The sequence below is a fragment of the Eptesicus fuscus genome, chromosome 8 (assembly GCF_027574615.1).
Source record: "Eptesicus fuscus isolate TK198812 chromosome 8, DD_ASM_mEF_20220401, whole genome shotgun sequence".
NCBI classification, from domain to species: Eukaryota; Metazoa; Chordata; class Mammalia; order Chiroptera; family Vespertilionidae; genus Eptesicus; species Eptesicus fuscus.
This window is the reverse complement of record NC_072480.1, coordinates 85,301,735-85,445,913: the sequence shown is the minus strand read 5'-3', so window position 1 is coordinate 85,445,913 and position 144,179 is coordinate 85,301,735. Positions and strand designations below refer to the sequence as shown.

The following is a 144,179-nucleotide window of genomic DNA, read 5'->3' as shown; positions in this document are numbered from 1 at the left end:
TATTATTTTAGAAGTCACTTGCTAATTTTTTATTCTCTAATATAATTCAAAGATATTAAAGGTAAAACAAACAAAACAAAAAAAAACACAAGAAAACACAACAAAAATATTAAAATAGTAAAACATAACCTTCCTTGAGCGTTTGCTATGGGACTAAATGCTAATGTGCACTATCTCTTTATACTTCTCACCTGTCTGGTGGATGTTATGTTACGCCAAGTTAACAAATGAGTAAATAGAGGCGCGTAGGGGTTGGTAACTAGCTCAAGTTTAAGTGGCTGGAATGCATACTTCTTGCTCATTTACTAACCTATCAATCTTTATCCATACTATTCAAAATTAAGATATTTTCACTTTCTCCAGTTTTTGTCCGTTCTCTCTGAACTGCCCTTTCCTCTTTGGTTTGATATGGTGAGCTGCTACTCATTCTTTAGAGTTAAAACATTTCTTTTCTGTGAGGCTTCCGCTGAATTATTGTCTTCCTTAAGTAATTCCCTTACCTTGGTGGTTCTGTAGCCCTGTCACAAGTAACGTAACTACTTTGTATGTCTGTGTCTTTCCCCCCAAAGTAAGGTGTAGCTGGAACAGAGAAAATATGCCACTCAATGTCTGACTTAAGCCCATTCCAACCTTTGTCTATTTTTCTAGGCCTGCCCTTTTCCTGCTCTGGTAGAGTCCAGTGAAAGCCCACTTTCTACCCATGTGACCTGGATGGATGTGCACCAGCACAGGAATGTTCATCGCTAGCTCTGGTTAGGTATAGGTCATATCTATGTCTCTCCCAGACCTGCTTTGTCTCCATGGACATCAGCCATGGAGACAAATGCTATTCTGCTAGTTAAAGCGCTTGTCTCCAACAGTCTGCCCACCAAATCAGAAATACTAAGGCAGGAATTATTTTTTTAAAGTTCTCCAGGTGGTTTCAATGCCACAGGAGAGAGGAGCTGTCTTTGGATCTATTGGTCTGGTAACTTAGTCTGAAACTCGGATGCTTTGAATCTCTGGCCGTCATGCTGTTGTGCTTTATGGAGAAAGCAGCATGCTGATCACTTTGATCAAGGCCAGTCATCTGTTTCTCTGCAAGTACAAATCAGTAAAGGGGACAAGAAAATTAATAGATTAAAAAATTATTAGAAATAAACTGTGTATCTTGATAAGAGTACCAACAATAATAAAACTCGTGTTCATGGACCATATGATATGCCAGACATTGTGCCAATTGCTATGTCTACATTGCATCTTTTGTTTTATCTAAAGTGTCCTTATGAAATAGGGGGTTATTATTTTCATTTTATAAATGGAGATTCCAAGATTTAAAGACATTAGCTAATTTGACCAAGGTGACACAGCTGGCAAGTATGGAATGAGGATACAAAACAGGCAGCCTAACTCCTAATCCGCATAATTAACTACAACAGAATGGGGGAGTGCAGGGAATTTATGGGAAGAATTTAGCCCAACCCTAAGTCTTTAATGTTTAAATAGCAAATATAAACAAGAAGCAGAGGACTAGTGTAATTTAATTAATAAACTTTGTGTATCTGTATACAAAGAAAGATCTCATCTTTTTCTCAAGCATCTGTGAAACATGTACAGGATGGGCTCAATTTGGGGCCAAAAATAAAATATTGAAAAGCAGAAATTATGCAAGCTTATTTATAGATGGGATATAATTTGAAAATTAACAAGTTTTAATAATATAAACAAGTCAACAATTCTCCCCAAAAACAATCTTATTAACACACACACACACAAACTCAAATAAATTCAACCTGGTATAAGTTGAATTCTGATTACATGTAATACAGGAATCATGGAACAATACTGATACATTAAAAATACTTTTGTATGCAACCAGATAAGTAGTACTTATTTTGAGAGGCAAAACCTATCTTAAGAGTTTTCTTTATTAATAAAAAAGCATTCAAGTAGATAATCACAATACTCACTATGTCTTTTAAGAAGGTAAAATAAAACAGGGTACTTTTGGATATATTAGGTCAATGTTCTTCATCCATAGTCTTCTAATGGAATGAAATAGAAAGGAAGTATTGGACAATAGCTAAAATGTAATTATGACACAATAAGATTACTTTTTTTTTGCTTCTTCCTTATTTATGTGACAGGTCATTTCCTTATAGAAGTCACTTAAGTGGGCCTGCCACTTAGAAAACCAGGCTTATCTGCATGCTGTTCTTTGAAGTGATTCCAAATGGGTGGATGAATTGTGCTGGTAAATTCTAGGTCTAAAAGGTAAAATAACTAATCTACAATTATTAGGATCCCTCTGCAATTTCACTTCTAAGACTGTCCTAAGTGGGTATTCATATGCTTTATATTAATTTCCATGTATTTATTTGTATTTCTATAATAATAAAAGTGTAATATGCTAATTAGACCAGACAGCCGAACAACCTTCCAGAGGACATTCCAGACGAAGCTGGGGCTGCGAGGGCTGAGCCCCTTGCACGAATTTCTTGCATTGGGCCTCTAGTGTGTATATATATATACATACACACAAGATGCTATATCATCCATATTTCATTCATTCTTGGTCTATTTTTTTTCTCTTCCATGAAATCCTATTAACTTATAGTGTTTCTAATCAAATTGGCTATTATCTTTTTTTTTTTTTTTTTTTTTTTTTTTTTTTTTTTCAAAAGTTACATTTTTATTGCCCTGTATGACAATAACGAGTTTTATATATAATTTAGCAATCTTATTTCATCATTCTTCACCTTAGAACCTATGAACATTCTCTCCAATAATTATTTGAACCCACTTTACCATTCTGCTGGTTCCCTCATTAATGACTTAAATAAATCTTTGGCATATGCTCACTTTATATTTGTATGAGTCATATTTTTTTTTTTTTAATATTTTTTTATTGAGGTATTATATGTGTACATATCTTACCATTACCCCCCCCACCCCACACCCACACTTGCCCTCCCCCCCCCAGAGTTTTGCGTCCATTGTTTATGCTTATATGCATGCATACAAGTCCTTCATTTGATTTCATAACTCCCCCACCTCTCCCTAACTTTCCCCCTGTAATTTGAAAGTCTGTTTGATGCTTTACTGTCTCTGTATCTATCTTTTTGTTCGTCACTTTATACTGATCTTTACTATCCCTAAATGAGTGGGATCATGTGGTATTTTTCTTTCATTGACTGGCTTATTTCACTTAGCATAATGTTCTCCAATTCCATCCAGGTTGCTGCAAATGATGAGAATTCCTTCTTTTTTATGGCAGCATAGTATTCCATTGTGTAGATGTACCACAGTTTTCTGATCCAGTCATCTGCTGACGGGCACCTAGGCTGTTTCCAAATCTTAGCTATGGTGAATTGTGCTGCTATGAACATAGGGGTGCATATATCCTTTCTGATTGGTGTTTCTAGTTTCTTCGGATATATTCCCAGGAGTGGGATTACTGGGTCAAATGGGAGTTCCATTTTCAGTTTTTTGAGGAAGCTCCATACTGTTCTCCACAGTGGCTGCACCAGTCTGCATTCCCACCAGCAGTGCACGAGGGTTCCTTTTTCTCCGCATCCTCGCCAACACTTGTCGTTTGTTGATTTGTTGATGATAGCCATTCTGACAGGTGTGAGATGGTACCGCATTGTTGTTTTGATTTGCATCTCTCGGATAATTAGTGACGTTGAGCATGTTTTCATGTGTCTCTTGGCCTTCCTTCTGTCTTCTTTTGAAAAGCTTCTATTTAGGTCTGTTGCCCATTTCTTTATTGGATCATTTATCTTCCTTTTATTAAGTTGTATAAGCTGCATGTAGATGTTGGAGATCAAACCTTTATCAGTGATGCCATTTGCAAATATGTTCTCCCATGCAGTAGGCCTTCTTGTTGTTTTGTTAATGGTTTCTTTTGCTGTGAAAAAGCTTTTTATTTTGATGTAGTCCCATTTGTTAATTTTCTCTTTAGCTTCCATTGCCCTAGGTGCAGTGTCAGTGAAGAATTTCTTTTGGCATATGTCTGAGATTTTGCTACCTGTGGATTGCTCTAGTATTTTTATGGTTTCCCGTCTTATGTTTAAGTCCTGTATCCATTTTGAGTTTATTTTTGTGTATGGCGTAAGTTGGTGATCAAGCTTCATTTTTTTGCATGTATCTGTCCAATTTTCCCAACACCATTTATTGAAGAGACTGTCTTGACTCCATTGTATGTTCATGCCTCCTTTGTCAAATATTAATTGAGCATAGTGGTTTGGGTCAATATCTGGATTCTCTATTCTGTTCCACTGATCTATATGTCTGTTCTTGTGCCAGTACCAGGCTGTTTTGAGAACAGTGGCTTTGTAATACAGCTTGAAATCTGGTATTGAGATCCCTCCTACTTTATTCTTCTTTCGCAGGATTGCTGTGGCTATTCGGGGTCTTTTTTTATTCCAGATGAATTTTTGGAGAGTTCTTTCAAGGTCGGTGAAATATGCCATTGGTATTTTAATGGGGAGTGCATTGAATCTATAGATTGCTTTGGGTAGTATGGACATTTTAATGATGTTGATTCTACCAATCCATGAACATGGTATGTTCTTCCATCTGTTTACGTCTTCCTCTATCTCTTTTTTCAGTGTCCTGTAGTTTTCCGTGTATAGGTCTTTTACCTCCTTAGTTAAGTTTATTCCTAGGTATCTTAATTTTTTTGGTGCGATGGTAAATGGAATTGCCTTTTTAGTCTCTCTGTCTGTAAGTTCACTATTGGTGTATAGAAAGGCCATAGATTTCTTGGCGTTAATTTTGTATCCTGCTACATTGCCAAATTCATTTATTAAGTCTATTAGTTTTTTGACGGAGTCTTTCGGATTTTTTATGTACAATATCATGTCGTCTGCAAATAAAGACAGCTTTACTTGTTCTTTTCCAATTTGGATGCCTTTTATTTCTTCTTCTTGTCTAATTGCAATGGCTAATACTTCCAGTACTATGTCAAACAGGAGTGGTGAGAGTGGGCATCCCTGTCTTGTTCCTGTTCTTAGGGGAAATGTTTTTAGTTTTTGTCCATTGAGTATGATGTTTGCTGTGGGTTTATCATATATAGCTTTTATTATGTTGAGGTATGAGCCTTCTATTCCCACCTTGTTGAGAGTTTTTATCAAGAAAGGGTGTTGGATTTTGTCAAATGCTTTTTCTGCATCAATTGATATGACTATGTGATTTTTATCTCTCAATTTGTTTATGTGATGTATCACGTTTATTGATTTGCGGATATTATACCATCCTTGCATTCCTGGGATAAATCCTACTTGGTCATGGTGTATGATCTTTCTGATGTACTGCTGGAGCCGATTTGCTAGAATTTTGTTGAGAATTTTGGCATCTATGTTCATGAGGGATATTGGCCTGTAATTCTCTTTCATTGTGTTGTCTTTATCTGGTTTTGGTATTAGGGTGATGCTGGCTTCATAGAAGGAGCTTGGAAGTGTTCCTTCCTCTTGAATTTTTTGAAATAGTCTGAGGAGGATAGGTTTTAGTTCTTCCTTGAATGTTTGGTAAAACTCTCCTGTGAAGCCATCAGGCCCCGGGCTTTTGTTTGCCGGAAGCTTCTTGATGACTGCTTCAATTTCGTCCATAGTTATTGGCCTATTGAGCTCTTTAGATTCTTCTTGATTGATTTTAGGAAGGTTATATTTTTCTAGGAATATGTCCATTTCCTCCAGGTTGTCCAGTTTGTTGGAATAGAGTTGTTCGTAGTATTTTGTAACAATCCTTTGTATCTCAGCGGGGTCTGTTGTTATTTCACCTCTTTCATTTCTGATTTTGTTTATTTGGGTCCTCTCTCTTTGCTTCTTGGTGAGCCTGGCTAGAGGTCCATCAATCTTGTTTATCCTTTCAAAGAACCAGCTCTTGGTTTTGTTGATCTTTCGTATTGTTTCTTTGGTCTCTATGTCATTTATCTCCGCTCTGATCTTTGTTATTTCCTTCCTTCTGGTTACAGTGGGCTTTTCTTGCTGCTCTTTTTCTAGCTCTTTGAGTTGTAGGGTTAAGTAATTTATTACCATTGATTCTTGTTTTTTGCAATAGGCTTGTAGAGCTATGAACTTCCCTCTCAAGACTGCTTTCGCTGTATCCCAAAGATTTTGGATTGTTGTGTTTTCATTGTCATTTGTTGCCATGATGTTTTTTATTTCTTCCTTGATCTCTCTGGTGACCCAGTCATGGTTTAATAGCATGCTGTTTAGTCTCCAAGTGTTTGATTTCTTTGGATTGTATTTATTGTAATTGATTTCCAGTTTAATGCCACTGTGATCTGAGAAGACGCTTGATATAATTTCTATCTTCTTGAATTTGAAGAGACTTTGCCTGTGACCCAGCATATGGTCTATCTTTGAAAATGACCCATGTGCACTTGAGAAGAATGTATATTCTGTGGCTTTGGGGTGAAATGTTCTAAAGATGTCAATTAATTCCATCTGGTCTAGTGATTCATTTAGGATTGCTGTTTCTTTGCTGATTTTTTGTTTAGAGGATTTGTCCAGTGGTGATAGTGGGGTATTAAAGTCTCCTACTATGATTGTATTGCTATTAATCTCTCCCTTGAAATCTTCCAGGAGTTTTTTTATGTATTTGGGTGCTCCTATATTGGGAGCATATATGTTTACCAGAATTATTTCTTCTTGTTGGATTTCTCCCTTTAGTATTATGAAGTGGCCTTCTTTATCTCTTGTTATGGCATTTACTTTGAGGTCTATTTTGTCAGATATAAGTATTGCTACCCCAGCTTTTTTTTCATTTCCATTTGCCTGAAAGATATTTTTCCATCCCTTCACTTTCAATCTGTGTGAGTCTCTTGTTCTGAGGTGGGTCTCTTGTAGACAGCATATATATGGGTCGTGTTTTTTAATCCATTCAGCTACTCGATATCTTTTGATTGGAGCATTTAGTCCATTTACATTTAAAGATATTACTGAAAGGTATTTGTTTGTGGTCATATCTATTTTTGTGTCTATATTCCTTCTTACCTGTTTATTTCTTCTTTTTACAGTATTCCCTTTAGCAATTCTTGCATTGCTGGTTTGGTGGTAATAAACTCCTTAAGCCTTTTTTTATCTGCAAAGCTCCTGATTTCCCCTTCAATTTTGATTGATAGTCTTGCTGGATATAGTATTCTTGGATTCAGTCCTTTGCTTTGCAACACTTTGTATACCTCCGTCCATTCACTTCTAGCTTGTTGTGTTTCTGTTGAGTAATCATTTGACAATCTGATGGGTGTTCCTTTGTAGGTAACTCTCTGTCTCTCTCTTGCCGCCTTTAAGATTCTCTCTTTATCATTTATATTTGCCATTGAAATTATGACATGTCTTGGTGTGTGTCTTTTGGGGTTGATCCTGCTTGGGACTCTCTGTACTTGCGTAACTTTTATCTTTCCCATATCCGGGAAGTTTTCTGTCATTATTTCTTCAAATAGATTTTCTAATCCCTGCTGCTCTTCTTGTCCTTCTGGCAGCCCTATTATACGCATGTTACTTCGTTTCATGTTGTCCCGAAGCTCCCTTAGGCTTTCCTCCTGCTTTTTAATTTTTTTCTCCAATTGCTGTTGAGATTGAGCTTGTTTCTGTACCTGATCTTCTAACTCACTAATTCGGTCCTCTGCTTCTTGTAGTCTACTGTTGAAACTTTCCATGGTGTTTTTGATTGTAGCTATATCACTTTTCATTTCTTCCTGATTCTTGCATAAGTTGTTGATTTTCTCATCCATCCGATGTATAAATTCCACGACCATTACTCTAAACTCCTTTTCGGTCATGTTGCAAGCTTCAGTTTCACTGATTTCCTTTCTTGGCGACTCCACATTTTCTTTCCTCTGTGAGTTATTTCGTTTCCCCATTCTGGCTATCACCAGAAAGCTCAAGCTTCCGTTTGCGTGGACCTGGGCCGTGTGCTGTGGGGACTTCACTCCACCCGAGTTTCACTGAAGTGCTCTGACACTAGGACGTGTGGCTGCCTTTGGTTGGTGGGAACCAGACTTGCCCAGGGTCAGTGTCCCCAGTGTTCCGTGTGGTCTCGTGTGCACACTTAGATTCAGGGACCCTGTCTGCACCACACTGTTGGTATGTGCCGAAAATGAGATCCTTAGCAAGTGCCAGGAGTCAGAGTTTCCCTTTGTCTGCACCAGGACTAGAGTGTCAGAGTCTCTGTTGCCTTGTGCGGTTTCTCGTTGAGACTCAGGGTCCCTATGTGTGCATGCACCAACAATTGGGGTCGCTGGCTCTTAGTGTGAATGCGCTGTGAGTCAGGGATCCCAGGCAGCTGTGTCCGGCGTGCCAAATTCCCTGAAGTGGAGCTGCGACCTGTGTGTGCTCTCTCTACTGAGCCAAACCGGCTAGGGCGCACACTCTTGATTTCCTGAAGGTGAGCTGGCTCCGTGCACTCTCCCGGAGTCCCGGAAGGGGGGCGGAGTCTGTCCTGCGCGCCAAATTCCCCCAAGGGAAAGCCCCTCTGTGCAAGCACTAAGATTCCCTGAAGGGAGAGCTGTGACCCGCAAGCCAAATTCCCCCAAATTCTCCGAAGGGGTGCCCTCTGTGCGCACTGACGGATTTCCCCAACAGGGAGCTGATTCTCTCCTGTGCGCTCTCGCGCGCGCGCGCGCCAAATTCCCTGAGGGGGAGCGAGTCCCTGCGCACAGCTCTGCGGCTTGGGAGAGAGGCGGATCTATCAGTTAAAATGGCGCTGTCTGCGTGCCTGCGGGGAGGGGGTAGGCTCTTTGACTCACGGAATTCTGCCGGGACGTCTGGATTCTTGTTGTTTGTTGGTCTGAAGCTGTGATAGCAGTTCTCTGTCCCCAGTGGCTGCAGGGTCCTGGTTTGTGTCAGAAGCCAGGATCCGAGTCTCAGGCAGCTCTGTTTCTCAAGATGGCGTGGTCTCCGCGTCCGCAACAGCCGCGGAGATGTGTCTGCTTTGTGCGCGCACGGGGCTCCGCTGTCTAGGACTGCCCGGTTAGGCAGCCCCTTGGAAGGCGTGCAGAATCTAACTGACCCTAGCTTATACACACACACACCACACACGTCTACACTCTTCTCTATGGGTTCCTCACTCACACTCTCTCTCTCCCTACCTTCCTGCCGGTCGCCATCTTTTTGGCTATTATCTTAAGGACCCTAATATAAGAGTGCCAGATACAGATAATTTCATTAAGTCAATGTGAAAAATCATTAAATTAACATTCATGTACTTGAATAATTGAAATAACTCCTTTTTTTACATTCTCCAATATTTTCCTGCCACTATAATTTTTTCTATCTTATCATTGCTATCAATACTCTTCTCTTTTGCTCATATGTGATGACCTTTCATTAAAAATTAATTTTTTTCTCATTTTCAGGATATTATGTTAATACTTTTCTCTCAGCGTTCTGGGTTTCATTTCAGCTAAGGGAACATAATTTTCCTGGTTCTTGTCTTGTACTTTACTGATTAATTTTTTCTGAATATTTGGATTTTTTTACCTTGTGTTACAGTTGTATGTTTGAGTGCATGTGTGTGTGCGCATATGCGTGTTTTATCTCTACTCTTAAAGTGTGAGCTCCTAACGGAAGGTTCCATATTTTCCTTATTTGGTATTCTCCTTGGTATATGTAATACATATCTATACATATATGTTATACACTACTTTGCACATATTAGCTGCTAAGTAAACATGTTAAATGAGGATACAAATGTGCCTCATCTTTTGTGAGCAATTTCCCCCTTCTCATTTTTATTTTCCTTGACATGTCTGCATATAGCATGCCTAATTTAAGTAGCTTTGTGGAAGATGTGTTCTTTATTGGATCTGACCATTCAGTACCAGAAGGTTAGCAAATATTACTATTCCTCAATGAAAACTAAGTTTGGGGATTTTTTTGAAAGTTATACTTTGGACTTTGTAAGACCTACACAGGAGGATGCAAATAATTACATCTAGTTCCAAAAACAATAAATATAAACTTCTCTCTCCAGCCCTAACTACCGCTTTGGTTTAGATTTTACAAAATTTTCACATAATCCAATATTTGTCAGTGTTTTTCTAGAAAAACTTGGCCAGCTGTGTGATTTCTTTAGCCTTATGATCTCTTACTTAGTGTCTTCTTATCCATCAAAGTGGCTATGAGCTGGAGTCAGAAATTCAGCAGGCAAATATGGCCTTAAGAAATAAAAAATGGACCTGTTCAGAAAGTATGTAAAATCTGACTTTGTAACATGACTGTAACATCCAGGTATCCTTAGGGACTGAGCATTTGTGCCCTGTGGATCCACCGGTGTGGGGCTGTAATTTGTACTGCAAAAGGCTATGCCTCTCATGCCCGCATAGCCATGTTTGGACAAGCCCTGTCCAAGTTTCCTTCCTTTGAAGCCATGGAAATATGAACTAGTTTTAACTCTTCACAGTCTGTTCTAAATCTCTGGGAGACTTATCATAATCCCTGATGAATGTATAGTTTTAACTAAATTGAGATCCTGGTGTTCTGATGTTAACTCCAGTATTTGGTTGTTTGGAAATATTGTTACAACTTTATTCAGAAAGACAGACTATTCTCAGACAGACTTGTAACTCCCCTAACCATGGATCTAAAATTTTGTAACTTCATTCATTCTTTCTGCAGAATTTTTCTGTTCAAATTCTTCTTTGCACATCTAGCATTGGTTTCTCCAATGAACCTAGTTTGGTTCCTTGGGAATTATCTATTCTTTCCATTAAGGCAGTACAGGTAGAGAAAGAATTATGGATTACCTTATTGAATTTGTCCAGATTTATGTGGAATTCATCTGTATCATTCTGTCTCTTTGCCTTTTTTTTTTTTTTTTGGTAATTCAAACTGATTTCCAATTCTCTGTTGAACTATATGTCATTCAGCTCTCTGTACAAAGTGGAATTTTTAAATTTCTATGTACTTTAAGTTTATCCAATGGGTGAGCATAACTTATTCTTGTGCTTACAGAATAATTTACTTGAAGAACATTGAACTACTCACTGGGATCTTCCAATATTAGGAAAGATTCTTTAAACTGGGCTCCTCTGAAAGAGGAAATATTTTCTACAACATATCTTATCCTGTGGTAGATGCTATTATTGTTTAGCAAATATTCTCTCCCCCTCCTCCTGCCATGGGAGAAGTATATTATAAACATTGAGTGTGACACATGACTTAGCTCATGAGACATGTGCACATGTGACAGTACACATTTTCCCTAATCCACTTGCACTCCTGCTCACCATGATGGAGCACTAAGCCCTAGACAGTAGCTGCTCTCTCATCCAGGGGTTTTGAGTAAGAAGACATATGGGGCAGTTCTGAGCCTGACTTACTACCTGGAGAAAGTCTATGTAGCTGATCTGCAGACCAGGTCAGATTGTACAGAAACACATTTGTTAGTGTGAGAAACAAATGTTTCTGGTTGAAAGCCTCTGAGATTTGGAGTTGCTTTTGTGAAGCATTTTCATAAGGGACATTTGCTCAGTGGGAATCCATAATTGTTATGGACCAGCGACTGCTGTGTGCCTCCCACTTTCCACATTTCTAACTATGATTGTTTATTGCTGTCATCCTGGTCTTGTTCCACCTTTAAAAGGTGTGTGTGTGTGTGTGTGTGTGTGTGTGTGTGTGTGTGTGTGTGTGTGTGTATGTATGTTCCCAAGAAAATATAAATAACTTTTCTTTTTAGCTCATAGGTTTCTGGATCAAAGGAGCCATTTTGGGGCGTGCTGTAGATGCTAGTACAAGATCCTGGACTTAAATCTGATGCCTTTTAGGGTATTCTCCTAAAAAATGCTATGAGTTGATTCTGAATGCAAAGGTAAGGTGCATCCATAATTGAGATAAAGAGATTATATTATTATTCAGCAAATATTTACTTTCTCCTCCTCCCCCATAGGAAGAGAATAGTATGAAAGCCCCACCAATGTCAGTTTTGTCATTTGGGCATATGACCTAGTTACTATGAACAGTGGAATATGGGAAGAAGGAACAGTATACCAGGTGCAAAGGAAGGCTTTAAGGGGCATTAACATTTCTACCAGCCTTCTGCCTTACTACCAGTTCTCATCATAATAATAGCATATACTGCATGGAAGCTGTTCCTTCAACTTTGGTGTCCAGATAAGCAGGCATATGGAGCAGACCCACCCCAGCAGAGCAGCCATACCATCTCACAGAACTGTGAGTGAGATAAAAAAACGTTTGTTGTTCCAATCAACTGAGATCTAGGAGGTATTTTCTATGAAGCAGCATTGCAGCAAAAGCTGCCTGGGTAAACCTTTGATAAGAGAGAGGATAATGTCTGCATGTAGTTAGTGTTTTAGCTAACCAAATTTCTGTCCTGTCAGCTACATGTAGAAAATATAAAACTCAAAGAAAAGTTATTCTGGAAAGTATTAAGTAAATTAGGAACAAAGAGACTTGTTCTAAACAAATTCTGCTATGCACCTTGCATGGGGGATGCTTGCCAAAATTCTGACGAAGGTTCACTGGTATATATTTTTTAATACTGATGCAATGGAATACAGGTGTCCTGCCTCAGAGGGCAATGGACCCTAGTCCAGGTAGAGGTAGCCTGCGCTTCCAGCATATTTCTGGAAGTAGATCCAGACCATTAATAACTTATGACCTTGTAAACATAATACTGTTGGGATAATGCACCAGAACATTTTGTGAACAGTGACCACAAACTTCTTTTCTGGGATGTTTACCTCTTGGCTCAACCTTAATCCTTCACTCTAATCATATATATTGCAACACACAAAATCTGTCTAATTACTAGTATGTGTCTTACTGACATAATTCATTACAAACTAAATATATACAAAAAGCTCATTGTCCTAAATTTTACATTATTATCCTTGGTACTATTTTTTTTAATTATTTATTGTCTAAAGTTTTACATATGTCTCCTTTTTCCCTGATTGGCCTCCCCACCCCCACCCCAAGCCATTCCCACCCTGGGCAAGCCCCCACTGCCCCAGTGTCTGTGTCCATTGGTTATGCTAATATGCATGCATACAAGTCCTTTGGTTGCTCTCTAACCCTCCACCCCCGCCATTTGTCTCTAGATCTATTCTTGTTCATCAAATTATGTTGATAATTATATCCCACATATGAGTGAGATCATGTGATACTTATCTTTCTCCGACTGGCTTATTTCACTTAGCATAATGCTCTCTAGTTACATCCATGCTGTTGCAAATGGTAAAAGTTCCTTCTTTTTTATAGCAGTTTAGTGTTCCATTGTGTAGATATACCACAGTTTTTAATCCATTCATCTGCTGATGGGCACTTAGTTTGTTTCCAAATCTAAGCTATTATAAATTGTGTTGCTATGAACATAGGGGTGCATATATATCCTTTCTGATTGGTGTTTCTGGTTTCCTGCGATATAGTCCTAGAAGTGGGATTACTAGGTCAAATGGGAGTTCCATTTTTAACTTTTTGAGGAAACTCCATACTGTCTTCCACAGTGGCTTCACCAGTCTGCATTCCCACCAGCAGTGCACAAGGGTTTCTTTTTTTCCACATCCTTGCCAACACTCGTTTGTTGATTTGTTGATGATAGCCATTCTGACAGGTATGGTATTTCGTTGTTGTTTTGATTTGCATATCTTGGATGATTAATGACTCTGAGCATGTTTTCATATGTCTCTCAGCCTTCTGTATGTCCTCTTTCGAAGAGTGTCTATTTAGGTCCTTAGCCCACTTTTTATTGGATTGTTTATCTTTCTTTTGTTAAGTTGTATGAGTTTCCTGTAAATGTTGGAAATTAAACCCTTATCTGAAATATCATTGGCAAATATGTTCTCCCATGCAGTGGGCTTTCTTGTTGTTTTGTTCATGGTTTCTTTTGCTGTGTAGAAGCTTTTATTTTGATGTAGTCCCATTTGTTTATTGTCTCTTTAGTCCCCATTGCCCTAGGAGCTGTGTTGGTAAAGATATTGCTACAACATATGACTGCTATTTTGCTGCCTATGGAGTCTTCTAGGGTTTTTATGATTTCTCATCTTACATTTAAGTCCTTTAGCCATTTTGAGTTTGTTTTTGTGTATGGTGAAAGTTGGTGATCTATTGTCATTTTTTGCATGTATCTGACCAAATTTCCCAGCACCATTTATTGAAGAGACTATCTTGACTCTATTGTATGCTCTTGCCTCCTTTGTCAAATATTAATTGAGCACAATGGCTTGGGTTGATTTCTGGGTTCTCTGTTCTGTTCCATTGGTCTATATTTCTTTTCTTGTGCCAGTACCAGGCAGTTTTGAGAACTGTGGCTTGGTAATATAGCTTGATATCTGGTATTGTGATCCCTCCAACTTTGTTCTTCTTTCTCAAGATTGCTGTGGCTATTTGGGGTCTTTTTTTTTTATTATTCCAGATGAGTTTTTGGAGAGTTTGTTCTAGAACTTTGAAATATGCCATTGGTATTTTAATGGGAATTGCATTGAATCTGTAGATTGCTTTGGGTAGTATGAACATTTTAATGATGTTGACTCTATCGATCCATGAACATGGTATGTTCTTCCATTTGTTTATATCTTCCTCTATCTCTTTTTTCAATGTCTTGTAGTTTTCCGAGTACAAGTCTTTTACATCTTTAGTTAAGTTTATTCCTAGGTATCTTAATTTTTTTGGTGCAGTGGTAAGTGGGATTGTTTTTCTCATTTCTCTTTCTGTGTGTTCATTATTGGTGTATAAAAAGGCCATAGATTTCTGGGTGTTAATTTTGTGTCCTGCTACATTGATGAATTCATTTATTATGTCTAGTAGTTTTTTGATGGAGTCTTTGGGGTTTTGTATGTATAATATCATGTCCATGTTTGGTACTATTATTGAACTATACTATCAATGCCTAGAAAAAGTTTAAAAGAAGCAAAAAAATGTATGCATGTAAATGTATAACTACTTCTTGAAAGAAAATATAAAGAATATACAAATTTCAATAACAATAACTTGTGTTTAATTCCATATCAAATATGGAAAATATTGCAAAGAAATTGGGGCAAATGGAAAAAGAAACAAGCTTACTTCCTTAGCTCATATAAACAAGGAATAAAGTATCATATTTTTCTGAAGTTTGATGATATATAGTCTCAAGTGTGTGTAGTGGGGTGCACTGAATTTCCCCACTCCATCTTAACCCCATGCACAAAAGTTTCTTTAGAAGCAATGTGGTGTAGTGAATAAATATCAGTTTTGGTTTAAATATTCCTAGATCTAATCCTAACTGTGACATTTTCTGTGTGATATTTGAGAAGTTTAAATTTCTTAGAACATAATTTGTCTCATATATAAATTGGCCTTTATAACTTGTTGTGGAGAATTGCTGGGGAAACTGGAAATAATACATGTTAAGTGCCTGGTCCATACTATGTGTTCAATAAAACTGGTAGTATTTGTTTGTAATGTTGGGTTCTTGTCAAGGTTTTGATTATTCTCCTCTTCCAAGCTCTACTCAAGATAAGATCTGTGGCTTCAATATACTTTGGGAAAAAACTCAACACCTGTTCAAGTGCTGGGTATTCAGCAAATATGACATTTAAGACAAAAACTATAATATGGAATTTTTTTCAGAACTGTTAACTACTTCTACTGTGCAGGTGATTGTGAGAAAATAATATGGGCAAGTTCTCCAAAAGGAAAAATAGTACACTCTTCAAAGATCATTATCAGTTGACCACAGTGATTGGTGGGGTCCAGTCTGCTGGACAAAAATCTCCCTTAGACCCAATGTCGTAGTGAAAATTAAATAGTAGCACATCAAGAAAGCCTCTATTGATATAGAATGTGCACCTGAGAGCTGATTTAGTGGTTGGGATGTTTGTGGACAGGCTGACTAGGAGAAATGGCAGCAAGTCCATAGATCCAGGTTTCTCACCTACCTGGTTGATGATGAGGCAAGTCATGTTCTTTGGGAGGAACTAAGGGAGGAGGTACTGGGCACCTGTGTTTACTCACCTGTGCCTCTGATCTTGGGTATGTCCTCTGTCTCATCATTGGTTGGTTTTGTATTAAAATGAAGACTATGCCAGATTCTCTCCATGCTACAAAATCTAGTCTAGCTACATCATTACCTGTTAAGAAAAAATAAACCTGTCTAAGTGTCAATAATTTCTACCCCAAAAAAATACTAATCAGAAAATAAAGAGCAAGTTAGTACCATTTTCTCTCAAGACAATAAATTATTTTAATAATTTACTCTCTAGGCAATATTACAATATTTTAACTGCAAGGTCATCATAATAGTTTTAAAAATATATAAGGAACTCTGAGGTGGATATTTTTCCAAACGTCTTCTTACTAAGAATATAAAAACATTCCAAACTAAAAAGAATGATTTGTGAAACCTGAGCTGGAGACTTTATTACATAATTTCAGAGAGTGACATGGTTGCCTCAATCTGGGAAAGCTTTCAGAACTCTGATGTGAGGGGCCTCTCAAACCCTCCTTCCCCTCAAGACCTAGCATCCCTGTATTCACACCGGGGCACTTGGCAGCAGACTATGATCTAGAAGGCAATCAAGAAAAGTGGCTATTAAAAGCTCACGGGTTTACCAGAGGGAGAAAAATGACTTTTGCTAAAAGCAAAATCTCTAAAAACCCTGAAGCTATTTCCCCCTTGACCGATATGTATGGCCCATATATATTCACACTTTTCCCCTGATATTTTTTTTTGTAATAATCTTTACACACATTTAAATTTAACACTTGATGAGCACTTAAATGGCTGAGTTAAACAAGAAGTCACTTGAGCAATTTCGGCTCCTTGCCATTCCTTGGAATTTCATCAGTGGCAGAATAACTTGCAGGACAAAAGCCAACCACTAATTGTTTTATTTAATTAGGCCACTTAGAAGGTGAATTAAACAGCAGCCTGCAGACCCTGCTTTTCCGCCTCCCCTCACCTGGATAGGATGGCTTGTGTTGGCTCCTATTTTTCCAGAACCTCTGCAATATTGGGCCATGGAATTGGTATGGGACTCGCTAGGGTCTTCACACCATTTAGCTTTTATTTCGGCATTTTCAGGAGCACTTCTCAGGTTGCTCATTTTCCCTGTTGCTCTGCTCCATGATAGGTGAAAACTGGTCTTTCCCTTTCGGCCAAGTAGAAGGTTGTAAGTCGCTATGAATCTGTCAAAAGCCTGTTGTTTTTAGTGGTGGTGCATTTGTGGACATTTTCTGAGGGCTAAATAGCTTCTCAATATTCAACCAAATGTAACCTAAATTGCATTTAAATATTGGGAAGGGAGCAATGGCTAATGAGACCAAATCCTTAGGCAGCTTGCTAACGGGATTATGGAGTTCGAGATCCCTGATAAACTCTCCTGATGTCTCAGTGGTGGAAACACAGATTTGGATCTCAGGCCAGGTGAGGTGGGAAGTTGTATGAGGGAGCTTTTCATACACGTCTGCATCACCATTTCCATAGAAACTGTCATTTTACCCTCTAATTTGAGTGTGTGTTCCCTGAGTACACTAGGTTGGGGGCCCTGGACCCTGAACCTTATCTTCATAAAGTATAAAGAATACTCCCCCCTCCCCCTGGTCTGGCCCCATTCCTGCATTTCAGATAAGTTGCAAGACTTGCGTGTGGGCATACACCACAGAAGGTGGCAGCAGGGTCAGGACTGTGGGCAGGGCTGTCACCTACCAATCTGGTGTCACATTGGTTGTGTTTTGCTGTTTCCTTCCGCATCCCCACTATAATCCTAACTCTGTCAGCTGCTTCTGTGATTCTGCACAAGCCAAGAATGAAGTGTGGGTGAAGGTCGTGTGTGTGTGTGTGTGTGTGTGTGTGTGTGTGTGTGTGAGTGGGATCCTCATCTATGCATTCACTTGCATAGATCCTGCAAGTAGTGACCCCAACATTAACAACATCCTCCAGAGTAGCCAACTTCAGCGATTGTTTGCTACCCAACCTTATTACTTTTGTAACTGGCTTTCCTTGGCTCGTAAATTATGTTCCTTTCTTTTAAATCTGGGTGGTTTACTACTATGGTGGCTGGCAAAAGTGATTTCCCCAGAGGGCAGGCAACAGACAGAAACTACTCCTTCATCAGGGAAGATATATGAGGTTCAACTATCAGCAAAGGTGGATGAAGGGGACCATGGTCATGGCAGCCAATCATTATCCCAGTTCCTTTCTTGCCGGAGGACGTCACTGGGTTCAATGCCTTTACATCATCGATATAAAATATAATGATGATAGCTTGTGTTTGAGACATAACGAAGCCAGGTATTGTGCTAAACATTTTAAATACGTAAGTGTATTTTAAATCCTCACTCTAGCTAAAGGGATGTATATTGTTACAGGCACTATTTTGCAGTTTAGAAAAATGCAGCTCAAAAAAGGTGATTCTCTTGTTTAAGGTGTCTCAGAAAGAGAAAAGCTGGCATTGAACTTGACCCCAAATCCTATGTTTATGGCCATCACACTCTTGTTGGAAGCTGCCCATTGCCTTCACTAGCAGAGAGGTGTGGACAAGGAACCCGGAAGGCTGGTCAACCTTGAAGCTCTGAAAGGTCAGAGCCAACCACCCACTGTCTAGTTGAGACAAAGGGAGCTAAAGCAACTTCCACCTTTTAGTTTTATGTAAATTCTTGCTGATTGGCTATTACTGGAATTGCCTGCCTAAAGGATATGGGTGTATCCCATAGTCTTAATAAAAGGGATAGCAAGGCCAGAGCAGGGTGGAGTCCTTCCCCTTTAGTGGGGCTCCCGCCTGGCCCCCAATATTTCCAAATTAATATTTTCTAGTCTCTTTCATTTGCGTTTGGCCTTCTCCAGAGCCTGAACCCTGAACCTGAACCCTGAACCACACAGGACGTGGGGGGGACACTCGCAACTGGCAGCCCAATGTGCCCCATACACTCTGACCTGAGAAATTGCTGATACAGGCATCCAACTTCACAACTGAAGACATGCAAACCCAGAAGGTCAGTGTCATGAAAGAGAACTGCTACCAACCTGTAGGCGGAGGACCTGCCTTTCAGTCCTGGGTTGCCCCACACTGGCCATCAATCTTGGGCAAGTCGCCTATTCCCTGGGGCTTCCTCATTCTCATCTGTAAAACAAAGGTGTTGGATCAGGCGATTTCTATGATCTCTTCCCATTCTAACTTTCTGGAGTTTGTATTGGTGTCAAGGGCAGAAGACAGTTCAGGAGACTTTGAGTTCAATGTGGATGTCACAACATGAGATTGCCTGCTTGTACAGAACAATTTACAAACCATAAATCCCAAGCTGTATGAGGAAAGGACTTTTAAAGAGCACTTACTAGTACTTACATTTTAAATTATTTTTCTTATTTTATGGTGCTTATTGAATAAAAACATACTCAAGAATAAAAATTTAAAAATAAAACATGAGTCACCTATGATTTTATTACATTTCATATATATCACACTTAATGGTTTGGTGAATATATCTCCAGGCTACCCTCCCCCTCCCTTTTTTGGTACTCATATATGCAGGATTTTTTAAAACAAATATGTGATATCATATAACCTGCTTTTGATTCCTAATATACAGTGCACACTAATAGTCTAAAATATAAAATACAGCCATAATAGTTGCGTAGCATTCCACTCAATGAATGCAAAATAATTTATGTAATCTCTGCTTTGTTCCTTCCATTTTATAAAATTATTTTATTTCCTTTTCCTCACTATTATGAGTAACTTGACAGATATGTTTACAGCTAATTATTTATATGCATACATACAGCCTTCATTGGAATAAAAGAACACAATATAAATGCTACATTAAACACTATGTACTTTTTAAATGATTTTAGATACATCCTGGTGAAACCTCTGCAGAAAGATGTATTTGTTTCCATTTTCATCAGCAGCAAAGGAGAGTGCCTATTCTCCCAAAACCTTAGCAACACTCAGTATTATTTTAGCAAGTCCTGCCAAGCCTTGTTGACTTCTCGGTGTGCCTTTAAGGTAGGAACGCAGGAGGGCTGGAGCACAGCCAGACTACCTGGGTGGAGTTGGGGCCCTGCCGCTTGCTACTCTGTTACCTTTGGCAACTAACCTCTCTGTGCCTATAAAATGGACCCCAAAATAGGAACTATTCGGTAGGGTTGCATGTCATATGAAGTGACCTACTTAATGGAAGTAGAACAATGCCTGCACATAGTTAGGAAATATTTTAATTGTTAGCTATTGTCATTATTCTTTCATTACAAATAAATTTGACCACTTTAATAAGCATGTCACTTGACTTCTTTGAGCCATTCTTTCTTCATTGGTAAATTAAATATTTGGATGCACTGGATTATTTCTAAGGCCATTTAGGATCCAGCATTTTGCATGTCAATGAGGCTTCAAACTAGAGAATATATATATTTGAAAGAGAAGAGGAAAGTGTACCAAGAAAAGGAGTTAACACCACAGTCACTAGATTTAACAATCTGTGCCATATACTTAGAGTAATTTCTTATTCAATAAAGAAGAAAACAATAACAAGCAATAATTATGAAAATAACATCAAATTAGCCTTCAACCAACAGGACTGCATTAATATGAGTGTCATCATTCTTTTATTAATGGGGGTTAAAAATTAAAACATTCTTTACTCTGTTCATCTAATATCTGGCTTTTCAGATGTAGCAAAAACTGCAGCAGGATTCTGTGTTTTACAGGAAAGGATAAGAAATCAATAGAGCAAGGGAGATATTGCTATAGAAGTGATGGCTCTGCTGTGTTTATTCAGAGCCAGAGTCGGTCCCATTTAGCTCATTTCTGTACGAAAATGAAAGTCATCAGCCTCAGTGCATGCAACCATTAGCTACCTCTCCAAAGTGCCGCGTTTCAGAAAGGTCAGAGAGGCAGCCCAGAGCAACAAGAATTTCGCAAGTGATGTGTGTCACATTTGCATATGATAATTAGTTTCTCTATAAATACAATTTGTTCTGCAGATTAACATTTTGTGTCCTCATTAGATAGCAAACATTTCCATATTAAACCCACAAAGCCGCCAGAGTTGGCTTCTGCTTGCATTGCATGATAGCATTAATACCTCTGTTTATACTGATGCCAATTAGTAGTGCTAAGTCTTGGAAGAATAAGGAGGATCACTAATGTTATTAATATAAATAGTAATAATAACGCTGAGGAGCTTTTGCAAACCTTGTTAACTTCAAAGATCATTAGCAGTAAAGCACCTCCGGGTTGTAAATGGCTGTGTTCTTGGGCATGTCAAGTATCCGCGTGTCTAGAGCTCTTTGCTCTCTACACTGGTACTGCTCCTGGCTTACAATGTGGCTCTTAAAAGATCTGTGCCCTGTAAAGAGTAGCATCCAATGAAAACATTGTTTTCTTTTGCTAAATGCCTTTCGTCCAATAAGGAAGTAGGAAGTGGTCTAGCTGGGAGAAATAATTTGCTCAACTTGTTCAGCTCAGTGCAGTTTGCTCTCGTTCCTGAGGCCAACTTCTCCAAGGCGGGAGGTGAGGTGTTTTATGGTCCCATAAAAGGGTTTTATAAAGCAGGATGCCCCAGAATTACTGATGAAATGACTCAGATTTCACTGGAGCAGTGTGAGCAGTTCTCTGTCACAGGAGTGTTGAGCAACATAGAAGATGCTGGTGGACACATGGGATGTGGGAGAGTGTTCATCATTTTCCCCATTATTATTGACTTGGAATGGAGCGGAGGAGGCTGCTGCAGAGACACGGCGCGTTGTGGAGCGCTAGTTCTGCAGCTGAAAGGACTAATCTGATGTGAAGACTAATGGTCACTTACCCTTATCTCAGTGTCAGGGGAGGAATGTTCCTGTAGTGACTGTTGATAACAGTTTCTGCAGAATTCAACTCGCTTCGCTTCCCTGCATTAGTTTCTCCTTGATATGCTTAGATTCAGCATTTTTAAAAAGTATTGGTGAAGGCATTAAACATATTAAACTCAAATGTGAATACTGTGCTAATGAAGTTTGGACACTGATACAAAGAAATGATACTGAAGTGCAGAATATTGTATCATTTCAGATGCCAGGCTTAGAAGTTAGATAAAAGTAGCTTTGTTTCACAGCTCTGCCATTTCCTAGAGGTGTAATTTCAGATAAGAGGGTTTCTCTAAGTCTTAATTTTCTCATCTGTAAAATGAGAATAAAGATAATACCAATTTCACAGATTATGAAGATTAAGTGAGTTACTCCAGTGTTAACACAGGTGCTGGCCATACAACAGTCTCAAAAGATAGAAAGAATTGTTACCATTATTGCTTATAATAACACTAGAGGCCCGGTGTATGAAAATTCATGCTCTGGAGGGGGGTCCTTCAGCCCGGCCTGCCCCCTCTCACAGTCTGAGAGCCCTCGGGGGTGGTAGGCAACCCAGCAATCAGGGGAAGGCAATGCCCCATCACACCTCTGCTGCTGCCACTGCTGGTAGTGCAAGCTTCGGCCCGCCCTGGTTACCTGAGCCTCGGGTGGCCCTGGGCAGCTGGGCAGCCGCCATCCAAGGCTTGCTTGGGTCAGCCCTGGGCTCCTGGGCAGCTGCCATCTGAGGCTTGCCTGTGCCTCAGGTAGGCCCTGGGTGGCTGGAGGGCTGAGGGAACTGGGGGACTCCGGAGGCAGGAGCGTGGAGCAGCCAGGCCTGCCTGGTGGCAGGCCTGGCCTTGCCACGTGCCTGCCACCCCAGCGGGGCTGAGGGGACTGGGCGCCGCCATCTTGTGGCTGTGGGCACCGCCATCTTAGAGGGCAGGGCAGTCAATTAGCATATTCCCTCCTTATTGGCTGTGGTTGCCACCATCTTTGAGGGTAGGACAGTCAATTAGCATATTCCCTCCTTACTGGCTGTGGGTGCCTCCATCTTTGTGATGGTGTGAGGGTCAATTAGCATATTCCCTCTTTATTAGATAGGATTTCCTGATGCTGGAGGAATAACAGTAACAAAACAGCATCTCCCTTAGCAGAAGTATAAGAACTCTGGTCCTATCCAGAGGCCACTCACATGTGCCCAATGCAGAACCCTCTCCTCTGAGCTGCCACCAAGTGCAATATCACTTGCCCCTCTGATGGTGTTTTCTCCACTATGTCTCCATCTTCACTCCTGCCTGGCTGTAGAGCTAATGCTGTTTTGTCCAGTCCAATATGACAAGCTTTAATCTCTCCCACACTTCTCCATTTCATGTGGTGCACAATATCACCCAAATGTCTAAGCAATGTCACCTTGTATTTTCTGTTAACCAAAGATTTTTTGTGAACTTGGCCTTTGATTCTCAGTATTCCTTTTCCCCAAGATGGCACAAGTTCCAAGTTAGAACCAGAGAATCAGCTGAACGCATGCCCCTAAGCATTCCTCCTTTCCCTGGCTGACTCGTGGCTCTTACAGGATGACTTGCAGTTGGTTAGGCAATTACTGATTGGTTTCCCTGTGAGGTTCTTCACTCCTTCCCATAGACACCCTGCTGGTTCATTCCTGCTGTTCACATTTGAATTCTCAAACTGAACACATGCAAGATTCCTAAGCTGGAATTTCTGATATGTGTTTCTAGGTGTAGAAAGGAACATGGGACCTTTAATATACTGGAGAGAAAATTTAGGAGGGATGTGTTAATGTCTCAAAATTCCTAAAGGATTGCTCAGTGGAAAGGAAGATTAATTTGCTTATGACAACAAAGACAATAAATGGAGGATACAGGACAAAAAAGAAAAGATAATAGCTAAATTTAAGCAAGAATATTCTAATAGTCATAGCTGTGCAAGGACAGCTGTTCTGGGAGAAATGAGCTCTCTGTTTCTAGAGGTATTCAAGGCTGAATGATATGTAGCAGGATGGCCAAAAAAATGTATTCATGCATTAGTTGGACTAAATGACCTTAAGCAATGGTGGCTCTAAATTTCTCTGTGAGCTCTTTGGCCCCCAATCCAAGTTGGGAGACATACTGGAGAGTAAGGGAGGTTTTTAATAATTATCTTGAAGTTGTTTTGCATCATTATTCGCATAAAATTAAGAAATATAATTTTCCTTATCAAAACATGAAGTGATAGGCAGAAGGCAATTATTCACTCAGTCTACAAACACCTGTTGATCCCTTAGGCACCTTTCTAGATTTGGGGGTAGACTGATGAGCAAGACAAAGTTCATCTTGGCTTGGATTCCAGATAGAGGCTGAGAAGGACCTGTAGAGATAAAGAAAAGGTGGATATATGTTAAGACACTCTATCAACTTCTCTGTTTATCACTTTCTCTGGGGTCTTTTTTCACATGACTTTCTCTGAGGCACAATTCTCTATCACCACTATAACCGGATTAAAGGGGAAACAGTTGACAGATGGCAGATCAATCTCTGATTCAAAGAGATGTGACAAGTGGATTTCTCCTACTAGCTGTTTCCCTCTCTAGACTCAACATGGAAAGAGCAACGATTCTCGTTCATATAATATAGTTTTAAATAAACGCACCAGAAAAGAATGTGGAATCTGTTACCAAGAGTTATCACATGAATCCTCCTCTATTTTACGTAAGAGGAAAAGGATAGAAAAAGTCTTTCTGGATCAGATGTGACAGAAAAGTGGGTCAGGTGTCATTTCATTCCCTGGGAATGTCTGTGACTTTCCAAGGACCAAACCTTGCATTTCCCTTGGAGTTTCTCATGGCATCAGATCTTCTGAACCCCCACTGTTTCCATCCCAGAATGGATTCTTGGAAATGAAACAGGCCTGTTAAAAAACTCTTTTTTTTTTTTTTTTTAATGCAATGAAGGATGTAAGGAAACTGGAGGAAGTTCAAAGAAGAATAACAAGAATGATTAAGGGGCTGAGAGCATGATTTATGTTGAATGATTAAAAGGATTAAACATGCAGAACTTGGCCAATGCTACATACTTAGCTACAAAAAAAATAAAATCAAAATTAAGTGCCAAAGCTCTCAGCTCCCATGAAAAATACAAATTTGCATATGATTTGGCACATATTTCCATGCAAAGTTCACCAGAGCTCTACTGAGGCAGCATTCACAGGATGCCAAAACCACTTGTCTGGTCAGTTTAAAGCACAGCCTGGTCATATCAGTTAAAACTTGCTATTTGACATAATTGAATAGATAATTGAATCAAAATATGCCCACCTATGGCCACATCCAGTTGTGATGCATCCATAATGTATATAAAATGATGTGACATGCAATCATTAACCCAAGGGTCACAGGCTAAAATCCCTACATTGGGCATACAGGTAGCTGAATGAAAGAAGTGGCTAAGCTTGGAGGGTGCACGGCCCATTGAAAGAGAACAGCCACTAAGGGCTCCAGCTCATTGTTGCCATGAGCGGATTTTGGCTGAGGGTAACCAGGCCTTCTCATCAATCAAATGAAGCCAGTGATTTGGGGTGCTTTCAGCAGCAAGTAATGAAAAGCCAGCTCAGAGAGGAGGAGCCAGCAGTCCAGAGTTACACATCTTCAGAGCAGAAAGCAGGGGCCATAGGCCAGATATTGGAGGAGGAATGGATGTGAGGAGGCAACCAAGTTGTAATCATTAGAGTTGAAAAATCCAGATTATTACATTAAAATATCTACTTTTTAAACGAGTAAACACTGCTGGAAAAGTCATTCTGTAGGATACCAGCTTGCCACCTCTTATCTGGCTGACTTTGTTTCAGAGTTAGAAAAACTGAGGTCAAGAGAAAGGGAAAGACACCCTCAATGACATAGTAAGTGGATTATCCAAATAAGAACTGAGCGGGAGCAGTGGCCTACAAGGATATATCTGGGTTCTTTTCTGATTTTGTTGTCTAAGTCACCTCTAGGCTCATAACTTTTCACTTTTCCAGCTCTGTCTGTTAAATAAAGAGGCTGGAACACATGAGTTTATGATTTTCTCATGGCTCTCAGCCTGTACTCTATTAGGACCCACATGAGGAAAATATACCTAAGAATTTTATAATTATAACCCCAACATGTATAGGCACATCAACATACATTCACATGCAAGCTAAACTGGGCACTAATGAATTTGAGGGAAGGGTATTTTATTATAGGCCTGTGTAGTCTGTTGAGGTTAGGCATTGCACAAGTCTTGGGGTGCCAAAGTGAGGTGCATACTCCATATGAGCCACCGAAAGAAGGTATCAGCCTGGCATCGTGAACCCTGACACATTGGTGTTGTAACTCTGACACAGTACAGCTCAAACGAGCTAAAACTTCATTTGCCAAATTTTCAAGATTTCTGGTACCTGCTTCCTGCCCCACTTGCAGGTACAGTGGCTTCCAGAGAAAGAGAAAGAATCAGAGAAGAGTTTTGGTGAAAAATTTTTAAAAATGGTTATAGCTCAAAAGAGTGAAGTGTTCATTCTAGCAGGTGGACACAACTTTGAGTAAAGGAGAGCAGTGGTCATTTTCAGAAAAGGAACATTTGAACTAAAAACCTGAAAAATTATGACAGCAAGAATTATGAGATGGGGGAAATATGTGGTAAGGGAGGTGGTGGAATTGCCATCCCTGGAGCCATTTGGAAATCAACAGGATAAGGAACTAGAAAACCTATTCTAGGAAAGAATCCTCCACTGATTCCCCTGGGCCTGAGGGATGATATCATGGGTCTCCTTCATCTCTAATTGTCATCATTCTTAGGCTTTATGTATTTTCCAGGGCTTTCCACTGTTGCTATTAGACTAGCACGGCACTCCTCCAAAAACTGTGTGTGTGTTGGGGGGCGGGGGAGACAAACTCCTAAGAAACCATAAACTAGTTGCTCCAAGGAGCATAGAGAGTTGCCCACGTGGAAATGATGCGTTGTAAAATTCTCCAGTGTGAATTTCATTATTCCCTGAAGGTAGTCTACCAAGATGAAAGGCCTTATCATCATTTTACTTCAGTTCTCTGGTTTTCTCTTTCTGGTTTATTTTAATTTCAGGGGAGAAAAAGCAACGGGACTGCAAATTCTCATAGCATGGCTGAAAAGGATTTGCATTTTTTTTCTCTCCTTCCATTCACTGATATTCCACCAAGAAGCCTGGCTCTCTCTGTGATAAATCAGTAAGAGGAGTTCGTCTCTAAGGGGAATAGAAACCTCCACATCTGCCACCTGCATGCGGGAAATATGGATTTCTCTGAGACCCAAGAACTGAAGAAACTGTTGGGTTCTCTCAGTAAAGTGATTGTAAGGTGATATTGAATGAGCATTGGTTGTACATAGAGGCTCTTGTGATTGTGGTTTTCATCCTTTCTCACACATACCATTGTGTTACTTGTTTTCCTTTCTGGACTCAGAGATGGCAGACATTTGAGTTGGACCCTGGGAGTTTGAGGTTCCTTCTTTATTACACACAAAGTCTGAGAAATACCACAGTGGTCAGTTGCCCAGTCCTGCAGTCCAGAGTTCTCTGTGTGGCAGCAGCTCTAAGGATCGGTGAGTACATAAACCAAAACGATGTCTAAAATGTGATGAGAGAAACAGATACTTTTATGAAATCTGGATGCAACACTAACTGTGACCTACCTTCTAGTTTTAAAAAATGGGGAGGAAAACCAGGTCTCACATTCATCTCAGTCTTGACTGTGTTATGGGAAAGTGTCCATGGTACATATACCCTTCAAGGATTATCAGCCATGCTTAATATTTGCTTCATATTAAAAACCTAAAATTAACAATTCATAATTTTTACAATTATTCTATGTGCATGGCAATTTATGAATTCTTGAATCTTTTTGCAATAAAATTCCTTTAGAGACTGCCAACTTTTAATTTGAAATGAAGAGACAACCTCATTCATGTTGATGAGGGCCACAGAGTGCCCCTAGTGGTCAGAAATTCTGCAATGAAAGAATTACTGCTCCTAACTCCAGGTCCAGTGAATCCAGAACTAATAGGTGAAGAGGAAGGGATTATTGGAAATGAAACAAATTCAGTTTGGTTTTGTATGATGACATTTTACTGCTAACAAGTCTCCTTTATTGCTTCCCTTAGAATTTGAGATAGTGAACAGCAGAAACTTTCACGTTTGTCTTATCATTGAAAATGGGGGGAGGGAGGGAAGGGGAGACAAAAAACACCCCACCACAAAGCACTGGTATTTGATTGGGATGTTCAAAATTGCAACTCTGTGTTGCCTAATCCTCAACCCTCCTTGCCCTCTCCCTCCATCCCCCTTCGGAAATGTCTGGAACTTGTTTTTCTTCAGTGTAATTTCTCTAGGCGACTTTGGAGTTTTTCCTTTCCAACCTCCAAAATTTCCTCCACTGCTTCCATCAATAAACATATTCCATTGCCTCTAGTCTAGGGCCAAAGCCTGTATGTTAAAGTGATGGTGTCACAGAACACCTGATGATGTCATAAAGTACTGGGAGATCTGGCAAAAGCAGATTCTCGGTTTTATGTCCTGGGAAATTATTGGTACCTGAAGGGCCATCACATCTTCTGTATCTGCACCAGTTGTTGTAGAAATAGCGAAGGCCTAGTTCACTTTGGGCATTTACATGTTTGGCAAATTTATACAAAATACCGGGTAGAATATAGATTTAAGGAGCCAAAGTTATTAAAAAGGGGTGGGGTGAGAGAAAACACGCCAATACAAACAGACAATGTGGTTTTTTTAATCCTTTGCACAGAAATTCAGGCTAAAGGGGAATAAAATAATTCTATAGGGTCACTTGTAATTCAGCTTAAACTAAGCTCAGGAAACTGAATAATATTTCTCAGAAGGCTGATTTATGTACTTAAAGTAACCAAGTCCCAGGTGTCATAGGAAGTAGTGCAACTTTTAGCAATGTCCTAGCTTGCATGCTCAAACTAACTGCCTAAATCAATTTCTAACTTCTCTTTAAAACATTTCAGAGTCAGTTCTACTGGGACTGTCCAAGCCCTCGATTCTCTGTTAGCCGAGGTTGCTGCAGGAAGGGAAGGCCAAAGACCTAGGTAGGCTCCACATTATAAACAAATCGTGTTCCAAAGTTTGTCTGTGAATCACTTCTTTGGAAACCTAACCACATTTTCTGTAAAGAAACAGAGATAGACACAGACTCACTGGCTCTCACAACCCTCTGAGGCACATTTAAACTACATGCAGGTCAACCCCCCTGTAATACATAAAAACTGGAGAACAGTCACATAATCACACAAAACCATGGCAGTGGGGGATAGAATCCGATTTAATAAACTTCTTTTTTTTTAATGTATCCCCTTTTCCCCCTCCATGAGAAGAAGGTAAGAGATGGATGGAAATTTGTTGGACATCCTGATGGAGGCATCTCAACATTTTCAAGGACTGTAGAGACCAATGGCATAGTTTATGAAGTATAAGTACTTTTGCTTCACTATGCATCCTTTATCTTTTCTGACAAAGAAAATGGCTCAGCAGAGAAAGAAAAAGAAAATATCTAACCATTTCTATGGGAAGGAGGCCCTTTGAGGGTAGCTGTTATTGTTGCTACGTCAGGAGATCTTGGAACTAAGTGTTTCTAAGTCAAATGTACTTGGAACCATCAAGCTTCATTTTTCTTGTTGGTTCCAAAGGCCTCACTCACCCATCTCTTTATTAGGCATGCTAATAAAAAGTAAAATGAAAACATTTCTGGCAACCTATGACTCTTTCCTCTCAGAGTGCCCTGAAGTGGTGGTACCGAGTGGAACTAATACATCCCAAATGGAGGTAGTCAGAGGGAGAGGAAGCGAAACAAAGGGCCTGGATCCTTCACAGACTGGATAAGAAGACCTTGATAACCGAGTTGACTGTATTTGGAATGTTCCTGTTTCCTTCTGAAAGGAGACAGAGAGCTGAATGAAGCGCTTATCTAAGAAGTGTCAGGACCCTTTAACAATGTTATTACAAGGATGTTGGTACAGCAGAGTGGAGATTTTGGCAGGTACAGATGGGATTATATTTGTCTGAATGTATTTTCTTGCTACGTGTTAATCTGCCCTCTTCTGGTATCGAGCTCTCAAGGAGTTCAGATAAGGGCCTATCAGGAACTCCGTTCACACTCTCCTCAGTATACATTGTAAGGAATTCGGCATCCCAACTGGGACACGGATGGAACGAAATGATTTCATTTGAATGTTTGGGAGAAATCACTCTAAAGCAGGAATCATAGCTGGAGAAGTCTGGCTAAGAAAGAAGTCTCTGGAATATTCCATGGGGGGGAGGGGGGCTTAGGGAAGGGGTGATGGATCATTTCTAACAGGTTACACCCAACTTCAAGTGAAAATCATTTCGAAGAGTCCCAGCTGGGCTTCCCAGGCCCCTAATGAGAGAGAATGATGAAGCCAGAAGTATATCCACATGGAAAAGTTTCATTCAGAGGGAGAGGACTCTAAGAGGGTCTAGAGAAAGCAGTTTGGAGTTTCAGAGAAACAAATACCATTCCACGAGGGTTTAAATCTTGGCCCACTCAAAATGTTAAAAATTTACTCTTTCCCCATGTAAATCAGAGCAAGTTTTTAACATATAAAAAATTTAAACTCAAAAGATAAAAAGAAAACCCTTACATAAGAGTTACTAAAATGGTAATAAAAGAGAAGCAATTTTCCCCATAAGAGTAATGTTGGTGTAGCAGGTCACACAGCCCTCGAAAAGCATGTCACAGTGTACTTGGCACCCAGAAGGTCTCAGATGAAGTCAGTTTTTTATAGTATGCAGATCAAAGGCAGAGGGAAGAGCACGTGGTCAAGAACAAATCTAAAGGGATGACATGGAACTGGGTAGGAACAGAAAGAAAAGGATAACCCAGAAGGAGGGACAAGTTATTGGAAAATGTGACAGTCAGGAATTATTGATGAACAGATAAAGTGAACAAGGGATAGGTGGGCATGGTGCATTAAGAATGGATAGCAGCAGACTAAGCTATTCTACTTCAATATGGTTTACTTTTCTGCAATAAAATTGTCTTCAAGCTAGAAAAAATACAACAAACATGGTAAACCCGAAACTGAAGCCCAAGAGAGGTGAGCTACTTCAAAAGGTATCTTACTTTTTCATTGAGTTTATAGGGGTGATATTGGTTAACAAAAGCATTTAGGTTTTAAGTATATAACTCATACTGCATCCTGTGTCCATGGCCCAAAGTAAAGTGTCTTGTACAAGTAAATCTTTAGGTCCTGAGACATCATACAAAAAGAGAACTTTGCAAGTGCAACTTCTTTAAAAACAGTTTTACTTTGAAATAATGGTAGATTCACAGAAAGGCACAAAGAAATATACTAGGAGGTCCTGGGCACAATTCAGCAAGCCTCTCCTGTTTGCAGATAGGATTTTAAAACTACTGACCACACAACCAAAGGACTTGTGTGCAAGCATATGAGCCTAACCAGTGGTTAAGGACAATAGGGGGGTGTGGGCATGTGTGGGGAGGGGTGTAGGATGGGAATGGGGGGATGAGGACAAATATGTGAAACTTTAATCAATAAAGAAATTTAAAAAAAAAGAAACTACTGACCACACCCTAGCTGGTTTGGCTCAGTGGATAGAGTGACTGCCTGCGACTGAAGGGTCCTAGGTTCAATTCTGGTCAAGGGCACATGCCGGGCTGTGGGCTCAATCCCCAGTGTGGGGTGTGCAGGAGGCAGACAATCAATCATTCTCTCTCATCATTGATATTTCTCTCTCTCTCCCTCTCCCTTCCTCCCTGAAATCAATAAAATATATTAAAAACAAAACCAAACTACTGACCACATTTTTGAGAATTCATGGAGAATGAGAAGAATGGTACCAGAAGACTGACAGATGGACAAATAGTCTTAGGGTTGTCAAAAGTGGTAGGAAAGTAATTTCTGAAATCTATTGTTTGGTGAGCTTGTAATAGATCTCTTGCTAAATTCTAGGAATGGTTGATCAAGGTCTTGAGTATACAGGAAGCAGTGTTACTGGAATAACATTAAGAGCAAGCTGGAACATTCCTTATTTTAGAGAGAATTTCTTGACTGCTAAACTGTGAGACTTTTTGCCTCCAGTATGTCTGTTTTCCCTCCAGCTATTTGAAAAATGCTTTCATTGTTTGTCTGTTGACAAATTGGTCGTAACTGTAGTATATAGTTGGAGGAGCTCGTTGCTAGTACTGAGAGATCAATGAATCAGTATCAAAAAAGAAGGTATCTGTAATGGCATGTTACAGGGCTTTGGCAATAACTTGAATGACTGAATAAAAACTCAAAAATGACTCTGGCTGTTGGAAGACTAGATTGAAATCACCAAGATAAATTTTGATAATTTTTAGAAGACTTGTGTTATAGAAAGATAGGATGTGATATATGTATTTTAATAGCAATAATTGTGAAAAGACTTTGGAGATTTGTTGACATCTCAATATGAATGACAAGTGGGAAAAACCAGAGTAATTTTAAGACATGTCTAACACAAGAGACGACAGAGTCACAGAATACTTCACACTATCAAACCTACCTGGAATATTGGGATTCGTTGTAGGTCCTGATTTTAAGAAGGACACTGACAAGTCATTTCTCATTCAGAGAAAGATGAAGTTCAGGGAACACTCATTTTAAGAAGAGAGCGCAAAGCCGCTGGGTTTGTCAAAGCTGTCTTCATATGAGGGACAGGCTATCATGTGGGAGAAGGATGAGATCAATTCTCTGTAGCCTAAGGTATAGTGACAGTGCTAAGATATGGAAGATGCAGTAAATAATCTTAATATAAGGAAAATATTTTACTGGTTAGAAACAGGGGTCAAACACCATATTTCAGTAGGGCAATTGATTTGGGTGATCAAAGCAAAAGGGAGAGATCTGGAAGAAAGACAGGTTTGGGAATCAACAGCCTATAGTTTGAATGAGGTAACTAGGAAGTGGGTCAAAGCAAACGTTTATTTCCTGGGATGCATTTCATCCTAGAGAGTCTTTCTCCTGACTTCAGAGAGGACAAATTTTGTTTGTATGTGCAGTTCTCTAGATTACCTGTAATAGTCCACAGTTCCCAAAGATCTCACAGCCTTCAAATTTAAACTTTCCTTATAGGATCAGAAAATAATTTAGACTAATAAGAGGACACTTGAGGAGCAAGAGCTTTTTAGGATATAGGAGGGGGAATAAAAAATAAGTCACAGAGGTGCAAGGACAATTGGGCAAGTAAAAGAATTCAATTGAAAGGAATGGTAGGAGTCAGCAGCATTTCAAATGCTATGGAGCGTTATATAAGACAAAAATTATGACATGCCTGGAAGAGGTGCAACCTACATATAGAACAAGGTAGATGTTGTGCAAAGCAATGATACAAGAGCTGTCAGAAAGCCAAGTGGCACACTGATTTCAAATAAATGGTTCAGAAAAGGACTATGAGATTAAACGAAGAAAAGTTTTCATGGAGAGAGCTGAAGGTTTAAGAAAACCCTGCAAAGACGGTAGGACATAAGCTAGATCTAGTGTCAAGACACACTGTCTTTTACTCCAACCAAAGTTATTCTTATAATTCTTTAAACTTTCTTCTTATTATGTCTTCTGAGCAAAAGCATGTCCTTCACACAAGAAGTATCTGTTTGAAGATGACTATTCAATCACCTCTTAACCTTGTTGCCTCTAGCTTTAAGAATGCACAGTCCTTGAAGAGGAGACCATCTCTAGAGAAGAGCTTCACAGAACATGATTAAGAGTCAGGGTTGGACATAAGGAGAAATAAAGAGCCTCTTCCAGTTTCTGAATAAGAAGTATATCATGACCAAAATATTAAGTTTAAACAAGAGCATTTTGAGTCATAAAATTGTATGTAAAGAGGTTGGGCAAAGGCCAAGTGCAAGTCTCTTATGATCAGTCTCAGGGAAGAGCAGTGGAAATAGGAATAAGGGGTGGACAGAGAAACACTGCAGAGGAAGAATTGGAGAGCTTGGTCATGCACATGGTTCATGATGAATGATGTATCAGAGATTGAACTCTCCTTGACTTCATAATGAACTTAGCAGCCCCAGTCCTTAGACAGATGCAACTTGAAGAAAAGACCACATCAATGGTCACATCTTTTTATTTCATGAAAAGCACAGATGTGTGATAGACATGGAAGGGGAATATGAAAACCAAGGGCACATGCCTCATGGAGTACAGAGCAAAGAAGACCAAATGTATATCCTGTGGATTTACGTTTTGTGTTGTGCTAACTGTAGTGAAAGAGGAAATGTCTAAAAGAGGCTGAAGTCACTGTTACCAAGTTAGATTGTGAAGTCCTCTAAGCTTGAATCTGAGCAAAGGAAGCCCAGGACATGGTATGGCAACTCTCTGTTCATACTCTGTATGGGCAAGGGAGGATACAGAAGAGAGAGTAAGGGAATGCTCCACCCTGACCAAAGTGGACTATGTACCTGATGCAGGTAGCAAATAAAATTGACATTTTTTTGAGCCTCTACAAAGTGTCAGGCACTTTATATACATTTCGTGTTTACTATAACCCAAGAAGGAAGAAGGAGAGATGAGAGAAGTACCTGAGGATCAAGCAAGTACCCAGCTGACTGTCTTGATTGCTAATAGTCCTTATAAAGGCTACTTTCTAGAGAGAAATAGGCAGACTCCTTGTGCAGGAAGCATGTGTCCTCTCTGAGACCAGGAGAATATAACTGTACAAAAAGGTGTAAGATTAGACTTTATAACCATAGACTATTTTATCGTAGAGTGGGTGGCACCATAAGAGTTCTTGTGGTCTCCTCCTTCTATGAAGGTAAAGTATTATGATTAAATCCCCTTTTCTAAGTCACGCAGGCCCAGGTAGAAGGAGACTTGAACTGAGGTGGTGAACTTGTACTATGTCCTTAATTCAATGGGTCTCTACAGAAAGTTTGTGAACCCTGAGGACCAGTGGGTCTAGTTCTCACTCTGATTCCCACACCTTGCAGAAATGTTGGATTGATTTCTACTGTAAATGCACAAATTATCAACTTGCATGCATGATAGACTTGGCCTCCATTTATTAGTATTTCACCTTTCCCATCCCAGGTGAGGAGACAGGGCAGTTACAGCCCATACTTCCTCAGAAAGCAAGTGGAAGATGCAGATAATGGCTGGGATTGGGTAAGCCACCTTCTCTCAGGGATGCAGCAATTGAAAAGAAAGAGGTTGCTTATGTCCAGAGCCCGCTAGAAAATAAATGTAGGTAACTCTTTTTATACTGAGTGGATTTAGCTGCATTCCCAGGAAACTAATATTTCTTCTCAGGATTTTTTCTTGAAATCCTTGTGAATATTTGAGGGGAGATCTCTGTAGCGAAAACTACCTCAGTCCCAGGCACAACAGCCTCTGAATTATGTTGCAATTTCCAGTGTGAATGCTATGTTAATGCAGTATCATGGATGACAATGAAAATGCAACCAAGTCAGGAAACTCTAATTTATGACTTCAGCAACAGTCTTAACTTTCCCCACTCTGGTATGCTCAGTGTTTTATGTTGTTGTACTTCGAGTGAAATTTATGCCTTGATGTGCATTGTGAGTGAGTTATGGAAACTCTGGGAACCTTAATTTTGCATTTCTTTACTTCTGTGTGTTCCAAGGGAGAAACTTTCAAAAATCACACCAAACTGGCCAATGTATAATTCCCTGTGTCTGTGGAGTGGGAGTGAGGAGTTTTCATAGCTGAGACTTCCTGGGTCTATAATTGACAGAAACAGAGGGAGATGGTCAGGGTTGAGGGTTGGGGGCAGGGGGCGGATTATGCAGCCTTAGGTGGATGCTCAACCCAGGTGACAAGTGCAAGGTAATAGAAACAGAAAAGAATAGGGATTACATGTTGTTATTTGATAGTATTCATTCATTGAGCACCTACTACATACCATGAACTGTTGTATTTCACTTACGTTTTTCATGTTAGTTTTATCTCAATCCTTTTAAGTAGGTTTTATCATCCCAACTACCCACATCAGGACACCGAGTAAAGAAGAAAATGCATAAATTGCTCAAGGTCACCTGAGCAGCAGAGCCAGAATTCAGATCTAGTTCTGTGGATTCCAGAATTTACGTTCTAGCCTGGGTTGCCTCTTTGGTTCGCAAGTCCCAAGAAGCAATCCCAGCTCAGTCCTGCTGTTGTTGGTGGAAGTGGAGTTCTTGGGGTACCACTGAGAAAAGTATTTCCTGAGGCCCCCACAGGAGGATGAGGTTTTGTGGAAAGTTTAATTGATCATGCAAAATCATGGGGTTTTTCCTCCAAGGTCCCATTTCTGATCCTAATATCATTAACCTTATGACTAAGTTTAAAATTCACTCTTCCAAAAATTACTTCTTGGTATTCCCATAAATGGTCCATTGCCTCTAGCTCTTGAGCTCCCATTGTCTGCTATGTTTCCTATTAAGGCTAACTTTCTTCTAGACAGTGTTCTTGCTCTTGATGACTCCTCAGCTCCTCTCCTTCTCAGTCCCCTAAGTATCTTCGCTCAATGTATCCTCTGTGATTAAAAAGGCAAGGTTATGAAACTGGTGAGAAGGTCACTTGTAATGATGAAAGCAAGACCTTGGGGTCTGAATCACAACCTTGCCCCTTAATATCTGTGTGATAAAGAGCGAGTTGTTGAAGTTCCCTTAGACCCAGTTACTCATTTGTTGGATTGGATAGCAATTCCTTCTTTACAGGGATTGGACTGTCCTTGGTAAGCACCCATTGAATGTTTACCATCCCTAAGGAGGAAAAGTCATAATGTAGATTTCCTGGAAGTAACTTTTTATGTAAAAGAAAATCTAAAAGCTATTAACCAGATTTATTATAAAGGAAAAAGACTGCAGGAAGATGTATTTTCATAACTGTGGAAATTCTTTGTTTAGTCCATTTTCCTTATCATCAATGAAATAAAAAGTTTATTTTGGTTTTGTACCTTGGTGTATGTGTGTGTGTGTGTTTCACTTGAGCTTAAAGTTCCTACTTCGCATCAGAAACAGTGAACTCATTCATCTCTTTCAATAAAAGTGTAGGGAGTACTACTATTGTGTGCCTACTACTCTGTAAAGTGCTGGCTAAAACAAAGTCCCTTGTAGGCAAAGCAAAATCACAATAAATGACTGTAATGCACTGTGACAAATGCCACCGTAGTGCCTCCTGTTAGAGTTCATTTTTGTGGCCTCCTGTTCCTGCTTCAGGAAATGGAGGCATTTATGGGAGATGTTCTGAAGGGAATTTCCCCTGGCTCTTCTCCATGTCAGAAGGGTACATTGTTTGGAAGTGTCCCTTATTATCGGAAGACAAAGCTATCCAGAAAGCAGTTTGCGGAAGCCTGGGGCAGTTGTAGGGGAGGGAGGGAGGTCAGGATTTCTGTTCTATTGTAATTAATTGAAGAACCTCAGAAGGTTCCCGAAAGCCAGAGACCTGTGCCATGAAGCCAAAGCAAGGCAAGTTTTTGGGTTGTGGTGTTTGTTCTCTCCATATATATGTAGAAACACAGCAAAGATTATTGAATGTACAATGACAAACAGTGCAAGGTAGCGAAGGAAAGACCTCTGTGTAATAGAGGTCTTGTCTGTCCGTCAGTTCTCAACAAGGGCAGTTTTATTTGTTTGCTCGTCTGTTGGTTTTGGTGGCTACAGAGCCCTTTGGGACATAAGATTCCACACCGAGACAGCACCTTTACAAGGTACCTCAGCTTAATGCAGTCAAGTATTCAACAGGTGCCTTGAAAACAGCCTCAATAACTGGTATGTCAGGGAATTTGGGGATAGTCACAATCCTATCTGTGAATATTTCCCTCCATTTTTAGACTCTGTTTCAAACCATGTATCCTGATTTGGTGCTTAGAAATATATGATCTCGCCCTAACCAGTTTGGCTCAGTGGATAGAGCGTCAGCCTGCAGACTGAAAGGTTCCAGGTTCAATTCTGGTCAAGGGCATGTACCTTGGTTGCAGGAATATCCCCAGTAGGAGGTGTGCAGGAGGCAGCTGATCTATGTTTCTTTCTCATCGATGTTTCTAACTCTCTATCCCCCTTCCTTCCTCTCTATAAAAAATCAATAAAATATATTTTAAAAAAAAGAAATATATGATCTCCATATGAATAGCATTAGGTTTTAGTATTCTTCTCTCAGAACTTTAAACACATTTTAAGTGCTGCTTCTTTGTCATCCAATCGCCCTGGTTTTCTGTTGGTCCTAGGGGGCCCCACATTTCCACTTCAGCTCTCCTGGTCAGAAGGCCCTGGCATTTCCCAACCTGTTGTTGTCATTTGACCCTAGAGACTGGGAGTGGTGTTAGAGTGGGCAAGGGCAGTGCTCTGGATGTCACCTCAGTTTTGCAGTTGTCTTCAATATCCCCCTCCCCGCCCAACAAGCACTCCCATGAATAGTCTGGAAGGCACAGGTTAGATGTTCCTATGACCCTAAGTTTTGTCTTCCAGCTGTGAATCTTGTTGGATGCCCTTGAGTAAGTCACTTAACTCCTCTGTGGCTCAAGTTTCCTCAACTGAAAAATGGGGATAAAAACTGTACCAACCTCATAGTATGGCAGTGAGGATTAGATGCATTAATCTAGGTAATTAGAAGTGACTGCACAATAGTGGGTACAATATAAGTATTTGCTATTAATATTACAACTACTATTACTACTATAATTTATTAGTATTAGTATAAGTGCTCATAAATATTCGATGTAACACTCATAGTGACACAGGCCTCTGCGAAAGTCCTAAGAGCACAGGAAAAAAAGGAAAGAAGTGAACGGCAACAAAGACCAAAGCCTTCCTTCTCCTGTACCATGTAGTGCAGGGTACTGACCAGGTTGGACTGCATGGAGCTGTTGCAGCAGCTCACATCTGTTCTCGAGTCTGTTCTTCTTTTTACTTCTTGTTTGTCTCGGCTCGCATGGCTACCCTGCACCCCATCAAGTCACTGGCTGTCACTCTCCACTCTGACTCAGCCAGCAGGCATCTTAAAAATCAACACTGGAAAATCCACAGCCAACCATCACAACCTTATCTGTTGTCTTTGCCCCTCACTCCCTGTGGCACCAGTTTCCTTCCAATGAAATTGTGGGTCTTTGTTGGCATCCTCCTCCTTTATTCTCCCACTAACTCCATAACGAATCATAGCAGCATAAAGCAATTGGGCTTGGAATTGGAGCTTTGACTTTTACCCAAGAAATTATGTATTTCTAAATATTGACCTTCTAAATAGTTCTCTTATTTGAGTCTAGAGGGTTTGTTCATCTATTTTCTAGCTATTCAGATTACTGCTTCCTTGGGTGATTAAGTGTTTCCCAGGTTGTTTTATTTTACTTAAACTCTAACCTCCTCTTCTAACCTTTGAGTTACTTTGTTCAAGGGATCAGCCAATTTGTGTTTGGTTGTCTAGGGAAAAAATGTCTTATGGTGATTAGATAGAGGCCAACTTGCTTTCAGAAAAAATGTAATTGTCTTAAGATACTGGGGCATGCTGACTTCCTTTCTTTGACACAAATATTACACCTTATCTAGACCTACTAATGAGATTAACCTAGAAAACAGACCTGCAATACAGAGAGTTTGTTTTAAACCCTGACATTTTCCCAGTTCTTTAGAAAAATTCTGTGAAATCATTAATTAAAACCCCAGGTGGTGAAAAAGAATGATTTAATAATATTTATTAAATTATCATTTCAGGCCAAAAAACAGAAAGGAAAAAGAGAGAGAGAGAGAGATGCCAGCTAGGGGGGGAAAGCAGATTGCAGTCAACAGGCGCTGCCAGTGCCAAGCACGGTCCACGGTGGCCTCTGACAAGGTGTTTTTCCAGAAGTCACATCATTGGGCGAACCACGGACAAACGCCTGATCACTGTGACTGTTGCCACGGTCCCTGGCCACAGTAGCGCATCAGAAGTGTGTGTGATAAAAATGTGCCTATTGTTAGGAATATGGAAGTTAGAACGGAGGCCATTGGCTGAATGGAAGGTGCACAGAAGAGAAAATTTTGCTCTGGTTCTGTCCCAAGGTGCTTAATTTTTGCTTGACCCTCTGCTTTCCAATTGTCATACAGAGCCTCCTTCAATTCCAGAAGCCATCACATGTATGCATTTATCACTGTGTAATATGCTATATGTTGTGTCTTATTTATTTCCTGTCCCCCTCTGTCAGACTCTAAGCTCAGTGAGGGCAGGCCTGGTTTGTCTCTTTTGCTCATCACTATATCTCCAGTCCCTAAGATAGTGCCTGGCACATAGTAGGTGCTCAATAAATGTATTCTGAGTAAGCATGTGACTCCTTCACAGTTCCTCAAACAAAACACCACTCCCCTAATCTCTAGTAGAATACATAGACGCCACGCCATAAAGGCATATAGGTTTTTATAGATATAAGGAAGCCTATGTTTCTTAGAATCATGGATCTTTTGAACCTAAAGAAACTGTTACTTTAGCCCAATTCTTTACATTTATTGATAAAGAAGTGGAGGTCCAGAGTATCAGTATTGCCCAGATACATAGCAAATTAACAAAATGACTAGGAGTAGAAATCAGGACTCCTAGTCCACTGTTCTTTTTCCAAACGACCTGTTCCCTCTAATTTCAGTAGATACCTTTTCTCCTTTGGAACAGCAGAGACCTACCTCCTCCATCATGATGGCATAATCGGGACTCAGTGATGCTGAGCCTGCTCTGGGATCCCTTACATGACCTGTATGTTAATCACAGTCCAAGAGAATGTATTCCACACTGTTGAGGCCATTTATTCAGCCTTTGGGTCTTCAGACATAGTCTTCTCTGTCTTCCTCTATCAGGTTCTAGTTCATGCTCCATCTATTCTATGAAGTTTCCCCCTTTGAATCCAGTCCATTTGGATGTTGTATTTCTCTCCTTTGCTGAGATCATCTCAAATGAAGCCAATAGAGCAATGCAAATGAGGGGAACTGCTCTGGGCAGGGAAGGAAGGCCCAGAATTGCTACATTTTTTTTTTCTATTTTTAAAGAAACAGAAGTATCAGCTGACATTTCCCAGAGCTAAGATTCCCATTGTCACTGGTCTCTTTAAATGTTCATGCCTGCCTTTCAGGAATTAACAGGAAGACTGATCTCCAGGGGCAGAGACCTTGCATCCTGGGTCTCAGTCACCATCTGTCTTGCTTGGGATGTCTTCCCCACTCCATCCATCACATCAACTGCGGACACCCAACTGAGGGGATCCTGCCAGAATGTTGCAGTGAGGAGCACGAGTGAGGTCTCCTCTCACTGTGAGGCTAATGCACAGAGGCCTCCCTGTCGCCTACCTCCGGCAGACCCAGGAGCTGTCCTCAGTCCCACTCTGGAGACCTTTTCCTTCCAGGCTTAGGTCAAGCTGGCTTTCCTGAGTCCCTTGGACAAGGGGCTCTTTTTCTTTTTGCATCCAGGTCTACTTTCCTTTGCTTTCATGTTAGAAGTGCTACTCCATCTGCCTCATTTCTCACCAACTCCGTGATCTCTTTCCCTGGAGGCTGCTCTCAGGAAACCCTGGAGGAATCCATTCTGGGGCACAGCCTGCTGCCCTCCCATGAGCACCTTCTTGGCCTCACATTGGGCCTTCCCCTTTCCTCCCTTTCATTCTTTCTTGCTTTTAGGCTTTGCCAAGAGCTGATTCTTTTAGCATACTAAGTCTGGATCAAGTTATCACCTATTTCTTCAAACTTCCCTAGATTTGTGGGGCAAATTGCTTTCCTTTCCGCCCGCCCACCTTTGCAATTTGAAAATGGAGCTGAGAATCTCCAACTCATTGAATTATGACTCTCCTCCTAAGGACGTCAGGATAATCATTAGCATGGAAAAATTTGCCTCCATCTCTTCATGAGGAGTTTTTTCTCTTATCAGTGAGAAAACTGTACGATGTACACACGCGTCTTTAAAAAAGATCCCTGTTTCTCGGGTAGTCTTGACATCTCAGTCCCTTTGTAGGTACACCTCTGCTGAATGTTGTCCCTGGCAGGCAGAGTTTGTAGTCTGGAGTCTCTGCCTCCTCAACTAGGAAGAAATTCAATATTTTAAAATAAATCCTAACCTTTTTTTTTTTTTTTTTCAGAGAGGAAGGGAGAGGGAGAGAGAGATAGAAACATCAATGATGAGAGAGAATCATTGATTTTCTACCTCCTGCATGCCCCACACTGGGGATCAAGCCTGCAACCTGGGCATATGCTCCAACCAAGAATCAAATCCTGACCTCCTGGTTCATAGGTCAATGCTCAACCACTGAGCCACACTGGCTGGGCCCCAACCTTTTTATGACTGCTAATACAGATAATATGAAATTGTCATCCTTTTTCTCATTCCCTGGAGCAAACACTAGTTACTTCAATGGTCAGGAAAGCCATTCTATGGCTAAAATGCAGTGAATTTCGATGTGTTGTCAATTAAAATTTATGAATTACTTGTCTAGAGCTTTTCAGTGTTGATATCTGGGGACAAGGTCAGGTCATAATTACTAAAGACAAGGACCCTGGGTTGGGCTGCATTATGAAGACCTAGAATACCATGTCAAATGTCCTGGAATTTATCCCAGAGAAAATACATTTACAGAGGAGTGCTAAGTTTCAGAATAAAATTGTGGAGGTAACAGGCTGGAAGATGGGTTTTAAAAAGAGAAGCTGGAATTAGGAAGATTAGTTGTAGTCAATGGAATAGAAATATTACCAAGGAGATAAGAAATATTTCCGAGAGCTGAAGTAAATGCACATCCTAAATTTTTCAGATTCCTCTTTGCTCTGGCCATGCTGTTGCCGCTGAACGTGTCTACAATATTTTATGTGTTCAAGCTCAACCTGTGGCCCAAAATGTAACTCAACGGGTAACTTCTGTATGAGATCTTTCTCTCTCCCATTTAAAAGGGTTTTCTCTGACCATAATACAACTTTAGTAATTGATCTATCAATATTTACTTGGGACTTAACACTTACAACATTGTATTATAGTTATTTGCATGCAGATATCATATTCTTGCATGTCCTGATATATTATTTTCCTGAAGGAAAAAGTCAAGTTCAGCATTCTATCCTTTATATCCCCTTGTATAGCATATTACTGACTCTTAATAAATACTAATAGAATGGCCCAGCGGGCATAGCTCAGTGGTTGAGCATTGACCCAGGAACCAAGAGATCACCATTTGATACCCAGTCAGGGCACATGCCCAGATTGTGGACTTGATCTCCAGCCAATTGATGATGTTTCTTTCATTGCTGTTTCTCTCTATCCCTTTCTCTTCTCTCTCTATAAAATCAATAAAATAAAATAAAAATACTAACAGAATGAATATTCTACTTCTCTGAGCAACATTATGCAATCATCTAACACTAACTTTTTTATTGTAAGTAAATATATCGATTACTAACACAATCACTTACATTTAGTATTTTTCTTCACCTTAATTTTTAATACTCACAGATACTCATGCTTATCACAGTGATATTTTAATCCGACATTGTTCTTAATATGAGCTTGTGTATTATAAGAAGACTAAAGTAAAAACAATCAAAAGATCTGGAAGCCTACAGGCTCTCAATCATGTGTCTTGGCAGTGAGAGCTGCAATATGTTGCCACCTATTAATTAAATCTGTACTCTGGTGAATTAGCCAAGAGAGATAAATTTTTTTAAAACAAACCAAGAAGGATGAGGAGGATAATAAATCTGGGAAACCACTTGGGTAATCAGAACCTTTGGTGTGGCAACCCCAGGGCCATACCATTTTCCCAGCAGCTGTGAGAGAACTGCAGGGATGCATGGAAGCCAAGAAAAAGCCTACAAATTTTGGCTGGATATTATATTGCTTCATAACAAATTTGTGAATAATATTGAGCCAAGAGAAGAGTTAATTGTGAGCTTGATCAGAATGAGAGTGTTAGATATGGATAAAATTTTAGAGACCATTTAGATTCTAGGATATTATGAACCCAAATATTACTGCATCAAGATCTCTGGAAGTAAGTTGATGGCTATGGGCCTTATCCCTGGAAAAATGCACATGCATACAATATTAGCTTAAGGTTCAGACCTTTTGATTCAGAACACATTTCCTCATTAAAGGCGCGGAAAAAAGAACTAGCAATTTTCTCAAGATGAATAGATAAAGAAGATGCGATACACATATACGCAATAAAATATTACTCTGCCATAAAAAAAAAGAATGAAACCGTGTCACTTGTAACAACATGGATGGACCTGGAGGGTATTATGCTAAGTGAAATAAGTCAGAGAGACAAAAACAAATGCTATATAATTTCACTCATATGTGGAATCTATAAAAAACAAAACAAACGAACAAAACAGAAACAGGCTCAGCGATACAGAGAACCAAGTGGTGGTTGCCAGAAGGATGGGAATAGGTGAAGCAGGTGAAGGGTACTAGGAAGTAGAAACATTCAGTTACAAAATAAACAACCCCTGGGGAAGTAACAAACAGCATAGAAAATACAGTCAATAATACTATAACTCTGGTGACAGAAGCTAACGAGAGTTATCATGGTGATCACTTCATAATGTATATAAATATCACATCACTATGCTGTATACCTGAAGCTAATATAGTATTGTAAGTCAATTATACTTCAATTGAAATATCATATCATCCCTGAAAAATACCTCCAGAACTTGAACCCCATTCTTGGGTTTTATCCAACATATTTTCTCTCATGTGTAATGTCCAACAAATAAAGTAATTCATTTTACTTGCACAAAACTCACCCATCCTTTTGCTGTCTAGGAGGGAAACTGAAATAAAAATCTAGTGTCTTTTGTTTCAGGAAACTACCAGGTCCTTTCACATACACTATTTTACTACTACAGCAATCTGAGATAACATTATTTTTATTTTATATTGAGGAAATGAAGAGTAACAGAGATTAAGCAACTTTCCCAAATTCACACAGATGTAAACTAAGGCCCTGATATGAATCCACAGCTCTTAACTAAATTTTCGTGTTCTTTCGGCTACACCTCCTTAATTTTCATTGGGCAAGCTAACTCTCTGGGAAAGCCTTTTTAAATAAGTTTTATTGATACTACTGCTGCAACTATGACTAAGTAGATTTAAACAAATATAAACTTTATGTCAAAAACCTACCAACAGAACTGTTTGGGAATATCTAGATCTGTCCTTCTCTTTCAGCACACTTTTTTCCAGTTGTTCCAATCAAGTTTACCTACCTCTCTGATCTCTGTTTAAAACATCAGCCCCAAAGCTGACTACACAGTTAGAAGAACCATTTTTGAAAACCACATGTTAGTATGTGTCAAAGACTTCAAATTTTGCCTACAATTTTCTTTAATAATCCTAGTTCTATCAATTCCTTTTAAGAAAATGATTGCACAACAAATATCAGAAAGTCTACCACAATATATGTCTAAAATTGTTATGAACATCTACCACAATATATGTCTAAAAGTTATGAGACAAACTAAGTATCTAGCAATAGAAAAATATAGCTTATTCAAAAAATATATAGCAGCCCTAACCGGTTTGGCTCAGTGGATAGAGCATCGGCATACAAACTGAAAGGTCCCATTCAGGTCAAGGGCATGTACCTTGGTTGCTGGCACATCCCCAGTAGGGGTCGTGCAGGAGGCAGCTGATTGATGTTTCTCTCTCATCTATGTTTCTGACTCTCTATCCCTCTCCCTTCCTCTCTGTAAAAAAAATCAAAAAAATATATTTTTAAATTATAATATATATATATATATATATATATATATATATATAGCATATTCATACAATGTAAAACATGAAGGCATTAGAAATAATGTTGACCAGAGATTTTCAACCATTTTCATCTTATGGCACACATAAACTAATTACTAAAATTCTGCAGCACATGAAAAAATATAATTTTTGCCGATCTGGCAAAAAAATAGTTATAATTTTGATTCAGTCATACCGGATGGCTAGTTCATGTTGGCTGTTGTCATTTTATTTAAATGCCCATCTAAGGGAAAAGAGGTCAGTGCCTCTGACTAAATAGTCAGGTATTGCATGTTTTAAAAATCTGGTGGCACTCTGGTTGAAAATCGCTGTTGTAGACATGTACTTATTGGCATGAAAATAGGTTGATGGAATAATATTTAAGCTGAATGTGAACATACAGTTCTGTGACTTATTTTTCCAATCTTTGTAAAGTCTACATATCATTATATATTATGAATATATATTTTTACCTTCCATCTTATTAATACATATATCAGTTTTTTTCCTTTTTATTTTCTTTTTGACACTGTAGTGGTCCTAATGTCCCTTTTAGGAATCTAAACAGCATCTTTTTTTTTTCTTTTTTAAAAAATATTTTTATTGTCTTCAGAGAGGGAAAGAGAGAGAGAGAAACATGAATGATGAGAGAGAATCATTGATCAGCTGCCTCCTGCATGCCCCACACTGGGGATCAAGCCCACAACCCAGGCATGTGCCCCGAATGGGAATTGAACCATCTCCTTCCGGTTCATAGGCCAACAGTCAACCACTGAGCCATACCAGCCGGGCAGCATGCTTTTTTCAATTACAGTTTACATTCAATATTATTCTGTATTAGTTTCAGATGTATAGCAAAGTGTTTAAAAAATTGTGTACTTTCTGGGTTTACAGAATAGTCACAGAGATGTAGATTACTGCACAGTGAATATAGTCAATAATATCATGATAACTATGTATGAGGCTAGGTGGGTACTTAAAGCATCGCAGAAACCAAGCAACATCTTTACTTTAGATATTTTTCTTCTAAATATCTCTTCTTTCTCCCAAGTTGGAGAGGGGGGGGCCTCTTTTTTATTTATTTTCATTTAATGGGAACTTTTCTTACTTGGCATGTTATATTATGCCCACACTAAAGAATAAAACCTATGATCTAGGCCAGTCATATTTAGCTCTTAAAATAGTATAAAAGAGACTGTGAAACTTAGAAACTGTTTTTCTCACTCAGCAAACCTTGGCTTTTAAGACAATTTATCTGCTGTGGAATGAAAAATTATATTTTTGAAGTAAAAATCTGAATATTGCCTCTTTGCATTTCTGTTTTAAAATACTAATTTCCTCCAGGTCAGCGGAGGCCTCTGGATAAGTAGGCCATAGAGAAGAAATTGAGAAAACAGAAAACAATAAAAGAATTAAACTTATAGTTTAACCTTTTGCACTCGGATGTCGAGTGTGACTCGACACGGTTAGCATCGATAGCAGCTCGAGAAAAAAGCAAGCGAGTGCAAAGGGTTAATTTTAAAAAGAAAAGATCTTTATAATGAGTTTTCCCACACCAGAACATGTTATATCTTTTAAATAACCTGGGTTTTCTTATATTTCTAAAAATATATTATTATTGTTTTTATAGCCATCTTATACGTTCATTATTATGTTTATTACCAGGTGGTTTATAGTGATGGTTTCTGGTTTAGCTGTAATCTTTTCTTCTTCTTTTTTCATTTTAAATTATTGACAGAGTTCAGAAAAGCAACTGAATTTGTAAGCTGTTCTTGCATATAAGCTATCTTGTTGAAACCTTTTATCTTTTTAAAACTTTTTCTTGGAGGTAGGGAGGGATTTTTCTCTTACTAGTGTATGACCTAAATATACATAGATGATATTGTCAGCAAATAGTGAGACGCTTATCTCTTCTTTTTGAATATTTATTCTTCTTATTTCATTTTGTGTGTTTTGAATTATTTAGAACTTTCAGGAATATAAGAAAATGTTGAAGTACAGCATTGATATAGGCTACCCTTTCTCTCTCTCTCTTCCCCCACTAACTGTGATGTTTCTGTTAGATATCTATTCAAGCTATAGGATTTTCTTTTGTTCTAGTGACTAGCGATTTAATTTTTAAAAACCAGGAATGGATCATCTTTCACTGGAATGATCATGCCTTTTCTTCTTCTAATATTTTGACCTAATAAATTATGTGGATTAATTTCCCATTGTTGGAACCTTCTTATATTCTTCAATAAATCTTACTTAGTCATGGGATATTACTATATTTAATCTGTAAATACTTTAGTATTTTGTATCATAATGTTGGTTAGTGGCACTGGCCTCTAGTTGGGAACCTGTCCATCAATTTCTGTGCTTTGGAACAGCTTATGTAACATAAGAATTATCTCTTCCTGGATGTTTTGGCACAAAATAATGCCAAGGGAGAAAAGCAATTTATAGACCATCGTGTAGAATATAATCTGATTTTGAAAATATAAATATATATGAAAAATCTGGATGAATATATCAAAGATTAGTAATATTTTTAAGAAGCTACATTATGGTTGTTTTATTTACTTTTTGCTTGTCTATGGTGAATGTGAATTTTGGGGGGCACTAAATGATATTTTGAGGGAAAACAGGGGCACTAAATGATATACAGATGAAGGAGCATATAGAAAAGCATGTGACTAGAAACCTCTTTGTCCAGCAATATGCCCTCAGGCCCTTTAAATGAGTACACGTTGCACTGCTCTGCCAAACCCTCCTCTTCCCAGGTAACACATCCCTTTTTCTAGAACTTGTTCTCCATATCTGTTCCCACTTCCCAATTTGACCTGGCTTGTTCTAGACTCATAGACCTGACACTGATCTGTGAATACTGTCCCCTAATGTTTTCCTGACTTGGGGCATCCTTTGATTATGCAGTGTTCTCCTGTCCCCCTTTCCTCCCCAGGGCTCCAACATTACCCAGCACTTGTCTCTGGGTTGGGAGCTGACACTTGTTCTGGTAAAGGAACAGGGTTAATAGAGAGTTTCTGGGTTTCCTTTCCACGGACTTCTCTTGGGCTGTGATCCACACACCTACTTTGCTTCATCTGAATGTAAGAAACATGAGGAGTCCACATTGGCTACAGACTGAAATTTGCTTTTATTTTTTACTTGAAAACAACAACAACAAAAAAGGATTTCCCTAAGCAAATCTATTGACCAGGCATGAAGCAGTTATAGAGTTTCTATTTATGTTCTTTCCAAAGTTTTCTCTTATACTTTAGAGTTAGGGTTCTCAGCAGTTTTCATAGCCACTTAGAAATAACTTAGGGCAGCAAATATCCGCTTCAATGGTCTAAACTAGGTTAGGTGTGAACATATTGCAGCTTGGGGAATCTTTGCCATATCTTTTCCTCTGTTCATGGGCTGCGGATACTGCACCATAAGTATTCTCAGAATTGCCAAGTCAGCAAACACACTTCCACTGAAGAAAGCTCCTTGGTCAAAACGGTGTTCTCCATCACTCCTCCCTCATAGGATGGATAGAGCTGCCTGCCTGTGTGTGGGAATAGGTCATCTCTTCTCTCTAACGATTCTTCATAATAATTAAGTTTTAGTCTCTGTTCATGCTTCATGTTTAAGGTCCTTCCTCCGAAATATAGCAAACTGGTCTTGATCAAGTGTTCTGTTCCTTAAGACAGTCCTACAGTCTTCCCACTCAAGGTCATTAGTCTTAACTAGATGGGGTTCCACATTGAGTGATGCAACGGCTTAGTGGTTAAGAACACAGACTCTGGAATAAACTGTCTGGGTTCACAATGGACTGCACAAAATTTAATCATTGAGCAAATTAATCTTTCTTCGCCCCCTTTCTAATCTGTAAAATTGGGAGAAATCATAGCATGATGCTGTTGGGAACAGTAACTGAGAAAATGAATACAGAGCTCTTAGCAGAGTGCCTGGCTGGTGGCAATTTTTCAATGAATGCTATCTATTATGTTTTAAAGTGTGCCTGCGGCACTATGCAGAAGCAGTGCTCCTGGCTCTGGGACTCGCTTCCCACTCATTGCTTTCACTAAAGCACATCCTCCTTGTCTGCTGAGTAATCCCACACAAGGTCTGTAAATTCACAGTTTTGCTGTCCATCGCAACTCCCGATGTTAACAACCATGCCAATGACACAGACAAAACATCCTGTCCTCAAAGTTCTTTAGCCTCCTCATCAGCAATGATCTTCTCTTCCACTGGTGCCTTGCTACCCATGCTCAGAGCCATGTGCCCTTTCTCCTTTCTACTGTGCCCTTAGTTCCACAGCATCTGGACCTCTTCAAATCTTCTCCAATGTCTTGTCCCTATCATTTTTCATCACTAAGCTGCTTCCTTTTTTCTCCTGTCTGTATTCATTCTAGGTTTCGTAACCTTTCATTATAGTCCTGCCCTTGCCCATCTTATCTTCCATTGCACCTCCTTCTAAAAATGCTAGCTGTTGGATAAATCCAACCTCCAATCTTTACTGCTCAGAAAATAAAGAAAACTGAAAATAACTGGGTTGAATAGAAGAAAAAAAAATTTCTGCCTAAGAGTGAAGGTGTTACAGATGATCTTGCGACAGGCTTTTCAGGGATATATGTATATCCCTTAAACAACCCAAGTCCTTATTTCTTGCTGAAACCTAAGCAAAAATGTTGATTTGTGCTTGCTTGTCTATATATTCATAATCTGACTTATTTTTAAAATGTTGCTATGTAAAGTAAGCTGTGCATAATTGACTTCATTTAGAAAGTTGTGCATTTTTGTCTTCTTTAGAATTATTGTTTTCCTGTTTAGCTCATTATAGTGGAGAAATGGTGCCCAAACAGTAGAGCAATATTAATACCAACATATATATTCTAGTCATCTAACATGACAGTCTTAGGTTGCTGACTCATTGCATTACTTGGAAATGAATTTGAATCTTGGAAATTTGCAAAGTTCAGTTTGTAATTTTTTAAACCTCTTGGCCTAAAATTCAAAATTTAAATTTCATAAGACTAGACTTGAAAAGGCTTCAGTAGAAGACTGCAATCTAGTGCTTAACAATTATTGGGGCAGGGGATGACTGACTACATCATGTTTTTCATAATCACATCTTAGCTCCTCATTCCAAAGGCCATTTTTCAATTCAGAGCATTTCTAATGGGGGAGGGGGGAGAAGAACATATAAGAATTCAAAGCCTTAACTAATATTGTCTAGTGTGTGCCAGTACCTATTTTTTCACCAAATTTTAAGAAGAACTCGATGTAGCTTTTTGAAAAAGTAATGAAGATAAGGCTCAAGTTCTTCTTTTCTTCATACAACTTGTTTCCAAATTCCAGTCATGATTTTTTTAAAGGCACTCTTCAAACACGGGATGAATGGCTCACTCTGCTCTGAGCTGCAGAATGAGAGCAGGTCAGTGGGAGACCTGTGTTTGGCGGAACGCAAATCAATCCACCTGCCTTTGTTAAGAACATTTATTGTCCGTAAAATTTATCTTCGGCACTTTCTTTTCTACGTATATCCATCATCTCTGCTTACTTAAGAAATGAAAAGGCTAAAACAATAATCTATTCCAGCTTTTCTCTTTCATAAATATGGTTAGTACTTTTTACAAAAAAGAATTTAATTTGGGATGGTGCCATCATTGCAAGTAAATGCAATGAGAAAGATGGAGATGAAGGGAAAGAGAGAGAGGAGGAGAAATGAGGGTGCAAGAGGGAACAGTTGGCAGGATAGCATCTGCTGTGTGCTTAGCATTATGCTTGGAGTCTTAGAGAGTGTGGGAGAAATAAAGTAAGACGCTTCCCTGCCCGGTAGGTGGCATGTTCATCTTCTGTGGCCACCACGCACATGCAAGCAATGAGGCCATGCCTCTAAGGATTCTTGTTTTTTTCATCCGTGCCTTTACTGCCCAGTTTCCTGCAGTTTATCCCACATTCGGTCAAGACAGGGACTATCAGTGCTTTATTCACAACTGTGTCCCCAGCACCTCACCTGATGGGTGTTCATACATTTGTTTAATTATATACTGATAAATGAAGCCACCAAAAGTCTCTGAGTGGAGATTTGCTGTGGAGGTCAGATAAGCAGATGGGGAATTTAAAAACGATCTAGGTGTAGACTAAGTCTTAGAGTCTATCAGGATTTTTCAGTTTGAATTAATTTCTGTCCAAGTGTGATGTTTATACAGACTTGAAGGCACTGTTGGTAACTCCAATCTAACGTCATTCTTCACTGCCCTTCGCAGTGGTGTTTAGTGTTGTTTCATAAATATTCAGATTCTTCCCATTTGGGGAGAGGCCATGAGATGAGGTCTAGCTGATGAGTTTAAATGGAAGTGGCATGTGTCACTTGCAAGCAGAACAGTTAACTGGTAAGACCCTCCAGAGCTCTGTGTTTTCTTTACTCATAGTTACCAAGAATGTTCTCAAGGGTGACCAATCTATCACCCTGGGCCCCTGATGCAGACATTGGCAAACAGAACAGAGGCCCCGGCTGACCCTCAATGACACATAATATGAGCCAGAAATAAACCCTTGTTATTCTAAAACTGAGATGTTGGTGCTGTTTTACTGTAGGATAATGTAGCCTGTCTTGATTGATATGCTTCTCCACATGAAATATGTAAGTTGGCCTACCCCACCTGTTCCGATGTCCTCATCCTATTCTTTGTGTTCTCCTTACCTGACTTATGCTTTCCTTCCTCTCCACTTACTGAATTTCTAACCCTTCCTTAAAGACACAACTTGAGAGAGCCCTACCTCCTTCAAACCATCCCTGACCAGTTTAGTAGTCAGAGCTGGGTCCTTCCTCGCATTCCTGAAGTCCTGATTATAGGTGCTATTTGTTTCTCTTTTATTGCTCTGTATGCTGTTTTTTCAAGTGAGCACATGTTACTTCTTCACTTAAATGCAAATCCCTTGAAACTATCTGAGATCATGCTTATCATTCATTGAAACCCTCAAAACCCCTCTTAACCTGAATGGAATGTATTACCCAGAGCCCAGATTTATTCATTTATTCAGTCCGTCAACAGATATTTAACAAGTGCCTACAGTGTGTGTGGAAGAGACTGGTTAGTTGTTAATCACACCATTTTGCTTTTCCTCCTGTGCACACAGCTAGATCACATCTCTCAGTCTCTCTTATAGTTATATGTAATCATGTGAATGAGATCAGGCCAATGAAAGGTTGGTTAGAGTGACACTGACTGAGTTTTCTCTTGGCGCATACATAGCTCCTGCTTTAACTATCACTTTCTTCTTTCACTGATTTCTAGGGCATGCTTAGAATACACATGCTAATGATAGCAGAGCCTCCCAGAATGACTGTGTGGAAAAGAGCCACCATGCCTTCCCACCTTCTATCACTTGCACCTTTGAATGAATAAAACTTTTATTTTGATAAGCCATTGAGATTTGGGGATTTAACTTTCATAGCTGCTAGTACTATCTTAATTAATAAAAAGATTTGAGAGTGAGAGATTATCATTTTTAGCATCACGGTCAGGAAGTTCTTATTGAGAAGGTAACATCTGAGCAGACTTGTAATAGCAAGAAAGGAACCCATGTGAATATGTGGAGAAAGAATAGTCAAGGCAGTGGGGATAGCTATGCAAATGCCCTAAGGCAGAAAGAAGCATGCCTGGCATGGTCACGGGGCAGCAATTAGCTCAGTGTGACTGGAGCCAAGAATGGTAGAAGAAGTAAATGAAATGAGAGGGGAGGGTATTGCCAGATTTTTTTCATGGCTTGAGGCCCTTGTCATACTATTCTAGGCACTAGACCTAGTCTGGTCCCTCGTATGCCCATTATCTTCTTTGTTCAAGCCCATGCTAATGCATATAACTGCTTTTGAATGTCTTATACCAAAGTAACGATAGTATAAATTAACTGTCCTAATTATAATCCTCTGTGCCACATTTTAAAATGTCCAATTCCATCTTAATTTTCCTTTGCAGGTATACCAAAATTCATGTGCCCCATGTAGGTTCAGAGGGAGGAGTTGGAACAGCTTGCCAAGCCTTGTAAATCAGGCCATAGGCACAACTAAATCGCAGCATTCTTCAAGAGGGGAGAAGAACTTAAAAGCACCCCATACTTCATGCAAACTCATAGGAGATTGGTGATTGCTGTCAGCTACCAGTGCAATGGGAGGTCAACCTGAAGTGTCTCAATATTTTATTCTACTCTAGAGTTTGTTCTAATAATTGTCTTTTCAGGTGAGCTTCAGGTCAAGAAGATAACTAAATGGCTGTCTTTCATCTCTAAATATAATTAAGCCATGAGGTTTACGAGACATGGCTATTAGTATGTTCACTTTCTGTCACCTTAATATTTGAATACCATAAGGTTAAATAATTTCTTTTACTATAGTAAGAAAATGACCTGTATTAGAAAAATGAATGAGCAAATATCACAAGGGGAATGTTTATAAAAGAAAAAAGGAAAATATCCAGTAAACACATGGAAAATATTTAATTGGCACAGTAATAAAAATGTCCTGGATATACTATGTTTTTAATTTACTAAATTGTTTAAGTTAAAATAAAATAAATCACAAAGGTCCATTTTGATATAGGAAAACTAGCTCTTTCATACACCAGTGGTAAAATGTGAACTAGAAAAAAATAAGTAAGAGGAAAATTTGGCAATAAATACTGGAATCCTTAAAAGTATACGTATTTCTTAGCTCTCACAAGAGAGCCTAGGATTAGTAACACCCTTGTGACAACAGCACACTCTGTGCCCAGATCTTGGTTACTAAATACAATTATCCGGTTAAAGGAATTGAGGTTCCTTGGAGAAATGATTGATTATAGGGCTGAGCATGAAAAAATATAAGATAAGAAGCCTGGAGTTTCTTGTAGTGCCAGAAAGTAAGAAAGGATAAACAAACCAGCAAACAAAAAAACATAGGAGCCAGAGAGAGAAAGTCAAATACTGAATGGCATCACTTATATGTGGAATCTAGGGGGGGCGGGTGGGAGTCAAACTCATAGAAAAATTGGTGCACTCTAAATAAAGTCTATGATTTAGTAAAAAACAAACAACAACAACAACAAAAAACCCTTTGACTAAGCAGTATCACTCCTAAGTACTTACCCTGTGGGAACAATTATGACATATGTCAGTGGTTCTCAAACTTTAGCATGCAACAGAATCACCTGGAATGACTCCCACTCTCAGAATCTTATTTAAATCTCTTGCACATCTGGGGTGGGGAAAAGATGGAGAGTTTGCCTGTATAAGTGGTTCCCACTGCTGCTGCTGCCACTGGTCTTCAAACCACAGGTTGAGAAGCACTGACATATGCAGACATTGACTACAAGGATATTCATTGTTGTAATTATCTCTTAGATTATATACTTTTTCTTTATTGTCTTTTTCTTATGAATGTCTTCTAATATTTTAGAAAATGTTTTTGAAAGTTTCAAATGCTTCTATAATATGTATGTGTTGCTTTTGTAATAAGAAAAATATAATTTTAAGTTAAAAGACAGCTCTTTTTCACATGATATGCTTAATACTGATATGAGATATTATAATAAGGGCAGATTGGTGCACAAGAAATGCTACCGGTGATTGCATTTTAAGACTTAATATTCAATCTATTAAAGTAAAAAATTGAAGAGTTTAAGTTTTCCCTTAAGCTTAAAGTCAACCTATAAATAATGTTATTATAGTTACTAGTATATCTAGTAACATTTAACAGTCACTTCCAAGAGAACTTTGATTAATATTATTACATTTTCCTAAATATTCTGCCCCATTTACAAACCTGACTAAAGTCTTTTTAAAAATCTTAAACTTCTCTTACAAATGTATTGTAATATATTCTATTTTTACATATTTTAAATAAATGTTCAATAAGCAAAACTTTCCCAGAAACTTGGACATTGTATGTAAATCTATTAAATTAGACTTTAAAAATATAGAGTATCTCAAGATCTTTAAACATTATAATATTGTTTACAAACTTAGCCCAAAACCCATACTTTTCAACTTAAAATTCCAAGTCTAAAATCAGTGATTTAGTTACATGTTTTACATTTTACTCCAAAGGCTAAGCTTTGAGAATTTCAAAATGTCAAGTTCTTTTAAATATGACAATCATTTTAAATGCCAAAAAAGGAAGATCATTCCTAAACCTAACATAAATAATCAGTTCTGTGGATCTAATTTATGTTTTTATATATGTACTATTATGAGCTGAATTATGTCACCCCCAAATTTATATGTTGATCTAACCCCCAGTATTTCAAAATGTAATCTTATTTGAAGATGGTGTCTTTACAGAGGTGATTAAGTTAAATGGGGGAAGGGAGGGGTGATATAATAAGAAGGCAGAGAGAATGCTCTTTGAAGACCAAGTTGACTTTCACAAGTTGGGGAAGTGTTCATAGGGATCTAGTCAATTTGGCTCAGTGGATAGAGCATTGGCCTGCAGACCGAAGGGTCCCGGGTTCGATTCTGGTAAAGGGCACGTACCTCAGTTGTAGGCTCCTCCCTGGCCAGGATCTGGTTAGTGCACATGCAGGAGGCAACCCATCAACATGTTTCTCTCACATCAATATTTCTCTCTCTTTCCTTCTCTCTTCCACTCTCTTTAAGAATCAATGGAAAAATATCCTCGGGTGAGGATAAAAAACAAACAAAAAACCCCACCACATTTCTTTGGGATAAGTGACAGTGTCTAGTAGAGTCCACTGTTAGCATGTTCATAATCCCTGAGTAACTGGGCAAGAGAGTTAGTTTCTCTGGCCATTAGTTGCCTTATTTATAAAATGAGGATAATAATTTTAGCAAACTGTGCATCTCTCCAACTCACCCCTTATCACTGTAGAACTCACTATTCCCGAGGACTTAAGAATTTAAGCACCTTCAACTCTTTGCTTGAGGGCTTTTGGTGGCTCCCAGAAATAGCCTTCAGCTAATAACTAATGGGAGTTAGAGGGCAGACCCCCAGCTAGCTCACCCAACCTCTGAGATGTGCTCTATGCCGTTTCCCAGAAACCCCCATGGATTGAGCCTCAGTTGCCCCCAGTAGTAATCTGCTCATCAATGTACCCTTTATTGGCTTCCTTTCCTTCTCTGTTTCACTTCCCCACTTCCCTAAGGATCCTTCCCAGAATTACCTCCCAAAGAAACTACATGCACTCAAATTCTTGATTCAAGGTCGGCATCTCAGAGAATCCAATCTAAGACAGTAAGGTACCATTTATAAATTGAGAAAACTAAACTTGGATTTGTTGGGGAGAGGATAGTTTCCTATGTGTAGTGGACTTGGAGTCAGAAAACATGAATTGTAATTAGATGAATAAACTTAGAAAATGAACTTCTTTGGCCCTGGCCAGGTGGCTCAGTTAGTTGGAGCATCATCCCACACACCAGTAAAGGCCAAGGGGTAGATTCCTGGTCAGGGCACGTACCTAGGTTGTGGGTTCCATCCCTAGTGTGGCCCATACAGTTGGCAACTGATTGATGTTTCTCTCTTACATCAATGTTTCCCTCTTTCTCTCTCCCCTTCCTCTCCCTCTAAAACCAATAAAAACATATCCTCAGATGAGGATTTATAAAAGAGAGAAAATGAACTTCTTTGAATTTCAATATCCTGCTTTGCAAAAAAGAGATAATTGATAATTAAATGGGATAGCCATGCCAAAGTGTCCAGTACATAGTAGATACTCAAGAAATACTAATTATCTTCTTCATTCATATCCTCATGTTATTAATACATAGTTGGAAAGACAGTGCAATGCCAAAGAGAGATCAAAGTCTTTCTGTCAGTCTGGCTTAAAAATGACTCCAATTCTGGCCTCAGCATATGATCAGGACCAGGTACTCGATTAAAAAAAAAAAAAAAGTAGCTTTTCCCCTTCTGCCAAAACTAGGAGTATAAAGGCCTTTGTAATAAAGAAATGAGATTTTTACCCTGACAAACATATGTCCAGATGGTTATGATGTAATCAGGATTATAATGTGGATTTAAAATATTGTGTACCATTGCTCCCACCCATCACTCTTAACCCCCTCTCCAATTAAAAGCTCAATTATGTTAAAATTATAGGAAATTTATATATAAAATATTGGAACATAAATCTATTGTAGTCAATTAGGACAAATTTGAATCTTAGCCTCCATAGGTCAGTCTTTTGAAACAGATTTGTCAAGTAACTTGCATCTGAATGGTCAGTCAACTGTATTTGATCATGTGGAACCAGTCATAGCCATATTGTGCACACAAGCATGCACACACATAGACACACAAGTACTCATTACTTATTTAGCATGTGCATGATTGTTACTCAGTTTTTGTCTGTCACTTTAGCGCCAAAGAATCAAAGAACTTTGGCCAAAACTTAATTGTATTGGTTACTTATCCCCACTGGGGACAGAAATATTATTAATCCTGAATTTTAAAATGGTCCAATTACTGAGATTTGTGATTCTCCCCTTAATTTTTGTAGTGAATTCTCAACACTTAAGGCCCTCTCCAATGTAAATCCTTTTGTGAAGACTTCTTTCACTCCCCAGGTAGGTGGCTACCATCCTCAGACCTAGAGGACTTTATTACTGTTGATACAGTCTTTCTTACCTGTGAGGTTGTAATTTATGGGCTTCTTTTGAAACAGTAAGTCCTTTCAGTGTTATATTCATATCTGGGTTTGTTTTTTTTTTTTTTTTTTTTGGTGTTTTAATTTATTTATTTTTATTGTTGATGGTATTACAGATGTCTCCCCATTTCTCCTTTTCTCCTTCTATACACCTCCATCCCATCCCAGGCCTTCACCACACTATTGTCTGTGTCCATGGGCTATACATACACTGAGTGGCCAGATTATTATTATCTCTGAACGCATAATAATCTGGCCACTCAGTGTGTGTATATATATATTAGAGGACCGGTGCATAAATTCGTGCATGGGTGGGGTCCAGCCAGCCTGGCCAGGGGGAGGGGACATGGGCAGTTGGCCGGCCTGCCTGCTGATCAAACTCCTGGTTGAGGGGACAATTTGCATATTAGCCTTTTATGATATAGGATATACACTGAGTGGCCAGATTATTATGCGTTCAGAGATCATAATAATCTGGCCACTCAGTGTATATACATATAAATTCTTTGTTTAACCTCTTCCCTTCCCCCTCCCCTCTGAGAACTGTCATTCTGTTCCATGCATCCATGCCTCTGGATCTATTTTGTTCTTAGTTTATTTTGTTCATTAGATTCCACATATAAATGAGATCATGTGATATTTATCTTTCTTTGGCTTATTTTGCTTAGCATAATAATATCCAGGTCCATCCAAGCTGTTGCAAAGGGTAAGAGAGCTTTCTTTTTAAGGATTGTATTCATGTCTTAGTTCACTTTTGTCTCTCAAGTGCTGTTATAGTGTCTGGTATACAGTAAGTGTGCAATAACAGTTTGTGATTAAGACAAACATTCTCCTATGCTCTTTTATGGTCTTCTCAATTTTCTAGCAAGGGAGAATCTTATTGAGACTATTCACTTTACAAAATCCTCATGTTTAAGGATTTTGGTATTGGAACTTTTGTTTTTCTTAATAAAATAAAAAAGAGAAACAACACGATATTCACTGGTAAAACTTGCTGATGGCCAGTGTCTAAAATTAGCCAAGTATCAACTTTGTACAGTGTCTCCTACTTTCTGGCTAGTGTTTAGCCACTCCAGAGGTCGACCAGATGCTTATGCACCAATCTGGGTGCATGCATGCTCTTAACACTTTCTAAAGTTAAGCTAGACATCGGGCATGAGAAGCTGTGGTTTTTTTCTTGTAATTTTCCTAAGGCTGGCCATCTCAAGATATGTGTCCTGTTTGTTATGTTTTCACAAACTCATATGATTTGGAATTTGAAGGCAAACTGTGGCTGAATTACCTCATCAGAGATGAAGACTGTAATGATAAATATGAGAGTCTATTGAGCAGAATCGTGTGGTGAAAATGTGTGGGCGAATGCAATTCTGATACCTAGCAGTCCTGTTACAGTGCAAGCCATTTAACAGTCACAAATGACTTACCCATAATGCAGCCAGCATTCCCAGAGTAGTCCATTTCCATTCCTAAAGGGAAGTACAAAGGATAAGTTAGCTCCTACAAGGAAGAGAACAGAGATAACTCCTTAAACACTTTTCTTAAAACCCTTAACTTGACTGCCTCCATCTCAGGTAAGCTGTGTAATTTGTTGACTTTAATGCTGATGATTTGCATTCACGCAGTAAGAACACATAATTACTTTACACATATTCTCTTTAAAACACTGCTGCTGTGAAATAAAAGAATAGTTAATCGCATTTTGCTCATATTCCTATGCAGCAATCATAAGTTATTGAGTTAGATTTACCTGGAAAGTACAGTGATTTAATAATATTCAAGACTGATAAAAATAACTACAAAATAATGCAGTTCATTTTCTTGACAAACATTCTAGAAATTCTGAATCATGAACTAAAATACAAATTAAATACCCTCGTTTGCATGCTGCTGCCACTTTCAGAACTGAGATTTGGATAGTCTCAGTGGCGGAAGTGCTTCACTCATCCTTTGGCGTTTTAGAAATCGCCAGAAGATATCTAGAGCCAAGTCAGTCCAGTGAAGACAGTGGACAGCCTCACTGCCCAACAGAGGATGGGGTAAAAAACAGAACAGTGATTTATTTTTATTTATACATTCTAATTTGGCTTTCTGAAAATTTATGTGTCTAGAAATGTTTTAAAATATAGCACTATCACTAAAAAAATAATAATAATATAGCCTCTCAAGATGCATATGTTAAGTCAGTATTTAAATATGAAGGTTTGGGTACATTTTCTTTTAAGAATCCCTGACCTTCTAGCTCTTGCTTACCCTGCCACCACCAATGATAATTTTCTCCCAATGCTCCTGTACCCATGAAAGAATTACTGGCTTTGCATATCCTTGTTAGTGCTCCCTGCTCTAAGAAGACAGTGCACCCTCTGTCTTGCCTAATTAACTACTTATTTCTCACATCACACTCTGCATGGCTATCTAGTAGGGACTCAGAGGCCAACTAAGGAATGGACCTGCCAAGAAGGTGTCTAGGATGCCAATCTATACGGGGCAACACACATTACTGGGTGATCGAACATTTCTGAACATAAAATTATAATTGCCCAAATTCCTCTTCCTAATAATAATGAATGCCCTAAAAAAAAAAAATGAATGCCCTAATAATAAAATACTCATATGAAGCCCAATCAGTGCCCCACACTGTTCTAGATACATTAACTATATTAACTTCTTTAAAAATCCCAGCACCCTTATGATGTAGGTACTAGTATTACTCCCATTTTATAGGTAAGGAAACTGAAACGCAGAGATTTTAAATAACTGTCCAAAGTCCACAGCTAGGAAGTGGCAAAGCTGTTATCTCATACTAGAGGCCTGGTGCATGAATTCATGCCCATCGGGCTAGGCCGGCAGTGGGGAGGGGCCCAGGTGGTTGGCTGGCTGGCCCTGCCCCTGGTCGGGGTGTTGGGGGGCTGATCAGGGCCCACATCAGGCTGGTTGGCTGCTGCAGTGCACATCATAGCCACCGGTCATTTCACCGTCCTGGTTGCTGGGCTTTTATATATATGGTGGAAAGGTAGGTATTAGGACAAATACTTCAGAGGCCTCTTAGAAAAGTCCTTGAGATCCCCCACCCCCAGGTTTACGCTCCAGATACATAAAATGTTCATTGGACACCTTAATAAGGACTGGTCAGGGATTTTGCTTGGCTGAGTGTGTAAAGTCTGGGCCCAGAACTGCATGTGTTAGACAAGGAGGGGAGTGTGAGGGTCCTTCTCTGTCTTTCCCCCAGGCAGCTCTCCACCTGTCCTCCAAATAAATGTGAACAAATGATCCAAGAATCCAAGTTTGAAGGGGCAAGTGTATTAGCCTGCTCAAGGTGTTAAATTATTAGCCTGCATGCAGAGCCTATACATCTTTGTCAGCGGCTGCTCAGGTTGAGTATATTTTAACGGAATGGGGCTCCTAAAGTAATTTTAAAAGAGAAAGAAAAGAAAGAGGGTAGAAGGCTTAGAGTAAAAGTGATGCAGTCGCTAACATCCTGTTCTGAAGATAGGACAGGGTCCGGCTCCCTAATCCCACGAAAACTCCTGCCAAGAGACTGTGTCATGGACTTTATTTGCACGTTTTGTTTTGTTGGGAAAGAACCAGGGCTGTTACTTTATTGTCTTATGCCACAGGGTTGCTGCTGAAGCACTGGAATATTTTCCCTCTTTCAGTAATTTGTAAGTTCTTCACATGGAGATTCTCTCAGAAGTTTGTATGCTTGTAGCTAAGCCATCATTAGGCAAGAGAATATAGATATGGAATCTATTGTTCAGAAGAGCCTGTCTAGCCTGCACTCAAGCACTTGACTCATGGACATCCATCAGCAGACTTTCAGAGATGCACCAAGAAATGTGCTACATCAGGTTGTCTGCCATCAATCTCGGTTCCTTTCAATTATCCTGCTTTTTTGCATAAAAAAAGCACTTTATTTTCTCTTTCTTTCTTTTTTTGATCTTAAAGGGGGAGAGAGAGAAACATCAATGTGAGAGAGAAACATTGATCAGCTGCCTCCCTTATGTGCTCTGATAGGAATCAAACCTGCAACCTTTTGGTGCATGTGACAATGCCCAACCAACTGAGCCACACCTATTTCTTAAGGTTCTGTTTCTGTTCACAAAACAATCATGAATACCAGTTGACTTTTTAATATATCCTATGGCATACATTTCCAAGCTTCTGTCAAAGGCACTACCATGTTTTCTTTGTTCTCAAGCTTAACTTTGATCCCTAACCAGACAAATGTTTGTTGCTCCCATCAATGTCAAGTTATGCATAGATGAGGTTACCAATTAGGTAGTATGATTTCAGGCAGGTCAGGTAAGGGTTTCAGTCCCCAGATATGTCTCATCTGCACTTGCACAGCCTGCTATTTCATTATTAGCATTTCTTCCTTCAGTTTCAGATTTTGATGCTGTTAAGGGTTGCTCCTTCCCTAAGAGATATGCCTTTAAAAATGATAAAAATTTGCATTTCAGTGTGAAGAATTCTTCCAAGAGCAGGTAAAATAGATCAAGATCCAGTGAAAATGAGGGCCTTGAGGTAAATGAAAAAGGGGAGTGTGTGTGTCTGTGTGCGTGTTTATGTGGCATCAGATTTTCTAAAACAATACAAAACCAAACCAATTTATTTTCCAACCTACACAAATTCAAGGACGATTATTTTCAGGAAAAGAATTCATGTAAACCAAGGTAAACCATATTGCTCTGTTATTTATGTTTAGAGGGAGGAGTGTTCAGCAGAGAGCTGTGATCTGTTATCTGTCTGTGTCTAGTAATCAGACAGCCTGTATTGTCAAGGATTATATTGAATTTCAAATATTCTGCCACATTTTCCCTACAAATACACTCAGACCTATGGAACCATGGGTCCAGATGTCCAGATTGTTGGCCTAGAATATGTGGAAAAATGCCAAGCCTACACCTAGGATAACCCTTGTAGCTGGATTACGTCCTAAGGAAGGCACACCATAAGTAGAAGTGTGCCTGGTGATTCTGGAGTCAGAGTAAAAGAAATGTTATCTCCGAGAATACAGTCCAACTTCTGTCTTTTATTCTCTGCTTTCTCTCCTAGAAAAGAGTTCTATGAACCTTGTACCATGCTGTTTCCTAAAATCAAATTCCTTTGTCTTTTGCCTTTATCAAGAATCATGTTCCTGAAAAGCCTGAGAGTCATTCCTATGCTGTAATCAATATTGTTCCCAGTCAGGGCACATGCCTGGAGTTGCAGGCTCGATCCCTAGTAGGGGACATGCAGGAGGCAATGATTGATGTTTCTCTCTCATTTATGTTTCTCTCTCTCCTTTCTCCCTTCTTCTCTTTGAAAATCTACTTAAATTAAAAAAAACCACCAGTCTCTCCTTCCTGAAACTTTGCTGGGTTTACTCTATCTATAATTCACAATAGGTATAACATTTTGCATTCACAAAGGCAGGTGTGCAAAGATGTGATTTTTTAAAGCCAAGCTTAATGTACCTTGTAAGTGCCCATTTACACCAGGTAGGCAAAAACTTAATCTTACCAATTCAAAGTCATTAACTCACTTCCAGTTAAAAAATGTATCTTTCTATGCCCACTGAATCAATCCTAAAGTTTCTCTACATTTCTGTCTTTGTCCCTGGATGTTATAAACATTTCAAGGTGGCTGACTTATTCTGACTTCTTGTCCTGGGATCAGCTGAGGGCCTTCTGGCCCACCTGCTACACCGTGTCCTCTTTGACCATCACTGAGGTAGAGCGGATGTCACCTGGTCTTGGGCATCTATTTCTGGCCCTGCTACATCTGCTGCATTTGGTTATTGAGATGCCGGCCTGGATCCCAGATGGCATTCTGCATCACCTAAGCCCAAGAGAAAGAGATTTCTATGCTCCTCCTTGGGGGTTGGGGAATTCTTAGCCCCATCAATGACTTTTCCACATCACACTGGGGTGCTCACATTGATGCCTATATCTCAAGGGCCTCCCTCAGCTTCTGTTAGACTTGGCTATCTTCTCCAAAGCCAGCAGTTCCCCAGGCTACACTGAGAAGCCAGGCAATGTGCCTTCCCTTCTGGGACATAGGGTCTCCATCAATAATCCTTCTTCAGTTGTGGATTCATCCTAAGGCACCAACCAGGAATTCCTGACCCCCTATGCTCCTGCCTGCTTTGGATGAACCTTTGTGTCTTGGTGGCAGGAGAGTGCTCCTCTTAGATCATTGCTCATAGTTCCTTCTCTACGGTTCATGACATAAGTTCTCTACTATGACCATTTGGAGCTTAAAACCTTTTTTTTCCCAAAAAAATTCCAGCTCATGTTGTAGAAAGACTTGTATTAGAGCTATTTCAGCTATTTTGAAAAATGTTTGATTTGGTGTTGGGAATTCAGTAATAATTACTTTGTTTCTGGCTCATTTTGACTTCCCCTGGGGGTGGTACCTATGGAAGAGAGTTTTGGTTTCCTTGGGGGTTTCCAGTAGGCAAAACTTCCCCTTTCCTCCTCACCTTCATGTCTTTTTCCAACATTCATTTCCATAAAATAGACCATTTTGTCATCCTTTTTGCATGCATTGCTTTCTACATGTATTAAATTTTCAAGGTCACCTAATTTACGGATTGTAACCCTGTGAAAGACAAACTACACTGGGTGATTAAGGAGATTATTTGATTCAGACCATTGCACTAGGAGAGCATTCATTAATGAAGACGGTCTCAAGAACAGGAAGAAAACCAGGGATTTATAGAGACAAGTAAACGAGCCTTATGGGATTAAAGTATAGGGTGGAGGGCAGGATGGTCCTTTGTGCTCAGCCATTTTAGAGCATAAAGGGTGGCGCATTAAAGTTCAACATTGTCAGTCCCTCTTTTTGTTTCAGAAGAATAACATTCTTCTTCATTCTATCAAATTACTCAGAAGGTTTAAAAAACACCTTTTACATTCTTATAGTAAAGCAGATAAATGTAAACATAAGCTCTTTGAAAATCTTATTAATAAACCTATCAATCCTTAGCTAGCTCTGACCATGGTAAATAAAATTCCTTTTCCACGAGCTTTCTATATCCATTCAGGGTTTGTCCTACAGGATTTGTCCTACCAGTCATTCTACCTTAGATAAAAATTGCTATATTTTTCATTAGCAAAAACACATCCTGTAGATGTTGCATGCAAAGTTGTACCTCCCTGCTACGACTGCTCCTGGTAGAGTCTCTCTCACACCCACGACTTGAGCGCAGTAATTCCCATCTCACTGAGAAAACTAAGAGGAAGATCAGTGTGAACTGTCACACACCAATACTTTTTAACAGACAAGCTGAGCTCCATGAATATACACCTCATAACTTCCTATAGCCATACACAATCTCAAAGTGATAAAAATGAACATGTTCATTGACTCAAATATATACTGAGTCCCTGTAATAGATAATACCAGAGGCAAAAGTACATGAACTTAAAATCATGCTTATATACTAATGTTTCAGTATTTCATCTTATTCTATATAATAAAAGCCTAATATGCTAGGTAACCAGTCATCCGGTCATCCATTCAACCAATCAAAGTGTAATATGCTAAGGCTGCTCAACCGCTCGCTGGGGCAGACAGTTAGACCAGTCGCTATGACGTGCACTGACCAGCAGGGGGCATACGCCTCAACTGGTAGGTTAGCTTGCTGCTGGGGTCCGGCTGATCAGGACTGAGCGAGATGGGCCAGACATACCCTGGAGCCCTCCTGCCGTCCCTCCCTGGCTGGCCAACCTCCCACGTTCCTCCTTGGCCCCAATCATGCACCAGTGGGGTCCCTGGTCCTGGCCTGCATCCTCTTGCAATCCAGAACCCCTCAGAGGATGTCGGAGAGCCAGTTTCAGCCTGATCCCATAGGCCAAGCCGAGGGACCCCACTGGTGCACAAATTTGTGCACCAAGCCTCTAGTGTTTAAATAACCAATTAAAATGTTAACTCTAGTGTAAATCTAAGGTTTTAAGTTTCCTAAAGATCTTAGAAATTGTCTTTCTGCTGTCATACTATAAAACATTATTATTAAAATAAAGTTTGTTATTATAATAACTTCATTTGGTTAAACACAAATTTATATTTTTAATAATTTTAGACATCATCTTAAACATATTATCTTAATCAATCAGTAAACCTGTATTAGTTCATGCAGAGCATTCCTAAATAGAATAAAAACCTATGTATGTATTATTCTTAACCCTAATAAATCAGAGACACATTATGTTTTTATTAAACCAAAAATATTAACTAGTCTTGCTGCCAAAGCTTCATCTAAATTATGTGAATTTGACTTTCTAAAACATATCCAAATTAGTTTCTATAAACATAATTTTTAAGTCTAGCACACAGAGAGTATTTAAGATTCAATTTCCTTAATTTCTGGGAATTATAGAAATATTCAATTTATGTAAGTGCTAATTTATCATTAAACCATCAGAATAGAACTCCTTTAAGAAATTTTATAATCTAATTTAGTAATACCATCTTGAGGTAAAGAAATATTACACACTCATACAATGAGAGGCAAAGCCTTTCCAAATTAGATTCATAATCATGGGGGCATGGAGAGACCTTATAACTTCAATTCTAAAATTACAGCCTTGCATCAAGCATAAACACCTAATTACAAAACTCATTGATCCACTTCAAAGAGCTGTTCTCTTCACAGTGAGTCTGAATCTTTCATTTATTTGAACTTGATATAGGCAGGCAGACAAGTAAACAGAAAAGATTACTACGTGAGCCAGATACTCTGTTGTCTCACACTGCAGAGAAAGATCTCTGTAAACCCTTCACAGAGATCACTGATTGATCAGACCTTGAAATCAAAAGAAGCCAGAACCAGAAACCAAGTGAATACTAAGGAGGAAGCAAAGGAAAATCTTTGCCATGCTGCCAATAGGCAAGGTTCAGAGCAGGCATGCGTAGTCAGACTCATTGCTGGGGCCCCAGACCTCAGTCAGGAATGAAGCTTAATGAGCTCCCAGCACCTCGTGTCCTGGGTAAAGGATCTGAAATAGGGTGTGAGCTCATTTAAGATACTGCACCTGAACTGTGAAAGACAAATGCACTATATAATCAAGGAGATGGTTGTATTTAGGCTATTGCCACAAGGATAACACTCATTAATGAGGAACATCTCAAAGATGAGCCAGGAAATCTGGGGTTTATAGAGATAAGTAAATGAAGAGTCATGATGGACAGGAAGTCTTATATTTTCATGGGAGAGAATATCCTTAGCTTGGAATATGCAAGGACAATGTGGTCCTTTGTAGTCAGCCACTCCCAGAGTGTAAAGCAGTGGGGAAATTTCTTGACTGTCAAAGCGCAGGACTCGAACAAAGTTCAGGAATGTCACCCTCTCACTTCTAGTAGATCTCAACTGGTATGGGGGTTTCCGGATATGGGAAGGTATGAGAAGTCAGAACTGTATAATTTGGAAATCTTATTCAGGTGATTTTTATTACTTTACCTCCCAAGTAAAAATCTCTTATACTGTAATTTCCTTAAGGTCAGCAGTAATATGGCATATACCTTTGTGACATTGGGGGAAGTTATTTAATTTATCTCAGAAACTCTCTTCTACTCAGAAAAATTAAGGGGTTGTAGACAGGTACAATGATGTTCATTGCATATCATACCTAATAAAATGGTAATATGCAAATTACCATCACTCTGCTACGCCCACGATTGGGCCGGCTGGAGGCGCGGGGGGCGGGACTCAGGGTGGCCGATTGGCTGGTGGTAGGAGCAGGGGGCGGGGACTCGCGAGCGGGCGCTGCTTAGGCCGGAACTGCGGAAGACGCTGGTGGCGGTACTCGGGGTGGCCCATTGCGTGGCTGCTGGCACCAGTTTTCCGCCAGCAGCAGTTTTCCTCTGGCCACCCGCCCGATCGGAGCGCCTCCCTATCGGAGTTCCTCTCGGGGTGGCAGATCGTGCTGGCAGGAGGCACTCTGATAGGCGGGTGGCCAGAGGAAAACTGCTGCTGGCGGATAACTGGTGCCAGCAGCCAGGTGAAGGAAAAGTCTATTGCACGAAACTTCGTGCAATGGGCTCCTAGTTTGTCCATAAAAAGCAAAAGACTGGAAATGTATGTCAGTGGGAAATGAATAAATAAAATGCTTTCTATTCACACAATGGGATATAACAGGGCAGTTTAAATACATTAATTTGACTTACATACATCATCACAAATAGATCTTAAATTTATAATGTTAAAGAAAGAAAAGTAGAGAATGATACAAGCAGTGCATCACTATATAAATGTAAACTCATAATACAGAAATAATACTATATATACTGAATGCATATATGTATATAAATACATATATATGCTAGTCTCGAGCCACACATGGCTATTGAGTACTTGGAAAGCAGTTAATCCAAGTTGAGATATGCCATAAGTATGAACTACACGCTGATTTTAAAGAGTTGGTATTAAGATAGGAAGTAAAAATATACCATTAACACTGTTTTGATGTTGATTACTTGTTGAAATTATATTTTATATATATTTCATAATTTAAAATATCCTAATATATAAAAACCCTGGGTCCGTCACATCTGCAATGACCTGCAAGCTTGACCAACCCTAAGTTAGTCCTGCAGTCAGCACTGGGTTGCCATGGTGACCCAGCACTGACTGCTATGGCTGCAGGCACGGTGACCCAGCATTGACTGCTGAGGGGGCTGCGAATCAGACCCAGAGAGAGGCCTGAAGAAAGAAGCAGGATCTGATCTGTAGCCCCTGTGGCAGCTGTTGATCAGCACATGCCTCTCTCTTTAGCTCTGGGCCTGGTCAGCAGCCGTGCCTCCATTTCTCTCTAGGCCTCCATTGGGGCTGCTGATCAGCCCTGCCTTTCTGATCAGGCCCCATTGATAGGCCCAGAAACGCTGACTGGCATAGAAACTGACCAATCAGAACCAAATCTGAGTCAACTGTGAGGAACCAATGGCTGCCTAGGAGGCGGAGCTTTTGACACTGACTGGCATAGAAACCGACCAATCAGCACCAAATTGGCCGGCAGAGGAGGGCAGTTGGGGGTGAGATCAGGCGGGCAGGGGAGGGCAGTTGGGGGCCATCAGGCCAGCAGGGGAGGACAGTTGGGGGTGAGATCAAGCCAGCAGGGGAGAGCAATTGGAGGTGAGATCAGGCTGGCAGGGGAGGGCAGTTGGAGGTAAGATCAGGCCAGCAGGGGTGGGCAATTGGGGGTGAGTGGGCCAGCAGGGGAGGGCAATTGGGGGTGATTTGGCCAGCAGGGGAGAAGTTAGGTGTTAATCAGGATGGCAGGGGAGCGATTAGGGGCAATCAGGCAGGCAGGCAGGCAGGCAGGCGAGCAGTTAGGAGCCAGCAGTCCCGGATTGTGAGAGGGATGTCTGACTGCCGGTTTAGGCCTGATCCCTGAGGCAGTCAGACATCCCCCGAGGGGCCCCAGATTGGAGAGGGTGCAGGCTGGGCTGATGGACACCCCCCCTCCAGTGCACAAATTTTGTACACATGCCTCTAGTATTATTAAAATTAAATCAACCAGTTTTGTTTTACTTTTTAAAGTGTGGCTATTAGACATTTAAAGCTTACATATGTGGCTCACACTGTATTTCTAGTGGACACTGCTATAGAGTTTTACATCTCAGACCCAGCCTACTGTTTACTCATAGGGGAAAGGGAAGAAGGTAGTACTTGAGATGATATTTGTTTCAGTAAAATTTAAAAAGTATTAATGAAATATAGACAAAACACAAATTATATTTGTTTCATTAAATTTAAGTATATAAAAGAAATATAGACTAAGAAAAAAATGTTGACAGTTGCTAATTCTGAATAATAAGAGTAGAGATAATTGTTATATCAAGTTGTATCTTTCTAATTCCCCAAGAGAAAAAAAAATGAGTTTTTGGACTAAACAGTCTGCAAAACTTGCATAGCCTTCATTTCCATATTTGACTAGATAAAATGAATTGTGCCCTGGAGTTTATTGAAAACTAACTATGTTGCCTTAGATAAGTCACCCACTTTTTCTGTCTCATTTTTCTTTTCTATAGAATGAGTGGTTGTGGAGGATCTTCGAGATCTCTTCAGCTCTCAAAGAAACCTGATTTGTCCTTTATGTATCATTTCATGGTCCTAGTATGGCAAATGTGTAATAAATTATTGTGGAAAGCTTGCATTTATCAGAACAAATGTTTCTAGTAGCAGCCATGACATTGACATACCATACTCCATTAGTCTGGTGGGTTTGTTTTGGAAATTTGTTATAACTTTTACTTAATCATGATGAAAATTTTTTTTTCATTTATTTTTCTTTATCTATAAATAAATTTGCTTTCAACTTGCAGCAGGAAAATGCAGTACAGCTTAAGAACATTGGGAAGGGTCATCTCTTTACTCTCCATGACATAGTATGGTATGGATAAATATTTGAGGGAAAAAGTAAAATTGACATACATACTGACTAAGAAATAAAGGACTAAATAGTATTATTGTCTATTATTGTTTTTAAATTCTCTTTCAAAATGTAAGTAGATTCTCTTCATATGCAATAATTATTTTTCTTTACAATTTGTCTTGTTCAAATCTAATAATTGTAGCTTCATACCTAAATAGGAGAGAGAAAAAATGGCTCCTTACTTCTGTTGCTTTTTTGGCCTTATGTTTTCTAAGTGATCATTTTATCTTGTTTTTATTTCTTCTTTTCTATTTAATGAGTATTGTTTCCTACTCAAAGATATTCAAATATGAAAGCTAGACAAGAGTAAAAAATTTAGATAAAGCTTATCTTCTAATAATTTTTATCAAAATATGTTGAAAGTAGACTACACAGTAAGATATGGAATCTATGCTTTCTAGGCAGATCATGTAGACAGCAAAGAATAATCTCTTGTTAAGAGCTCTAAAACTAATTAATCATCTTAATAGAAAATCAAATTCTAGTTTTTCACAAAGATAATATTTGGCAGTAAGGAAATTTTTCTTATGGATAAATCCATTAAAACTGAAGCAACTATAAAGAAATCTCAGCACATATTATTGCTTCATTTTAGATTCATGTATTATAAACCAAGGGAAATAAAGGTATTTTTTTCTGTAAACCTTCTACACCTTTTTGTATCTATGCATGGTTTATCTTTCCTATCTTTTTCAGGTTTTAAATTCTGGAACAATCAGATTCTTTAAGACAAAACTCTTTTTATCTTGATAAACAAAAACACAGTGCATTACTTTGCCTCCATAGTCAAACTTCTATGCCACCATTGTCCTCAGGATAGATTTATCAAAATAGCTAACTTTTAGTCACAGAGAAAACTGGGAGGTAAATAAGTAAGAATATCATATATAAGCATTTTAGTAGGTTAGCAAAGTTCATGCATACCATATAACACAACTTTCTACAGCCACTTCCCTTCTACACATTCTTACAGTAAAAAAACTAGGCATGTTTGTTAATGGACCCAGAAACATAGATATCCCACACCATGTAAACATAGAATCAAGGGTATGCACACTTAAAATTATGCTTAATCATCTAATTATCTAGGTGTCCAGTGATTAGTCATTAATTAACTCAATTTAATTTTAGTCCAAGCTTTTAAATTACGTAGGGTCTTGGATTATGCTCAAACTGATATATTATAAAATATTATTACTGATGATATAAAAACCATTTTAGAACTAAGGCTCAAATTAATCGAACACAAATGAATATTTTCAAAGTCTTAAGTACTATGTAGGAGTATCATTATTTTTTTTCTTGATAGATAATCCAATATAAAACATTTATAAAGTTTAGATTAATTACTTTCCTTATGAGAAAACAAACTTTAATCTTGTATGTACTCTTGTATACAAAATGCACTCTTGTATTCCATGCTGATTAAATTTTGGGGGAAACACAGCTGATTTTTTTCTCTCTTAAATCTGCATATTAAACTAAAGATTTACCTTAATTGCATGAATTTGTGTTCTTATATCAACTATTCTTTTTTTTTTTAAATATATTTTTATTGATTTTTTACAGAGAGGAAGAGAGAGGGATAGAGAGTTAGAAACATTGATGAGAGAGAAACATAAATCAGCTGCCTTCTGCACACCTCCCACTGGAGATGTGCCCGCAACCAAGGCACATGCCCTTGACCGGAATCGAACCTGGGACCTTTCAGTCCGCAGGCTGACGCTCTATCCACCGAGCCAAACCGGTTTCGGCTATATCAACTATTCTTAAGACGATTGTACCTATAAATTTGTGTTTCTTAAAAGTCCAATACATTTTAAATTTTACAAGTTCAATTTTCTAATTTTCTTTGTATTTTGGAAATATTATCTCTATGAATCAATATTGAGCAAAGCTCCTTTAATTCATTATAATTTAATTCGTTAAACTCTTTGGAGGCAGGAAAACATTTGATATTCAAGAACAAGAATTAAAGGCCTTCCTGAATTATAGACTTACACATAAAAGAGAACTTACAGTTTCAGCCACAGTTCAAAGTAAACACAGAAACATAAAAATTCATTGTCCAGATCTCAAAGAAGTTTTCTTTTCCTCAGTGGACACAATATTATTAATTGATTTGAGCTCACAGATAGACAAACTACTAATGAATTAGACTCTATGTTGTTTCTCATATAACAGTGAAAAGAGCTGTATCATCCATCCAATTTGTACTTCAAGCATTTTGTTTAACATAGTTCTCTGCCCACCCCCCCGGTGTTTTTTGTAAACTAGTAGTTAGAGCTAGATATTTAATTAGATTTAATTTTCACTTATTGGTAAGAATTTTTCATAAATTAAATTGTGTACTCCCATCAGGGTGTACTGTTTGTCTCTCTATATATATTTGGTTCTAAAATTGACCAGTGGGTTCAGATGTTGTCAGCCTGAAACTTTCATTATTAAGCTTCATTTCAGCTATTAATCTAATTATTTTAGGTCGATGATCAATGCCTACATACATTATTTCATTAAGAATTGCAAAGTGGTAATGCTCTATCATACCTTCATGATTTATTAGCTGGAATGCTTCTATTAACAACATTTTTTTAAATAAGGGTGTGACATAATAAAAATTGGGCTTTAGGAGAATAAATCTGATATTGATATGAAAAATGGGTAGGAAGGTGAGATACTGGGGACAGAGGCAGAATTCAGAATTCCCATGGGTTGTCTCTGAGAGGTAATGGGTGATCTGCAGAAGGTCAAAATGGGAAAGAGGAAAATGACATAAAATGCACGATGTGAAACTGGAGCTGGCAACTGCTGACCTGTGAGAAAGGAGCAAAGGACCTGGTGTCTGGGGAAATGTTGGTGCCACTAACAGGAACAGAAAGGACTAGAGGTTTGGAGGAGAGGAGAGATGATGGATATTATTGTGTCTGTTTTCATCTCTTTGTTAATAGACGCCTTCTCTCCCTGCTGCATTTTCTGTGGCTCTAGGGAGTCTGATTTTTAAGAGCTTCACAGTGATTGTCAATTCCCCCAGAGACCTCCTTCATGATCTAATATTTCTCACCATCTGGACGTGGAAAGATTTCTCCTGACATCTAACTAGAATTTTTATTCTCTACTTTTTCCTTTCTGAGCTGCAAACACAATCATTTCAAGGGTTTATGGCAAGGCATTTTGATCTTTTCAAGTTTAAGGGACCACTGTGATGACTCAGCTAATTTGGAATTCAGAAGGTTGTCTCTGAGGGTCTTTTAAATACATAAACAAGGGCATTTTATTCCATTTCATTGCCCCTACTTAACCTTTTTTCCTACCCCCTGAAAAGATTCTTCTCCCTCTTGCATTCTTCAATTACTGAGCTGTCACTTCCAAGACTGGCCTCCTGTTTGAGTAATAGGGACAGTATTTTGTTCTGTGGGTCTTTGCCCATAAATCACTCTCCCACTTTCTAATCATATAAGTTCCTGTTCTTTTAACTTCCTTGAGTTAATCTATTTTGTTCTGGCACCAATGTGCCCAAGCTTGAATTCAGGATTCCAGAGCAAACTTATCAAGGACACTTAAAAAGAGATTTTTCTCTTCTTGCTCCATTTAGTCACCATTCCATGGGCCTCTGTGGCATTGCCTGCCAATTCACTAATTCCTTAATGCTTATCAATGTTCTTCCCTGATACTAGGAGAGTCACGTTTAACCTAAGAGCATAGAATTCAGAAATGAAGAATTTTTTTACTTCTGCTTTATTCTGGTTGTACTATTGCTTGGTTGGGCCATGAAGTTCAGAGAAACTTATGTTTCAGTTATATCAAAAAATAAATAACAAACCTTTTCTTAAACACTTTATAAAAAATTGAAGTTTTTAAAGTAGAACTTTTAAAAATTACAATAGGAGAGTTAGATACATAAACTAATCTTATGTAGAGACTTCCTTGAAAAGTTAAAAAACACACACACAATTTTGCCTCGGCTGGTGTGGCTCAGTAGATAGAGTGTTAGTCTAATCACCGAAGGGTCATGGGTTAGATTCCAGGTCAAGGGCATGTACCCAAGTGTGGGAGGCAATCAGGCAACCAACTGATGTATCTCATATTGAAGTTTCTTTCTTTCTCTCCTTCACTCCCTTCCACTCTCTCTAAAAATCAATGAAAAAAAATTTCCTCAGGTAAGGATTAACAACAACAACAACAAAAACACCTTATTTAATAATGAGTCTGGGGATACCCAGCTTCCACTTCTAATATGCTTAAAGAAAAAAATCCAAACACAGAGCAGAGTAAGAGTATCACATAATGCCAATGAATGGAATTTTTTAAAAATTAAAGGATGGAGCTTGAGATGAATTGATGCCTACTTTCCCTGGGACATGTCTCTTCTGTGGAGAAAAAGCATCAACAGCTTGGAAGATGCAGTTTATGTTCTAGTACAGCCAGTGCAGGACTTTATCCTCGGTGCCACCAGAGAAAGACAGTCACTGAGAAAGAAGGCTTTTATATTTGGAGCTGATACAGGGCTCAGAAGCGACTGAGGCTTATGCCACATATTTCATATTCCTCAAACTCTGAAGAAACAGCATATCACAATACCCATCTTTTGGAGAACTTGAAAATAGACGGAGTGGCCTCTGGAAAAAAATGTGGTAACCCCTTCTATGGCAGGCTGTCTAAGAGAGCCTAGACTATCTATAGCAGTTTACAGATAAAAGCTCAACTCATGGGACATCTAATGTAGCAGCTGGCCCCACTTGGTCTCTAGAATGGAGATGGGACACTGTGTTCTCTACTTCAAGTATGGGAAAATAAACATGTTAGAATGAGTCAGACCATGGAATGAAAATTGAGTCAGGTTTTCTGCATCCCAAGCCCGGTGAGGTCACCGCAGAGGTGACAGGGCTGATTTACAGGCCATCATGCTGTGCAGCACTCTGGGTGTTAAAGCAGGTGGCTTTGCTGATGTGTGGTTGAGTTCATTATAATTGATGAGCTGTTAATATTTTGCATGTCGTCCCCAAGAAAGCACTCCTTGCCAAGCTAAAATAAAAAAAGAAAGAATTGATTCTTGACGTGAGAGAAACCCCTGAATTTTTCAGTTCCACTCATTCAAAACGATATTTGAGCATTATTATAGGCCTCAGAACTTCTACTTGGTGATATATTTCCATGTAGTTCTCAATTTAGCTAAGCCCTCCAGAGTTGATTGGCCCAGTTAATTAGAAGCAGTTCTTTGGTTGGTGGGCGATTCATTGTCTGCCTGATATGTGTTAGTAACTTGCAAACATCAAGAACAAAGTAATCTTTCTGGAAATGTGTGCTGGCTGGCTCATTTTATTCTCACAAAATCTGAAGTCCAACAGGGTCATATCTGGATTAAGGAGCTCCAAGCAAATCAATTGAGTGATATGACTCGCCCCATATTTAAACCCCAGTGAAATCGGGTTGAAGTGAATATCCCTGGTGGCTGATAAGGAGAAAATACACCTCATGAAGACAGTATATGAAAGAGGAGGTAGCATGCTGTGCAACGGATAGTCCTAGCTCCATCTTGTTGCTGGGAGCTGGGGAGGTAGGGAAACAGAGAGCCATTTTTCTCTCACCTAGTGTGTGTATGTCACTCAAATCTCCACCTGATAGTCCCACAGACGCCAAGGTTATTTCCCTGATTTGCCATTGAAACCTCATCCTAAAAGTACAGCCAAACTCCTGTTCTACGGGTAAGAAACCTTCAATAGCTCCGAATGCCTCCATCTTGAAATGAACTTTCCAACTTAATCAGTGACTGATAATTTATGATTTCACTTCTTGTCCCACTTGCTTTACCTGAGACAGTAAACCCTAAGAAGCTTAATCTTAAACTCACAAACCCCTTTCTTCCTTTATTCTCAACAACATAAATGAATTAAAGAAATGAGATGATAATGTGCATATTTCATTCAGATTATGATCTTGTGGCGAGGTTAAGAATGCTGGTGTGGGATATATATCTCACAATCCTAAAAAAGAAAAAAATGGAATTAGTGACTCGAGCACTACCTTTGCTATTCAGAATGTAACTGGACAAAGAGTCCCATGATTAAATGGAAGGCCATCCAGAACGTGTCATGACCTGCTCAGCAAAACAGTCTGAAAAAAATAGTCTGGCCCCAGCGGGTACCTGTTAAAAGATCACCTTGAATCCGAAAATGCCAGATATTTGCTAAGTCCATAACTCATGAGTAATGAACTGCAGAGACAATTAGCTAAATTCATCTAATTTGTTGAAATTCACAGCTAGGATTTTAATTTACAAGTCGAGTGGCTGCAGCTGTTATGCCTTTCAGTATATATGAAACCTCTAACATGATAGCTCCTTGTAACAATTTTAATAGCAATGAGTTGAAGCAAAATTTCTGCACCTTCAGTGGGCCTAAGTGTTTCATGCTCCATATTGTACTAGTAAAAGATCCAGGCAAAAAAAAAAAAAAATACACATTAAAAAAAAATGAATCTTCTAGACCTCTAGATAAACCTTCAATCCCTCCAAAGTGGTCATGTCAGACCATGTTGGATTTGAATGTAGGCACTCGGTTAGGTTGCTAGTAAGTGAGGTTGCATCATTGGGTCATAAATTGTCCAGGGTGTAAAGTGACAAGCTCTCCCAGGTTCAGCCAATGAAACCTAAGAAGAGGCAGTCTTTTTTCAAAATTGGCTCACTTATTTTAGTGCCTGTTTTTGCCTTTTTCCATAATTCCTGTGCAAGTTACAGAAATCAAACAAGTAATCACTGTTTTAAGAAAAGAGACAAGGCAAATCATATCTTTTCATTACATTAAATATAAGAGGGAGATTCTTTGTGTTATAAGAAATCAAGATATAATTATTGCTATTCTTTGTTTTAAGTCATTTTGAACAACTCTCAAAACTTTGCTTGGAGGAATTTTTAAAGTTTTTCTCCCTTTGCAAATTTTTAATAAAATAAATGAAAGAGTTAAGGTTTTGATGGCTGTACCCACAAAATCATAAGATAATTCATGGTTGGTATTTGTGCATCATCTGCTTATATTTTTTGTTTATGGTGTGATTGGGGGGGGTATTTGTTTTTGTTTATTTGAGTGTTTAGATTTATATTTGTATAACTACACAGGTACACAAAGAATCAGACCAGTAAACCATGAAAAAAACACACGTGTTTCCTACCCTGTTCCATGTGTTGTATAGGCACTTAAGTTAATTTGGCCACAAAGCCATTAGGTTTTTCAAAAATAGATAGTGATTACCTATCCTGAAATGCCAGATATTTGCTAAGTCCATGACTCATGAGTTAGGACTAATGGTTAGGAATAGGTGAGCACTATATGATTTTTCCACAACAAACTTCTTAGCAGATAATTCGTAAAATTAAAACAAGTGTCAGACCAAATTCTGACACACAGATCATCATTTATTAGCAAACAAGCACATAACAATTCATGGACAGCATAGTAAGTATGGTGACCAAGAACTGTTCCAATTTCAGCATCCAAGTCCCTGGTCCAGGAAACCTCTCATCATAAGTACATCAAGACCTTTGGTCACCTTAGATAGCCTCTCTTCTTTTAGCTGTCCTAGCCACACTCTGAATAAAATATTTACATGAGGCTGATGAAAGATTTCTGAAGCAAGGTGCAGTCAAGCTTACAGCTGACATATTGGGGGGCACAACCCTCTGGACTCTTAGCTGGACACAGACTGATGTAGGAATGCAGCCTCAGGTGCCATTAGTAAGAATAAATTTGAAGAATATTCTAGATTCCTATACCCTTCTCCTGTAAAAGTGGAGAATCTCTAAAATATTGTATCCTATCCATAAATCTTGAAAGTCATCCATCTCATCATGGAAAACTCATTTCTGGCACCTATTATGTAAATTGATTAGCCATTACTTTGACCAAAGAAACCCCACTTTAAGACTCGTTATTCAATTTTGAAACAGCCTCAAAAGTTGATCACAGGAACAGTTGTAGCAGAGTTTGGGTTTCTGGTTACATGTTTTCTGGATAAACAGCAAGGATAAAGCTAACACTACTCATTTGTATGACACTGTATATGATCAAATACTTTAGAGCAGTGGTCGGCAAACTGCGGCTCGCGAGCCACATGTGGCTCTTTGGCCCCTTGAGTGTGGCTCTCCCACAAAATACCACGTACCCTAATTAAGTTAATAACAATGTACCTACCTATATAGTTTAAGTTTAAAAAATCTGGCTCTCAAAAGAAATTTCAATTGTTGTAATGTTGGTATTTGGCTCTGTTGAGTTTGCCGACCACTGCTTTAGAGTAATTGACACTTATCAAAATACTTTATGCCTCAAGAAAATTGAAGGAGACCCATAGACTGAGAAACTTGAGAAAGGGTGCTTTCTAAGGACAGGAGATCTGAAGAACTATTTGCTACCAACATTTTTTAGAACATCAAGGTGGTCCCTGTAACAATATCAAACTTCAACATAAAGAAAGTGAAAACTCTTTCCCTGGAAATTACAAGATTAAAGTAAATCCAGGCCATTCTAGAAAAAAGTTGACATACCAGAAAAAAAGTGTTGGAAAATAGGGCTTGAATTCTAGGCCTCTCCATACCTCTTGGCAAGATCTTGAAATTGGCATGGGAGCAGAACTGAGCCAAGTCACCTCACTCTTTTTGAATTTTTGTCACTTTTGTTGTAAAGAGTAGTTGATCGTTAAGACTCTTCTAGCTCTTAAAAGTGTATAACGTCTAGAGTATAATTCTAAGTATTTGAATTTTTCACTCTAAGTTTGAAGGAGACAATTCGCTTTTCTTGTGTTTTGCCAGCATTAAGTAGACATTTGACTGACCTCAATGCTGCTAGTTCTCCAACACCACCTTTTGACTCCACTAGAAATGGTAGGTGGCTTCTCTGAGGCAGAGAACATAGCGATGAACACGTGGTGTTTTGTAGATGCGATGGTCAGCATCTTTCACGTGTCTGTGTCCTTTTGACTCCTAGGACCAGTGAGTACAACTTAGCCCTCAAAAGAGTTTCACACAAACATTCTGAGGATGTGTTTGCTACATAGTCAAAGACAATGCCCCAAATAGTCATTCTCTAGGAATGTAGATCTTACAGCTTTGGCATTAAATTTCTCTAAATGGAATTTGCTGTACAGATAAAGCACAAAACAGAGAAAGCTTTGACTCTGAGGACATTTCCTTTGATAAAGCACACTCAGAAAAAGTCTATGGGGATAATATTATTTAGCCCTTGTTTATGTGAGAGCAATGATTTTTTTACAATGCAAGGCGCAGATATCCAGACCAACTCTCTAGAATGCTTCAGCTGCTCTCTCAAACTGATGTGCTGCCTTAGTCTGACATCTAAATCAAGTGTGACTGTACACTTCAGGGCACAAATTAAAGGACTGGCACCAGACTACAGCAGTTAGACCGCCAGAGAATCGATACAGGCCATTTAAGCAACAGGACTGACTGACTATGTTTCATTTTTGACACTCAAGTTTATGCTTATTGAGAAAGGGAGCTTTAACTCCACAGCAGCAATAAAGTCATTAGGAAGTGTCAGTTGGAGTTGAGGTGCACGTTAAATAAAGATCACCAGTGCTGAGACACAGTCTTCACAGACTCTCCAGCACAGTATCAGGGTGGGAAAGCAGTCGAAGCCGTTTGGGGGAGAGTGGGCTCTGAGAACAATTTCTCTCTCCTAGAGACTTGTCACAGGAAAGAATGTATCAGGAAAGAATGTCATTGAGTCTAGAAGACGTTCCTTTTTCTCTAGAAACCACTAACAAAATCAAATGCCAAGTAAAGCCTTTAAGTGGATGTGCTCAATTTGATCTGAAAACTAAGTCTTGGGATGAAATTCTCATTAGGCATCTGGGATCCTATGTTGGACAAACAGATACACAAAGCAGGTTATTGTAAAGAAGCATCATCTCTCCCTCAGAGCACATTCTCCAAAAGCAATGCTTTACAACAAAATGTAAAGACAACAGGTTGATAACCCATGGTGAGAGAGTGATAGATGGAGGCAGAGGAAGCAAAATGCTGGTGAGCAGGACCTGGAAAAATGTCCTCTATAAAATGTACTTGTGCTCTCTCTGATCAATGGCTCAGCTCGGCCCCCAGGCCAAGCGCCCTGTCCCTGTCCTCACTTTTCCTGGTACATCTTTTTGATCTATATATGGATCAGGATCACTGCAGAGGAGACTGGCTGGTGCCACAGATGAGCCTGGCCCAACATAGTCCCTGTTCTAGTGTTGCTATTTCTCCTATCTACTATGGCCCAGCAGATTCAACCAAGAATCCAGAAAGCTTTGATTTCAGCTCCGCTCAGGGTCAAAATAAGTAAAATGCCCCCTTCTGAGTAGGAAATCTTTTAAAATGTCATTGGTTAATTTTTAAGCAATAACTCTAAAATGTGACCCAAATTATCTTTTGTGCTCTATCCTTACTGGGTGGGATTCTTTATCTGTCCCTTTCCGGCCAGTTGTGCCTTTTTTCATAACTCCTATTATTAATTATATTAAAACATAGCTTATGTTTATTCATACCTCCTATTATTAATTATATTAAAACATAGCTTACAGGGGAGAACATAAGAACTTACAAATCTATCTGTCTCGTAGATTTCTTCATGTAGCTCATGTAATGGGTCTTAGTACTCTGGCAGGATCTGCAACTTGGGGCCCACTGTGCCTTCTGTTATCATGATTTCCTAAAACAAAATAGCAAGCTGACTTATTAGGACAAAGACAAGTAGTTTCACCACCCAGATTGTATTCCTACGGCCAGGCGATTATCCAGAATCCACTAGGTGTGCACAGGTGGCCTGGAGGACGTGCAAGCTGAGCTCGGGCCCTGGCCTTACTACTGAAGAACAATGTGAAGCCCTCCTCTGGTGGTGGTGTATCTGAAAACTTTGAAATATTTAACTGTCTCCAATAATTAATTGACCTGGCACATATCCTTGTTCAATAAAAAAGTACTGGATTTTAATGAAAAAGAATGAAGCCATTTACTAAAATGTTAATACATGTAAAGCACTTGGAAGAGAGCCTGGCCCATTCTAAGTGCATGCTGATTATTCTCCATCTGACCCCTCAGCAACCTCCCTCTTTTCACTATTCATTCTCTCATCTTTTTTTTCCCCTCCAGCTCCCTTCCCAGAAAATGGGACCTCCTTCTGTAAAGAACTACATCACCCAGGTTCCCTTTCCAGCCAGCTTTGGCTTGGGGCCAGCCAAATGAAGGAAGGAAGCATCAGGGAACCAAAAGGTAGGAAGAGAGAGATGACAGGAAATTTTCTTCCTGCGACCTTCTGCTTAGTTCTCCTACAGTAACCCAGTCCCTCCATTACCAAACTCCACTCGTTGACCCTTTCTCTGCTGCTACAGTGACCTTGTCTGCTCCCTCTGTCCCCCAACCCAGGAAGGATAATGCCTTCCCTCTGTTACTAGTCCCTATGTGCTTCAAAATCCCATATTTGTTTCCTTAACTCTGCCCAAATCTCTTAACTAGTCCCTTCATTAAAATCAATTTGCTCAAATCAGTGGTTCTCAACTCTTCTTGTAATTTTATTATTATCACCAAGGGAGCTTTTAAAAACTACCAATGCCTGGGTCCCTAACCCCTAAAGATTGATGTATCAGGCCTGGGGTGGTGCCTGGACACTCATCTTGTTTAAGAGCTCTGCAGATAATGAAGCCAGCTTTGAAAACAATACATAAAATCTTCTCTTTTTAAAAAAATATATATTAGTATTGATTTCTGAGAGGAAGCGAGAGAGAGAGAAAGATAGAAACATCAGTGATGAGAGATAATCATTAATCAGCTGCCTCCTGCCTCCTGCATGCCCCACACTGGGGATCTAACCTGCAACCCAGATATGTGCCCTGACTGGGAATCAAACCATGACCTCCTGGTTTATAGGTTGACGCTCAAGCACTGAGCCACGCCGGCTGGGTCTGAGTGAATTCTGTTTTCTGCAAAGACCTTGTCACCTATTGTTTCCACAATTACTACCATCACCACCCTTATTTATGCTATGCTAATTTAATATTTGTTCCCAGTCTAACTGCTGAGGAACCTTGTACACAGAGGTTAAATAATATTCTGAAAATTACATGATTTCTTAGTGGCAGAGATTTTGGATTTCAAATTATCTGGCTCAAAAGTTCATGACCTTTATGCTCTTTCCACTATGATGTACTACCAGGATCAGAGTGTCTCAAACTTTCATGTGCATATGAAACATCTGGGAACCTTGTTAAAATGCAGTCTTTGGTCCAGGAGTTCTGGGGCCTGAGGTGTTGCATTCAAAGACCTTCCTGGCAATGCCAATGCTGCTGGTCCAAGGGCCTTGCTTTGAGTATTAAGGGCATAAGCAACTATTTCCCACCCTCTCATTTCTTCAAACCTTCACAAATTCCTCTCCTGTCCTTGTCATTTTCACTGATGACCTTGCTTCTCACCACACTGAGAAAACAAAAGCATTCAAAAAACTCACATTATCACATCCAGCTACGTATCCCATCTGCCTCTACTTTGTCTTCCCACCTGTAACTACAGGTGGAATATCTATGCTCCCATTCAAAACCAATCCATCCAGAGCACCACATCCCTCCTGCTCTTGTTCACCCAAGGGCATTTCTTCAGGAATGTTCTCCTCTCTACTGCAGCATTACTTTTCCTCTGTACTGGACTGTTTCCATCAGCATGACACACAAACATCATTATTTCTCTTATCTTAAAACACAAAACCCTTATTTTGATTCCATCCTCCCATCAACTTTCACTCCAATGTTTGTACGTATTTGCATAGAAATTATACAAGTGTCCCACGTCTGTTGTCACCAACTGTATTCTTGTTATTCTTAGCTTTTATGAAGGTCACCAATGAGATTTACATTGCTACATCCAGTGGTCAATTTCAGTCTCCCCCTTACTTTTTATTGGCTTCATTCATTTATTCACTGTCTCTTCCATGTTACAGGTTAGAACACCACGCGGTTGCCTTTTTTCTTTTTAGCTGTCGCTTCTTATCCCTGACCTCTTAACTTTAGTGTGACCAAGGCTCAATCTTTTGTTCTATACCTATATTTACTCCTTTAGTGATATTCCCTAGCAGTATGACTTTAAGTACCACAGACATTAGATATTTAGAATTTATACCAAAAAATTAACCATACACCAAAATTTTAGACCAAATTCATACTTTCACTCAAGCTTTCATTTGAAATCTATACTCGTAAATCCAGCTGCCTATGTAGCATCTCGACTGGATTATCAAATAGACATTTCAAACATAACATATCCAAGACTGAATTTATTATATTCTTTCCCAAACTGATTTCACCCAGTTTTCCTCATCTTGACCCATTTCCAACCTTCCAGTTGCTTGGGCCAGAAATCTTGAGATCACCCTTGACTCTTTCACACATCACATCCAACATAACATAAAATCCTATTGATTCTTCAAAATACATTCAGAGTCCCATATTTCTCACTACCTCTACTACTCTGCCCTTTTCTGACCCTCTTGCTTGGACTATTACAATAACCTCCGGAAACAGCTCCTTCATTCTACACTTGCTACCTGACATTCATATCTCTTTTAACAAAGCAGAGAGTGCTCCTTTTAGAATGCAAGTCTGATCACATGGCTTCATTTCTCAATACCCTATAATAGACTTGATTTCACTCAGAGTAAAAGCTAAAGTTTTCATTACAATCAAAAGTGTATGTGTAATCCATCCACCTTCTTGCCCTCCCAGTGTTACTTCTTTGACATCATATCCTGCTACTTTTCTGCTCAAGCACTTCTCTCCAGGTATATTGACTTTCTTGATACTGTTTGAACTTCCCAGGTATGTTCTTGCTTTCTTGTCCATGCACTGGCTTTCCCTTCTCCCTCAAATGTCCTTTCTTGAGTATCTGTATATAAAGTTCTCCATCAAACCTTTGCTCAAATGTCACTTTCTTAGTGAGTCCTAATCCTGTTCACTCTTTTTAAAATTGCAACTGTCATCCTCCACTCACTACCTCTCTCTGGCTTTCCTGAATTCCATTACTCTGTTCATTTATTTTTATTTTCCCACAATATGCCATCTCCTTAGTTACTATGCTTGTTATTTATTTCCTTGAATATATGTTTCCAAGAAAAGAGGGGTTATTATCTTTTGTGTCCTAACCTTTTTTTAAAGTACCTAAAAGACTGTCTGGCACATAGAGATACTCAAAAAGTTTTGCTGAATAAATAAATGAATAGTTTTTGTCATGTTTTAAGATTATAGATAATAGAATAAACTTTTATTAGTCAAGAACCAAAAGTCTTAGTGTTGTATAAATATGGTAATAAACACTCAGACATAACACATGCAAAAGACAAGAGTTCTATCTCTTTCTAGACCAATTTGCTTATCTAAATCCAAAGAAACTACTTCTCTCTACTTGGGGGTGGAACTTACTGATATGTGGGAAATATTCTCTTCCCTTAGCTTTGGCCTATTCTAATATCTCAATCAAAGTAAACAGCTATTACCTACTTTCTATGCTAACAGATTTGCCAACATTTTATAGTATAAAAAATATGTCTTGAGGCATGGTATTTGGGCTATTGACAGAGTAAGGGAATCTAGCTGGTGTGGGATAATATTCAGTGTTGCACAGAGCCCTCAGGGTAATGTTCTCAAGAATCAATGATTGGAGGCCAACTAAATAGCCTTGTTCCTTCAAATACGAACCTGGTTACTTTATCAAGAAAACAGATGTTTATTGCTTTCAGGCAGAAAATAATAAGTCAGGCAGGTTTACAAGCCCCCTTTCCATCTTGAAAGCATTTCTGTCAGCTTTTTCATCCTCAGAGAAAATTGTCCAATCAAGCCCTGAAAGGGAGATGATGAGTGGGCGTCACACTTGGCATCTCATTTCTTCTTCCCGGCCAGGGATATGGTGATGCTGTTGACCTCCCACTTAAGGAAAAACATTTTTGACAGCAAAGTTGTCTCAGGGCTTTTTCTTGGAGCAAAGAAACCAGGTAACTATATTCTAATGCAGAAAACCAAGGGAACCTGGCATTAGGCTCTCAGGACAGCTCTAATGGTGCTTTAGAAACAATGATTCAATAGCTGGCATTTAATATAAGAGAGAGAAGAATCTCATGTCCTCCCCTAAAAAGTAATTTGGAACAGGCTAAAGGAGTCACCTAGAAAACCTATTCATCCTATTTGATTATCTGAATTTTAGGATGATTTTCTATACCTTTCAGGAAAATTTATGAAAGAACAATGATGGTTATAAGAAATGGTCAGAGTCTTGGAAAGTCTATATCCCAAGTTCAGAGAATACCCAGTAAAGTTCTCCAAACACAGAGGTGCTCTTTTGAATACTCTAACTTTCAAGCATTTTAATAATGTTTTAAAAAATACATAAGGTGACTACATGAGAAAGAGAGGGTAGCAGGGTTTTGTTCACCTTTTGAGGTAGAGAATAGCCAGGACCAAAGGAGCCTGAAGAAGCTTTATCCACACTGGGGTACATATGTCAACAACAAATGGGATGGGAATCCAAGCATTGCTTGCAGATTGAATCAATACATGTTTTACAAACATGTAATAGTATTATTCACATGGGTATCCTACCTAATAATAGACAAATATGCAAATTGACCATACCTCCGACACACCCACAAGCCACACCGACCATCCAATCAAAGCGAGCATGCAAATTAACCCAAACCAAGATGGCTACAGCCACAGAGAGCAAGGTTTCCTAGGTAACAGAGGAAGCCAAGCTTTCCGCCTGCCCTGGCCAGGCCTAAGCCTCCACTCAAGCTACAAAGTTTCAATTATAGAAGGTAAACAAATTCAAACAAATGGCGGCAGAATGGAGCTTGAGAGAGCAGGCCAGGGTTGCCCCAGGCAACAGGGGAAGCAAAGCTTTCCACACACCCTGGCCGGGCCCACCCGCTTAAGGCAACAAAGTTTCAATTATAACCCCAACACAAATGGCTGCCGGCCTCGGAGGGAGCCCCAGGCTTGGCTCTGCTCCAGGCTACAAAGTTTCAGTTGTAGAAGGAAAATAAATTCCAGATACCAGGGCCTCTGCTTGGGTTGCCAGGGGGCGTGGCCGGCCTGCAAACCACCACAGACCCCTCGCTCAGGCTGCCCCATGCCCCAAGGGTACCCCACCCTGATCAGGGACACCCTTCAGGGCAAACCAGCTGGCCCCCACCCCTGTACCAGGCCTCTATCCTATCTAATAAAAGAGTAATATACAGATTGATCATCACTGCAACACACAATACAGCTGCCCCCATGTGGTCAAAGATCCTGGCCCCATGTGGACACAAGATGGCCACCACAAGATGGCCAGCAGGAGAGGGCAGTTGGGAGGCACCTGGCCTGCAAGGGAGGGCAGTTGAGAGGAACCAGGCCTGCAAGGGAGGGCAGTTGGAGGTGATCAACCCTGCAGGAGAGGGTAGTTAGGGGTGACCAGGCCGGCAAAGGAAGGAAGTTGGGGGCAAAGAGGCTGGCAGCAGAGTGGTTAGGGGGTGATCAGGCTGGCAGGCAGAAGTGGTTAGGGGCAATCAGGAAGGCAGGCAGGCAGGCAAGCAGTTGGGAGCCAGCAGTCCTGGATTGTGAGAGGGATGTCCGATATCCCTTTGAGGGGTCCCATATTGGAGAGGGTACAGGCTGGACTGAGGGACAACCCTCCTCCATGCACGAATTTCGTGCACCGGGCCTCTAGTACCACTATAAAGGTCATTAAGCTAGTCCTTCAAGCTAGTCTATGTTGCTTCAGAGTAAACTACTGATAGTCATATATGCGTTCTGGATCCACCAGCTTCACTTTGCCAGCCGGGTGAGGACACTCACCCAGTGTTCCCTTTATATGGTCTGTTTAATTCTCTATGTTTTCTTATGGGTGAGTCATACCTCCCCCAACATTGTTAACTCCTGAAAGCATGGGTTTTGGAGCCAGGACATCTGGGTTTATATCCCAAGTCTGTGCTTAGTAGTTGAGCAAAGAACCAGTCATTTAACATCTAAGTCTTCATTTACTCTATTTAAAAAGCAGAAAGTGATCAAAATAATACCTCCAGTATAAGAAGAATATAAGATTCCAGTGTTCAAGGTGATTTGTAAATTAAATACTATACAAATGTTAATTTCCCAAGTGACATGTAACTCTCTCTGGCTCATGGTGTAGGTCAATATTTTACAGTTGTTCACCTGATTTTCTTGGTCTTTGCTGAACCATCTCAGTCATTTTATCTTAAGAAATTGGGTTAGCCGGAAGGAAGAAGGAGAATATGAGAAAATTAGATTTGTACCTCTATAGCACAGACGTTATTGTGCTTTTGTTGCCTCAGCTTATCTAAATATTTTACATTCATGAGACAGTCCTCCTTTTCATACTTTCTAAAATAAACTCATAATTCATGAAGGTCATTTTTAATGTAATATCCCCAGTTTGGGGCATCTGATATGCAGATTAACCCACAAAGTTTTTCAGTACCACTAGCATTTCCTCCTTCACCATACTCCCTCTAACTATGCAAATTGATGCCTGTGCATAACATGGAAAATGGGCATTTCATTTGGTTATTTTTCTCTAGAGAAATGCACTTCTATAGATGTTTAAATGAGCTGTACAATATTTCCATGGGCTCAACATAATGGGCTTCAATTAAGTATACCATTTTTGCCTCTTGGTTCTCAATTCATGTTCTTACTGATCAAAATATTATTTGCCACCATGAAGGGATTGTATTCATAAGAGGAAGTTATGGACATTTGTAGAATATCCAAAATGATTAATTTCAGGAAATATAAACTCACTTTACTAGCAGGATAGTAACAAAACTATAGGTAAAATTATCTTAAAATAGATAAATCAAATTTTGCCACTGAAACAAAACAATAGATGAAATGAAAAATAATAGGAGTGTATATATCTTTCAGATTTGTGCTTTCATATTCTTGGGGTAAAATTCAAAAGAGGAATAGCTGGATCACATGTTAGTATGCCAGGTGAAATAAGTCAGATGAAAGAAGACAAAAACCAAATGATTTCAAACAAAAAAGAAACAAATAACAAGACAAATTCATAGATACAGAGAGCAGATTGATGGTTACCAGGGTGGTGAGTGGAGGGCTAAGTGGGTAAAGGGTATCAATTATATGATGACTTTTGGTGATAAACACACTATAATGTATTCAGATATGGAATTATAATGTTGTACACCTGGAAATTGTTCTTAATTAATGTTACTTCAATAAAGAAAAGAGGTCTGTAGAAAAATAAAGCAACTTTTTATATTCCATTCTCCCATAGTGGGTCTCTTTCAGTCAACATATGCTTTTTTTTTTTTTTTTAATATATTTTATTGATTTTTTACAGAGAGGAAGAGAGAGGGATAGAGAGTTAGAAACATCAATCAGCTGCCTCTTGCACACCCCCCACTGGGGATGTGCCCGCAACCAAGGTACATGCCCTTGACCAGAATCGAACCCGGGACCCTTGAGTCCGCAGGCCGACGCTCTATCCACTGAGCCAAACAGGTTCGGCATATGCTTTTATTACTATCACCGTCTTTCTCTTTTTCCTTCCCAACGTGAGGAAAACATTAGAGAGAAAATGGTATAGGGCATATTTCATTATAGCCATGAATAATAAATATATCTTGAATTTTCTAAATTTAAAAATGATACTTTTTAAGAAAAAGTAACATTACCAATATTGATTAAAGAGAATACAGAAAGCCTAAATATACTAATAAACATGACTGAAATGTAAAAAATGACAAGATTATTCAAAACTACTATAGTAGGACTTATAGGTGAAGTCTTCAAATCTTTCAAGTACAGATAATTAAAACATATAGACTGTCTCAAAATATAGGGGTGAAATGGATGTATGATGTCAAAACTTGACCAAGTACCAAGCAAAGCAGAACATTAAGCAAATCTCACCAAAGAACATAGATGCTATTAATCAAAGCAAACAGCATTGTAGTACTTTCAAACATTTTAAACTAACTTTTATACAGACACTATCCCAAGTTACAAAACAGAAAAGGGACTTATATTTCTATATATATTTTGTAAGTTTTACTTCGTAAAGTTTAGCATGTAGTCAATTTTTTATGGACAACAAGGCTGTTTTGATAAACAAGACAATGTGAGGTAGAAGATCGTAGATCATAAGTGCAGTCACGTAGCAGAGAATTGAAAGCTCCCCTGGTTCAGCAGGAAAACTAGTTGCAAATGGATCAATATTTTACATATTTTGCCTTATATTCTTAGATTAAACTAATCCAGAAGTCTACAGAAGGAAATGTAGATACATTTTGTCTCAGTATTCAACAAAACTTAGTGGTCAAAAATCTCTAGCACAATGATTGTTTACTTTGGGAAGCTTTTATTTGTGACTTCATTTCAACAATTAGAGGGCTTTGTGTCCATTCTATAGTGACTGCCAGAGACCTTGTGGGAGGGTTTCTCCTCACAGTGCTGCTCTGAGAATAAATGATGACATATCTGCTGACTTACTTAAGGATGAGATTAAAAACCAGTAAAAATACAATTTTTCCTTCATTGTAATATCAAGGTTATGTTGGTTTTATAAGATGTTAGAAATTGCTCTCTCTTTTTTTAATCTCTGGAGGACTATTTATCCCAGGATTATACAACAATTAAGCCACAAAATATTAAACTATAGAGCTGCTCAGCATATTTAACAAGTAAGTAGATATACTCTTTGACTCTAAGTTGGGAACAGAGCATGAACAATTTCTAAGCTTAATTTATCATAAAATCCTTTCTTCAAGGAGGCTACCTGTTCTATAAAGTATACCTTGAGAAATACTCAAAATATTCCAGTTAAATTTAAGAACAATAGAAGCATGTCAGGAACTATATTTTAACATTATTTCCAAAGTGCTGATAAAATAAAAAAAACAATAAAGATTTTAATGGTTCAAATGTCAAAAAGGAGGAGGTAACATTTTCATTCAGAGATTATATGATTTCCACCTAAAAAATACAACGAGTTAACTGAAACTATCAAAATAGATAAAAGGAATACAAAAGCATGCTACTACAACATGTAACCTCTCATAAAATACTACAAAGCAAAAGTGAAAATTGAAAACTCCTTCTGACCCTCAGCTTAGCTATTTCTTAAAAAAACAAAAAAAGCAAAAATGTGAAAATAAATGAATAAAATTTTGACTTGGTGAGGACACTTGCTAAAATAATTTCATGAAGTGATTCTTCTGGTTTTCATATACCCATTTGGTGGATTCTGTCAAATCAAGGATTTAAATCTGCCAAGTTCAACATTCTACTCTAATTTATTAAAAATCCATCTTTTCTGGCTAAGAATAAGTAAGTACTTCTTAGACTTCCTCGTTTTCATCACCAGCTCCAGCAATGGTTTATTTCTCCCTGAAGAGCCATTTTTCATAAACATACTAAGGTTTTATCACTTAAGAACAGCTACTGCATTAGAGAGGAGAACACAGCTAAGGTGAAGCACACATGGGAAGCCAGCTGCTTCCCTCAGTGCTATTGTGACCGGCTCCCACTTATCATGCTCTCAGTGGGCACAATTCAAATTCATGCCACCACACAACCGCACACTACTGTGTGACATAAATCTCTGAAGTTGCTTACAAAGAACACAAACTGTGATGTTACATCCTTCAATGCCCTGAGTCTGCTGAACTACAGATAAATACAGTAATTTTATAGAGCCTTAAAACATTTCACTCTGGGTCACCTAGATTAATTCACTTTAGCTAAAAATATCCTACCGCATGTATCTTGCTGCCACCTATTAAAAAGGTGTGTATAATATCTGAAATTTGTGAGAGACTGCACATTCTCTCATAAGTGCATTTAGTAATGAATAATGGATGGGCATCTTCAAAATAATACTGTGTGACAGATTATAGATCATCTAACATTAAATAATTCATCTGCTTAGTGCCCTTACATCATAAGGATGAGCCCCATTTAACACACAAGGAAGCATAGGCCTTAAGAGGTTAACTGGCCTTTTCAGGGCCTCATGGGAAATGGTTGGTAGATAGAGGATGGAGGATCAAAAATTCTTAGCTTCGAGCCATTTTCTCTGCTCCTTGGATTTTGTTTTTCTGTGATTAGAACATTTTCTTATTTTAACTGGTTGAATGTTCTTGACCTATACTGAAATCTATACATAAGCATAAGCATATAGCATAAACATCATATTGACATACATACACAAAATGAGGAGATAGAAAATTATTTAGGGCCAGTCTAAGTGACTTAAAATTGTATGTAATGATTACATATGGAAAGAGAATACTCCTTAACCTTAGAAATCTTAACTAAGACCCCAAATACTAAAGTTCATTCTCAAACTCCGTTTAAGACCCATCTGTCTGGGAGTCTTCATTATTAACAGTTATGAGTAGGTAATCCTAACGTGATTATTCCACAGGCCATATTTTTTAAAAATATATTTTTATTGATTTCAGAGAGGAAGGAAGATGGACAGAGAGAGAGAGAGAAACAACGATGAGAGAGAATCATTGATAGGCTGCCTCCTGCAAGACCCCCCCACTGGGGATCGAGCCTGCAACCCGGTCATGTGCCCTTGACCAGAAGTGAACCTGGGACCTTTCAGTTCGCAGGTCGACACTTTATCCAAGCCAGCTAGGGCTTCACAGGCCACATTTTAAGAGACACTACAGGATAGCATAGTGCTTAAGAGTTCATCCTTTGGATTCACATAGACCTTGGTTAAAAACATCTTGTCTAATAATGGGTTTCCTCAGAAGCAGACCATGAATTGGATTTGAGTGCCAGTTTATTTGGGAGGCCATTCCAGAAGGAAGGAATGAAGGCAATATAAGGTGTAATAATCAGCCAATCACTATGAGCCACACTGACCTCTGGATGACACCATGTCTCAAAGCTGCCCAACCCAAAAGCAAGAACACTAACATATGTATCTACTAATTCCTTTTTGTCATCTTGTCATCTGTTGAAACTGTTCACAGAACTTCTATCCCTAGACTCCAGCCTGTCCTCCGTGGACTTAACATGTTCTGATGGCCAGAAATAGCTCTCCCAAAGTAGCAGCATCATAGGGGAAAGAAAGAAATACCAGATGAGAATGTGGCAGAAAAAGGAGACCTGAACTGACACAGGTGATGAAAGTAGACATTTAAAACTTCAAAAATAAGAGAAAAGCAAAGTTTCAGAGGAAAAGCCCCAGGCATGAAACCATGTAATGCTTAAGTGGGAGTATTAAAAGGTGTAAAATTATTCATGATTAAGGGTGAGAATAAAAGATTGTTAGATAAGATAGAACTTACAAATTTAAATTTATAAGACCTCTAAGATTATATATTTTGGAAAATATAATTTCTTTCAGTGCCAAGCCCTAACATCACTATTTACCCAGTTTTCCTGGGCTGACGGAGTCCTGCCTTAGAAACAGATACCAGCTAAAGCATCTGGCTATCAGACAGACACCTTTTTGCCTGACTTGTATTTGTTATAAACCTTAGCATACTAGGGATCAAAAGATGGCAAGTGGGAACAAACAAACAAACAAACAAACAAAAAGAACGATGGCCAGCCATTGCAACAGTTATCCAGAGCAGGACCAGGAGGCTGATGAAGGCTCCTGCTCTCTGCTTTGGAGCCAGTTTAACCAACCCAGGCCACAGAGCACAGTAACTCTTTGGGGGTTCATCCTCTCCACTTAAAATGCAGTTATACCCTTCCCTCACTCTTTTTCTTATCTGAGGCATTATATTCTTAATCTTTTTTTTTTCACTGCTCATACCTACCACAACCGACTAAGTACATAATTTTCAGGGGCCCATACTAAATGAAAATATAAGTCTTATTCAAAAAGCAGGTGGGGAAATTGCTGTTAAAGGCACTAAATTTATATTCCTTTTTTCTCTTGGTCTACCATGGAGGTTATATATATATATATATTATTGATTGCAGAGAGGAATGGATATGAAGAGAGAGATAGAAACACCAATGATGAGAGAGAATCATTGATCGACTGTCTCTTGCATGCCCCACACTGGGGATGGAGCCCACAACCCAGGCATGTACCCTGACTGGGAATCAAACTGTGATCTCCTGGTTCATAGGTTGACGCTCAACCATTGAGCCATGCCAGCTGGGCATACCACGGAGATTTTGATTAGCTTTTAATGTTATTCTAAGTGAAAATTAAAAATAAACACTTTTCTTTTGAATTATTAACGTGTTACCATTCATTTTTATATTATACAATACAAATTTAAATTGCAAATATAAGAGCATGTTACTTGAATGGGGAAATCAACAATTTACACAATCTGTATTTTGCAGTTTAGACACATATGTGTACTTTTTCTTACCAAGACAGTGAAAATGGTATAGAAAATCAACTCAGTTTTTCAGTTTCACTTCTTAATACACATAGTCTCTACATTTTGTTTACTGATGCGTAAGAAAAGACTGGGGTGGGGTGGAAGGAGCTCTGGGTTGTCCTACCATTCCTTCCATCTGTCCTACCATTGCATCATTTTCAACATAGGCCATTGGCTAATACAGGGAAGCAGCACAGATAATAATGGATTAATAGGGTTCTTTGGTTATTAGTGTTTCTTAGATGGAGTTGCCTTCTTTCTGAGTTCAAAGCAGTTTTAGTTCTAATGGAATGTAGTTCTTGGGGCTATCACAGCCTTGCTTATTCAGTTGTGGATGAAAGAAACTTACCTTATACTCATTTTTATTAGTAGTGAATTCCCACACATGGTGGGTCACCTGGAACTGTGTGTTCATGGTAAACACCATATACAAATAAGGAGACAAACAATGGGGGTGTATATCTCTTTTTCTCATGCCCATGCTTCATTACCTATCAAACTTCAATTACAAAACCCAAGTTCAATGATAAAATTAAAAATTTCAAGAAGACAATGACAGAACTTTCAACCAACCACAGTGCCCTTGTGAACATGGGCTCTGTGAGACTGCAGAGGTTGAATGCCCATGATGTGTGCCTGACCACATGTGTGCTCAGTGTAGTTCTCCAGAGTGGTTACAGACCAAGTGTAATGAGAGGTCATACAAAAGTTTCCATAAAACCTAATTCATTGTGTTCCTAAAAACCGTCGTGTTGCTGAAGAACATCTTTTAGCAGATACTAGTATGAACGTGTTTAGATACTTTTATGTGACTTTTTAAAAGTAATGGCTGTGATTTAAATTCAAATGACATGTAAGTATTGTATTAGTTAATTTTGTTTATAGATATTTTGTTGCTAGGAGTTTTACCGAACTTTTGGACTGCAGCCAGATAAGAATTATACTTGGGCTGACTTCCAGTTACGAAAACTGTAGACCCAAGTCCAAAGGTCAAGATCAAGGACTAGAGACTGGCTGCTTGGAACTATTAGAATTGAGAAAGTGACCTCAGAATTACAGAAAGAAATCTTAAAGTTCATTGATTTGTAGCACCTCATTTTCCTCTCACTTAGATTCTCATAAGGGGAATCCATTAGATATTAAGATGGAAGGAAATCTATTGCATATTGAAGTTGATGTTTTTAAACTGCTGGTGAACATGAAGAAGATAATGCTTGGTTAAGTAAAAATTAAACAATCTAGGTCTACTCAAGGGAATATGGTCATAGAAACATGGATCCAAGAAGAATAGTAGCTAATCACAAACTTATGTGTTTTGCAAACGACCTTAGATCTAATGTCAGTTCCATGGCTTTACAAGAGCCATACCATCTTATATAACACTAGTGTTTGTCACAGCAGTAATATCTCTTGAGTTATTCAGCCACCTGTCATTTGGCCTAGTAATATTGGGAAAGTGACCATAATATTCCCAATATCTCTGGAAGACAAGAGAAAACTATCACCCAACTGTATGAAGGGTGAGTCTAAAATCCAGGTACATAAGAAGGATTACTCAGAAGGCACAGATTTTGGCCAATGACAAAGCCAAAAGTAAATCCTGAGTTTCCTGCTCTCCAAACCCATGTTCTTGATTCAATACATTTTGGTCTGTATTTTAGGTGATTTTATCTGTGGTCTTAAATGGATTTTTACAAGGTTAGTAGAGTTTATGCAGGCTGTCACATATGTTTTAGTAATGCTGATGTTAAGTTCTGCATGTGTTTTATTTTATTCCCTTAGTAATCTTAAAAGTAGGACACAAATTATTTAAAGGGGAAAAGAGATTATTATTTCAGTTTAAGAGTCCCAACAGAATGAGGAAAACTTGGAAAGTGTAAAGAGTTCTATATTCCTATTAAGTGTGACTCAAAAGCCACCCTTGGTTTTATACTATCTCAATCTACAATTTTAGCTCTCCATAGCATTTTCTTTTCAGGATTGCACAGCAGCTAATCCTCATAAAGGAAAAACCACACAAGAAATTTAAACTCCAACACTTTTGCTAAAATTCCTATAGGAAAACATCTTCCCCCCTCCCCATGACTACAGTAAATTGACTACATGGAATAGAGTTCAACTCATCCCTTCAATATTCACTTTTGGATAGAATCCAAGCCATAGCCAAGAAATGTATAGAAAATCAGGCATGATCAGACACAGATTATCTGGAATATACTTTTGTGGTCTCTGCAAGTAATACTTCATGGATGAAAACATATCATTAGGTGGGAAAACCTCTAACAAAATACATATATAACTTAGTTACCTAATTCCTGTAAATATCAAGATACCCACAATGTATATATCTACACTTATAAAGAATTTCAAAGAAACCCATAAACAGGGCCAATTTTTTTGTTTTATTTTATGCAAAAACAGCTCAGATATTAGGGGCTCCCCAAAATGTCTCCCCAAATATAAATAAAAAGTAAGAAATTATTTATTTTATTTTCTCCCCAAATGGAAATAAAAATAAGAATCTTATTTTCTCACCAATATGACATAATAGAAATTTTCTCTCCAAGTTTGTTGTTTAATGAGAGGTCCTAATACACATACCAGTGAAAAGTATTGTGTGTGTGTGTGTATGTGTGTGTGTGTGAAAGAAAAAGAGACAGAGAGAAAGAGGGCAATATTTAATATAAGAAATGAAGAAGGAAATTGGGAAAGCAAATTTAGTATAAAATATGTAAATTTTACCAATAATTTGCTTAACCTCACTAGAAATCAGAGAAATGGGTATTAAAACCATAATGAGATACCATTAGCTTGGTAAAATTTTTTAAAGGCTGACAATAGCATATGTTAGTGAGGATATGAAGCAATAGGAACTCTAATACATCCCCCATTTGATTACATATTAGTATAACCACTTTCAAGGACAATTTTACAATATCTAGTAAAGTTGAAAGTATACATTTTTAACCAAAATAAAAACCACCCACATATCTGTTCATTGGAATCTGAAAAAAATAAATGAAATGCTAATCACAAATGAAAATGAATGAACTGGAGCTATATTATTAATGTGGATGAGTCTTCATAGATATTGTGAAAAAAGCAAATTACAATAAAAGATGTACAAATTATCTTTTATATAAAGTTTATAAGTATTTACTTATATGCACTAATTTTACAACTAAATGCTTGAGAATAAAAAGCATGTGATTCAGGAAAAACCACACAAGGGCCTGGGGAGATGAGATTGGGGGTAGCATAGAGAGGCTTGCAATTGACGTGTCGTTATTTTTCTTATGCTGAATAATGAAACATAAAGTTTCATTGTATTATTTGCATATCTTTCTGTGTATCTTAAGTAAGTTCTTATAAGTATTAAAAGCCCTACTAATACGACAAGCACATCACAGACTTCCTGCAACAGCATAATAGTGAGGGCCTGGCTGGTAGCACACTGGTTTTCAGGATATTTCTGCCCTCTATGACAAATCTTCCTATTAGTCAAGAAAAATGGCTTTGAACTGGGCACTCTAACATTTCCAGGGAATTACTAGAGCTATCAAGTACTGCCACTCTGGAAGGGAATGATGCTTTTTTTTTTTTTATGTAAGAATGCCTTTGGGAAGTGTTTTAGAAATGGTCTACCTTTTTACCACATCCATATATTCAGGAGTACCTAAGCAAGACATTGACTTTGATGACGCAAACTGGTGTTCTGCCTATAAGCTAGCAAAGATATTGCTAAACCTATTTAAGGACTTAATGTACATCCAATTTTCCTATTTCCTGACAAAATGATGATGATGAATGGGTCAGCGGCTTCCCTAGAATGCTTCAGACTCTCTAGAGAGGGGGCTTTCATATACAGGAATGCTCTTCCTTGTCCCACTCCTAGATCAATACAAAAATCCAGCCTTGGATCTCACATTAGGTGGCTCCTGGCTGCCTGTTTCAGGCTCCCAGTCTCCCCTATATGTAAACATGGCTGTGTTGTCTTCTGGGTGGTGTCTCCCTCCAAGGACAGAGTCAGATTTCTCATTAGTTTGCAAAATAGCCTGATGCACTAACTGTATTTTCCACTGAAATTCCCAACAGTGGGTGAGTCATGCTGAAGATCCTGTTGAAGCCCGTCTGAGCTACTTCCTCATATTTACAGCTACAGAAAAATCAAGAGCTTAATATTTAGAGTCTGACTTGCACTCTAGATACATCCATGGACCTATAGGTACTTGATCAGCTTAGGATTAATTAGAGTGCTCTCTTCTTTTAATTATAAACTATTAAAATTCACCCAAGAATTATGACTGAAAACAAGAGCCTGAAGTTATGAAATCAGAATTCCTGTGTTTTTCTGTGAGGGAGGCAAGGCAGGGACATTAGAACCACTTGATAAGCACTAAATAAATCATATTCCCTTACTCTGGTGCAGAGGGACCCAGCACTTCCTCTGCTAGGTCCAGCTGATTGATCTCTATAAAAATCTCAGCAGGCACTTATGTCCCAGCAGGAGCTGAGCTGGGATGAAATCATGGAGTGCCTAAGGACAGCGCCCCCTCTCCCCATTCCCATGGCAACTGTCATTCTCACAGGAACATAAGAGATGTCTTGGATTTGAGATTTCTCTTGGAATGCCCTCTGACATGGAGATGTCTTATTAAATTTCAAAGCTTCAAGTACTTACACTCAAGGGAGTCTTCTATTGTACTGGGGTAGGGAAATGTTTTCCTTATTGGGAAACAAACCTTGGCCATTTGGTGGAATTTATAGGTTGGCATATTTGCTCAAAATAATGCAGGCTTCTTCATGTAAGTAGTCCTAATCAGTCATAAAATGGTTTAGCTCAGAAATTCAAGCATTCTCTGACATTGCAGTAATTGGAAGAGAGGACAGATGTCTAATAATCAAAGATGATGCTGAAAAAATTAACTGAGTGAGGTCCCTGACAATACTGAGATTATATCTGAATTTCCCACAAAGGTTGAATTAACTCTATTAGGATTCATGATTGACGGTAGCATCCATTCATGCAAACCAATGTCCAGAAGAAATAAACTGAATATATGGGAAATGTAAAGAACTAAAAGATAGGCATAGGGTAGGCAGAAAAACAAGAGATATGGGACTGGGGCTGGTGGAATCTGGTTTTGGTTTTGTTACCAAGTATCTGAGTAACTTTGGACTGGTTATTTGAACACTCAAGCCTAGTTTTCCTCATGTAAAACATGAAGTGACTGGACTAGATGTTTTCAAATACCCCTCTTTATTCTTGAAATCTAGGACTCACATCCTTGACAAGATTAAAGGGAGAGAGCTATGGGGCCATATTAGGAAGACAAATTCAACATTTGTAATTCCTGAACTAAAGAAAGTTTCAGGTGGAGATAAATAATAATCAAAATGATAAATTTCTCTTCATAAAATGAGGAATATGTGACAAGTCCAAAACTTTGACTTTTTAGAGTCGGACTTTTCCAAATGAAAAGAAATGGTGAAATGCCAGTCAGTTCTCTCTTCTTATAGTTTCTCTTCCTTTGTATTCTTGACAGTAACTTAATGTTTTCTGAAGAGGGATGAGGTACAGATACATAAATGAACAACTGTCAGTGAAGTTCTCTCCCATCTTTATTTTAAACCATACAACATAGAACAGATCAGAACATGGGATCCTGAGAATTAATCACTCTCCTGTTGGCTCTACTAATCTCTCCTCATGTCTCCACAGTTCAGTATAAGAACACAAGAGTATTCTGATTCCAGTTAAGTAGGGTCAGGATACCTGGTGCTGTATGTAGGTGATCAAACTGTCCTTCAGAGTGTAGATAAAAGTACCTTCCATGCTTTTCTCTAAAGAGCAAGGGACTGCTTCTGAGTTCCCAGTTCTTAGTTCTAGCAGGGGCATGCTCACCAAGTTAAATAACCTCTACAAAGGGGGCTATATTAATAGAATAAAATGATTCAGTTAATGCTATGATTTTCAAAGTAAAAAAATCCCAGAAGTCCTCAAAGCTCAGAAAGGGTCACATTCTGGCCACACAGAATAAATATGAAATTGGCTTTATTTCACATCATAAAAACCTATGATAAGAAACTCAAAGATGAAATGTATGAAGCATATGTGAAGAATGAAAAGCTTTCCATTTTCAGTACCTTCAATACATTTTGTCTTTATTGAACTTAATACCATATGTGGTATCTGGAATGGGAAACTGAGCCAATTCTGTACTGTCATTTATATTTTATAATTAGGAGTGGTGTGTAATATATGAACATTTGTGCCTCTTTTTAAGAGCCTATAATTTTGAGCCAAACAAAACCCCCAACTAGTACAGATTTGAATTAACCCAGCAGCTTGTGAGTTAAGGAGGAAAAACTCAATGTCAAATGCCATTTCTTAATTTAACAAACATGAAATGTTTCTCCCTGCAGTGGTGATCTCTGGGATTTCCTGGTACTTATATTTCACCTCAAAGAATCCCCAGACCCCACACGAAAATCAGCATTACCTTTAATATTTCCAAAGTTATAATATCTGGCAAATCTAATAAGCTCTAGAAATATAAATTTCTTCCAACATAAAAATCTTTGAAGTAATGGGGAAAGACTTGTAAATCACTACGCAACAAACACATATTATTACAAACTATTATTTGCAGTAAACTTATTCGAGAAAATATTGTAGGCTTGAAAGCTCTTGAAAATTTTTATCAACTTAACTCTTAAAAAACAAGTTTATTACCATGTTATTTTAAGCTTAGAAAAGACAATAAGCTCAAAATATTTTTATTTTCCTTAATCTAGTTACACAACTTCACTGTGTATATTCATCTTTAAGATGCCCTTTGTTCTTTTCCGCTCTCATTTCCTAAACTGTGATTGTGGGGAACAGTGAAGATGTTTTTACTTATATCTTCTTTTCCTACTGAGAATCCCTGTCCTTGTCATTATATAATAGGAGAAACTTTATTCAGTGAAGACTGAGCTCTAGCAAGGAGGATACAAAGAGAAGGTTCCTCCCACTCTGGAGATTATGCGGTTCATAATAATGGAAGATTCCTTGTATAGGTCATCAGAAAACCAAACAAATACTAAAACATTGCTGAATGAGCCAATAGAAGGTCCACAGACTTAGAGAGGTGTTTTTTGGTGGTGGTGGGTATTTTTTCAAACAGCCTCTTCAATCTGCTCACTCCCCTTCCAAGAATCCCTTTCAATCTCTCAACTGCAAGTGCCTAGTGCCCTATGCTTTCTCTGAAGCCTTAATAAGAACCTAAAATTATATTTTGGATTTATCCTGGGGTGTAAATGGTAACAACACAAAGCATTTACTATCTGGAAATCCATTTGTATTTAATGGGGGTGGGGAGCTTTGTATTAAAGAAATGACCTTTCCTGAGAATATCTAGTATAGCCATTGGTGGGGTGATTTGTCAGAATTGAGCCTACTTATTGCTCTCTCTGACAATTATGCATAAGGCCAGACCAGAGCAGGACTTCTTTTCACCACAGAGACAAGGTTCAAGGTCTGACCACTTACTATACTAGAGGACCGATGCACAAAATTGGTGCAAGGGCCTTGGCCTCGGCCCTCGGCTGCCACCACGGCCGCAGCCCGCCCCCCTTCCACCTCCACCCCCAGCACTGCAGCTTTGTCTGGAAGGAAGGACATCTGGTCTAATTAGTATATTATGCTTTTATTGTTATAGATAACACATAGATTTCATCAAGGTTGGAGGGAGTGAGAAGCTGAGAAAGATAGAGACAGCAAGAGAAGTCCCCCTGGTATGCCAGGATTCAAAGGCCATTCCAGCCAATATGTTAAAGATACTTGGTTTAGGTTGCAAGCTACTATCCTATAGGGTGGCTTCTGACTTCGTGTAGTATGATCCTATCATGGTCTGTAAAAGCTCTCCTAAAGTTAATTTTGGAAGAAAAAGAACAACCTCCATATCATCTGCTTCTCCCATTCCTATTCCATGTAGAGCTGGAAGCCCCTGGAGTGACCAGTCTGGAGTGTGAAGACTCATATTAACAATTTCACAGGGTTAGCACTGTATTTACAATCTCATGTTGTTTCTAGTAATCAAGGGAAATAATACACATGGTCAACAGTGACAAAGGATGGACACTTGTGTTTTCTAAAAAGGCAAAGCAGGAAAATCCTTTGATTCTTTGGTGCTTCCTCTTCTGAAGAAAATCCTTTTCTGTATCTCAAACCATTATCAAGTCCCAAGCAAACGGAAAGATTGGATATTTTAGTCTTGTCCTGCTCTTAGCTAAGATGATCTGCGCTATGGTCACTGATGTATTACAGGACTCCTCAGCCCAGTTGAGTGGGAGAGCTGCCCATAAGCTCTGCTCTCAGAAGCAAATAACCAACACACTGTTCTTTGTGGCTTTATGTACAGAGGAGACTTGCACTAACTCGGCCAGTCCAGGGGTGGTCCATCACTTGGAGGAATGAGTGTAAAGAAGGTTTGCTTATCATTTTAACCTTCATGGAGAAGCCACCAAGGACACATGTCATTTTGTAACTAAGAGATCCAGGCCCAGCAGAGGACCAGGCTGCTTTGGAGTGGTTGGTCTTGGGGAGTAAGAGACTTCCCAACATGAACATGAAAGGAACACACTGGGGCTTCCTAACATGATGGAGGTTTCTGTCCATTTCAGCAGCATTCCTGCAATCCCCCGGCACCACTTCCTAATGTGACCCTTCAAAATATGAGACCTTAAAGCCACAAAACCACTACTAAAATCCTTATAATACTTTGGCACAAAAGGGTGGGCTCAGGAGAATTTTTAGCCTTTAGTCTATAGTTTTCTGGCTTTAGGTAGCTTAGCATATCCATAAAATATCTGGAGTACATTTTCAATCATTCATAATTTATTCTTAAGGTCTGGGGCTAAACCAACAGAAAATGTTCTTTGGAGGGTCATTTCATATATTGGAGCCTGGAAAATTACTAAGAAACTCTTTAAACTGACGTGAGTAAAACAAAATGTCTAAAAGCAGTGGGCCTCAGGATCTCCTGTGATCTTATAATTTGTAGGTTGGAGGAAAATCCAAATTATTATTACCTATATAAAGTATAAATATGAATCTCTATGTAAATCTGGTACAAACTCTTCACAGAATTATCAGATGTGCAATAATTTTTCTTCAAGGTGTAAATTTGTCACCCAGTCCACAAAACTCTACATTATAATTCTTATCCTCACTGTTTACTCTCCTCTATGAGCTTCTGCAGCATCACTGGTCTACAAATATTTGTCATACAGCAAATATTTGCATCTGGCCACAGGAACCAGCCCAGCTATTTTGAGTGGAAAGGGATTTGATACAGAGATTTGGGTGCTCACAGAACTATTGCAAGGGTTAGCAGAATTGGCTGTAGGCTGAGCATGTAGGAGTCTTCCCACAAGACCTCCTGAAGGGCTTACCAGAGGGAAAACACCTCCGCCACACCCACAACACAGCATGCCAGGGGAACTACGAGGAGTGATAGCTATTTGTGGAGCTGAAATTAGGATTTTGGGAAGGCACTGGTACCACCTCTGCAACTGCCTGTGGTGACCACTGGAAGAAGTCCATGAATCAAAAATTCTGACTACTATAGACATAAATCCCAGAGAGAAAGTATGACTTGCTTTGGGTCACACACCTGGTAAGTGAAAAAACTAGATCATAAACCTAGGCCTTCTGATTAGCTTAACGCCTTTTTCACTGCACAATGTATTATGTGCCTCTTTTTATAATAGAATTGAGTTTTCACTCCTGGAAAAAGGAATATGGTTAAAGTCCATTCAAGGATCTCCAAATCCAATATCATGTATATGAAGAGGTTTGATTTTTTTTTTTTTGGGGGGGGGGGGCGTGAGGTATTTCACAAAACACACACACACACTACCATCTGATTAAGGTGGTGGTTTCAATATAGATTAACAAAGGTGATAGTTACAGAAGGAAACTCTCAACCTCCCTTCAGCTGTGCAGTTCTATTGACTCCAGCCACTTCATGTAATAATTCACTCAACAAACTCCTACTCATATCCACATAATGACTTAAAAAATTGAAATAGTTTGGTGAATTCACTTCAGTATATGATAATATGCACCTTCAAGAAAGGTTATCAGCTCTGTTCAATTTGATGAGGGAATTGGGAAAATGAGTGTCCTAAATATCATGCATTGGTAGTAAATGTTATGCTGGCATGATGAATCATTTCCAGGAATTGAGACATCATAGACTCAGTTTTTCTGGGAAGAAAGAGCACACAATAGACTTGGGGAGGGGGATGGATGAAAGAGTAGGCAAGTCAGTAAGTGGGAAACTTCCCAGGGCCAGCAAAATGAGATCTTCTATTATCATCTTTCTAGTTCTTAGTGAGGCTTTAATCTTATTTTCATTGAATTTAGTAATTGTTCATATCTGCAAAGATAGAGTCCATAGTGATCAATGAAACACAGAACAATAATCTGATGATCCAATGACCTATAGAAAAATTCCTCCAAATGCCTTCTCTGTTCTCTCTCGGCATAATGTCTAAAATAATGAATGTTAGCAGCATAATAAGGTCCTTCCTTCTCTATCAGGAGAAAATCTGATAGCAAATATATATTCTAAGGCACTGTGCTTACTAAGCAGTATAAGTATAAGTCACTAACAAAATGTCAGTTATTCTGCCTTTATCAATGTAAGCCAATTTCTAGGATCCAAAAGACTATTCCATAATGAAAGAATACTAACAATCTTTTTGTAAAGAACTTATTATGTGCAAGGTTTCTATTCGTGTTGACATTTACAGTTGTATACAAAAAACCTTTCTGTGCAATAATGTCAACATTAAAAATGTTTAATTAAAAAAAAAAAAAGAAAGAGCCCTAGCTGGTTTGGCTCAGTGGATAGAGTGTTGGCCCACAGATTGAAGGGTAGGGGTTCGATTCCAGTCAAGGGCATGTATCTCAGTTGCAGGCTGCATCCCCAGCCCTGGTCAGGGATGTAAGGGAGGCAACCAATCAATGTGTCTCTCTCACATTGATGTTTCTCTCTCTGTCTCTCTCCCGCCCTTCCATTCTCTGTGGAAATAAATGGGAGGAAAATATCCTCAGGTGAGGATTAACAACAACAACAACAATAAAAGAAACAAATGGTGGCTTATTAGGAGAAAACTGATATTCATAGGGTAATAGATTAGGAAAAGAAAAATACTGGCCAATTATTAACAAGGAAGATTCCTAGGAAGAAGACCTTAGCTAAATCAATAAATAGCACAGAGGTGAGAAGAAGAATAAAATTTCAGAAAGGCTCTTTTTAAAACATATTGTACTCTAAGAGTGGAATGCTATTTTTAACAGCTTTCTAGGGTGGAGAAGTCAGTGTCCTGAAATACAGAAACTAGATCATCAGTTAACATCAACTAAGCATTTACTATGTTAAGAACTTTACACAGATTATTTTATTCAGTCCTTGGAACCAAATCTATGAGGTAGGTACTACTACTAATAAAATGCACTATTTATTTAATATTTATAATCTGCTGGGCATTACTCTAATCATTTTATATAAATTCACTCTTTGAATCCTCATAATGGCTCCATAAAATAGGCAGTAGTTTATCACCATTTTATAGAGATGTTAAAATCCTTGCCCAAAGTATCACACCACCAAGTAGAAAAGCCATGCTTTGAGCCCATACTTGTGGGTTTTTTTTTCCATTTTCCAAAACAATAATATCACATCTTCTTGCCTTCATTTGTTTAACCGGTATTTGTTGAAGGAGAGTTGGGCAAGCACCACTCCATGAGTCGAGAAAACATAAGTGACCAAGAATATTCTCTGCACAGGTTTGATTTTTTTCCCTCGGGATATTCTGCAAAACATATTCTATATGGCTCTTATTAAGCCTCATTTGAGCAAAGACTGGAATGCAGTGGGGGAGTCAGTCATGTAGAAATCCAGGGAAAGAGTGGTCAGCTGGAGGGGCAGCTCATTAAAAGTCGTAAGATAGAAGCATGTGTTTCAGAAAGAAAATTCCGGGTGGAAGAGACATCTTGAGCAAAGGCTCTAAAGTGGGGTCATGTATATATAGCATGTTTGAGTTAAAACAAGGAGGACAAAACAGCTGGAGCAGAGAAGTAGAAGCTCAGGGTGCTCACAGAGGCTAGATCACATGAGACCACAGCCAACACATCAGTTTTCACTCTGAGTGAAAGGGAGAGGGAGAGCCACTGAAAATTTTTGAGCTAAAATATGCTGTGATGTGACTTATTTCTTAAAAGGATCTGTCTGACTGCTGTGAGTTGAGAATAGACTTTAGGGGGATAAAGGTAGAAGCAGCAAGTGCTTGATAAGCTGGGATGGTAAAGGCTGTGGTAGAGCAGGAATGAGAGGGAAGATCAGGACCTCAGGTTTGAATATACAGTGAGTTCAATGAGCTTCTTGGACTTCTGAGTGAAATGTCAAGTAGAGAGTTGATAGAACTTTGGGAGAGAGATATAAGCTAAATATATAAAATTTGGAGTTCCCAGGACATAGATGGAATTGAAAAACAAAGAGGATGGATAAAATTAATAAGCTACTGGATATAGCTAGAGAGAAGGCCCACGGGACTGCTATGGCCTCTCTAACATGAAGAGGATGAACCAGCAAAGGAAACTGAGAAGGAAGAAGTGAAGCAAGAAAAATTAATGGTTGTCTGATGTTCTGCAAGGCCAAGTAAAGAACATATATCAAAGAGGATTTTAACTAACTCTTGGTAAACAGGTCTTACTTTCAACATTCAATTGCTTTTCACTTATATCTGCTAGCTATTGCTGTCATCACAGCTAAGCTCACTCATGAACCTGCAGGTCAGCTAGGGGCTGGCTGATGTGGAATAACCTAGGCTTTGCTGATTCAGCTCTGCTCCACATGGTCTCTAGTGATCCAGGGGGCAGCCAAGCATGTTCTCATAGCAAAAGGGAGGTGTCCAAGAAAGCATGAGAGTAAGAGAGAGAGCAAAATAATACACAGGCATCTTGAGGCCTAGGCTTGGAACTGGAATACTGCACAATGCCATTTTATATTGGCCAACGCAAGTCACAAGGAGTGAAATTTGGGGATATTTTTGCAATCACCCTCCACACCAGTCCTTACTACTCTGAAGCTCTAGGTTCTATCAGGAAGATCCCATCAAAAGTTTAGGAACTGTACCTGTGATTGTGATTGTGCTGCTCTCCTTGTCTTGCCCATACTGATCTATCCCTGCCGCAGTGCCTACAGCCCTTGTAATTGGAACCCACATCAAAGTGGTTAAGTCGGGGACTGCCACACAGCAAGCATTCACTAAGTGCTAGCAATCACCATCACTCTTCTTTAGCATATTGCAAGTCATCTGAAATGCTCTCTAATTATTTGTAGGCAGTAGTCTTGCCAGTCTCCCTAACTAGGCCGTAATCCCCTTAACGAAAAGATGTCTTATACAGTTTGAGTGCAACGGGGGCCAGCACAGTGGGAGGCACAGGGCAAGTGCTCAGTAAAATCTTGTTAATTAATAAGGATTGACTGAAAGTCTAAGGAGATTCTTATAGCTGGGAAATCATCACATAGTTAAAACATCATCAAGCACCATTAAGCCTAGTAATGCTAAAAAAGGCACGCCATCTTGGAGAGAGCTGCTCTTAGCAGCAGGATTATTCTCTCTGAGGAAATTATCTAAATATTTTCTCACATTTTCACATTAGTTTTTACTGTTTAACTATTTGAAATTAAAGGTGTGAAATTAGACTTCTAGAAGACAGATAAAAGCAGGTATTCATCATTTTAAGCACATCTTATATATTCATCAAATATGTTGTCACATCCATTTAGTATGCTTCATGGAACTTCAAAACAGATCCTGTCCTTGCTGGTATAAAACTTGAACCAGAGAAAAGAAAATGCAGGCTCTCAAAATTAAAGTGAGGGGCTGTGCAAGAAGAAAATATAAACATGCAGCAGAAGGAAAGTATTAGCAAATGTGTTAAAAATTACAATAACCTTGGTATCTTACTAACTTTTGTGCTCTATGGCTGTGTTTGAAACATAGACTATATTGTTCCAGTATCAGGTATCACAATTTAGGAGAAAAAAAATTAGTGGAGTAGTGTTTAAAGTAGTAAACTTTAAAATAAGAGGTTAAAAAAAGCATTCACTGAACCATTTCCATAGACCCAGAATATCTTGCTTCTTTAAGATATTAAATTATCCATAAATAACATGTCTGCCATGGATTTCAACCCATGTTTTTTAGAAATCAAGTCAAATCAAAATCAGACTGTCTCAACTGAATAAAGTCACAGTGAAATGACTATCTTTTAAAACCATTCATATACTTCTCCAAGCTTCACATTAAGCTCAGTCTCACAATTGCAAGTATATGGATTATTAACTTTGTTCTTTGTGCAGCATCGTCTGGAATAAAATTAGAATTCAAATTGTAGGAATTGGAACATTAGATGTGGCAAGGCATTTTTAATTTTTAAATATTTCTATAGGTTTGGATTTGTCATTACATTTTAAAGATGTAAACTTATGGTCACTCTGTAGACACATAATTGTGCTACTATTGCTGAATATGAGAGCTTTTTTGCTGAGATTTTAGAAGCATTTTAATTGTACAGTATTATGTCTGGAAATTTAGACTCTATAATAAGAAGAATGAATTATAGTGGCTTAAAATGGCATATGAATTTTGTGGCTAAGTGATCAGTCCTCCCTGGCCCTGTCCACTTTACTTATTTTCACTGCCACAATTTGAATTCAGGAATTATATCCTGATGCTAACTAAGACAGGTTATACTTCAACATTTGGAGCTCTTCTCTCCTCCCCATCTCTACTCTCTTCCTTTCCCAGTTCATTCTACTTACTGCCAAATTAATCTTCCTCAAGTAACAGATTCCTCATGTTAGTTCCTTGCTTAAAAATTTTCAATAGTTCAATTAAGCTTTGAGAATAAAATCCAAGAACTTTAGCTTGGTATATAAGGTCTCTCACTGAGTAACCTCAGCCTACCTCTCCTAGGATTCCCTTGCTCCTTTACAAAATACCTCCATTCAGACAGTTGGTTAGTCATTCTCTTCTCAATATATATTGTATTTCTCATTTAACACAAAGTGAGACTCACATAAATCCCTGCCTTCTCTCCAGATGTCTAATTCCAATGTTATTTGCAAAGCTCAGCTCAAGTCCTCAGACATAAAACTTTCTCTTACCAAAGGAATGAAAACTGGAAGGAAGCTACCCAGTATCATTTCTCTTCTTTTTCCTTTTAACAGAAACCTAATTTTCATATTCATAAATCTGTGGTTTGATAGTTTTCATCAGTTTGGATAAAGCCTTGACCATTATCTCTTCAACTACTGCTTCTGAACTCTTTTCTTCCTCCTCTCCTAGAATTCCTACTGTGATAGTATTCTATATGTCTCTTATGCTTTGTTCTGCTGTTATTATTCTAGTTTTTTCTCACTCTGTACTTCAATTTGCATTATTTATATAGTCCTGTCTTCTGGCTTACTGATCCTTGCTTCCACTGGTATTGTTATACCCATCCAATGCGTTCTTAATTTTGGTATGATGTTCTATTAGTAAGTTCTATAGTGTATAATTAGTTCTTTAGTTCTTTTTTGAAGATCTAATTTCTCTGTTGAAATTATTCATCTGTTTTTTTTTCTTTTGTCCATCCTTCTATTTTCTTTGACATATTTATAATTGTACTGAAAAGATTTTGTCTACCAATTCTAATATCTGGGTCATTTGTGGGTTTTGCTTCTATTGGCTAATTATTCTTTTGAATAATTGTGTCATATTTTCCTACTTCACATTTTTATTATATGCCAAACAATATGTACTAGTATAATAAAATTCTAAGTCCTGAAGGTATTGTTATTTGCCTCCCAAAAAATACATGTCCTTTCCGTTGAGGAGTTGATCATGTTGTGCCAGTAAGAATTGGATTGCAGATTTCATGTTTTAGTTTACTTTTTACTTCAAGAAAATGGCACCTGTCTTGAAATTATTGCAAGCCCTTCCCTCAAGCAGGACTTTGACTTCTAAGTACTGTGAAACTGCAGACTTCTCTCTATCTTTCTAGCTCAGTGCCCAGACTCCTATGATTCCCAATACTCAACAAAAGTCCTATGGGTGGAAATCAGCATGTGGTGGAAATCGGCTGTGTGGTTGAGGCATCTCCTAATTCCAATTTGACATTTCCAATCTGCACAGCTTTTAAAAGCTATGGTGGTTTCTCTTTCTCCTACAAGAATCCATCAGTTATGGCAAGCTCAATTTTCTGGTCATACCCAGATATGGAAACTTTATTTCCCCTCTGGGGGTGAGAAGGCAGTAGGTAATGGCTGCCAATCTGCTCACCTAAAGAGTGCTTTTCCTTCTCTGGAATTTAGTTCTTTTGAGTTGTTTATATCCACAACCCTCCAAATTATCTAGGTTTTTCTAATTGTTCTCATGGGAGAAATGGTTTGCCAGAAACTTCTACATCTTTACTGGAAGTGAAACTCCTTTGCCTGCATTTTGAAAGCTTTCAGAAAGCAAAGTTGACAAATTAATGCCAGATATTTCTAGAGTAGATATTAAGCTTTGAGCATGTTCTTGTCTACTAACATTAGAAGAAACACAAAGACTGATAAACATGTAAGTGCTATCTGCCAATGTGCCCTTTAGACCTTAAGATGTAACTAAAGTGGCAGAAAACAAATTAGCCTAGTTAATAGCTTCTAACAAGGGCTGGATTTTGTTACGACTGAAAAGTAGGTGCAGCACAAATAGTCTTCACAGGTTGCAGTGGTCTCATATGTCCTTAAGTCTGCAAGAACTCTGCTGGAGCAAATATTAATATAACATTAATATTCAGTATTAGTTTTTATTGGTATCAATTTTTTTAAATGTTATATTTGAAATAATAACACTTGCAGGACTTTGTTAACTAATATTTTATAAAATTCCATGTAAGATGATCCCTAGATATCTGTCCCACTCATCTAATTAATTCAATTTTTTTAAAAAAAATTTTAGGAAAGTATATTCAAAGAATGCTCCACAGCATGCTGATTTTCATCAATGACCTATGGAAAAAGATTCCTTAGATACATGCATCTAGAAAATACTACACAGTGAATCCTCTTTTGTGATATTTTCAATGAACATTATTAATAGTTTAAGGGATCTTAAGAGTTAGGCAGTAACTCTTTCTACTTTGTTTAATTTGGCATTTTCACATACTCTATTAAAAAAAATCTCCTTCTTTAAGTAACATCTATTAGTGTCCTTTGAATCTAGTGTTCCATGGACTACACTTTGGAAAATGTTTTTCTAAGAGGGTAATGAAGTTAATAAAGATAATGTCAACACATTCTTCAACTTCACTGAGGGAAGGGCAGTTCTGTTGTTATATACATAATACAGACCAGAAATTTCTGTCTTTTGCAGAGCTTTAAGATATAACTTCATAGACTTTGGTCTATATATGCAAATAGTGCAGTGTTTCTGAATGCTATTAAACTTATGAGAATAGCACAACTACCAGGATTTACCAGAATAAGAAGTAACATGTTTATTTAAGGTCACAGACCCTCTGAGCATTTTAAACTAGATTTTGAATGGTACAGTTATCCTCCTGTAAAGAAGCATATCAGTCCACAGGTCTTACCTTGCATCTGAAATCATCTCTACATATTTAATTGCATAAATCCTAAGGTTTTCTGACCTTATTGTGTGTGTCTGACAATATAATCTTAAATAGAAGCTGCTACTTTAATTTCTGTGAAATTAGATGGACAAGTCTTACTAGCTAGAGTTTATTTTTAGCCATTATAAATGTGAAATTGTATCCAGTCAAGAAAATCACTGGAGTGTTTCATTGTAGATTCTATACACAAGAATTATCCAACTCCATGTCGTCATCCAGGAAATTCCCAATTTTTAGAAACACAATATAGCAATTATTTCACCTCATGGTTGATTCTGTTGGTGAAACTTGAATCTCTGAGCACTACTGGATGGTGCTGATATTTCCTCTGCCTAAAACTTTTCCTTTGAACATTCCTCTTGGTTGAATCCTACTCATCCTTGATGTTTCAACTTAAATGTTTCTAGAGAGAACTTTTGTGACCTTCTCCCCCATCTGAAAGCAACTCAATTTAGAGAACTACCTTTGTTTTATTTCACAGCAACCTAATCTACACTAATAAAAGAGAAACATGCAAATTAACCATCCCTCCGCTACACCCACCAGCCAATCAGGAGCGAGTATGCAAATTAACCCAACAAAGATGGCAGCAGCCATGGAGCTGGAGCGAGCAGGAGGCTTGGGTTGGCCCTGGCGATGGATGAAGCCAAGCTTCCCACCCACCCTGGCCGCCGCTGAAGGAGGCACTGGAAAAAAAAAAAGAAAGAGGGGCTGGGAGCCTGGGTTGCCAGGGGGCATGGTCAGCCTGAAAACAGCCCTCAGCCCCTCACCCAGGCTGGCCAGGCACCCCAGTGGGACTCCCACCCTGAAGGGGGTGTGGCCAGCTGGAAAATGGCCCTCAGCCCCTTACCCAGGCTGGCCACGCCCCCATGGAGTAAGAGTCCCCACTGGGGGGCATGGCCAGCCTGAAAACAGCCCTCAGCCCCTCACCCAGACTGGCCACGCCCTCCCAGCAGGGATCCTCACCCCATGGGGGTGTGGCTGGCCTGCAAACCACCACAGGCCCCTTGCCCAGGCCACCCCATGCCCCAAGGGAACCCCCACCCTGATATGGACACCCTTCAGGGCAAACCAGTCATCCCCCACCCATGCACCAGGCCTCTATCTATACTAATAAAAGGGTAATATGCTAATTAGACTGGGAGACCTTCCAGACATTCTTCTGGACAAAGCCATGGTGGCGGGGCTGAGGTAGAGGCGGTTAGAGGCCAAGAGGGGAAGGCAGTTGTGGGTGATCAGGCCAGGATGGGATGGCAGTTGTGGGTGATCAGGCTGGTGGGGGGAGGTATTGGGGGTGATCAGGCTGGTGGAGGGGGGCAGTTGGGCATGAGCAGACCAGCAGGGGGGCTAGTTGGGGGCAAGCAGAACATCAGTGGGGGTCAGTTGGAGGTGATCAGGATAGCAGGGGGAGTCAGCTTGGAGTGAGCAGGCCAGCAGGGGGGCAGTTGGGGGTGAGCAGGCCAGCAGGAAGAGTGGTTAGGGGCAATCATGCAGGCAGGCAAGTGAGTGGTTAGGAGCCAGCAGTCCTGGATTGCGAGAGGGATGTCCGACTGCCAGTTTAGGCCTGATCCCTGTAAACCAGCAGTAGGACATCCTTCGAGGGGTCCCAGATTGGAGAGGGTGCAGGCCAGGCTGAGGGACACCCCCCTCCTGTGCACGAATTCTGTGCACTGGGCCACTAGTCTTTTATAATTATACCAGAGGCCCGATGCACGTTCGGCCTGGCCTGTGCCCTCTCGCAATCCGGGACTCCTCTGGGGATGTTGGATGCCTGGTGCACGGATTCGGACTGATCCCCACAGGCCAGGCCAAGAGACCCCCACCAGTGCATGGTTTCAGCCTGATCCCCACAGGCCAGGCCAAGGGACCCCACTGGTGCACTAATCTGTGCACCAGGCCTCTAGTATGCATATAAGATCTTTAGCTAATCTCTTCCCACCTTCCTCCTCCCCTCTTCCCTCTGAGATTCATCAGTCTGTTCCATGTTTCCATGCCTGTGTGTTGAGCATCTGCCCCGTGGTGATCAGTGCACATATAGCAATCGGTCTGATGGTCAGCCAGTTGAACAGTCAGCCGGTTGAACGGTCGGCCAGTCGCTTAGGCTTTTATATATATAGATATTTATTTGGGTTTTTAAATATCTAATGTCTGTTGCTCCCACTAGATTTTACAGGGGGTGATTTAAAGGGCAAAGGTTTTGTCTGTTTCTGTTTGTTTGTTTGTTTTCACCACAGTGCCATCTTCTAAGAACAGTTTTGAAACATAGTTATTACTTGATACATATTTGTTAGATGAAAGAATGAAGTGTACATTCAAGCATCCTTCAATTTCATCATATATTTTAATCCCAGCCGAAACATATTTTGAACTGACAGACCTACCCAAGAGTATAGCACAGTTCTGTTCAGAGTTCGGCTTTGCATCAAGATAAAAGTTATTGATTGATTGACTGATCATGAATCCTAAAAGCAAGCTTATTGTCATAAATTGTTATAAAGATTGATTGATTCAATGATGAGATGTTCACACACAATTGTATACCCAAAACATTTGAGAAATATTTGAACTTCTCTTATCTAATTTCTTTCTAACAGGATCCTTCCTGTGCATTGAAAAGTGAGTTGGTTAAGGAGAAACCCTTCATGGTGAGAAAGACACAATCTGTATTAACTTCTGTGGCCATAATTAGATTAATTGTCATGAGATCGTCTTTACACATTTAGATAAAACTGTGAGAGCCTTTCCCCATAGAAGAAGATTATGCTGATTTTCAATTAAGGTCATCTTTCCATTTGCCTTTAAGAGTTTGCAAATGGTAGATTGAATGCTGATGGCTGTTCAGTGGAGCATGGCTGCACTACCAGGTGCCAAACTTGCCTAGAGTGAGTGCCATAAAAATAGTACTGCTAATCACAGGAATCGGCAGCACTGCAATTCTATTCTAGAGAGGTAATAGAAGGGGCGCGGGGGGCGGAGGAGGTGGGGGCGAGAAAGGTAATGGCTGCTGAAGAAACATTTTTCCTAATGTGTTCCCTCCTATGTCTTTCAGATGTCCACGGTGGAAAGTATTTTTTTATTGGTGATGAAGTCTGAGGAGGTATTCAGGACAAAGACACATCCAATATGCTGCTGAACAAATGTTAAATATTGTGTTAGAATGCTGGGAGAGAGATTCTCTACCTGCTCTTCCTTCTTCCTCCACTTAATAGAACGTATTGGATGAAAATGCTCAATGTTGGGGAAAATCCCATCAAAGATAAGGGGTTAGTTCTTATCTGACAAGAGGCTATCATGAGAGGAGGAAAGTCTTATGTTTGTCATTGCCAGCAGAAAGAAGATGGTGCTAAATAATGGCAGAAGAAAATTCTGAGCCTTCTCTCTTCTATTATTTTTATTCCCCCTCTCCACACCTCATAATCACAGTTTGTATAGGGAAAGCTACTTGATGGCTCTATAAATTTTAAAATTCTCTTCAGGATAAAATATCATTATTATTATTATTATTATTATTATTATTATTATTATTATTTTGCAGTCCACTATGTGCAAGCCAAGATAATGCAAAACAAACTTTTTTCTTTGTGGCTTTGTTCCATTGGGCTTGAATTGACATAAATTGATTCATGTGAGATACATTTAAAGAGCTAGACCTCCATAATAAATAATTAGCCAATCATACAATTTTTACAGCTGGAAGTTATCTAATCAAATGTCTTCGTTTTATGGATGAGGATTAAGTCCTTGGCTCTACTCTGAGAACAGCAATAAAAGTTCTTGGATGCTTCCAGACAACTCAAATGACCTCCCATTACCTCCTGCATTAAATGCAAGCCAATGTTAGTACTGGGTAGAGATTTACTAGAAGCCAGAAGTGTTTTTAAAGTGACTTCTTAGACATTGGCATGCTTATTTCAGAGGCCACAGTTGTTACTTCCTGAGTTGGCATTCTCTGTGGATTATTTTATCTGATAGTTGTAGTCAAATGATATTTGCATTTGAGATAAAAGGTGGATAAAAATGTATTTACAGCATCCTTATAGATAACACTTCAAGTACTAAAATGACCCTTATTAATTTTTCTTCATTTTGAATATTTCATTAGGATGGTTCTTTAAAACAAACAAAAAACAGAGGATAAAGGGAAAGAAGAATGTTGAATGGAAAAGGAAATCCATCAACGTTTATTTAATACATATACCCTATGAAACACTTCAGTGCCTGCTTCTAAGTTCACTGAATTATCTCATTTAGTTCTTTCAAAACTTATTCATTACTTCGTCTTAGTTTCCTTCATTAGAACAGTGGTTCTCAACCTTTCTAATGCCGCAACCCTTTAATACACACACGATTCATTAACAGTAGCAAAATTACAGTAATGAAGTAGCAACGAAAATAATTTTATGGTTGGGGGTCACCACAACATGAGGAACTGTATTAAAGGGTCGCGGCATTACAAAGGTTGAGAACCACTGATCTAGAAGATGGAGTATTACCTACCCAAAGGAAACTAAGACTAAGTAATGAATAATGAATGAAGTATGTACAGTGACCAAGTGTTGGTAAACTCAGATGTGTCTTATTTCAATGTTCCTTTTAGTATATCATCTTTGAAGCTTGGGCTCCAGTGAGTAAAAAAGATGTGAAAATAGAACATGTTAAAGACAGACATAACAAGCCTCCCACGTAACTGCCTGCACAAGGCTGGAGATAGGTTGCGTAGAGCAAGATAACAGGGCCGGAGCTTGGACGATGCCCATGCGTTGCGAGTATATGCTTGGAAAGTCCTCCCTCCAGCTGGTGAAACTGTTTTACTCTGGGTGTTTGTGTGTGTAGCTAGAGTTTGAGAGTTAGCATCCATATCTAAGAAGCAGGTTACTAATTAAGCCTATTCATTACTGAAGAGCCAAGTTCAGCCCCGGGAGAGGAGCTGATCCTTGGTTAATCAGTCCTCAAATAAAATCCGTTTCCTCTGTGGCGATTTCATAACCTTACAGCACCGCAAGAAATACACAATGGACTGTCTTCCTTCATCCAGGAAAAATATATTCATCAAATGTATTGATTTCTGAAAAATTATTTAGAACCATTGGCATCCAACTGAAATTTAGTGGCCTGTTTATTTAAGGTTATTATTAGAATTTTGTCAAGAGCAGCTATACAGGGAGATACATTTATTTCTCTTATTTAAAAAGAATGCAAGATCTTCTCCCTCTGACTAAATGTGGTAGTAGGGACCAGGTTTACCTTTCTATCTGAAACAATTAAAAAAAATAGATACAATATTTCAAACAATGGTTTCCAGACTTGATACCAGGCCACACAGGACAGTCTTCCCTGCAAGAGGGGAAACAAACAAGATGCCTCAGCTGACTGCTGAGTCTCCTGGCTGCAGCGCAGGTGGGGACACCAGGTGGGGCCCAGCAGTCCCGCAGAGTTAGGAATCCAGACAGGCTACACCAGCGAGAATTCACAGGGCAAATACGAGAGAAGGGAGAGGTGCACAGATCAGAGTTCCCCGCAGATGTGCTGAGCATCGTTCAGTGTGTATGTGAGGAAAACAGCCAAGGGTGCGGAAAGAACCCCCTGTAAGGAGAAGAGGGAACAATCTCTGGAACTGACACTCAGAACAGCTTGTGTTCCCTCCAGAAAAAAAAAAAAAAAAAGCAAAAGCTGTTAATTCCTGGGGCATTGAGTAAAGTACTCAGCAGAGTATTATCTCAGTAGTGGGCAAAATTAGCCCAGATAACAAGGCTGTTCTGGTCCCACCTTACAAATATTAAAAGCAAGCCTCAAAAGGATCAAACTATTTCCAAGTAACTTAACCACATTCAAGGGAGAAGAAACTGAACAACATGTATAGGGACACAAAATATATAGTACTTAGTAAAATTCACCGTGTCTGGCATCCAATAAAAAATTTACAGTCATACAAAAACGCAGTACAGTATGACTCTTAATGAGGAGAAATGCCAATAGAAACAGATTCTTAATTATGTATGACAGAATTAGTAGATGAGAACATTAAAAGTTATTACAACTATAGATCTCCAATCAAGTAGTAGAATGCTCGAGCATGTCAGTAGAGACATAGAAAATATTTTAAAAGACCTAAATAAAGCTTCTAGAAATGAAAATATGTCTAAGGATTTTTAAAAAATCAATGCTCCAATAGTATGGACAGCAGATTCTGCCCGTAGACAAAAAGATTAATGGGCAAAAAGATAGGGAAATAAAAACTACTTAAAATGATAGGGGAAAAGACTGAGAAAATTAAACTGCTTTAATGAGCTGTGTTACAATTTCAAGCAGTCTAATATATATGTTATTCTGCCTGAGTTTTCTCTAAATTAATTAAATTTTCCTCTGCTGGGAAGAATGTGAATGCTAGATATAAATTAAGTTACAGAAAAATAAATGTGATATCCCTTGGGGGTGCGGGAATCGTAGGCAGTCCATTCAGGGCTGACTTGGTATTCCTTAGTGACAAGAGCTGAGTCTCTTTTTATCTTCTATTTCTGCCAGGCATAGCTTCCATCCCCAAGGTCACCTCTAGGTCCAGTATGCCTGCTGGAACTCTAGCAATTACTTCCACATTCCAGCAATTAGGAAAGAGGATACTTCCTGGAAGTTGCACAAATTGATGTTTAAACCCAGTTGGTAAGAACCTAGCCAAATCAAATATTTACACCTAGCTACAACATATGCTGCAAAACATAATATTTAATTTTGTGGTCATATGTATAGCTTAAAATCAAGGGTCCTGTTACTATGATTCAAGTGGACAATGAATATTGAAGGAAAAACATATACTCTCTCCTGCACAGTGGAATGGAGGTTTGGGAGGAAAGGAAAACATCAGGCAAAAGCTATAGAGATGGAGAAGAATGGATTATAAAACTAAGAGGGGGACTTTAGTAAGAAAATATATGATAATAAAAGCATAATACCCTATGGATTAGATTTTTCACAAAAGGCAATGTTATTTTATTGTAAATAGCAGTAATCTTTTATTAGATATTTATATAGATTCTAAAAGAGGCTGCTATTTGTTTAAGAACTATAAAAGTATAAATCATTCCTTCCAACATACTATGTAATAAAGAGGTAATATGCAAACTAACCCTCACGCCCTCACAAGATGGCTGCCTATAACCAGGCCGACAGGGGGGTTAGTGAAGGACGACCAAACGACTGAACAACAGGCTGCATGGGGCGACCAGGCCGGCAGGAGGGCTGTGATGGGTGACCAGGAAGGCAGGGGGGACAGTAAGAGGCGACCAGGCCAGCTGTGATGGGTGACCAGGCAGGGGGGGCAGTTAGAAATGACCAGGTCGGGGGGGCAGTTGGGGGCGATTAGGCTGGCAGGGGGGGCAGTGAGGGGTGACCAGGCTGGCGGGGGGTGCAGTTGGGGGTGACCAGGCCGGCAGTGGGGGGGCAGTTGGGGTGGCCTGGCCGGCACGCAGAGGCAGTGAGGGGTGATCAGGCCAGCAGGAGGGGGCAATTAGGGGCGACTAGGCAGACAGGCACGTGAGCAATTAGGAGCCAGCAGTCCAGGATTGTGAGAGGGATGTCCGACTGTCAGTCACCGCAGCCACCAAGGGGTTTTCATCAACATGGACTCCAATCCTGGGGATCGGGCCTAAACCGGCAGTCGGACATCCCCCAAGGGGTCCCAGACTGGAGAGGGTGCAGGCTGGGCTGAGGCAACCCCTCCCTGCACAAATTTCATGCACCAGGCCTCTAGTATAATTTATAATTTGGCTTGCTGTAATAGTTAAATTAATGCTCGCTGCTGTAACAAAACCAAAAATAAAAGTATAATCGTAAAACAAATGAGCTACTAAGCCATGAAAAGACATGTAGAAAACTAAAATGCATATTACTAGGTGAAAGAAATCAATTTGAAAAAGCTATAGACAGTATGATTTCAACTATATGATATTCTAGAAAAGGTAAAACTATGGAGACAGTGGGAAGATCACCGGTTGCCAGAGGTGGGGTATGGGGGAGAGATGACTAGGTGGAGCAGAGAGGAGTTTAGGGCAGTGAAAGTACTCTGTGTGATACTATAATGACAGATACATGTCACTATTGGGAGGCCTGTCCACATAGTACTCTTTGGGAAGAAGTCACTCTGCACAGACCACACTTAAACAGCAGAGAGCTGTTACTCCGCCTCCTTGAGGGCAGAGTATCTACATAAACTATTTGTAACCTTCTTCACAGATTTCTCTATCATTCAATTTATAGTAATAAACTATTATTAACTTACTCAAGCATTTATTTATATTAGTATGAATTCATGGATATTTATTTTACACTTTGGGTTATAATCTGATACTATTTATTTATCATGTTGCTCAAATTATTCCAGCTTTGGCCATTGGAAGCTCTTTCAGTTAGCTTTGATGTTCCTTTGACATATCACCATCATTGTGGGTTTGTTTTTTAACATTTCATTACTTTCTTATAATACTAGGGGCCCAGTGCACGAAATTCATGCACTGGGGGTCGGGGGTCCCTCAGCCCAACCTGCCCCCTCTCACATACTGGGAGCCCTCAGGGGATGTCCTACTGATGGCTTAGGCCCGCGCCCCACAGGGAGCGTACCTAAGCTGCAGTCTGGCCTCCCTTTGTGGGAGGAAACCGGGCTGGTCAGGGGAAGGCACCAGCCCCATCACCCCACTGCTGCAGCCACTGTCAGTCACCACAGCCACCAAGGTGTTTTCATCAACATGGACTCCAATCCCTTCACCAAGAAAAAATGACAACTTTCTTTAGGCATTTTCAAGATGTGTCTTTCATAGGATATGGATTTCTTTCTTTATTTTTTATCCTCACCTGAGGATATGTTTCCATTGACTTTTAGAGAATGTGGAAGAGAAAGGGAAAGACAGAGAGAAATACTTCGATTGGTTGCCTCCTGCATGAGCCCTGATCTGGGCCCCAGCCAGGGAGGAGCCTGCAACCTAGGTACATGCCTTTGATCAGAATCAAACCCAGACCCTGCTATCTGCAGGCTGAGGCATTATCCACTGAGTCAAACCAGCTAGGGCAGGATATGACATTTCTTAGCCCTCCATCAGCGGACCTTCATTTTTTTCTCCAGAATTGTGGTGGAAAAACCCTAGATCACCTTTTTGGATTCTTATTACCCAAGTTACTAAGAATATTACCAGTGGCATACAGGAAGCTTAGCCAATGTGCAGTCAGAAAAGGTGTTTCCTCTATAGTTCACACCAATGGAGGGCTGGGCCCTGCCCAGGCCTAAAGCCTCTGGCCAAAGCTTTAGGCCTGGGCAGGCCTCTCGAGCTCCCTCTGATGACCGGCTCAGCCCCTGCCCAGGCCTGCCCAGACCAAAAGCCTCTTGGGCAGGAGTGGACCCCCAGCTCCCTACAATCAATCACAGGGGGTCCGCTCCTGCCCAGGACGAAAGCAGACCCCCAGCTCCCTGCCCAGGTGATCAATCGCAGGGGGTCTGCTGGTGTACCAGGCCGAAGAAACCTCCAGCTCCCTGCAATCGATGGCAGGGGGTCCGCTCGCCACGCCCACCATCCAATCAGAGCTAGGAGCTGGGTGGGTGTCCGCCACGCCCACCATCCATCTAAAGCAGGGAGCTGGGTGTCCGCTCCGACTCCAGGCCAAAAGCCTCTGGCAGAGGCTTTCGGTCTGGTGCCAGAGCGGACCCCAGCTCCCTGCAATCTGTCGCATGGGGTCAGCTCAGGGCACCTATGTATGCAAATTAACCGCCATCTTGGTCGGGTTTATTTGCATACTCACTCTGATTGGATGGTGGGCGTGGCTTGGGCATAGCGAAGGTGTGGTCAATTTGCATATTACTGTTTTATTAGGTAGAATAGTCTTTTTAATATCAAATAAGGATTTTTATATTCATTCCTATTAAGTTCTATTGGCATTAGTCCATAACTCCAATATGTTGAAATAATCTAGCTTTTTCTTCTTTCAATTTTCATTTTAATTATCCTCCACGTTTGGCTCATCAGAAAATGTGACATCTTCTCTATGTCCATTTAAATACTCTAAACAAGATAAGATTAAGGCCAGAGTCATGTGGCCCCTACTGAAGATATCTATCCATCCATCATCTATCTATCATCTACTAGAGGCCTGATGCACAAATTTCATGCAAGAGTAGGTCTTCCTTCCCCCAGCTGCCGGCACTGGCTTCCCTCTGGCACTTGGTACCCGGGCTTCCCTTGCAGCCCTGGCTTCGTCCAGAAGGTCGTCCAGAAGGATGACCGGTCTAATTAGCATATTATGTTATTATTATTATAGATATTCATTTTCCCCCAAGCCTGATCCTGCAACCTTAATTAGAACTTTCTTGGTGTCCTGTTCATTCAGATGAAAATGGAGTTTATAATATTATCTTCTAACTCACATTTCATCCTCTTATCCATAAGAACAAATAAAAGAACAGAAAGTCCACTAGGAGAGTTTCATGTGAAGAATAATAATTATGAGGTGGTTCACTACTCAGAAGTGAAAGGAGAATGAAGTTCAATGGGAGGAGAGCCCTGGAATGTTATCTTTCCTAGGAAGGAACCAGTTATCAAGTCTGGAGGACTCAAAGTAAGGAATGAAAGATGAATTGGAGTTACCTCTAATTCTCCACAGAGACATCGAACCAGAAAAGAAATGGCACAAAACCGTTTCAAGGTCACATTAGTTTCCAGGGCGGTAGGAAGGAGAGAAGAAAAGAGTCATGCTAGAAAGAGGCAGATAAGACAACCAACCACAGTCTCTGTGATAAGCATGTATGTGCAGTCTAAAAATGAATGAATATTGTAAGCTCGTATATTAAAAGTAATCTCCAATGACTTTAATTTCAGCTTCTGCTTGCTGCCTGCTTTCTGATGACTCTGAACTAGCCACTGCTGGAAGATAAAATAGCTCTTCTTAAAAAAGAAATGCATACTCCTGGCGAGAGTTCAGTGAAAACCCTACCAAGAAAAAAATGGGATCACAAGGACTTCTGAGGTTTTAGAAATGCTTCTCAGAATCAGTTTATGACCTGAGATGTTCCCTAGTATAATTTCCCAGAATAAATGTTCAAGCTAGATCACTATTCAAGTGTGCATATTCAATGTGCTCAGGCAATAATAGAACATCCAAATAGAACACCTAAGATGTGCAAGCCTTATGTTTTGGTTAATTCTGATAAAAACCCTATGGAATAGGTGTGAGTCTTTTCATTTACAGATTTGAACTGAGTGTCAGAAAGTCTGAGTAACCTGTGCATGATGTCAAGTAGCAGCAGCAGGAATAACACTCGGTCGTTCTGGAAGAAAAGCCCCTGTTTTAATTCACTACCCTACACCGTTTTGCCACAACCCAGCAACTCCCTGGCGACCTCAGAGATATTGAACAACTGTTAACACAAGATAGGGGACTTTGTGTCAGAAATTGAAGTGTTTACCTCTCTGTTTGCAAGGGGATATAAAAATGAGATTTTGAGCCACAAACATTAGTGTTTGACTTCAAATACAGTAGGTTTTGACCAAGTGAGTATTTACTCTTCCTGCTACATGTGAGTTTGACTCCATCACACCTGCTTATGTAGCTGAGAACTTTTGGAGTCATAGCTGCAAAAACATGTTACTGAGAATTATAATCTTTTACCTGAACTCTCCAAAGAACTTTTAGAGCTGGAACTTTGCTCAAAAGACGTAACTTTAGAGGAGATTGATGCGAACTCGTTGAACCTGAGACTTAAAATTAACGTTTTTGCCAACGGCCAGGGACATTTATTGAATCTTGTAATAGGTCAGAAAACTCTAAGTTCATTTTCAAGACAGCATTTTTCTTTCTTTTTGCCTTTGCCTCCTCCATAAGCTATACTCATAGCCTCAAAGGTCTAGGTGATATTTCAGTCCTTCATCAATAACAAGCTAATTTACGGCTACTGAAAAAGTTAACAGCCAGCATATAACATCATATCTCATTCCCTCTAAGTTGGCTCAGGGGATATTTTGTTTTCCTCTGCCTTGCACCTGCCAGAGAATGTGTACCTGACCAGTTAGACTTTGAAGTCCTGGCTGATTAACATTCTGGAAGAAACCTTGAGGAAGCTGCTGTTCCTGAAATTTTTCATTAGCACATTCTTCTCAGAAGATAGCATTCTTCAGTCTGCAGTCTGATTTTCCTCCAGTCTCGGCAGTCTCCTGGCATGGGGCCACTATAAACTGGAACCTCTTTTGTTTTCTCAACCTCAGTGAAAGTTGATGGGTTTAATTGTTATTGCTTCACTTAGAGCACGACCATATTTACTGCCATTTGATGCAAGCCATGTATCTTGCCACTCAGGTTTCCAAGGCAATGATCTCAGGGAAATTCTTTTCATCCATGCTGGACTGTTAGCTTAGCACTCTTCAATCCTAAATGATGACATCACAATGCACCTTGCAAAGTGAGAATATGAAGCCTGCAGAGGAGACACTAGGGAAAGTAAATTAGATAGTCAACGTGTGAGGACAGGTGGTATGAGTCTCTGGAACCATTCCTGTTACATGTATGTCCCAGAGTCTGAACACTATTTAGAAATATATAGGGAAAAGAGATGCAATTATTGAAGCCCCTAGACCAAGTAATGCCTAATCTGTGAAGTTGACCACTTGAGAATTCCTTCTCTAGCCCCTGTGTGAGGGTCCTTGAGTAATTGGTTCTCTAAAGGCAGCAACACAGTAAGTCCCCCTGTGACTTACCCACCCTGACCTTCACAGGAGCAGATAAAGGCAAGGGCAGCACCACTGGGGAGAACTAGCATCTATTCAGGATCTGAGTGCTCGGTGTTGGTGTTTAGAGCCTCCCATGCCATGCATCATATTGCAGAAGCTCAACCATTAGCATTTTTGTGTCATGCCCTAGCAACCAGATTTAGGGATGCATTGTTCAAACTGGAAAAATTCAAAATCAATTTCTAGAATCTGTCAGTACAAATCCTGGTTTATTTCTCCTTTCTTTTATCTTCTGTGATTCATAATAGTCCCCCTTTTAAAATTCATTCCATCATCCATAGCCCTAGGAAACTAAAATCTCTCCTCTGTTAAGGCCTTTTTTAGAACTGTCTTCTGGTCATCGTTGCTCAAAATTTCACTCTGTGATATTTAAATATTGGGAAGAAATCTAGGGTATTTTAGCCATTTGAAAAAGAATTGGATTCATGTCTCATGGTGAGTGGCATGGCTGGCTGGGGATCGGCGAGGGCTTCTACAGTGAGGGGCTCAGGGCTGGGGCTCCTCTTGACCAGGTTGTAAAAAGGAAGATTGCATCTCATCCAGAGGTTAGAGAAAACATTAGCCTTCAGCTGAATTCCTCATTAACTATGATGTATTTGACAAGGGTGTATATAAAACTACTCTGGTGTCTCTTCCAGGATCCCTGGATATGTTTGTGCTCCGAGCTGGGTAATTATCATCAACATAAATATTTCTGTCTGTTTTGGTGAGCTCTTACAAGTGGAAGGAAGGTTTGAGTTCCATTAATCTACAGATCTGGGCTTCTGCAGTTGACTGGGCATGAAATCACATGGTTAGTAGGTACCCTGTGGAGGTCTGCCCCCCAGTGGCTGTTATCAACTGCTGCATGTCTTTAGAAAGTAGATGTGTCAAGGGTACAAAGCAAACAATTGCATCTTGAAGTTGTGCAGCAATATATATCGTTGCTTGGTTTTCTGGAACATTTTTCATTAAGAAAAACAGATATTTCACAATTTGAAGAAAGTGTCAGTAAACACACTGAATCAAGTTATTTAGCTTCCAGAAGCATGAAACAGAGTCTGCATACAAAAGAATTAGTTCATGTTTGGAAAGAATTTCCACGTTTATAACCATCATAGATCCACAAGCAGTCACATTGGCTTTGTTGTCTCCACAAAATAAAATTGGTCATATTTTCCAGGCAGTTTTTCAAGGGTGGCTCCATCTTCATGATATACTTCATTTTAAATATAGTTTTTATAGGTTCACAGAAAGTTGCAAAAATATTGGAGTGGTTCCATGTACTTTTCACCAATTTTCCCCAATGGTGACATTTCACATCAACTATAGCACATTATCAAAACTAGGAAATTGACATTGATACAATTCAATGTCTTATTTAAAGCTCACCAGTTTTATCTGTACACACCTGTGTGTACATGTGTATAGTTCTATGAAATTTTATCACAGGTGTAGATTCATGTAGCCACCACCGCAATCAAGACATAACTATTCTATCACAACAAAATATCTCCCTCGTGTTAACTTTTTATAATCACGTCCACAGTCCCCCACTCCACACTATCTTCAACCTGGCAATCACTAGTCTTCTCTCAATCGCTATAATTTTGTCATTTTTAGGATATTATGTCAATGGAATCACACAGTAAGTGACCTTTTGAGGTTGGTTTTTCCACTTAAAAATTCCCTTGAGTTCTATCCAAGTTGTGGTGTGTGTTAATAATTTTCTTTTTATTGCTGAGTAGTATTCAATATTATAGATATGCTACAGTTTGTTCAGCTATTCTTACATTGAAGGACATCTGATTATTTCCAGTTTTTGCCTATTGCCAATAAAACTACTGTGAACATATGTATATAGGTCTTAGTGTGGATATACATTTTCATTTCTCTGAAATAAATACCCAGGAGTGTGACTGGCTGAGTCATATGGATCCTGTACGTTCAATTTTTTTCAGGAACTGCCAAACTACTTTCCAGGGTGGCTGTACAATATTGCATTCCCTTCAGGAATGTATGAGAGATAGACTTGCTTTGCATTCTTGCTAGCATTTGGTATTATCACTGTTTTTCATTTTAGCTGCTCTAATAGATGTGTCGTTGTTCCCACTTTTAAATAATATAATGTATCATTTGGTTCCTGCCACCAAAACATCTGCACACAGTTGTGTGGTTCATGTCCCTATTGCCACGTGACTCAACAACTTAACAATCTTATGAGGATAAAAGTTCAAGGATGATATGGACATTTGAAAAATAGCAAATTTTGACTGGACTGGTTGGGTTCCTTATTAAAATCATGTTTTTCTCTGGCAAAACCAACAAAGTTGCCAATTACTAGATTAATTGAGTTAGGAGGTGAGTATACTGAAAAGTTTTTCTGGCAGCTATCTAGAAACAAAACATACTATCCTCTTACTTTTGTGCCCGCTTGTTGGGTGTATTAATATTTGATCAATCCAACCTACCTTTTCTCGGTATGTTTGACCTGTCTGAAGTATGGAAGGGAGAGTTCTGTTCACTCCCCTAGGGAGACCCAGTTATGCAGATTACTCTCCCTGACTTCCTATTATTATGTATTGCCTCATCATTACTTCACTTCCTGCGTTGGGGTGCAGGGAGGCATATGATCCTGGATCCCAACCTAGGTATTCCCTCCAAATGGAGCTCATGGGTGAGCTCCCCTGCTTGTATTGTGTTAGAAGCATGAACCATTATTGCTTTCAGATCTGGTTTTCTGTGTCACCAGACCCCTAAGAATATGAAAGGCTTTGCATTCTGTGCTCAAAAATTCCCTTCAAATATATGGGGTCCAAATGAGATTTCCTGAGCCATATTTTAGCTTTTGTGTACTTCAATGATGAGGAAGAGCACTCTGGGTAACATGACTGCAACACAAGCCAGCCAGTTGGAATAGAGCAGCACCATAAATTTACTGCGACACAGAGGAAGTGTCTATGGGGAAGAAGAAAAAAGGAATATGGACCTCAACCATTTTAAACTACCAGCATTATAAAAGTGTTCAAACTAAAGAAATCTCTACATCATAAATGCCTACATTTACAGCCCCTCATTTGCAGGAAGGAAGAAAAAAGTCACAGAGGGAAATGTAGGGTAAAGAAAACAGTTAAAAGCAAACTTCTACCATATTCGCTAATTTGACATACGGTTGCTTTTTAGTCTATTCAAAAGGCAGCATCTTTTGAGGAAGCACATACAGAAACACTGCCCTTTTCCGTACTGGTGGAAGTGTGCTGATGGAAACCAAACCTATGAGATGTTTCCCTGTGCCCTGTCAGCCTGATGGAGAAGGTAAACAGGATTTGTTACAAAATTCCTCGAATCTAAAAAAGCTTGCAGTTCATTGATGTCTCTTAGTAAAAATTAATGACTAACCATGGAACTATTTCGCCTGCTGGTCAGTTTGAACAGTTGTCTTCCTTTTGCAGCACGGGGCAGGAAGTTCTCCGAGAACTATCACCAGTCTCAAATCTCAGGTCCACAGTAGTATGTGGCATGTGTTTTTTGCCCAACTTTTATCAGAGAATAAAGTTCAAAGGACATCAGAATCTACAATTCAAACAGTCTCAGAGGAAGACAAAGCAGGGCCAGTTTTAATGAGTCAGAACAATGGGGAAAACTTCCAATGAATGTCATTTAAACTTGTCTCTCTTTCTCTCGGGCTGTTACTGAGACTTCGTTTTGTGTTGCTGCAGGATCTGAAGGCCTCTGCTGCATTCTCTCCATCTTAATGTCACTTCATCTATTAAGAATAGCTCACATTTTTTTCCTAGAATCTTACAGAAATATAGAGTAAATGGGTTTTGTCCTGAGGTCTATTTGTGCCTTATCATTCATCTCATTCTGGGGCCTCCATTATTTAAAACCTTATAGTAGATGCAGATGACTTAAGATCATTCAAATAGCTTAATAATAATATAGCCAGGGTCCCTAAATTCCATTAATCACATTCTTTCTCTAAAGAAAAGCATTTATCATATCTCTATTCCCAGCAAAGGAATTATCTCAAAATCATGACTCTCTAAAGTTGAAGACTTCAATTACTTTCTTAGTTGTTAAATATTCTTAGTTACTAATAAATTTAGACTGATACATGAGAAGTAAGAGACTATACAAATATATATATTTTTAATGGAGAATTCTTCCCCACCATCTATGCTTTCTGCTCCTCCATACATTAAGCACTGACCTAGTCACTAGTTCCCCTTTATAAATTTTATTTTCTCTTGCTTTTATAGTTTTGCGCTAAAAAAAAATTATTTGGAGGCCATGTTCCTTAAGGAGTGTATTTAGATCATCAGAAAAGTTGAAAGGAATGTTACTTTCTTCACTGTATCCAGTTCAATCACCCTTTGTTCTTTCCACATGTATTCACCACTCTTTGACTACTCTATTTTCTTAGTCTTTTTTTTTCTTACCTCATGTCTCCATTTTCTCATCTCAGCCTAGACATTCCCTTCTATATCTTTTCTATATCTTTTCCTTGTTCTTTCTCTTGTCCAGCAAGACCCCAACTCCTGTCAATGCAACCATCAGCTCTCTCTAAATTATCCTTGGACTACTGAACCATGCTGATGCAAAACCCACAAAACCAAAGGGATCAGAGACCAGAGCAGTACTTTCTGAACTCTGACTATACAAAGCATCAGCATTTCTTGTGTTGGAAATTGGGAATAGGTGTATTTTTAAGTCCCCCAGGTGATTCTATTATGGTGGCAGGGTTGATAATCTGAAATTACACATCTACGGTTGCCAGTCTTTGCTGGGTCCTCATCTTCATTCTCCTTCTCCTCTGTCTTAGTCTCTTTTAGCTATTGACCTCAACTTTCTCCTTTCACGTCATTAAAATAACTGACGCTAGAAATAGATGTCATTGGGAAGAAATTCCAACAGCTCCCTGTTCCCAATCCAGAGCCTTCCAGCCTACTTGCCTACAACTGTTTTTATCCTTAATCCTTACCTTTCAAATCAAAGTAACAGAAATATTTTTCAGTCTTAAATAACTTCACTGCTTGTTTCCTGGCTCTCATCCCCACTCTCCTCTTAGAGTCCTCACATCATCTATTTCATCATCTTCTAAATTTTCCATCTCTCCTTCTCTTCAAGGTCTTTCCTATGAATATCTAAACATACTCAAATTGTTGCCACCTTTGAAATACTGCTTCATCCATTCACTGTCCTCTTACTGTCCTCTCTTCCTTTGTAGCCAAACTTATTGAACAGCAATTTCTGAGATTTATCCATTTTACCATATTATATTCACTTTTCGAACTATTGCATACCTGGGTTCTATCCCTAAATATGAGTGCATATTCTTCCTGAGTCAACAATTAATCCAAAAGACATTCTACAACTACCACCCTCCAGAGAGTACATAATCTTGTTAACTACCCTGTAATGCAATCCCTACCTTGCTCTCTCCCACCTCCATGTAATCTCCCCTAAATTTCCTTCTTAATCTCAAATGCATAAAGAAGCTGCAAAACTGTTATTCTCCAGAGTATTTGAGATCTTGCTCCCAGGCATATGTCCTCATTTTGGCTCAAACTCTCATAAAATTTTAATTTATATAAACACAAAATGACATTTTCTATTATTGTCTTTCTTGACCTCTCTGCAGCATTTGGTTCTGCTCATTACTCAGTTTTTATTTTCTCTTTTTCCTTGGTTTCTTCACACATTTCCTTAATGGACTCTTCTATTCTGATACTTGAGTCCCTCCTTTTCCTTCTCAACACATTTTTCTTTTGTGGGTTAATTAAACCCCCTGGCTCCAATTACTGCTTACATGTTGATGACTCTCCAGTCACCTATGTTTCCCACAGCTCTCTCCTAAACTCCTGAAAAGCTCTATTTGGAAGCTTCATAAGGACTTCAAATCATTCAACTGAATTCTATCCTTTTTACCAAAGTATACTCTTTATCTATTACTGATTTTAGTGAATGGCTGCTTACTCTCCACCTGCAAAAGCCAGAAGCGAAGTCTTATAATTCCACCTCCTTGATTTCCCTAGACTCCGTTCCTTGTGCTTTATGTCCCACTGCCATAGTTTAGGCTCTCCTCATTTCTTCACCAGATTATAGGCAAAGCATCAGGATGGACATGTTATTTCTAGTCTGGCCTGTATCTAATTATTTTCCCATGTTCCTATATTTTTTCTCTCTTCCCCTAGTCTTAGAGATGTTCATCTAGGTTTTACTGGGCAGAAATACAAGAGGATAAAAAAAAAACAAAACACTAAAGGATACAAGAAGAAAGAGTTTGAAGTAATGATCTGGTCTTATCTAGATTGCAAAAGAAATGGAAACAAAAGGTCATAGACGGATTGAAAGAACAGGGAATGGTCAGTGTGATAGACATCTTCAAATTGAAGAACTACTGAAGGAATGAATGAGGTGGGCAGGAGAGGAGTCCATTGAAGGGCTTTCTTTTCACTTTTTAGGTGGACTTAATCCCTCCTTTCACTTAAGCATCCTTAGATAGAACTTCTAAAACATTCCAACACAAACCTACAAAGGAAATAGATAATGAAGCCTGCGGAGAGTGGCCTTGGTAATAATTAGGTTAAAAATTATGGTATGGAAACCAAGATCAATTGAAAGAAACCTTCCTACAAACTCTGACTAGTTTATTTCAAGATAACTTTCACCAAGATTTATTAAGTCCTTAACCTGTTCCAGGCTTCATTCCTAGTTATGCACATACATAATTTCATTGAAAGGCTTTATGAGCATCTATGAGATTGGTTTGTGTGTGTCTTATTTTAATAAATGAAAAACCTGGGTAAACAGGTCCTGAGACTACACATCTGATAAACGACAGGAGTGGGATTCCAAATTATGTCTGTCTAACTTCAGAATATGCAGTTGTCACCACAAAGTGGTGATACCTCCTTCATCTGTATTTATTTATTTATTTATTTATTTAGCCTTATACAATCCCTACTCCAGGTCCCATTTGAACTGCATTCTATGTGTCTTCTACTCTAAATATTTCTATTGCACCAAGATTTAAATATGTCATTTTCAAAATGCTTTATAGCTTCTCCTTCCTCATTTTATTTCTTATGCTCTTTGCCTTGTGCTATGTTAAAATAAAACTCAGAACTCCAGGAAATGCTGAGGGTGTTCAGTTGGAAAGCAGACTTTTCACGCTACTACAGACATTCTTTGCAAGCCCAGAATTCTACAGAATGAAAGGTTTACTTAGGTGTTCTCCCAGATTAGACTTCCAAGCTACCTCAGTAAAAAATGGAGCCTTCACACAAGGCTGTTTGAATGTGGTGGCAGGCCTGGGTATATCCACAGATTGCTCTATAACTTGAGGAACTTAACTCCCCTCACATATGTCTCTTACTTGTTAATAAAAGACATTCAGTTGAATTCTTACTTGAGAACATAAACAACCTGGGGACAATCTGTTCAAAACTTTTCTGGACTGCATGCCAACTTGTGTGCAATCCAATGCAAGCACAGTGTCTACCAAAGATCAATCATTAAGCCTGGAATAGCCAGCAGGAGATCTCAATTCTCTCCTTTACTATTCTTAAAAACAGCTGACAAACAATTACCACAAACAATTCTCTTAGCACCTATGATTCAGAAACCTATTTTCATAAAGTACATACATTTTGGTAATTAAACGATTTTACATTGCAATGCAATCTAAAGTCTAGTAGATAAAAGCATTCTGGTATGACAGTGATGGTAACTCTAAAGCACGTTATCTTTAAAGGATATTTTCATATAACTTCCCCAATAATGCACTAATTATGACATTTGTCAGTCATGGAGAAGTTGTTGTGTATGTATGTGGACTTAGACCACCCACTATTCAAGTCACGGCAGCTTTTTGTTGTTGTTGTTGCAGACAAATCTCTGTAGCTAGCCTGGCCATTAGCCAAGGAGGCACTGTCTAGTGCCTGCTGTAGGTAAAAGTCTTGTCTTTTTGATGAGAAGGGGAGTGTGCTTTATCTTGTTTTCTCCTTTGTAGTGCTGGCAGGGGTCAGAGAGGATGGACAGCGTGTGGGCTGAGAGCCGTGGAGGGCTGTCCCCCAACAGGAGTTCTTCCCCTCCCTCTGCCAAGCAGACCTCTGTAGGGATGTTGCTAGGCCATCCAAGGTTCAGCTCTACTGACAGGGGACTAGAAACTCGACAAGAAATGGAAATGCACTTTGACTTTCTCTGTCCTCTTCTGCTTCTTGAGCCAAATAGCACATCAAGCTTTGGTTTCAGGGGGAAAATATGAGACTGAAGGAAAGGGGTGGTGTTGGTGTTTCTTCGTTTCCATTCCCCAGACCCCTGCTCGTTTTCAGTCACTACCTTAGCTACGTGCAACATCTGTTTCCAGGTAACCTGACAGGTCTTGGGAATTGCACCTTCGGATTCCATGTCCTTTGGGCCCTTCTGAAATGTTCTCACAGCGTCATATCACTTTTTTTAAACAAAATGTTTCTCCTTCCTAATTGAATTCTCCCTTCAGTTTGCTTTTGGAACCAGGGACGATGATAATTTCATTGGAAGCTGAATCAATTGCAAAGCACTGGGAATGAGTATGTTTTAAAACCTCAGTTTGGGTTTCTTGGAATTCTGGGCCAAGTCTCTTTCCCAGTTGCTCACAGGAAGTTTCTACTGATGTCATTGGAAAATGTGCGCATGTGTGTGTGTGTGTGTGTTGTGTGTGTGTGTGTGTGTGTGTGTGTGTGTGTGTGTGATTCAGGTCACAGTGAGGACTTAAGGATCCAGAAAAACTCTTGTTTCAGATCATACTGGTGATTACATCACTCTTCATGCCCAGCTAGTATTTGGAGCCACATGATGCTGATGAGCCAGGCAAGCACTCCCATCTTTGCCAGTTTGAGATCACCGTTAAAAAGCTGCCTCCTTTAGTGGGAAGTCAGATTTTTGTCCAACTCAATGTTTTACAGGAATAGATCTTTCCAAAGTACTCCTTAACACTTTTAGGATGCACATTTAGATCAGCAAGCCAGACAGTTGCTATATAACTCAGAAGAAATAATTTATTTATGCCTTATAGTTTTTCATTTCAAAATTTAAGGGAAATTGATTGGAGTTGTCCTCATCTAAAAAAACATCTAGCATATAACAAAAACATCTCTTGATGCTTTAAAATATAAATAATGGAGGGAGAGAGCCAAACCATGTCAGCAAGCACAAATCCACAGTCTTCCAATATTCTGAGAGAGGAGCATTACATTGGTAATGCATGTATATAGTTTGGCAAAACTCCACAGGCAAACATGCAACCAGATAGCAAGCCATTCTTATTTTTTTTCTTTTAATTTAACCAAGTTCACAATTCATCTTGCTTCATTCTAACCAAACTCTGGTGTTTAATGACAGATGAATAGATGAAGCTCCCTATTTTTCTAACTTTTCCCAAGCCCCTTTTTACAACCTGTTCTTTTCCTGTTCTTCTTTCAACACAAGTGTGGTAAATTGTCCACGTAATAGCTTCAAGGTTGTGATGAGAGACTAACTTTTCAAGGACTACAAGTTAATATGTTCTATCTCTATTCTATACTCTAGTTCTTTTTTTCTTTTTCCTCTGGTTTTTGTCTTCTTGGACAAAATTAATCTGTTTTCTTTTCTTCTAGGCTTTCTTTTGAATTCTCCATACAATGTTTGCTGGGCTTCCAAATGACGTTCCTATTCCCATCCAGACAAAAGTTGGAATAGAGATCTGGTAGGAGTATGTGAAAACATCCCCATCGTTATTGTATGGCAATAGAGTGGAGAGTAAGAACTGGAAAATTAAGGCAAAATCTATTGTCTTCCAATAAAAGCAGAGTCTTTAGTAATATTAGATTTCTGCCAGAAGTAACTACAGCTTTGAGAAGCCTGGCCATTGGTGTGGTAGGAAACTAGTTGGTGATCCAGACTTGGAATTTGTTACCATGCCTGCTCTTGCCCCATCAAATGTTGTCATGACTTAATTTCAGATGTTCAATATGAGCATGGCTTCAAGGTTGCTCAGAAAACTGTTTTCCCACTGAGAATGATACCCTGTGAGAGAATGAGGCTGAGGTCTGAGGTCTTGTCTTCTAGGCAACTGTTTGTGATGTTCAGGACAGTGTGTTTGCTACTTTGTTACACAGTCGACCCTCAGTATCTGTGGGGGATTGGTTGCAGGACCCCTGTGGATACGAAAATCCATGGGTGCTCAAGTAGTCCCTTATGTAAAATGGACTAACATTTGCATATAAACCTCTGCACATGTTTCCGTATACTTTAAATCATCTCTAGATTACTTACAATACTAATGCAACATAAATGCTTTGTAAATAATTGTTATACTATATTATTTAGACAATAATGACCCAAGAAAGTCTGTACATGTTCAGTACAGATGCCTAAGTACATAGTACACAATCAGCAGCCATGTAACATTTTTTTTCCAAATATTTTCCATCTGTGGTTGGTAGAGTATCTGGAACCTGCGGATACAGAGGGCTGATTGTATAGCTAACCAGACATGTGCTTAATCTTTGTGAATAAATGGGCAGTAAAAAACAAATACCTTTAGCCCTAGCTGATTTGGCTCTGTGGATAGAGCATCGGCCTGTGAACTGAAGGGTCCCAGGTTCGATTCTAGTCAAGGGCACGTGGCTGGATTGTGGGCTCGATCCCCAGTAGGGGACTTGCAGAATGCAGCTGATCCATGATTCTCTCTCATCATGGATGTTTCTATCTCTCTCTACCTCTTCCTTCCTCTCTGAAATCAATAAACATATATATTTTTAAAAATACCTATATATTTTAGACCTTTATATTTGAGTGTTTGGCCCCATTGTTTCTTTCCTGAATTTCAAATGTAAGACTGCTAGAGTCATATCACATAAAAGACACACACCAAAAAAAAAAAAAAAAAAAAAAAAAACACCAGTAAGCTTGTTCTTGTCTTCTGGAATTAGAACATTTATGGGTGAATAAAATAGCACTGGGGAAAATCCTAAATATCTAAAAGATTAACAAATTAGTAAATCATAACAACTGATTTAGTATTTTACAGTACTTAAAATAGTGATTATTAAAATTTTTAAATAGCATCCGAAAATCCTTATGTAAGTTAAATAGGACACAAACAAAATATACATATAGTCATAATTACAGTTGAAAATTTAAGAAATAAGAAAGCTTAATAGAAAATATATTTTTAAAGTTAACATGATAGAATTATGGATAGCTTTTTAAATTTCTATATGTTTTTTTCATTTTCATAATAAATATAGGCAATTTTACAGAAGAGAAAATAAACTTTTATTTCACTTGGCAAAAAATAAACCATTACGTATGTAAAAAAATGCCTTTAAATGAAAGAAACAATGCAAAATAGCATATCATCATCAGATTACTGGGAAATATTTACAGATGTAAAAAGTTGATATTATTATACTGCATTTTGAAAAGCAATTAACAATTATATGACATGCATTGCTTTATGATGATTCTATAGTAAAGTGAATTTAAAATATACCTTTCAGTAATCAAATCAACACAATTTTGAAAAAAAAATTAGATTCTCTTTTTCTTGATTTATTTCCCTCATTTGAGCCAGTTATTTCTGTGGTTTTGGGTCATAGCTGTATAAACTAATTAATAATTTCAGTGGGTCTATTTATTCCTCTAACCAAATACATCTCCCCCAAATATTTCCCTGGTCTGAATTAAGGCAATTATTCTATTGGGAAAATAGTTCCAATAGTTTGGATCATTGGCCCTAGACTGATTATTATAAGTAATTAACTGAAATCAATGCTGTTGGCCATGTGCTCACTTAGTTACAGTGTCCACATTTTTTAATTCCTCTTTGCATCTATTTTTGCAATGAAAAAGAAAAGAATAAATTATTCTGGTCTATATTTTAAAACTAACAAAATATCTAATTTTTCACAAAATTCTCTTCATTGCACTAATTTTTAAAATCTCTATCCTTGTTTCCCTTTTTGTTGTTGTTAATCCTTCCCTGAGAATATTTTTCCATTGATTTTTAGAGAGAGTGAGAAGGAGGGGAGAGACACAGAGAGAGAAACATCAATGTGAGAGAGACACATCAATTGGTTGCCTCCCGCATGCACCCCAACCATGGCCAGGGATCAAGCCTGCAACTGATTTACGTGCCCTTGACCGGAATCAAACCTGGAACCCTTCAGTCCCCCGGCCAATGCTCCATCCACTGAGCCAAACCAGCTAGGGCATTATTTCTTATTTTTTACTGTTCCTTTTATTCACTGATTTACCCCCTGAGCATTTTTAAAGTAAACTTTTTATTTTAGATTTACAGAAAAAAATGCAAAGCAAATACATAGAGTTCCCATGTAGACACCACAGCCAGTTTTCTCTATTATTGACATTTTACTTTAGTATGGTACATTAGTTGCAGTTAATGAACTAATACTGATACATTATTATTAACTAAAGCCCATTATCTATCCATATTTCTTTAGTTTTTACCTTGAGGAAGGAGATACTAATAATATTAATGGCTAACATTTATATGGCTCTTATGAGACAGTCTTATAAATGTTGTTTATATTATAAATGTTTTGCATATTAACACATGTAATCCTACTGTAGACTTAAATCTATAAACTTCTGAAAACTGAGGAACCGCCCCCCCCAAAAAAAAAAAAATTTCTGGATAGCAACCAGAGAAAATTGACACCTTACTTATTGAGAAAAATAATTTGGATGACAGCAGATTTCTCTTTAGGTAGTACTCATATAACTCCATTTATAGGTGAATAAACGGAGTCACTGAAACATGCATGGTCACAAAGCCAGAAATGGAGAAGCCAGGTTGTCTGATTCCAGGGTCTGTGTTTTTACCCTACAGTTACTGAAGCCATGATTAGGCAAATGAAGCAACCACTATTTTTAAAATCCACTTGCATTCAAGCCAATTCACCAGAATACCATGTTGTATAGGGTTGTGAACTGAAAGTTCCAGTTAGTAATAAAATGTGATTCTATCTGAAATGTTTTTTATACATATACTAGAGGCCCGGTGCACGAAATTCATGCATGGGTGCTGTCCCTAGGCCTGGCCAGCGATCAAAGCGCAAGTATCTGGCGTGGAAGGGCAGGTGCCCTGCTCGCACCCGCCTTGGCCTGGCGTCACCCACTCACCTGCTCCACCATCCCACAACAGTCCCACTCTCATCGGGGCCCATCAGGGCCGGCAGCACCTCCACTGCTGCGCGCTGCCAGCGCCGCATCCATGATGCCCGCCATGTTCTGCACCACCCCCTGATGGTAAATGCACATCATAGTGAGCAGTCGAACTCCCGGTCTCCTGGTCGAACTGCTGGTTGAATGACTGCCCAAGGGGACAATTTGCATATTAGGCTTTTATTATATTGGATGTGTTTCTTGGGACTCACCCTGCAATTCCAGAGAAATTGAGAACTAATGGAAGATACAAATGTTCTAGATCCTACAGAGACTCAACTTAGAAATAATAACTATATACATAACTATAAGCTTAAAAATGAGCATAACAAGCCCATCTGGCATGGCTCACTGATGGAGTGTTGACCTGTGAACCAGGAGGTCATGGTTCAATTCCCAGGTGGGGCACATGCCTGTGTTGTGGGCTCAAACCCCAGCAGGGGGCATGCAGAAGGCAACAAATCAATGGTTCTTTCTCATAATTGATGTTTCTATCTCTCCCTCTCCCTCTCTGAAATCAATAATATGCAAATATATATGTGTATATATATATATATTTATTATATATTTTAAATGAGCATAACAACAATGTGGCACCTATAACATAAAAATAGAATACCTACTAAAAGAAATGAAAGAAGATTTAAGGACTTCCACTTCAGGGAATATTAAGTAGATGCACTTCTTCCTATTTCTTCTTCTAATTATAACTAAAAATCCTGGACATGACACACAAAACAAACATGGGAAGACTCTGAAAGACAGAAAGAAGGCAGATAGGCTCAGGATCTCAAGACCTGAGGAAGAATATGAGTTACATTAGTGGAGGGTTTTAGTTTGTTTGCTTTTGCCTCTTATATGCCACTCTTGGAGCTAAAGAAGCTGGCAACCTGGGAATGCCAAGTGCAAGATAAAAAAATTCATCCCAAACAAAGGTCTGCTATCTGTAGCCCAATTTCAGGATAGGGGCAACCTAGAAAGTGAAGAATTTTAAATAATTTACTCCAGCCAATCACAACAAAATAATGGCTCCACTCATGTCAGTAAAGACTAACTGGAAAGTCTAGACTTTTACCCCAAAAGGTTGCAACAAAGTGCCCCAAGACCCCTATTAGAAGAGGTGTCAAATAAGGAATCTGCACTTTTATCCCCACAGAGATGTAAAGAGGCCCTACCTTCAGTGTGAGGCCAGACCACCTATGAAGTCTGGACCTCAGTACCTACCCAGTATTAATGAATCACCTCTTTCCCTCCTTATGGATGGTGTTAGAATAAGCCTAAATGAAAGTGAGGACATTCACCATCACCCTTTAGTAATGAGGCTACCCCCACTGTGGTGTCAGGGGAGACAATGGGAAGAGCTGGATGTGAAGACTACCCAGCAATAACAAGGAGCCCACCACCTAGGGTGCAAGTGAGCCTGAATGGAGACCTGGACTACCAGCTCCACATCATAGTAACAAGAGCTTCTTCACCATCTGCTGCCAGAGCAATATTCGATAAAGCTAGCGAAAATAAACATTTAAATAAAAATCAGAGTCCCATGATATAAAATGTCCATGGTTAAATAAAAAATTACTAGTCAGACTGTGAATGAGAACGTTCTCAAACTGAACGAAAAAGACAATCAATACTGAAATGACAAACATGTTAAAATTATCTGACAAAGCTTTAATGTAGCCATCATAAAAATGCTACAGCAAGCAATTATGAACATTCTTGAATATAATAGAAATTACTCAATCTGAAAAAACAGAGTGAAAATAGTCTGGAAAAATTAACAGAGCCCTGAGTCTATGGAATTTAATAAAATATCTAATATCATATCATTGGATTGCTAGAAAAAGAAAAGACAAGGGGAGAAGTTGAAAAAATATTCAAAAAATAATGACTGAAAACTTTTCATGTTTCTTAAGAGACTTAAACCTACAGATTCAAGAAACTGACCAAATCACAAATAGGATAAAGCAAATAAGTTCTCATCAAGATGCATCATAATTAAACTTCAGAACACTAAATAAAAGAAAAAGTATGAAAGCAGCAGAGAAAAATATGTACTACCTACAGGGAGAAACAGCCCTGGCTTGTTTGGCTCAGTGGATAGAGCATCGGCCTGGGGTCTGAAGAGTCCCGGGTTCAATTCTGGTCAAGGGCACATGCCTGGGTTGCAGGCTCAATTCCCATTTGGGGGCATGCAGGAGGCAGCTGATCAATAATTCTCAACATTGATGTTTCTATCTCTCTCTCCCTCTTCCTTCCTCTCTGAAATCAATAAAAATATATTTCAAAGGGGGAAACAATTTGAATGACAGTAGATTTTTCATCAGAAACCAGGGGAATGATAAGGAAATGATGTTGTATTTTTTTAAGTGCTGAAAGAAATCAACTGTCAGTACAAAATCCTATACCCAGTGAAAGTATCCTTCAAGAATAAAAGGAAAATAAAACAACATTCACAGATGAAAGAAAATTGAGAATTTGTCACCAACATCCTTATCCTAAGAGAATGGCTAATTGAAATTCTCCAAATGCAAAAGAAATGACAATAGAAGGAATCTTGGAATTTCACTAAAGCAAAATGAGGTGGTAAGCAAAATTTGGGAAAATACAAAAGGCTTAACTTCTTTTCTTGAATTTTCTAAAGGATGACTGATTCAAAACAAAAATTATAGCACTGTCTGGTGTGGTTCTAAGTGTGTGTAGAAGTAAGATTTAAGACAATTTTATTATAAATGAGAGAGGGTTAAAGAACATGAGATATCCAGTAAAATGACACACCAGTAGACTATGATAAATTATGTACATAAAATGTAATAATTGAAACAATCACATAAAAGACAAAGATTGGCAGAGTGAATTAAAAACCATGATGCACTATATGCTGTTTAAAAGAAACTTACTTCAAAGATAATGATATAGTCAGGTTGGAACTAAAAGAAAAAAAAAAGATATCATGAAAATATTAATCAAAATAAAGCAGGAAAGCCTCTATTAATATTAAACTTCAGAACAAAGACAATTACCAGAAACAGAGAGGCACATTATATAATAGTAAAACTGTCGATCTGTTCAGAAGACACAGCAATCATAAATTAGTGTGCAGCAAACAACAGAGTTGTGAAATCACTGAAGCAAAACTGCTAGATATGAAAGGACAAATAGAAATCCACTCATTATAGTTGGAAACTTCATCACTCCTCACTCAACAATTGATAGAATGATTGAGAAAAACCAGTAAGGTTATGTAAGAACTCAACAACATTGTAGGATCATTTTAATCAATACAGAAAAAGATTTTGACAAAATTCAACACTCATCTATATATATATATAAAAGCCAAGCGACCAGAACGACCAGAATGACTGGTCGCTGACATGCACTGCAGCCGGCCAACCAGCCCTATAGGGGCGGGGCCAGCCAGCCAAACTTCTGTGGCCCTGCCCCCAGCTGGCCCTGCTGCCGATCGGCCCCCGCTACCCCGATCAGTGGCAGGGCCAGTGGCGAACCTCCCACATGCCCTCCCTCCAGCAGGCCAGACCCCACTCATGCATGAATTCATGCACCGGGCCTCTAGTTTATGATAAAAACTCTCAGAAAAATAGGAATAGAGGCATGGACCTAAAAGGTATTATGCTAACTGAAATAAGTCACACAAAGATAAATATTATACTTATATGTGGAATCTATAAAACAAAATAAACAAACAAAACAGAAACAAACTCATTGATATAGAGAACAAACCCATGGTCGTCAGATGGAAAGACATTGGGGAACAGGGAGGAAAGAGTAAAGGGATTAAGAAGCACAAATTGCCAGTTATAAAATAATTTTGGGCTATAAATTAAAGTACAGGAAATGTAGTCAATAATATTATAATAACTATGTATGGCACCAGATGGGTACTAGATTTATTGAGGTTATCACTTCATAAGATATGTAATGTCGCCGAAACTGGTTTGGCTAAGTGGATAGAGCATCGGCCTGCTGACTCAAGGGTCCCAGGTTCGATTCCGGTCAAGGGCATGTACCTTGGTTGCAGGCACATCCCCAGCAGGGGGTGTGCAAGAGGCAGCTGATCGATGTTTCTCTCTTATTGATGTTTCTAACTCTCTATCCCTCTCTTTTCCTCTCTGTAAAAAATCAATAAAATATATTTTAAAAAAAGATATGTAATGTCTAATCACAATGCTATACCCCTGAAATTAATATAATATTGTACATCAACCATAACTGAAAAATAAATTTAAAAATAAGTAAATATAATTCTAAAATAGGAATATAGGTAAACTTCCTCAACTTGATACATAGTACTTACAAAAACTTACTGCTAACATTATCCTTAATGGTGAAGGACTGAATGCTTTCCTGAGTTCAGAAATCCACTCTCACCATCTTATTCAACACTAGAGGCCCAGTGCATGGATTTGTGCACTAGTGGGGTCCCTCACACCGATGCACTACCAGGCCAGGGAGGGACTGCGGGAGGGCTCCAGGGCACAGGCTGCCCATCTGACCCAGTCCTGATCAGCTGGACCCCAGCAGCAAGCTAACCTACCAGTCAGAGTGTCTGCCCCCTGGTGGTCAGTGCGTTGAATGGTCAAATGAATGGTAGGACACTTAGCATATTAGGCTTTTATTATATAGGATAGTCCTGGGAGGTCTACCTAGTGCAATAAGGCAAGAATGGGAAATAAAAGCAAAGTAGGAAAGGAAAATGTATAATTATCTAACTAGAAAGAAATTCATAGTAATAAAAGGGTAATATGCTAATTAGGGCGGGCATCTTCCAGACATCCATCCAGACAAAGCCACAGTGGCTGCGAGGCTCAGGGCTCAGGCAGCCATGGGCTCACAGCAGCCTTGAGCCCCGGCAGCTGCAAGGCCCAGGGCTCATGGCAGCAGTAAGCCCCAGTGGCTGCAAGGCCTGGGGCTCAGGCTTCACAGCTGCTATGGCTGGCAGTGGCAGCAGCAGCGGGTGATGAGGGAGGCACCTTCCCCTGATCAGCCGTGTCGCCTCCTGCAGAGGGAGGCCAGACTGTGGCTTAGGCCCACTCCCCATGGGGAGCGGGCCTAAGCAGTCAGTAGGACATCCCCTGAGGGTTCCCGGACTGTGAGAGGGGGGCAGGCCGGGCTGGCAGACATGCCCACCCCCACCCCCCTGTGCACGAATTTTCATGCACCAGGCCACTAGTATTTTAATAATAAACTATTAATACACAGAACAACTTGAATAAATCTTCAAAAAATATGTTGTATGAAATAAGGCAATCCCAAAAAGTTATATACTATGTAACTCTATAACATTCTTGAAATGACAAAATTGTAGATATGAACAACAGGTTAGTGGTTATTCGGGTTGAGGGAAGAGCTATGACTGGAAGAGAGGGATGGTGGATATAAAAGGGAAGCCTGAGGGGTCTGTATGGTGATGGAAATGTTCTGCACCTTGACTGCATCAAAGTCAATGTCCTATGTGATATTATACTTTTTTTATTGATTTTAGAGAAAGAAGAAGGGAGAGGGAGAGAGAGAAAAATATAAATTGGCTACCTCCTGCACATCTCCTACTGGGGGATTGAGCCCATAACCCGGGCATGTGCCCTGACCAGGAAATGATCCAGTGACCTCTTGTTTCATGGGTTGACGCTCAACCACTGAGCCACACCAAACAGGCTGTACTATGGTTTTGTAAGATGCTAACCATTGGAAAAACTGGGTTATTGATGCACACAAGCTCTCTGTATTACTTCTTACATTAAATGTGCATCTATAATTATTTCAAAATAAAGAATTTTTTTAAAAAAAGAAAGAAATATAGCTGCATGGCATATGCCTATACAGTAGACCAAATTTTGCTAAGGTTTATTTTTGTTCTAATTAATGTGCAGACTTTGTACAAGATAAACCACAATCCCCTAAACTTTATATTACAGATTGATCATGTGTAAAACCTCTGCATATACAGACACCAGGGGGTGAGGGCATGAGTGGCGGGGGGCGGGCGGGGGGGAATGGGGGATAAGGACACATATGTAATACCTTAATCAATAAAGGAAAAAAAATAAATTAAAACATTTAAACAATTCAAATAAATAAAAAAACACTCTAAACCCCTAATAGAACATTAGGCGAAAATTTTGACAGGGAGTTTACCCAAAGGAAAATACACATGGTCAGTAAATAGGCCTTATGAGATATTTAATATCCTTAGTTATCAGAGAACATGAAATAAAACAATACTGCACATATCTCAAGTCTCTAGCAGAGCTCTGACCAAACTATGAACCTTTCCACTCCACCTGGAATACAATTTGCTAGATCATTTTTCCTCAGTAATCTAAAGGAATTTATAACTATTCTTTCTGCATACATCCATTAGAATAATTTACAAGACACTGTACTTCCCTTGACTTCTTGGGCTAAGACTTCCTAATTTGTCTTCTTGGCCTTTCTTAGAATAACACTATCAGGAGTCTGGTCATGGCTGGTGCTCTCCAGCTACAGGCCTGTATGTGCAAAAATAGGGCCCCACTGGCATGGTTCAGTGGTTGAGTGTCGACCTATGAACCAGGAGGTCAC

General features: G+C 39.1%; 1 long non-coding RNA gene across 2 annotated transcripts; it reads right to left on the bottom strand.

Annotated features, from left to right (window-relative positions):
- Positions 1 to 24,029: 24,029 nt before the first annotated feature.
- LOC114233274 (uncharacterized) lies at positions 24,030 to 123,349 on the bottom strand. 2 transcript variants are annotated; one of them, XR_003619422.2, is made up of 4 exons: positions 123,292 to 123,349; positions 59,527 to 59,568; positions 27,164 to 27,360; positions 24,030 to 24,111 (listed from the first exon to the last, which is right to left on the bottom strand). It is a non-coding gene; the product is annotated as an uncharacterized LOC114233274 (long non-coding RNA). The 2 variants fall into 2 exon arrangements; XR_008556845.1 differs by lacking the exon at positions 123,292 to 123,349 and adding an exon at positions 79,336 to 79,477.
- Positions 123,350 to 144,179: the final 20,830 nt, after the last annotated feature.